Genomic DNA, 142222 nt, shown 5'->3' on the forward strand with positions numbered 1-142222 from the left:
AGCAATGAACTCATGCTTAAGTATAGAGTCACATGTTCCAACTGGTGGTAATGAAATTATATTCCCAAAAAAGCAAACTGTTATTTTATAGCATCTCCTTGCCCTCAAAATTTTGGAAAATGATTCAAACTCAAAATAATTCTTTTTTAAGATAATTTTTACTATATGACCTCTCAACACCTCTGAGGTAAGTACACGTATTTCCAGATTTTGTATATGTAGAAGCAGAGACAAGGAGCAATTAAATGGCCTGTCATGATTACCCAGCTAGTTAGCTAAGTCTGATATCCAGATCTTTTAGATACATGCTTTTTTCATTACTCACATGGGTTCACACTCTATTTCCTGAAACTGTTTCTCTGTAGCTCCATTTCAACCAGCATAAAGTGCCAAATATATGCACAGGCAATCTCATAATCCTGACTATATGATATGCCAAGCTGAGTGTTTGTTTTGGCCTTGGCAGTAGATGTCCTGATTATCTCCATTAATGCAAACAGCTTACCGACTCCTCTATCACCCTTCCTAATTGGTTTGGCTCCCTTAAGCTGTTGGCTATCACTCTCTTTTGTAAGGCTTACATCACTAGGTAAGAACATTTGCAAGATTTAATTTGCCTGATTAACCAACAATATTGTAAACCCACCTTTGATTTTGGCTGAATCGATAATCAATCTTGAAGTTTAAAAATTACCGAGAAAAGGGCAAATGTAGTATATTCTCTTAAAACAGCTGTGCCAAGAGCTTTCATGTTTGAATTCAGGTTTTAATTCACTGAAGATGGCTTTGAAGAGTCATATTTGTTTTTGTTTTAGGTGGCCTCCAAAATTTATTAAACTACCTTACATAAAAGCAAAATATTCATTATTCTATGTGCTATTTGTGATAAAATTGTCTCATATTCTTAACATTTTATTCTATGCAATAAGTTCTGTCTTTAAAGTGGAGTAAAAAGTTCAGACCCACCAGCCCTTGTCATAAAGTCATATCACTTTAAGACCAACTGAATAGGCCTCAAATATTTCAAATTTTCTGCTGTCTTGATGAAACCAGGAAGCACATATTCCTTCTAAGCTCACACAAAATTTTTGGCTCCTCAACTATTTTATTCCTGGCATTACAGAGTTCCACACTGGTGGAAACATTTCTGGTATTGAGCTAAAATATGTCATTTGGAAAAATCAGCTTAAAGTATTAAGATGGTCATCTCCTCCAGGTAATTTTTCTATATAAATAGAAAAATAATCACGATTCCATAACAGAGTCATGGAATATATCGTGTGGCCTTGACTGGGAATGAAACAGGCTCTGCAAGTTATAGATTCTAATAAATGTTCAAAGTAGCATTTTATTCAGGCATTACAAAAAGTTAGGAAAAAAGAAAGGAAAAAAAATCCCCATTTGTATTCCAATTTGACTTTCTACACCCAGGCTACTTAAAATGGGACTGCTCAGACTGACTCCTACTCAATCATGCTCCTCTGGATTTAGAAGCACAATATGCTTCAAGAGAGCTCTCTTCTGGACTGATAGGGCTGCTATGCAGTTTTACATGTCTTACCTGTCATCATGTCTAACAAAATGTCAGTTGTGCATGGATTGGCACAAAGCCAGAGCTTTTCAGGAAGTTTTAAAAACATGCGCAGGTTTCTAAACAGTGTAAACCTACAATATTCAGGTGTAAATGTCACATAATTTTTGAAAATAGTATTACTGGCCTCCATTTTTCCTCTTCCCCTATGTTGTGACTTAGCCAATAATCTACTTCCAACCAGGAAGACTTTCCTAACCTCCAGTCCCAAATCTGGAGCCCCTCTGGAGATGCTTCCTTGGCATATACTCTTCTGTTCTTGTCTCAGGGACCTCTCCATTCATTCATCCTTCTATTCAGAGTATCTAGCAGATTGCTCAAATTAATTCTTGAATGAAAAAATGCCTGCCTCTCCATTGTGAGCCATCTGAAAACATGCTGTTGGGTCCCTTTTGTGAAGGTCACTAAATGAAAAGTGGAGATGAATTCAATAGCTGTTTTACTATCTATGAAAGACAGATCTATCTACCTCATAGATGTTAGAGGAAAAAAAGTGTCTTCATATTTATTGCAGCTATCTCAAGTAGCACTCAAAAAGTACCACATAACTGAGGAAGGCCATGTGACTGGTGGTGGAAGATAGGAATGAGAGTAGGGTAGGCTCCCCATCCTTAGGTGGCTGTTCACTGGCCCCTGAATAGTGAACACACAGTTAAGGTACACCTACAGAAAGTGAGGGCATATTTTTGGTGGTGTAGGGAAGAGAGACCTACAAAAACAAAAAACTCTTTTTCAGCTCAACTCTATGACCCACATTAAGAAGTACCATGGCTTGGAAAGATAAAGATATAGACCCAATTGTGAAACTGTGCAAGACAAAAAAGAATAATAAAAAATGTTCCTTAAAAGCCTACCTTTTCTTGAACAGGTCTTGTTCCAAAATGCTCTGTGTAATTACTGTTAATTTGTACTGAGAGGCAATGATACATTATAGGCATGCATAATCCCCAAACCTGTAAGGTCACTAAAATTGTATTTCCCCATTCTTTCTCCACACTAATGTTAACAGAGAGATATGAAAGCAGACTGAAGGAAATTATGACTCATCTGTGAACACATGACAGCTTTAAGCAGGAATATTGGTCCTGCTTTGTATTACAGCCACATGTTCCTACTTTTTCAACAACCTTGAAAAATAAATATTTGCACTACAATCTTCAATAAACTCCCTCTACATTTGCTGTCAGTCTTAATCACCTTTTGCTTGTCTGGTTAGTGCCTTTAGCTCTTAGATGTTGCACCTGGAGATTCTTGCTTGCTTTATGATGTAGGTTTATATGCCCTTTAATTGAAAGCAAACCGCCTTAGATAATCCAGTGACAACAATGTTACAAGGTTCACTTTCCGTTAAAAGGCAAATAGAAATATTAGGCTGTTCTCTAAAATGAAGAAAAACACATAAAAATATACCGCAATCTGCCACACTACTTCCTTTATCGGAGATAAAAAACCTCATGGCCTAAAATGCCTCTTTTGTGTTTTTCCCCCCGACAGAAGTGGGGGAGTGCAAGAAACTGCAGCTCTCAATGACTAATCTCTTCTCACTGTATAACATTTCTTTGCTCAAAGAAAGACTTTAGTCATACAGTATGTTAACTATTATATTCACGTTACTACAATAACTCTATCAATTTTAACCCCAAGTCTTGTTTAATATTCTATTACTTGTTGAAAGCATTTAATAAAAAAATAAGAAAATGTGAATATGGAAGGATGACAAGAACATACACCTCACTCACAAGCAGTGTTTGCTATTTTTTTGTGGAGGTTAAAAGTGAGTTTGTAAAATAACAGCAAGAAAAGGTGACCTTTTTTTTTTTTTTTTTTAAACAGCTGCTGGCCTACACCACAGCCACAGCAACACAGGATCCAAGCTGTGTCTGCAACCTATACCACAGCTCACCGAAACAACAGATCCTTAACCCACTGTATGAGCCCAGGGATCGAACCCGCAACCTCATGATTCCTAGTCAGATCCCTTTCTGCTATGCCAGGACAGGAACTCCAGGGTGACATTATTTTTAAGGTAATATAATTTCTGTAAGATAGCATCTGATTTTAGGTAGAAATATGATCAAAAAGAAAACAGCTGTTTAACATATGCTAAGGCCTCTGCCTGCATGACTACAAATGGGAACCATGGGGCTGTTACAGTGTACCATAGCCTGCATGGCTCTCCTCTGCAGCTGCATGCACCAAGGCAAAGTATTCTTTTTTAAAAAAGAGGCAACCATTTACTGCTGATGGAACTGTTAATGCAACAAGAAATACATTTTAGAATTTATAAAAAAGTTCAAAGCTTAGCAATGTCTCTAAAAAACTATTGAGAGATTTTTAATCAATATCAAAACTGTTACACAAATGTGGGGGGGGGACGACAGACTGGAAATATTTTCCAAGCACCTAACAGTGGTTTTCAAATAACCAGAACAAGTAAAGCATTCAAGGTTAAATAGTTAAATGCATATGATGGAGGAATACTCCTCTGGGATATCCTCCAAGCAAGTTTCTTTGGTTTTAAAGTAAAACCCTATAGCCTTTTTTTGGTTTAATGAAAGATACTAGACAACTGGGTTCTGTTCTTGACCTCACCAAAGAGCATGTACTAATCAAATACGCACTGTCTGGTGGGCATATTAGTAATGTCAAAACATGGTTTTATTTTGACTAGGCATCGTAAAAATGCAGATGTACAAATTTGCCTAACATTTCATGGGGCTGTTGCTCTACCCCCAATAATTAGACTGCATTGTAGCTGTAAGACCTGATTTGTAGCAGTGTTATGTGTCATTAACAATTTTCCACCAAGTGCAAACAACCCACTATAGACTGAAAATAAAACAAAACAAAAACAAGGTCTCCTTTATATTTGTTCATATTGAAATTCAACGTAAGACAGCATGTCACTAAGCAAATTATTCAAACTACAGTTGGGAGGAATTCTCGTCATGGCTCAGCAGGTTAAGAACCTGATTAGTATCCATGAGGATGTGGGTTCAATCCCTGGCCTCACTCAGTGGGTTAAAGGATCTGGCGTTGCTGTGGCTGTGGTGTAGGTAGCTGCAGCTCCAATTCGACCCCTAGCCTAGGAACTTCCATATGCTGTAGGTGTGGCCCAAAAAAGGAAAAAAAGAAGAAAAACAAACAACTATAGTTGGGAAATACTTTCCAAATACCTTGGTCTTGAGAACAAGGAATTTTTTTTTTTTTTTTTTTTGCTTTTTAGTATTGCACCCACGGCATATGGAGGTTCCCAGGTAGGGGTCTAAATCAGAGCTACAGCTGCCAGCCTACACCACAGCCATAGCAACGGAGGATCTGCGCCATGCCTGTGACCTACACCACAGTTCATGGCAACATCAGATTCTTAACCCACTGAGTGAGGCCAAGGATTGAACCCACAACCTCATGGTTCCTATTTGGATTCGTTTCCACTGCGCCACTACGGGAAATCCAAGAACAAGAAACTGAATGGTAGTGCAAACCTATCTGTTTATCATCCTCAAAATAGACTAGGACTCATCTTTTCAAATTTAAAATCACAGGAGTGTTTTCATGGAAAAGCAGGTTCAGGATAAGAAAAGTATTGATGTAGTTACAGTGAATGTCCACATCTCCTACTTCAACCCTCTCCCACCAGAATGTGAAAAGTGAATAAAGACAGCAACATTTTTCAAAAAGTTAACTTATATTAAAAATATTTTATAAACAATTTTAATACTACAAAGTAGTATTGCAATACAAAGCAGTTCAAATATTAACTGTTCTTTAAACTGTTAAACTTTATTATAAATTAAAATTTCTTTACAAAAAAATTGCACATAATATTTGACCACTCTTAGGTTCTGATGCTCTGGCATTTGCAATAGTTTCTTTAATCTTCAAGTTAAACAGTCTCAACAAGGAGTCCAGAACGTAGAAAGGGCAATAAACAACCCTGTTAGAGCATTCAAGTGCAACTAGCAGACTTGTGGCCATGGCAGTTACACTATCCTTAAGATGGACTGCTTAGGTTTTAAATCCTGAAATGAAGAATCTCAAAAGGTTTAAAGAGGAAAAACTAAAAGGGACTGCCAACTTTTTACTGTAAACACAGCCCTGGAAATTAAATCCCAAACAAGAATCTCTCAGGCATCAGAGAGTGTCAAGTGAATCAGGAATAGCACAACATAAAGGTAGGGGAAAAGTAAAAAATAAAAACAAAAACAAAGCAAAATGAAAATAAATGTCAGTCACTTTGAGGAACTATACTTACGTACATGATGTTATGAGAATCTGGCAGGGCCTAGAAGCAGGCCAAACAGGAAGTTCATTTATCCAACCGAAGAGGGTCATGTTCATTGCTTCCGGTTTTGAGGATAGGATATTGTAGGGGACTTGATATGATCAGTAATGCTTGTCTGCCTTACACAGACCTTAGCCAGGGATCAGCCTAATCTTGAAGGATCATTCAAATAATTTTGGCAATTATTATAAGGACTTAGAACTGACTGCACCCAGTGTTCAGTGATTCTTGCTTTCTGTTTTGTAACTGTTTAAATTTAAGAGCTCATTTAGGCTGACTCCAATTTCTTGGCACTTGGAAACTAGTTTTCTCAGGTTATCAGTTTTACCTCCTTCTGATGCTTCAAACAAGAGTTGCTGTAAAAGACAGGGAAGCATAGAAGTAAGACTTAGCTAGATTTTGAGCATTACCACATCAATGGATATGGCACATGCAGAAAATTTATAGGAAAACTTCAAGATGAAATAAAAGATAAAAAGCATTACATCTTTCCACAGTGATGCACAAAGAGGTAACTTCTGTAAGGCTCTCTGATATAAACGGTGGACCTATAAGATAGATATATATATACAATTCCATCAGGAAACATGGTGAAAAACACCTTCACAATCCTAACTATTTCAATGGTACTTCACAATATAATAACATTCAAGACAAAATGGTTATGCTGGGTTTTGGAGTTTCCAAACATTTAGAGTTCTTAGGATGTTAACTTCTATGCCTTAATCCTTTTAAATTGAAAAGTCAACAAAAAGGACAGAATAACTATTTAAAAAACAACAAAAAAGGGACCCATCTGATAGTCAATGATGGCTTACCTCTCTTTGTCCCTTTAGAACAATCTCAGCAGCAATGGCTCTAAGAAAAAAAAAAAGGAATATAGAAAAGGGAAAAGAAAAATTTATATATCTTTGAACAAAATGAGATACTACCACTGGCAGAATACTGACTGTGGGAATCTGAGTACAAAACTTCCTGAAAGTAACAGGCTAAACTTCCAAGGAGGGTAACCTATAGTGAAAAGAAAAATTCAACAATTTTTATCAACTTTACAATAATAAAGCAGACCAGTGTTTTGAACATAAATAACGTTCATAAAAAAACACTCATAATTACTAGTTAAAAAAAATACTTGGTACTAACACCTTTAAAAGAAAGAAGGCATCAGATTATAACGGGGAAAATCCTGAATTTCAAAAGAGATGGTCTTAAAATGTGTATAACAAATCTGGTTTTTTAATGACAGTACTGTTTTCTAAATGTTCTCCTTCAAGGAATACTAAAACTCTACCCATTTTGCTTTTAGAAGCAATTGTTAATGAGCACTCCCTCATGCAGCAAGTGCCAAAACTAAATCTATATTAGAGATCTGTCCAGGAAAATCAAAAAGATGTCATTTTCAGATTTACCTGTCGGGAACAAACCTTATAAATAAAAGCAATAGCTATAAAAACATGTACGTGATTGTTGCATTACATTTTCCAGGTGGCCAGGCATGTTGGGATATTATATGTAAACATCTTGGCTTGAAGTTTCAGAATCTGAACATTGCTTTCTTCCCATTCATGTTGAAGTAGCCTGTAAAGTACATTCAGGAAAATGAACAAAAGCATTGCAAGTACAAGGAACCTCAAATGTGCTCTATGAGCAGACTGTTTGATGAGGTACAACTTTGGGTCAGTTAAATTCCATCAAGGCTATTCAGTAAGTATTTGAAGAATGCCTCTTAGAAAAATTACCCTGGGAAAGAAACATGCAAACTAGCAAAAGGTCCAGTCAAGACTCATGCCATCTTCAGCAAACTAAAATAAAGCCCACAAAATCCTAGAGGATACTAAAGCATTCTCTCCAAATTATACTCCACATGCTCCCTCCCCCAAAATTTTCTAAAATAATGAACTGATATATCAGTGCAATTTATTGGTATTTTTCTTTCTTCACTAAAGAATATACTTATTAAGAATGTTTCTTGAGCTAAAATGTAATAAGTACAGTGAATTAATTATTAAGTTCTCTATTCTGGAAAAAAAAAAAAAAAAGGACAAGGATGACCATAAGGAAATAAGTATTAAAACACAAAAGTGAAGCTTCACCAACAAAACCAACATCTAAACTAACTACATTCCAAATGCCTATCATTAGAAACTAGTCAAAATATCACATTTTCTATGTCAGATGATTTACCAAAGGTGATCTTTATAATACAAATTCTGTAATTAACTCTGGCAGATTAGCATGCTTACTAAGACTTTTTATTATAAAATGGTATAGTTACTTTTGTCACAGTCTTAGGTCTTTGAATTTTTTTTCAATCTTATATCATTTTCCCACATCATGCTAAGTGGAATGTAAATACTCAAACACAAGGGAATATTTGATAAATATTTTAGGCAATTTATAATCCATAAAACAAACTTAGAAACATAAGACACAACTGATGCAGCAGAAATGACTATACAAATAGAAGACAAAGCAGTAGCATGCAAGGTACCTTTTTGAATCAAAAAGCACAATTCTTGAGGGTTAAAGGGGGTTTTATTCTATCAAAGAAGCTACAAAGAAATGCTCAGAAATCTCCTTCTAATCGAATGTATGAAATTTCTGGATAAGTGTTTCTCAAATGTGGTTTGAGGGCTTTGGGCTCAGGAATCTGCATTTTAAATGGGTATTCCAGGAGACTCTGCTGCATGCTAGTATTTGAGAATGACTCATCTATATGAAAATATATCATAGTAACTAAAATATATAGGTGGTTGCTTATCTCTATAACACTTAAAGAAACCTCTTAAGTAATATTCCTTTGCTGTATAAAACATGCTCACTGGTTATAACGCATGCACTAAGGAAGATGGTGTGTGCCTAGGGGACACAGGTAGACTTTAAGTATATGCCCCTTTATAATCTGCAGCATATCGAGGTTCCCAGGCTAGGGGTCCAATCGGAGCTGTAGCTGCAGCAACGCAGGATCCGAGGCTCGTCTGACCTACACCACAGCTCACGGCAACGCTGGATCCTTAACCCACTGAGCAAAGCCAAGGATCGAACCCGCAACCTCATGATTCCTAGTTGGATTCGTTAACCACCGAGCCATGATGGGAATTCCAATAATCTGCAGTTTTTTTAAGTGACTAGGTTTTTTTTTTCCCCCCATACCCACAGCATGTGTAAGTTCCCAGGCCAGGGGTCAAACCCGCACCACAATTGAGGCCTGCACCACAGCTGTGGCAATGCTGGATCCTTAACTCATGGAACTGGATCCTGTGCCACACGGAACTTCCTGAAATTACCAGATTTTTGCAATGACTTTTACATGAGTAGCTACCTATTGCTCAACAACTCTGAAATTAAAGTATCAATAAGGAAACAGTGAAAAGAACAGACTGTCCTTAGCAAGTTTTCAAGGATAATTTTATACAAAGAGCCTATACTATTGAGCTGAAAATTTTATTTTTTCTTACCTCAGTGCAAGTCCAGAATTAGCTGGCATAATTGAGCAAAACCGTTCCAAGGTTTTGGAATGCTGAGTCTTTGGAACACAGCTCAAATAAAAGAAAATAACCTGTAAAGGTTGAGGGGGAGGAAAAAGGAATGCAACAAAATGTGAAATCCAAAATTACCTATGTGTTTTAATGAGAAAACCATAATGGTCTTTAAGACACGAATGTATAAATTATAATAATGTATGATGCTGTGAGTTACAATTCCTACCATTAAGTGTATTAGTGATTTTCCAAATATGAATTAGGAAATGTGGTCTAGTGATGAGAGCCATGGACTGAGAACACTGACAAGAAGCCAGGAGTCCGGGTTTTCATTCCTGAGTCTACCTTTACTTGCTGTATAGCTGGGCAAGTCATAGGGCTAATAATACCTGCCACATCTTGCTCATGGAATGCCCGTGTGTAAATGACTTAATGTCCATAAAGTGGTTTGAGATCCTGGGATAAAGAATGGCATAGAAGTACAAAGCATAATAATTGGTTATCCTGATTAGCAACAAAACCACCCCACCAAAATAAATAAATAAATAAAACAGAGATGTTTTAGTCTACAATGAGCTTTAGAAGGAACTTCTACCCTCACTGCACTGAATGGAAGGGAGTATCTGAAACTAAACCAATTTAAAAAAATCCTTTGCTTCACTGCCTATAAGAAGATGACTATATAGACATATATAGATATAGATACATCTCAATATTCAGATTCTACTCAAAATTCTTAACAGCATCTGATTTCAACTTTCTTATGTCCTAAGTAATTATATTTGCTCGATAAAACATTGATTAAAAAGATCAACTACAACATGTAAACCCATTCTTATTTCAAAGTTATGGAATTTTTCATTCAGTAAAATTTCCAATTACTCAAGCAAAACATTACTGATACTATTACAGTTACTTTTTTTGTTCTTTCTTAATATGTATTAAACCTTAATATTTCTTCACTTTTACTTCAATGCTAAATTTTATTAAAAGAACATAATCAATATGCACATTTTATCTTAACTGAATCTTAAAGGGCTCTGTTCCTAGATTCTGAAGAGATAATTAGAAAATATGGTCAAGAATAATAGTAAATGCTAGTAAAGTGGTCCTAGGAAAAGCTCTCAATATAAAACAGGAGTTTTGCTATCATTTAAGTCCCTTTCTTTCATACAAACATCTAAAGAAAGAAAGTTTTCATTTCTTACCCTATTATGAAATTCATAGTTGGACCAGTAATCAGCACTGCTAAAAGGAATGGGGTATCGGGCAGGGACTGTAACCAAACATCTATTCACTAAATCAGTAAAAAATTTGAATTCTTGGACTTTGTTTCTGGATCCAGCAGCTCTATTATTGGCAAAGACAAGATAACTGCCAAAAGAAAAATATAATTTAGAATAATTACGGCAGTAATTCTCTAACAAGAAAGCTCATCACCCCTTTCCCCAACCATATCCCATTATTCCAAATCCCAGTCTTATTAAGAGGAACTAAACTTACTCCATCCAAATCTTCTGCACTATATCAGATCTCATGGCCACCCCTAACGCTGCCTCATATGCCTCCACTGTCTCTTTAATACTTGATTGAAGAGGATGACAAAGGCTGTTTAAAAAATGAAGGAAAACATTGTATGTCTACAGCTCAATTTGATTAGGTAAAGGAATGACAAGGTATAAACATTACAGATACTATTACAATGGAATCCTTCTTTTGATCTTTATGTATAAACCTTAGCATCCCTTCAATTTTGCTTCAGTGACTTTAACATCAGGTTAATTTTAACAGTGTAATTCAGTAATAAATAACAAATGCAAGCTTAGGATGCAACATTTCTCTCCATAGTAGATAATGTCTCACCAGTAAATCAGCCACAAATAGGGAACTTGATGGTTAAACATGTCATCATCAAAATTCCCTTTACATAAACGGGCTGGAATGTCAAGTGGTCCTGGGATATTTAAGAGATACCTGAGGGGAAAAAAATCACACTGTTTGAAATTACGCCTATGCACACATGGATCACTAATACTAAAAAAAAATTATCAGTTTCAACTAAAATTTCCTTGAACTATTTTTATAAGGTAATGAGACTTTATCTTCATGTATATATCTTACCACTTTGACCCCATCTCCAGCATCATAGATTTATTATTTTATACCTACTTGAACAACTCTTCTAAAATGGATTTTAAAGATCTTATCCCCAAATTAAACAGATCACAATTGTCTACTTAAACCTAATTAAAAACAGAAAAGAACTGAGATTACCAAGTTATCTAAAATTTTCCCACAAAATCTGTACTTTCTTGTAAAAAGTTACAAAACTTGTTATCTGAAAATAATTCCTCCCTTACATACATACATACACATACCACTATACAGTTCATTTTAGACATGATATCAAAGTGTATTCTACAACATACTGGTCTATATGTACTTGTCAAAAAGAGGTCTATGATCAAATAAGATTGAGAAGTACTGCAAATTAAATTAACCCCCCCTTAAAAGGCCACAATGTATATTAGGATATTAAAGGCTCTAAGAAGTCAATCAGTAAAAAAAAAAAAAAAAAGCTATTCAACTTTGGCTAATTCAGGTTTCCTCTCCAATATATTTGAATCTGTGTGTACAGCACCAGCATCTTCAGGAACAATGTTTTCAAAGGAAATACAATGATGTCAACAATGACAATCTAGTATAGATGTTCACCCAGGATTTAAAAGTTATTTCATGAGACTAAGTTTTAATGGATTAGAGAGACTAAATGGGGGCTAGGGTGGGGGAGACTGGGTGAGGACCATAAGAAAAGGAAGAAATGGTACATCTAGAAGTCAGGTTATCATTTTAACTTGGCCATAACTAGCTATATTACCATGAGTTTATCACTTAATTTCTAATACCAGCTTTCTCAACTGAAAACTGAGGTAAGTAAGAAGAGATAACTTTTTTTTTTTTTTGTCTCTTCTAGGCCCACACCCACGGCATATGGAGATTCCCAGGCTAGGGGTCAAATCGGAGCTATAGCCACTGGCCTACACCACAGCCACAGCAACTCGGGATCCAAGCCGCATCTGCAACCTACACCACAGCTCACAGCAACGCCGGGTCCTTAACCCACTGAGCAAGGGCAGGGACCGAACCCGCAACCTCATGGCTCCTAGTCGGATTCGTTAACCACTGTACCACGACAGGAACTCCAAGAGGAGATAACTTTAAATCTAACCTATGCAAGACTATCCCTAGGCTAACTTCAGTAAGGTGAATGAAATCCCCTAGTTAACTTTTATGGCTATCTACTAATCTTCAAATTGATTTGAAACAAATGAAAATTACCTCATCTAGTTCTTTCTGGCTGTCCTTATACCAAATTTTACACACATACACATATATACAATTTATACTAAATGTTACATAGAAAGAAATGACAGAGTCTAAATAAATATTACACGTCTATGTATTTTGCTCTACAATTTCTACTCATGAAGCAAAAAAAGTATTCTGAGTCTATTAAGAGCACTGATTTCTCCTATTAATAAGCTTTGCTTTTATAAAATCTTTTTTTTTTTTGCTTTTTAGGACCACACCGGAGGCATGTGTATGGCTCACAGCAATGCTGGATCCTTAACCCACTGAGTGAGGCCAGGGATCGAACCCTAAACCTCATGGTTCCTAGTCGGATTTATTTCCACTGTGTCACGACAGGAACCTCTATAAAATCTTTTATAAATTAAAAAAATTTGTATCAATACCAGTAAGTATGGCAATGGTGTAAATTCTCACACTGCTATTCTCTCAATATTTGACTCAAAAAAATTCTGTAAACAAAGACTTCAAATTGTCTAAATAAATTGAGCACAGGATACCTTTTTCTCATGATTCTTGTTAAATTATGAATTTCCATGAAAAAAATAATAAAGCCAGATGCCTTAGTAAACAATGACAAGATTATGTGGAGGTAGCCTAGTTTCAAATTTTTATTGATAAATGTCTATTCCACTTCATTAAATTGACATCAAGAAGATCTGATTATCTTTGACCACGTACAAACTGGCAGTAACTCCTTTTAAGCTAAAAGAATTACCTCCTTGCCCAAAGGAAGACTGTAAAGTTTGGTTCAGCCATGAATTTTTCCTGTGCTTGAGTTTGAGACAATAAAATAAGGAGAAGAAGTTCCCTTGTGGCACAGAAGGTCAAGGATCCAGTGTTGCTGTCAGAACTGTGGCGTAGGCCACAATTGCAGAGCAGGTTTGATCCCTGGCCCAGGAACTTCCACGTGCAGGTACACCAGAAAAAAAAAAAAAAAACACGCCAACAAAGCATGGAGAAGCTGAACAATCTCTAAATTACTTACAGAACACTTTAAGTCTCTGTTAACTTGCATTTCAAATTACTCTTTCGTAATTAATTGTAAGAAGTTAATCCAGACATAGAGGAACAGAAACAATTTCAAGAAAAGTACTAAAATCATCATGTCAATAAATTGACTACCGTAAGAGGACAGATGTAAAGACTCACGTCTAGAAAAGAACAGTGACTCCAAACTTTTTTGTCAAATCTCAAATAAAACGGCTATGTTTGGAGTTCGTATCGTGGCTCAGCAGTAACAAAGCTGACTAGTATGCATGTGGATACAGGTTCGATCCCTGGCCTCACTCAGTGGGTTAAGAATCTGGCATTGCTGTGAGCTGTGGTGTAGGTCGTAGACGAGGCTCAGATCCCAAGCTGCTGTGCCTGTGGTGCAGGCTGGCAGCTGCAGCTCCAATTCGACCCGTAGCCTGGGAACTTCCATACATCACCGGTGCATCCCTAAAAAGGCAAAACAAAACAAACATCGCCAACAAAAAAACCCCTGCTGTGTTCACAAAATATTCTAGGGTAGCTAGACCATTGCCTTAACAAAGTGTGGGTTATTTTTTTTAAATATATTTTTGTATAACACTGCTATACGGAAGGGCGCAGGGAAGGAGTACCTAAGAAAAGAAAAATACATGCAAGTATTAGACTTGCATATATAAATCCAAGACTTTTATCTTCACTTATCAGTATTTTCCACAAGAATTTTTTAAAGAGATATTCAGCTTGGACTTTCCATCTCCTAGTTCTTCCTAACATAAATAGAGTAAGTCAGAAAATATTTTCCTTTTAATGCTGTTTTACTTAGGATCAGCAAACTACACCTATTTTCACAAATAAACTTTTATTAGAACACAGCCATGCTCATTCATACTGTCCACAGCTGCTTTCTTGCTACAACAGCATAGTTGACTATTAGTGACAGGGCATGTGGTTTGGAAGCCTAAAATATTTACTATTTGGTCCTTAAAAGTCTGCTGATCCCTACAAAAAATGAGGAGTTAGAAGGAAAGAGAAGTTTAAAAGCCTGCCCCAAAACCGTTCTTTATGATCTGCTATGGCCTCCTTTGTTGTTAGCATAAGAACTCATAGGGAAGCAAATAATAGGGAAATAATACATAAGTAAATAATAGGGAAGTAAAAACAGGGTTCTATATAAGTTACTCAGAAAGTAAGTGATGGCTGAGAAAAGAATCCTCTAAAGCTTCTTACTCTGTATTTCAGAAGTAAAAAGTAATTCTTGTTAGGAACTTTTTAAAAAAGGTATATTATTTATATCCACTTTAGATCACCAATCCAATAAATTAAAATTCTTTTTTTTTTTTCCAAAAATTACTCAAACTCTCTCAGGAAAATTTGTTGCTACAGTATTTTTTTTTTCCTGATTTTGGCCACCCCCACAGCATTATAGAAGTTCCTAGGCCAGGGACTGAATCCGAGCCACAGCTGCAGCAATCCTCCTGGATCCTTAACCCACTGAGCAACAGTGGGAACACCCTGTTGCTACAGTATTTAGTGCTAAAAATTAACAATGACAATAAATTAAAAGCAGAACGGGTCACTATAGTGTCAATATAAACCTTCCTTTATTACTATTCTTTTTTTTTTTTTTTGCTTTTTAAGGCCACACCCGAGGCATGAGGAGGTTCCCAGGCCAGGGGTCAAATTGGAGCTACAGCTGCCAGTCTACACCACAGCCACAGCAACGCAGGATCTGAGCTGCGTCTCAGACCTACACCATAGCTCTTGGCAATGCCAGATCCTTAACCCACTGAGCAAGACCAGGGATTGAACATGCAACCTCATGGCTCCTAGTCAGATTCTTTTCCATTGAGCCACGACGGGAACTCCTCCTTTATTACTATTCTTAATCCAAAGAATGTAAAGCATTTTACATCTTGTGTCTATTTTTATTAAATTCTACTGCCCTTATGTAGAATGTAAGACAGCATTCTCGTTTCTTTAAAAAAAATTATCAATCTAAAATGTAATCAATCCGCAGAAAAACTGGTAATCTTTCCACTAGATTACATTATTTCTCATTCTTCTACAAATCAAGAGTTCTATAAACTTACCGAAACAGATCCAAGTTACTATACTTCTCAAACCCAGGTTTAAAGAAGGATGCAATAAATTTCCGCAAAAATGGAAGAAGATTATCTCCTTGATTCTATTTTTAAAAGAAGGAGGAGGGGTATACATTATTAGGCTTACAATGTTTAATTAAATGAAAATCTTTCAAGGGAGGAAAAGCCATGCTTCCACCCCACCTCCACATCCCAAAGCCACAAATTAGATTAGGTTTCTTGAGTAGGTAAACACAGAGATGACTTCTGCACCCTGAGCTCCAAACTGAACTAACCAATTAAACAATGTAACACCTAATATACCACAAGCTCACTTCACTCACTCATTTCACCAATTAGTCATTAAGCTCTATCATATGTTTGGCACTGTGTTGGTGTTGGGGGGAGGGGACTCTAAATCAGAATGAGATACAATCCCTGCCCTAAAGGAGTTCTTAGCACAGTGTACAAAGCAGCTGTAAGCAAAATTAAAACGCGATATAATTAAGTGCACTTGTAGAACTATGCACGGTGATGGCAGAGAAAGAATGAATACCTAATACAATTTGCAAAGGGCAAAAGGATCAATCAAAGCATTCTGGCGAGGCTGATGCCTGAAACATCTTAGAAAGGATGAATAAATGTGAAACATAAAAATATCATATTTGAGAGTTATGAAAAATTGATTATGTCTTTTTTGCTTTTTTACCTGCAAGATGAAGAATTTGCACATATGATAAAAAACCTCTGCATTCTGAGGGTTTTTGTCAAACGCAGTAAGCCACACTGCCTGGGCTTTGTCATGCTGATTTGTTCGCAAATATAAAGTGACAAGGGATTCCAACAACTTGCAGTTCATGGGACATGATTCCAATAAACATTTACACAGCTCCACTGCAGCCTCATACCTTCACAAGAAAAACACACATCTAACACATGAAAAAAATCAATTTTTTATACAAGGTTAACTGCTTGTCAATTAAGTTTTACCTCTCGAGAAGCTGGTGCAGGGCAATCATGTTTGTGTAAAGTGGAACACAGACCTCTACTCTTTCCTCAACAGTAAGGCTCTCATCTGTGCAAGCTTTCACCGCATCTATTCAAAAACATCATAACATGAATCAAACATAAAATGAATTATTTGACTGTTAAAACTCTAATAAAGCCTATTACTTTATTTGACCATATCTTATTCACCTAAACTCCTGGCTTTCACTCAAAGGAAGTACTTCAGATATCTCCAAACTCCTAAAATTAAATCTCTTGCCCTCACTTTCTTGTTAAGAATGAACATCCCTGAGTTCCCTGGTGGCCCAAGAGGTTAAAAATCTGGCATTGAACACAGATTCAATCCCTGGCCCATGAACCTCCACATGCCACAAGTATGGCCAAAAAAAAAAAAAAAGCATAAAACATCCCATATGAGCTCTTGCATCTAAACAAGGATCTCTGCATTTACCCCAAATTCCTAAAAAGGATGTAAAAAAAAAAAATTTAAAGAATGAATTATCTCTTTATCTTTTTCTGACCCACTTCACTAGAGTTCTTACTGACTGATGATCTAAATGTCTCCCTGTAAACTAGATCTTTTCCTTACTTCCTCAAAACACTTCCCTTTGTAGAGTCCTTTATTTGATCTTGCTGCTTCTTAAAGGACAATGGTCCACTGAGGTTTCACTTTGCACAACTGTCATTATTTTCTCCTTGCCCAATGGTGGTATGACTGCCCAGATTTACTGAGTCTAAAAGCGAATGTCATTCTGATACAGCACTTTTGAAGTTCACTTTTAAGTGTCCTATCTAAACAAACCTATCTCTACATTCATTGGATAATGTTCTTCCTCTTCTTTTTAATTTCTTCTTGCCTCTGCTTGCAAGAGACTGTTTATATTTTCTCCTGGTCTCACTCACTGACTCAGTTCTCTCTTTTACCCCCTATTGCTGTATTTTAAAATTTTACTTCCTCAAATAAAGTATCTCATAGCCTCAATTACTGAGTAACCTATTGTCTAACACAATGTAAACTGTAAAGCACTACATGATACAATAATTTCTATGTTGTAATAACAATAACTTTTAAATCCATTTCTCTATCTATAATTGTCCATTTAAGGTGCACTTCCTTATTTCCTTCTGCCAACAAGCATTTCCGCTTGAGTGACCAAGTATCATTCACAAACACCACTTGTACTACCAGTCTTCCCAATCCACCAGTTTTCTATTAATATACTTTCGTTTTCCTGGTCTCAAAACCCTGAAATCATCTTTGACTATCTTGTCTTCCCTGACATTTAATCTGTCCCCGTATCTCTATGTGGTAACTTAAAATGTCTGTAACAAATATGTCTCCAATAAATGTCTCTCTTTCCCAGGTTACTTTTTTCCCCTGTTCTTTTCTATTTAGGCCACACCCTCTGCTTATGGTAATTCCTGGGCAGGGGATCAAATCCAAGCTGCAGCTGTAACCTACTCGACAGGTGGCAGCAACACTAACACTGGATCCTTAACCTACTGCGCTGGACGGGGGATTGAACCCTCACCACCACAGAGACAACACCAGATCCTTAACCCACTGAACCACAGTGGGAACTCGCCAGGTTACTTTTTTTATGCTTCAGTTATGGCTATGAGCTTGTTTTCCTATCTTTGGTTTCATTTCTCCCTAGCATGTTCTTTCTTTTCCTAAAGAATCTCTATTGCCATTAATTCCAATCACAAAGTTCTTGATAATCTGGTGCCATTCCACTTACCAAGCTTAATTCTTTCTGTTCTCCAGCACAAAAGTCTTACTTTGATAAGGACTTGACTTTTTTTTTTTTTCCGTCTTTTTAGAAGTTTCCAGTTGCCGACCACCACCACAGCCACAGCAACGCCAGATCCAAGTCGAATCTGCGACCTACACTGCAGCTTGTGGCAACACCGGATCCTTAATACACTGAGCGAGGCCAGGGATGGAACCCATATTCTTATGGATACTACTCAGTGGTTCTTAACCCGCTCAGCCACAATAGGAACTCTAGGACTTTCTTCTTCTTTTAATCTCTCTTCAAATTCACTGCACTAATTCCTATCTACTTGTTGCTTTTTGCTTTAATAGGAATGTCCTTTTTTTTTTTTTTAGGGCCACACTCAGGGTATATGGAAGTTCCCAGGCTAGGGTTTGAATTGGGGCTACAGTGGCCAGTCTACGCCACAGCCACAATAGATCCAAGCCGCACCTTCGACCTATACCACAGCTCACAGCAACACCGGATCCTTAACCCACTGAGCATGGCCAGGAATCGAACCTGCAACCTCACGGTTCCTACTCAGATTTGTTTCTGCTGCGCCATGACGGGAATTCCAAGGAATATCCTTCTTTTACTTCCTTTCTTCCCTAGTTTATTCAATAAACATTTACCAAGCACTCAGTACACTGCCAGATATTACAGGCCCTTGAGAAACACGTAAGACAAGAGTCCTATCTTTGAGGAGGAGACCCATCATGTCAGTTACATCATAGTCAAACTTCAAAGTCCACCTCCAAGTCCCAATTCTTCTGTGAAGACACCCTTAGTCATGCCAACCTACAATAATCTCTTCCCTTCAGGTTTATGGCCTGCACTATCCTCTAAATCACAGATCCCAGTCCCCTCTAAGCACAGAATTTAGATTTTATACTAACATACAGTTACATAGCCTCACATGGTCAATAATTACATCAGATGTATAGATTTTTTTTTTTTATGGCTGCACCTGTGGCATATGGAAGTTTCTGGACCAGGGATTGAATCTAAGCCGCAGCTGTAACCTGAGCTGCAGCTGTGGCAATGCTGGATCCTTTAACCCACTGCAGCAGGCTGGGGACTGAACCCGTACCTCTGCAGCCGCCTGAGCCACTGCAGTTGGATTCTGCAGTGCCATGACAGGAACTCCAGATTATTATTATTTTGTTTTCCTCTTCTGGCCGCCCTGCAGCATATGGAGTTCCCAGGCCAGGGATCAGATCCAAGCCCCAGCTGCAATCCAAGCCACAGCTGTGGCAATGCCAGATCCTTAACCCACTGTGCCAGGCTGGGGATCGATCCTGCGTCCCAGCACTCCCAAAATGCCCACTAATCTTTATCTTTTAAATAGGCTATATACTTATTAGGAGAAAAGAGGCTTTATATATTATATATATTCCACAGTAGATTTCTGTTAGCACATAGTAGCAAACAAACTTATTGTTTGATAGAGAAAATATTACTTGAAAAAATAATATTATCTTTTAACTTTAATCTTGATAGATTCCTTTACAAAATTTACCTGCTCTATGATTCAATCAACTCGTTAAACTATGTAAATATGCCTTATCATCTACATATTTAACTGGTGTCCTTTGCCATAATCAGAAAAACTAATTATGCAATTCATATAGCTCCTGGCTTTCATAGACGCCACCTTATCTGACCCAATCCTTAATCTTTTAAGCATTTATACAACAAAGTATGAAACTATGACTTGCAATATATAAATTTATTTCACTCAAGTAGGAAGAATCATCATAAGTGCTAAGTTGATGTTCTAAATTTATAAACATTTACACTTACCTTCAAATACTGCTACCAACATGTCAGGATTAGTCTTTACATCTTCAGCTGCTTGCCATGGCATTATAAATGGTTCTATGTTAACAATTCTTGAAGGATTGGCATTAGATGGATCATAAAATTTTGAAGGGAGAACACTGAATTCAATAAGATGTATGTAGGCCAGCCATGCCAAACATCGATCACTTGTTTTAAGGTATTCAGCTACTATTCCATCATTAGCCAATTTCAATGCATTCTAGGTAAAATGGAAAAATAATCTGAAGGTGTTTTTAAAAATATTCCTAATAAGATTCAACTGTAAAGGCAAAGAAGATTAAAAGAGTTTTATTTCTTTGACATGGTTCTTAAATACCTAAATCAAAATTTTGATAGTCACCAATTTATTTAATGAAAAAACTCTTTAGAGCCATCAGTACCAGATTAACATAATTTTTACCATGTCAAGGTTTATGACATAATTAACAAAAAAGATTAAATTCGCTTGTACATCTTAAGTATCATGATATTCAAAATTTAGAGAAAACAGTAAAAGTAACAAACAGAAAAACTCCAACACACTGATACAGAAGATTTTCACTAGGGACTAATTTTTCCCTTTATGGTTTGAATACTGACTGACGTTTATTCTGGTAGGTACTCAACCTATATTATTTTCAGTTAAAATTCATAAATACTCTAAAGAAGGTAATATCCTTACTATGCAAAGGAGGAAACAGTCATAAACTTACCCAAATTCACACAACTTACTGCTAAGTGGCAAAGATTCAAATCTAAAACCTGTGCTATTATCATTAAACAATACTACCTGTACTATTTTAAAACTTTAAAAAATTCTCTACAAAATGTAACTAAATGTTATAATAACTGTTTACCTGTAAAATAGCAAGTGCACTTTGGCATCTTCCAGTAAATATATGTAGCTGAACTCTAAACAAAAGAGCCTCTAAAAGCTGAAAGGACAGAACATCCGATGTTTCCTGCTTGGCTGCTCCCATCAGGAATTCCATCATTCTTTCACATACGTAATCCTTTTCTTCAAAGGTGCTTTCTAGGTGCAGAAACTGCCCAAAGGGATGTCATATGTTACTCCTGCTTCGTAAGAATAAACTAAAACTACAGATTTTTTACATTTCATTAAGAAACTATCTCATATTAAAAATTCAATTTCTGGAGTTCCCACTGTAGTGAAGTGGATTAACCTGACTGCAGGGCTAATCTGACTACAGCGGCTCGGGCTGCTGGGAGGCACAGGTTTGATCCCCGGCCTGGGACATGGGTTAAAAGATCTGGCATGGGCTTGAATTTAATCCTAGCCTGGGAAATTCCATATGCCGTGGGTCTGACCATTTAAAAAAAAATTCAATTTCTATAAGAAGGGTAATTATACATATGTATAAACCCATATTTCAGTACTATAACCTAGATTTCCCCTTCTTCCACAAGTTGGAAATTTGTTTTAGTTTTCAGATATACTCTGAGGATTATCACTGAAGCAATTCCACCTCTCCTTTTCTTGAATCAAGAGATAAATGGCAGCAAAGCCATGATAGATCTCCAAAAACTCATGTTTATGATCATACACAATTTGCAGTGCTCAGGTGTGTGACTATAAAAGTTTTGAGAATAGCATTCATATAAGAAATATATGGGGAGTTCCCTCGTGGTTCAGTAAATTGGGGATCTGGTGTTGTGAAAAATGTGGCTCTGGTTATAGCTGTGGTGTGGGTTCAACCCCTGGTCTAGGAACTTCAGTGTGTCACAGGTGTGGCCAAAAAAAAAAAAAAAGCAACAAAAGAACTATGTGGCAAAAGAATTAAAGACTTAATCAAGAAATTAAGACATCTTTTAAAGACCAAACAATTTAAGGAAGGCTATAATACCCTATGACTTGTGGTGATCAACAGCATTAACAGTACAAGGCTCCAAGGAAAAAACCAAGTATATGAAAAAACAAAAAACCAAGCATCTTTCACCATCCAAATCTATTCAGCTCCTGAGTTAGGAGAGTTAGAGAGTAGCAAGTTCATTCATTAAGGGACATTGTATTATCCAAATCTACCTGTTTTGAATTTCGGTTAGCAAGTAAATGACAGATCTGATAATAACAGATTTATATGAAAGTTTATCTGAATCAAAAAGTTTTTGAGTTCAGCTGGTAAAAGTTTAGATATTAATGAATACTTATTTCACAAGTGAATCATTTATGGAGTTCCCATTGTGGCTCAGTGGAAATGAATCTGACTAGTATCCGTGAGGATGTGGATTCAATCCCTGGCCTTGCTCAGAGGGTTAAGGATACAGCATTGCCATGAGCTCTGGTTATAGATTGCAGACACGGCTCGGATCCCATGTTGCTGTGGCTGTGGTGTAGGCTGGCAGATGCGATTCAACCCCTAGACTGGGAACCTCCATATGCTGAGGGTATGGCTCTAAAAAGACCAAAAAAAAAAAAAAAAGTGAATAAATTATAATTTTAAGTTTTAGCCTGGGTAAGAAACTCCCATTTTCTCAGAGAATGAGGAAAAAACCTATTTTTTCACCAAATCTTTTTATTTTAGCAAGATTTTATATTACTATGATTTATAGATTAAGATTATTTCCCTAAGTAATGAGGATGAATAATTAAAAAACCAAAATGCATCCTGGCTTTCATGAAAATGTTATACAAACATTAAAAAAAATTTTTTTTCAGAGTTCTCTTACGCAGTGGGTTAAGGATCTGGCATTGTCACTGTTGTGGCTCTGGTCACTGCTGTGGCACAAGTTCAATTCTGGGAACTTCAACATGCCACAGGTGCAGCCAAAAAAAAAATTTTTTTTTCAGGTGTTTTGCAAAAAATTCACTTAACTTTGCCCAAACTAAAACTGCTTAAGAATAGATAAGCATAAAATGTTTTATGTTTTTTTATTACCAATAAAGTAAACAACAACAACAAAAAATCACCTCTTTACTAAACATTGTCTTCTTGTTTAAAAGTCTAAATTAATCCTGACCCAGAGAAGTGGTTTTGAGGTTGCTAGTTATTATTGTATCTATATGCAGACGAACACATGACCTATTCAGCTTACACACTGACATTTAAGATGACCTAAAGAATTATGATTTCACACACAAACTTTCTATCTTCTACTCACGGTCCAAAAACTTTGATAATCAGGAGCATATTCAACAGCTGTTTCACACATTTCCTGAACCTCCTCCTTGGTTCCTCTTTTTGAGAACAATCTGAGGTAATGGCACCAAATTTCTGGATTGTCCTTGTTGTTTTCCAAAGCTCGAGCCAAAACATTTAAAGCAGAATCCAAGGACTCTGAACCTAGCCTACATGTTTGAAAGAAAGAGCGGAATTTTTTTTTTTTTTTTTACTGCTTGAAAACACTGTTAAATCAGCCTAGTCTAATGAGTCAACTTTTAAATTTCATTTTCTATTAAAACTTACCAAGAAGCTATGACAAAAGCTATCACCTATGACAAAAGGAGGTAGATTAGGATTTTAAATCACATCTGTCCAAAAAAAGTCCTGATTTCCTATAGACCTTTTTTAAGTTCTTTTACAATTCCTTTTTAAGTGGATGTTCAATGAGCATTTACCAGATAAAAACAGTGTTGTAAAACCACTAGATTATCAACTTCAAATGTGCTATAGGTCCATATTCAGCAGTACCCTTTATATTTACACTCGTCTATGAATGGGAAAAGTTAAACAATTCTCCCTCAAGGCCATCTACTGCCAGCACAAAATAATCAAAGCTTTCAATATAATAGTTCTTTTCAACAGTCAAGGGCTTGCTATCTCTTGGAGAAGATAATTGTCTCTCATGATCCTATTCATAAAATAATGTACAGTTTTTTGGCCTTCACTCAGTAAATGAGTCAGAAAAGAAAACACTGTAACTTATCCCATTAACATGAAAATGATCCACAAGGTAAGTTAAATAAGCGATGTATTCAGATGTGATTGTTAGCATTCTGCAGTGCTACTTTATTACAAAAAGTCGCTATACCAAGTTTTAAAATAGAGCAGCCTATTTAAAAACAAACAAACCTGACTATTACAATTCTAAAATTACAGTAAAAAAAGATTACTCCTGGTAATACAAAAATTATTCCTGGCAATCCTATCAACAAGTAGGAGTCTGAAAATGCAATTATGTAATAGAAGCTGTCATTTTTGAGATAAATTACTATTTACCTTATTTGAACACCCATAACAACACACATAGAAAATGTATGTGAAAAAATTCTGGTCAATTGACCAGAATTTAGAGGATCTTAGACAGGCTTTAAATTTCCAAATGAAAATAAGCAGAAAATTTAACCTGTTCCACTGTGATTTTATCATAATTTTGAGACCAAGACTACCTGACTTATTAAAAAAACTCAATGATTAATTCTTAGACCACTCAGAATTTACTGTTTTAACTAATAATACTTTGAAATAAGTAAGAGCCCAGTGAAGTTAAAACTGTAGCTAATTCATTACTCACAGACTGAGCCATGCACATAACTCAAGATCTAATCTTAAACTTTTTCTAATAGCTTTAGAACAACAAAGTGCTTTTGGCTTTGTCAAAAAACAAAGACTCCATTGACACTAGGAAGGAAACCTGATTACCAGAGATGAAATAAACCTCAAACATAAAAAAATATAAATGTGCAACAGTTAACACAAAGATTAGAAGGGGACCTACCCCTCATTCTGATTCAAATACTTGTATGCAAGCTTGAGCCAAAGTTGTACATGAGACGGATTTTCAAGCACACTTGCTTCTAAATTAGCTATGTCATCAGTCTCATTTGTAAAGTATCTGACATCATCTGGAGTGACAACAGTATCCAAAGCTGGAACATTAATTCGGTTCTCTGGCTGGAAGGCTACAAAGAAAAGTATTATTAGCTTCACAACATCTCTAATCCACAGATCCAAGAAAAGACAACTGGCCTCATCTTAAATCTAAAAGCTCATAGCTTTAAGAGAGATCATACAGGGAGTTCCTATTGTGGCTCAGCAAAAACGAATCTGACAAGTATCTATGAGGAGGCAGGTTCGATCCCTGGCCTCACTCAGTGGATTGGGATCTGGTGCTGTGGTGAGCTGTGATGTAGGTCACTGATACAGTTTGGATCCCACATTGCTGTGGCTGTGGTGTAGGCGACTATAGCTCTGAGTCAACTCCTAGCCTGGGAACTTCCATATGCTGCTGTTGCAGCCCTAAAAAGACAAAAAAGAGAGCAAGAACGGGAGAGATCATACGGTTTATTGCCCAAACCAGGACACTTCCACGAGTGAAAAGTGGTATTAAAAATTACACCAGGACAAGAAGTATAAATTAGGACTATGCTGGGCAAACTGTAAGAACAACCTCCCTACTCTAAGGCTAAATGTCATCATCTGATAATTCACATTCATTAAATTGTAAGAGGAGTTCTAGCTGTGGCCCACTGGGGTTGGTGGCATCTCTGGAGAGCTGGGATGCAGGTTAGATCCTTCAGGCAGTAGAGTGGGTTAAGGATCCAGCGTTGCCACAGCTGCAGTGTAGGCTGCAACTGTGGCTTAGACCTGATCCCTGGCCCAGGAACTTTACATGCCGCAGAGCAGCCAAAAAAAGAAAAAAAATTTAAGAGAAAGTCGTAATTTATAAACATTATTTATTCCACTATATCTAAATTAGAGAACAAGTATTACATTAATATAAACATCATGAAAGCATATTTGCTAATATACAAACAATAATTAAATTACGCAAACTTGAGATTATAACGCAAGGTATGCTTGACAATAAGGTACTCATTCACACTTTGTTCACTCACTTCATTCATTCATTCTGTGAGTCTACTGCATATCAGAAAACACAGACTCAAAGATGAAACAAAACAGAGCACCTGCTATCAAGGACACAAGCCAGGTAGTAGTTCTCAAATGGGAGCAGTACTGCTTCCTTCAACGCACTCAAGTAGGTTTAGAAATATTTACAGCTGTCACATTTACTAAAGGGTGACCCTCACATTTACTAGGCAGGGGCCATGAATACAAAACTCAAGAGGCAGTCCTGCACAAGGAAGAACTAACTGCCTTAAACACAAAGTGGCATCACTGTTGTAAAAAACAAAAACAAAACCCAGAAATTTTAAAAAGGCTAGTAGATTACACCAAAGGATTAGCAAAGTATTAGACAAAGATGTAACACCACAATTTAATGACTGTGGGTCTTAAATTACTTCTTACCATATTTGATTGGTCCTGTAGACTGTTCCTCGTCACTACTGAAATTATTCTCTGAAATAGGTTTTCTCCAAAACTTTGGCTTCCACTTTCTTTTATCTTTGTAGGTTGTAAATGGAGGTGCTAAAGGAGACAGGAGAAGGTTAATAGTTAATAGAATTAGTTTTTTTTTTTGTCTTTTGTCTTTTTTGTTGTTGTTGCTATTTCTTGGGCCACTCCCGCGGCATATGGAGGTTCCCAGGCTAGGGGTCCAATCGGAGCTGCAGCCACCGGCCTAAGCCAGAGCCACAGCAACTCGGGATCCGAGCCGCGTCTGCAACCTACACCACAGTTCACGGCAACGCTGGATCGTTAACCCACTGAGCAAGGGCAGGGACCGAACCCGCAACCTCATGGTTCCTAGTCGGATTCGTTAACCACTGCGCCACGACGGGAACTCCAGAATTAGTTTTTTATAGTTTTTTTTTTTTTTTTTTGGTGGGGGACAGTGGGCTGTGCCTACAGCATGAAAAAGTTCCCAGGTCAGGAACTGAACCTCTGCCACAGCTATAACCAGAGCTACAGCAGTGAAAATGCCAGATCCTTAACTTGCTGAGCCACAAGGGAACTCCAGTTTTTTAGTTTTGAAGGCTACCCAAACAATACACAAAAAGAGCTAAATGTATTCTATTATGTTACTCAGAAATGACATTTTTTTTACACTGAGAACATAATGCCAAAAAATTTGCTCGACAAATTTGCTCTTTAAGGTTCTTTTGTGCAACAGAAAGAGATATATACTCACTATGGCCTTTACTTTCATTGATGTTGCTAACAAGGAGAACAGCCATCTGGTCCATTGACATTCGATCTTTGTTTACTCCAAAAAGCTTCTCGACATATTTTTCTGAAAGTAGAGCAATGCTATCTTCATAAAAAGTATAATAAACATGGATTACAGAGATGAGGCTAACTAAAGACAAAGAAGTGAAGAATAGTTTAAAAGTTAAAAGTACTAGTCAAAAACACCCATGGCCTTCTAAAGGGCAAGGAAGGCCTACATTATCTCAACTGCTAGAGCAAATCCCACCATATCATGCACCCAATTTGGGCTGGAAAAGAGTATTTACTAAAACAACCTAAAAAAGTGAAAATTAAAGTCCCTAATTGGGAATGATTAAATAGATTCAGTGATGTTACAATCACTCTGAGTCATCATAATACTGAATTTAACAAACACCAATTTCCTTACTTCCAAAAGACTTGCAGTTTAAGGTTTAATATTTGACACTACATCTTGGGAAATCTCTAACAACATTTACTCACAATGTCTGGCAGTAATCTATGTTTTCTACAATGTCAAATTGTATGATGGCGCATGATAATGTGAGAAAAAAGAATGTATACATGTATGTGTAACTGGGGAAAAAAACTGTATTAGGGAAATAACAATTAAAAAAAAAAAGTGTATAAAGTACTTTTAGGGAGTTCCCATCATGGCACAAAGGAAACGAATCCAATTAGGAACCATGAGGTTGCCTGTTCAATCCCTGGCCTCGCTCAGTCAGTGGGTTGAGGATCCAGCGTTGCCGTGAGCTGTGGTGTAGGTCGCAGATGTGGCTTGGATCTGGCATTGCCGTGGCTGTGGCATAGGTTGGCAGCTACAGCTCCGATCAGACCTCTAGCCTGGGAACCTCCATATGCTTCGGGTGCAGCCCTAAAAAGATAAAAAGACTGGGGAAAAAAAAAAAAGGTCTTTTTATACTTCATTGTAGGATTTGAAACTACAGTCTACAGTCATCTCAACTTCCAACACCCCTCTATTTTCGAAAACAATAAATAGGGTTTATTTTTAAAATATCAGTAAAATTTCTATACAACCATGTGATATACACTGCTAAATAAACTGAAATATTTAGATGAGCACCATCAAAAGAACTTTCTGCAATGATGGATGTCTTATATATATGCACTGTCTTATTGGTAAGTACTTACCAACACTGACCTCAACAGTGGCTACTGAGCATTTGAAATGTGGCTAGTGTAACTGATGAAATAAATTTTTATTTTAATTAACTTAGATTTAAATAGCAACATATAGCTAGTGACTACTGTAGTGGATAGAGCAGACCTAGATAAAGTATCAAAGATGAATGTATTGAATTATTATAGCTATTTAAAGATGTCAACAACTGAATATAAAGCTTTTAAATTGCCTAAATTCAAATTTTCAGTTGGGAAACAAGAGGTCTTTAAGAACCTGCTGCAGCAGCAATTTCTTCATCAGTGCTTGTCTCTGAACAACCAATCAAAGACAGATTATATGACAGAATGTCCTGGAAGAGCTGTTTTCGGCTAAGCGCATAGTCTTGTGTATGCTGCCTAAAATAAATAACAACACAGAAAAGATAATCATGTATATACCAAAGTCAAATAACCAAGACTACCTTTTAATTTACAAACTGCTCACAAATAAAAACTACTCACCATTGACAATCATCATCATTACACGTTCCTGTTAAATCAAAACGGCAGAAACACTGATCTGGTTCGATCATATTACTGTATGATACTGAGCTTAGGGGAAGTTTTTCCTTGGTACGATAGTATGGACTAAATCTAAGAAGAAGAGAGGCAGACAGGCACATTATGATGCTCTATAAACATTCCTCAGAGAATTTAAGAAATTTTCATCTTTTCTTTCTCAGTTAAAGTTTCTATACTTTGAGCTTACTATTTATCTAATTATTAATCTAATACTATCTGATACCAAAATGAAGTCTCGCAAGCAACAAGAATATCAAGTCCTAGGAACATGGTACTTTTATACCCAGGATATAAAATATAGGAAACAGAAAACAAAGAACAAAAATATCCTGTATTCTAAAAGTAGTAATTTTTACCACATGATAAAACTCTATATAACACTGGTCTTTTTTTTTGTCTTTTTGCCTTTTCTAGGGCCGCTCCCACAGCATATGGAGGTTCCCAGGCTAGGGGTGCAATCGGATCTGCAGCTGCTGGCCTACACCAGAGCCACAGCAATGCGGGATCCGAGCCTCATCTACAACCTACATCACAGCTCACGGCAAAGTCAGATCCTTAACCCACTGAGCAAGGGCAGGGATCAAACCCGCAACCTCATGGTTCCTAGTCAGATTCATTAAACACTGCGCCACGACGGGAACTCCCAACACTGGTATTTCTTGCATTACCAGCCAACCAAGAAACTAGAGAAAAAGTTTACACTACATAGTAGATGCTTAATAGTTTTATAAAATCATACCAATTTAACAGTCTCACAGCTTCTAAAAGTCTTAAAGAAAAAAAAAAAGCAACCTCTCACTAAGGTAATCATCTGAAAGTATCAAATCAAGTTTATGAAAGCTGGCCAATGTTTTCCTTAAAGTAATAGTAAAACATTTTAAAAAATTAAAAATTCTCTTAAGACTCCAGTTATTTTTCTTAAAATCTTCAACAGACAGTAATTGAGAATTCTCCACAATTCCACCAGTAGCTAGAAATTAAGATTTGATAAGAATTAATGAAACCAGGAGTTCCCATCGTGGCGCTGTGGTTAACGAATCCGACTAGGAACCATGAGGTTGCGGGTTCGGTCCCTGCCCTTGCTCAGTGGGTTAAAGATCCAGCGTTGCCGTGAGCCGTGGTGTAGGTTGCAGACGCGGCTCGGATCCCGCGTTGCTGTGGCTCTGGCGTAGGCCGGTGGCTATAGCTCCGATTGGACCCCTAGCTGGGAACCTCCATATGCCTCGGAAGCGGCCCAAGAAATAGCAAAAAGACAAAAAAAAAAAAAAGAATTAATGAAACCAGGTGTGAAGTGAACCTTACTTCCTCTTTGGTTGAAGTCTGAAAACAAGACACTAATTTATGCTCTAAAAGTACAAGTTCATTTTTTTCATGACCATGATTCAATTTTCATTATCATCAAACATGCAAACTTAGGATATCATTAACAACAAGAAGCAATCCTGAAACTCAAGCTTATTAAATCTTCCTTCTATACCTGTACGACTTAAAAACTAGAAGGGGACTATGGTAGGGTCTAAACGGACATGGCTTCACTTCTGCTGTTTTACTCTGTGCTGTCACAAAATCCACATCCACGGAAATCTCCTGCAAAAGAAAATAGTAATTTCTTAAGGCAAATATGGCTAGGGTGAAGTCTAGATTTTATAAATAATTTGAAATGTTCAGTTACCTGACCATGCAAAATCTTGTCTGTAATGCTTGTGGTAGTTTTTAAAATCAGTTGTTTTAAGCTGTCAGCTTTTGAATATAATTTCTGCAATTCACCAATTTTTAATCCTAGAAAAAGTTCTGGTTTTTCTACTGTATTCTTAGTAGGTTTGTTTATACATTCTTTGTTAGGTGTATCAGTGTGCTTGAGGTTAGGTTTAGTGAAAGAATTGGATTCTAAGAATGATCTTCTTCGTTCTCTGTTTGATCCAGCCAAAATCTCAACATCAACATCATTTTCCTCTGTGTCCAGACTTAATTTATCTTGAGTCAGATCATGAAGTGAGGGCTGAGGTAAAGAAAATTCAGGTTCCTCTTCCACAAGTGGAGCAATATTTTGTTGTTCCTTTGCTTTAAGGGCCCTGGCTTCTTTTAGTTTCTGAATTTTCAGAGCATATTCATATTCTAGCTTTTGTAATCGTCTTTTTTCCATAGCAATTAATTCTGCTGAATGCTTTCTTGGACTTGATATTGGAGAATTGTCCAGTCTCATCATTTTGTTTGGCTGGAGGGAAAAATGGTATCAGTATTTTATATTGTTATGATTTTATAAATGATTTTTGGTAAGATAATTAGGCTATCCCTATAATACAACATAATAAAACTAAATCGATAAATAAAATAGTTTTACAAAAGCTTCCCAACAGATTTACCAGTTAATCTATGATATAGAAAAACTTTAAAAAAAAAGTCAAAGTAACTTTAAAAATAAATTTCTAAAAATGTAGATGTCATTTAAAAACAAAGCTTTACCCTTAGTTTCCTTGAATATGCAGTAAAAAGCTTGAATTTTTTATATATCTCTTATCCTCAAAAGTATTATTAAAACCTTCTCCTTTTCAAACATAAAATATTTCTACACACAACTTACTCCAAAGCGATCTTGTTCCAGTTTACGTTTTCCTATTTCTTTACTAGCCACTGCTTTTGCCCGAGCAAGTTCTTCTCCATATTTCAGAGTTAAAGCTTTCTTAATTGTAACACGTTGTTGAACTTTGTGAATCTGAAATATTGGATAATTCTGAAAATGTAAATCTTAGAAGAGGAAATATCTTCTCAAACATAGTAGCTTTAGGGTATTCAACTGAAAATTAAAATACGAAAATACCACGTTTCAAGAGAGAACAAAACATAGGTTATGTATTTTGATAGTTTCGGTTTATGGTTTTATTAAAAATTTGGCCCATAAAAATGTGTAGTAAACATGAGACTACAATATTTAATTTTTAAAAAGAACATTACTTGTTCCTGAAGCTTCTTCAAAAACATTCTATTGACACTGAGAATTTTCTCTGTTGCCTGAAGCTGCTCTGTAAGTTTTGTAATTTTTGTTTCAGCATTTCGAACAGATTCTTTCTTCTTAGCTTCCTGCTGTACTAGATTCTTTAAAACAGATTCATCTTTCATCAAGAGAATCCTAATTGGGAAATAACAAAATTCTTATTAATGTTTGTTTTTCTAAACTAGTGGACTAACACCATCAGAATAAAAAAATTACAAAGTAATAGCTCATTTTTAAAAATATATTTGATACACAGAAGTGAGTATTTCAAAGGATATTTTCATATTCACCAAGTATTCCTTTCATCATACAAGTATTCAGATAGACACTGTTACATTTTATGAAAGCAACTATAGGTCTGATCTTTAAAAAAAAAAATTGGGAGTTCCCATTGTGGCTCAGCAGTAATAAATCCGACTAATACCCATGAAGATAGGGGTTCAATCCCTGGCCTCACTCAGTGGGTTAAGGATCTGGCATTGCAGTGAGCTACAGCATAGGTTGCAGATGTGGCTAGGATCTGGCATTGCTGTGGCTATGGCATAGGCCAGCAGCTGCAGCTCCAATTCAACCCCTAGCCTAGAACTTCCATATGCCACAGGTGCAGCCCCCCAAAAAAGGAAAAAACAAAACATTTGTCTGTGTAATGTGAATAAAGGCTGAAAAGCTGTTAACAGTAAATATTCAATCAGCCCTATATAACTCCTAAATAATAAACTTAAGACGTAATTGCTGTTTAGCTTCATTTATAATACTTTTAATATATACACAAAAAACATCTAATAAACATAATCAAGCATATTTAACTACCTAACAAACCTCTAAGTCAATTTTATCTAAGACAAGGCAAGGAAGGGAAAAGGAAGTTTAATTTTTAAACAACAGACAGATGTAAAGTTTGGAACAGAAGCAAAAAAAGACAAAAACAAATTTATGGATGCAGATTTTCATCTTGATCAACTACTGAATATTATGGTTAAAAAAATGAAACATCTTATTTCAAACAGTCACAACAATTAACATCTAGAGTGAATCATAAAGGCAGAGAACATGTAATAGGATGGGGAGAAGAAAGATTTTTTTAAAATGTATTCATTTGTTATGAAAGTTATTAAAGAAATGGAATCTAAAATGAATTTTTTTTGGCCGCACAAAAGCTCCTAGTCCAGGGATCAAACCCACACCACAGCAGCGAGCACGAGCCAGGGCAGTGACAATGCTAGATCCTTAACCTGCTAGGCCACCAGGGAACTCCCAAAATGAATTTATTTTAACCTCTTTTAAAACATACATAACACCAAATGCAAACTATTACATACAGAATGGATAAGCAGTGAGGTATAGCACAGGGAACTACATATAATCTCTTGGGATAGACCATGATGGAAGATAACATAAGAAAGGGAATGTAGGTATATATGTACAACTGGATCATTTCGCTGTACAGCAGAAAATTGGCACAGTATCAATTTTCCAAAACACCATACATAAAACCATTTCTTATTGCTAACTTTGGAGTTTATGGTCCAAAATATTTCATCTAATATCAACATTTTTCAGACCTCCAATATCAGGATACGTCTTTTTCAATTCTATTTGTTTTGGCCACGCCCACAGCATGCAGAAGTTCACCAGCAGGGAATCAAACCCTCACCATAACAGTGACCCAAGCCACAACTGTGACAATGCTAGGTCCTTAACCTTGTAGGCCACCGGGGAACTCCAAGATACGTCTTAACACTTTTTCATACCATGGTTTTTATAATTTTTATTTTTATAATTATTATAATTATAATTTATGTAATAACATATAATAACGTTTATACGACCATGTGTCTTACTGAACAGATTAAATAATGACTATTTCTATCAAGTTCACCTTTAATATGCTTCCAGAATTCCTGTTATGGCTCAGCAGAAACCAGCCTGACTAGCATCCATGAGGATGCAAGTTTGATCTCTGGCCTCACTCAGAGGGTTAAAGATCTGGGTTAAAGATCTGGCATTGCCATTGCCATGAGCTGTGGTGTAGGCTGTAGATGCAATCGGATCCTGAATTGCTGTGCCTGTGGCATAGGTCAGCAGCTATAGTTCTGATTCAACCCCTAGCCTGGGAACCTCCATATGCCATGGGTGTGGCCCTAAAAAAAATAACGCTTCCAATAAAGGTATTTTAAAAAACATGGAAGAGGTTTTAAAGAAAAGTCTAAAACAAGCAGTTTCATAAATGCTTTTAGCAATGATAAGTCACACTTATATCTGAAGAGGAAAACTCTCTTCTGAAGTCTTAATTTCTTTTAAACATTAATACTATTACTTTATGTAAATGTACAATTCAACAAAATGATAGCTTTCTCTAGTTCTATCAAGTATGAAAGAGTTAGTAATCATATAGTGTAATTATTGACATATACCACAAAAATATATACCTCTAATATAGAGAAATTTAGAAACGTGCACTATTTAATCAGATAATGAGACTTACCTATGTTTTTTAAGTTTTGCTTCTGCATCTGTAACCTGCTTAGTAACCATTGCTATCCTGCCAATCCCATCAACTTCTACATCAGAGTTTGCTGGGGATGATGAGCTTGTCTTCAGCTGATCTGATTTAATTAAACGCTGTTTCTCACGACTAAAATAATGAATAAAAATTAATAAATTATACCAAAGAATAAACTGAAATTATTTTTCTTTAAAGATGTATTCTATTTCATAACATAAAGTAAAACTACTAACTAAATGACTAACATAATGACTAATGACAACAACGATGATCAATACACATGACCCAAGTTGGCATTTAAAGCTGACAGTGTAGTTCTCCTTTAAAACAGCTTTTAGCTTTTTCTAAGCTGTTTATATCTCAGCGCATCACTTTATTCGGGTTTAGAGATGATAGTTTGGTTCTGGTTCCCCCTCCTGTGCAAGCGACAGGAGGGGGAACCAGAATGTCTGGTTTATAATGTCTGTTATAAAGACGTTAACTCATCTTGAATAAAATCATCACCTTCATTTTCCAATGCCAATAAAGTGTATACAGAGTACTAAAAATTGTATATTCCCTCAAAGCTAATTAAATAAATGCCACTTACTTGGCAATCTCCTCCTTTAACAATCTATATTCAATCTTCTTTTCTTCAGGTAGAGCTTCAGGTGTTCGCATAGGATCATTTTCTTTTTCAGATTTTGGAGGTACTTTTGGCTTTGAAGCTTGCTAGAAAACATGTGAAGTCAACCAGATCAAAAGCTTTCATAATCCCTAAAATCTATATTTTACTTTATCTGGTGTAAATTCATATATTTAAAAATAAATGAATATCTTCACCATTATTTTCTATTCCTTTTTAAGAGACAATGCTGGCCGTTAACCAACAAAGTAACTGTAAAATCCATTAAGTAGTCAAGACCTATGTTTAAAAATAACTGAACTATTTCATATCTAAACTACTGTTACAATTAGGGATAGGGATAAAAGCTGTACTTAGATCATACAGTTGAACAAAAAACTGTTTTCTGGTAATGTAACGCAACTGCAAAACAATAAATTTCCTTAGTACAGAGGACAATTATCCACACAATTTTATTATTTTGAAAAATGGATTAGTCAACTGGAAACAAATAGTTTAATGACTAAAACCATCTAAATTTATATATGCTTCATAACATAAAGTCCTAATAATACAAATACTTAAAATATTTACATAAGTCAATATATTAAAATCTAAACCTCTAAGGTCTAATTATCAGAGGAAAAAAACTTCAATGATTGTCAATAAATGATCTTTATGTCTATCTTTCATTACTGTACTTACCTCAGCAGTTCGTCTTGCTTCTTTAATCATGGACTCCAATCCACCAAAAACACTATTGGTTGACTTGGATGCCTCTCCATCAGATTCACTATCATCTGAATCATTTAGTGTTACTACTACTGATTTATGCTTTGGAAGCTGCAAGGACAACGTATTTGTTATCTGTGATGACAAAAGTATCTCTATCCTTTTCTTGGCTTCTGCTACAATTAGCTTCATGGCCTTGGATAAGTCACTTAACCTCTATGAATTTTAATTCATACAAAATAATGGGTTTCAAGCAGACAGTCTATGGTTCCTTCTGTTTATACTGTATTAATTTACTCTGTCCTACTCCACCAATACTAGTTACATACCAAAAACATAAAATATTTTATAGTCTCAGTCTTTCTAGACACTACTATGGATCATCTTCTTCATTGTTTTATTTTCCCTAACTTTCTATAAGGAACCATAATGCCACCTAAATTAACCCTTTAAAGTCAAAGACAAAATTAGTAATTCTACATTATTGCTAACAAAAATTCTTGGTTTTTGTGGTTACATATAGAAGATAAGTGTCCAAGGTGGTTTACCTAACAGAACCAAGATTTGCTTTGCTCCATTTATTTTACTTTAACATCATTAGAAAACAAGGTAGAAAGAATCACTTCAATCTCCTTAATAAACCTGATAAACATCAAAAATTCTTCCACCACAGTAGAGTCATCAAATGAAAAGATATGAGCAAAAATGGGAGAAGTTTTAAATATACAATTTGCTAAAATTTATTCTAGAATAGACAGAACATCTGAATTGACCAATTTTTTTTTTTTTGTCTTTTTGCCTTTTCTAGGTCCGCTCCTGTGGCACATGGAGGTTCCCAGGCTAGGGGTCCAATCGGAGCTGTAGCCGCTGGCCTACACCAGAGCCACAGCAACGCCCAGATCCGAGCCACGTCTGCAACCTACACCACAGCTCACGGCAACGCCAGATCCTTAACCCACTGAGCAAGGCTAGGGATAGAACCCACAACCTCATGGTTCTTAGTTGGATTCGTTAACCACCGCGCCACTATGGGAACTCCCTAAACGCATCTTTATAAATAAACAAACGAAGAGGAGGGGATAAGCAAAACTGCATACAAATTTCCCACAAGTTATCTGAATAAGAAAAGAACTAATTATTCTGTTTGTTTTTACCGAGATCACAGTTCTTGGAAGACGAGGTCCTCTGTGAAACTTTGGGTTCTGTATCCTAGGCTGAGATACTGTATTAATACTGACTATGGATAGATTGCTTCTTGGCACAGGCTGTGAATTGTTCAGAACTGGAGGTGAAGGTGGGTCACTATTACTGGATGTTTCCTAAATAAGGAAGAGACAGTTATGAAGCATTTGTAAATGAAAAGAAATTTCTGTCAGCTTTAAAGGTCTTGAGCAAATCAGTATCAGACTTACCCTACTTTTACTGAAAAGTCCAAAGAATCGTAAATTAGCACAGAAAAGTGAGGCTAATACTAAGCTCAAGAGCACCACCTAGAGGTTCAGATACCTAAATTACCTCTGGCTTGAAAGCTCTTTTATTTGCTAGAGATTTGAGTAGCTCTTCTCGAAGCAGCATTTCTTCCTCTTCTTCCTCATCTGCAAAAGGTGGTTTTGGAGGCTGTTCTGGATCTTCAGGTGGAAGAGGTGGTAAAGGTGGTAGAGGAGGTAGAGGTTCAAGAGAAACACACAAGCTTTCCACATAAGGCTGGCTCAAAGGTGGTATAGACTAATGAAAAAAGAAAAAAAAAAGTAATTACAATACAAATTTTACCAATTTGAAATGTTTACCTCTAGAATATTAAATGAGAAAAATGTAAACTTCAAGTTATTACCTTAGCTGCAACCATAAGTGAACTAAGTATACTGTAAATCTTAAAACAAATTCAATATTTAGCCATGAAAAAGCACAATTTTTTAGCAAAAAAAAAAAATCAATAAATATTTGAAACATTCCATTTATGAACTTCAAGTCAGCAAAATCAAATTTTATAGGATCTATCCTAGATGACTATCTGGAAACGAGATATCAAAAGTTAGAAATGCTGGTGTTGCTAAGCAAGCTGCAGTGTAGGTTGTAGATGCAGCTCGGATCTGACGTTGTTGTGGCTGTGGCATAGGCCAGCAGCTGCACCTCCGATTCAACCCCAGCCTGAGAACTTGCATATACCACAGGTTCGGCCATAAAAACAAAAACAAAACAAAACAAAAAAATCAGAAACATATGATATATAAGTAAAAAATAAAAAACTAGAGCCAAAGGGATCCTGGGAATAGTCCAGAGAATCTTAAGAATTAAATGCCAACACTACTATATATAAAATAACCAACAATGACCTACTATATAGCCAGGGAATTATACTTAATACCTTGTAATAACCTATGATCTGAATAGAATGTAAAAAAAGAACATGTATATAACTGAATCATTTTACTGTATACCTGAAACTAATACACTATAAATCAACTATACTTCAATTAAAAAAAATTTTTTTTTTGTCTTTTTGGCATTTCTTGGGCTGCTCTCTCGGCATATGGAGGTTCCCAGGCTAGGGGTCGAATTGGAGCTGTAGCCACCGGCCTACGCCAGAGCCACAGCAATGCAGGATCAGAGCCGCGTCTGCAACCTGCACCACAGCTCACAGCAACGCCGGATCCTTAACCCACTGAGCAAGGCCAGGGATCGAACCCGCAACCTCGTGGTTCCTAGTCGGATTCGTTAACCACTGCTCCATGACGGGAACTCCAATTGAAAAATTCTTTAAAGAAAGAATTACATGTCAAGAGGTGTTACCACTACCCTCATAAAACACTTGTGAAATGGCTTCTTAGAGATACCTTTAAAGAAAACTAATTTTACCCAAATTCCTGAGTTTACACATATTTTTGTTTCAAAGACCTTCTAGTATTTCTCTTGGCATTTAAAACAATCCAAGGAAGAAAGAAAAGTGTTTCTCTCTCATTCTCTACTCTAACATTCCCCTCATCTTAAACCTCCTAGGAGGATACCAGAATGTCTACCTAGGAACTGTGAAATAGCAAGGTTCTCACTAACCTACCAAGCTCCAGTTTGGTCTCTAGGTTCTCTCAAACTAGAAATACCTTCAAAACTTTTACTCCATGACTTCCCCCACTTCCTTTTTTTTAAAACAGGGTACGAGCAGTTCTTTCAAAAGGTAGGGTAAAGAAATTAATCCACAGAGACAATGCCTTTTACTGAATTTTCAAATTAAAAATAACTACATACAGCAAAAGATGGCAATGGACATAATTTCTAGAAGCAACTCAATGCACTTAAAACTCAATTCCTCCCTAAAAAATATAAAACTATGGTAGATAATTCTTATTCTGCTTTGGAATAAATTTTCTGAGCATCAAACAAAAGAAAGAAGGAAAGAGGAGTTCCTGTTGTGGCTCAGCAGGTAAGAACCTGACGTCTCTGTGTGGATGTGAGTTCAATCTCTGGCCTTGCTCAGTGGATTAAGGATCCAGTACTGCCGAAAGCTGTGGGGTATCAGATCTGGTATTGCGTGGCTGTGGGATGGGCCTCAGCTGCAGCTCTGAATTGACCCCTAGCCCAGGAACTTCCATATGCTGCAGATGTGGCCATCTTAAAAAAAAAAAAATTATTTAAAAAAAGAAAAAAGGAAACATGCTAATAAGTCCTGAAAGAAAGCCAACATGAGATTAAAAGTTAGCTATGAGGAGTTTCCGCTGTGGTGCAATGGAATTAACTGAGTCTGTGTGTACCAGATGCAGAGTCGTTCCCCAGCCCAGCACATTGGGTTAAAGGATCTGACGCTGACACAACTGTGACAAAGATCTAAACTGATTCAGATCTAATCCCTGGCCTGGGAACTCTGTATGCCATGGGACAGCCAAAAAAAAAAAAAAAGAAAGAAAGAAAAGAAAAAAGAAAAAAATTGGCTATGAAAGGAGTTCCCACTGTGGCACAGCAGGTTAAGAACCCAACTGCAGTGGCTTGGGTTACTGCAGAGGCAGAGGTTCAATTCCCAGCCTGGCACAGTGAATTAAAGGATCTGGGGTTGCCCTGGCTGCAGCGTAGGTTACAGCTGTGTCTCGGATTCATTTCCTAGCCCAGAAGCATCCATATAAAAAAAAATTAGCTATGAAAAAATTTATAAAATTGATAGCCTGCCAATAAATAATCAGCTATAATTCTGATAAACAATTTTGATTTTATACTCTCTTAAAACCTAACCATTAATTAATTATATGCCAGCTTTTCCAAACAAATTCAAAAAGACACAAATTGACACAATTTTCTTAGAAATCTTATCAGTCCTCACTTACAGAAACCTGAGGTGGTGGAGGCAAAGAAATAGATGGTGCTGGAGAAAAATACCCCAATGAGCATTCAGAGAAGAATGGTGGTTGCACTGGTGAAGGAGCTGTAAAAAATTTTTGTAAGTTTAATAACAGAAATATCTCAACAGGAATAAATTAAATTTGTTTGAAGAAATACAACTGCAACTAGGTAGAGTACAAGTGAGATTTTTAACCTCCAATAAAATATTTAACTTCTATGAGACGACCCCTACCTATTTAAAATTGTCTTTATTTGGTCATAAAGTCAGTCATCTACTTAAGCTGATACTTAGTCCCTCAAAACTCCACTCTGTTCTATTTTTCACCTAATGGTGGTAACAGGAAATAGAGCAGAAAAAACTAGAAATATACTTTAAAAAAATACTTTTTAAGAAATAATAGAACAAAAATTCCCCTGGATCTGCTAAAGTGTCCTAACCAAAGGAAAATAATGATATATGGGTGACTCCATTTCTCTCTTCATGTGGATAAATAAGAAAATGAAGAAATGAACTAAACTGGATAAAAGGCAAAGAGAACTAGGAATGAAAAAATTAAAGAATTAAAGTGTACATTTTTTCACACTTTAATAATTATGAAATAGTGATTGATGCATCTCAGTTAAATTGTTAGCATTTCTTCCTTGATAGCAGATAAATTAATCGCGAATTTTACCTTCAGTAGTTTCTTAAGACTTAATGAAATATGGCCGATTCAAAGACTATTCTTACTATCCAACAGCCATATAATTTTAGGGAAAACTAACATTTCTTTGTCCCAGCTGCCTCTCAACTCAATGTGGAAATTAACCACATGCCTTTTATGGCACTGAGTTGTGGCCCAAAAAAATGCCACTTGACTACACAATGGCCTTCAGAACACTTTACTTCTTAAAAATGTAAATATCGGAGTTCCCATCGTGGCTCAGTGATTAACGAATCCGACTAGGAACCATGAGGTTGCAGTTTCGATCCCTGGCTTCACTCAGTGGGTCAAGGATCCGGTATTGCTGTGAACTGTGGTGTAGGTTGCAAACGCTGCCCGGACCTTGCACTGCTGTGGCTGTGGCAGAGGCCGGTGCCTGCAGCTCCCATTAGACACCTGGCCTGGGAACCTCCATATGCCACAGGTGCGGCCTTAAAAAGACAAAAAGAACAAAAAAAAAAAATTTTTTTTTTAAACGTAAATATCTGTAGTGAATATCGCAAAAAGTTAAAATTAACAAAGCTGAGTAGAGAGGACATTCTCTGTATAATAATTTTTTACAAAATTATTTTAAAAGGATAGTTCATAAAGTTATTTTATAGAAAGAGTAATAATAATATTGTCAATACTTGGGAACTACAAATGAATCATTTCCAAGAGCCTGGAAATAAGAAAAATAAAGACTGACCAAAGAAAATTAAATTACGAAATCAAAGCATAAAATTACTAAATGTGAACCTAAACTTAATAACCTGAAAATAAGCACTTTTGCTAAACATTACCAAATCATAGATTCTGCCATCTCTCATGAGACTGCACATTAAGTGGAATTCTAGTTTGATCTGATCTCACAATATAACCACTAGGAGAAAAACACTGATCATATGGTCTTGCAAATAAGTATTCTAGTTCTTAGAATACAAACTGCATTTGTTGTTTGACTCAGTCTTATGTGTTTTAATTAGTAAGGGAACAAGTCTGTCATAGCCAATTACCCTTGTATATCAACTAAAGCAAGTCTCTAGCCCTCAAGAATGGTCACATCCTAAAATGTACAATCTAACTGAGGTATAAGCCTAGGAGTTCTATCTAAACAGCCATTCCTGAGACACAACTAGTATTACTCTCCATCTCTGTATTCCTCAATAGTATCATTACCAGAAGGAGGAAACAAAAACAAGAAAGAGCCTTACCCCCTTTTTTGGACTAAATTGAAGAATGTCTTAGATATAAAGATAATTAACAAACCAAATGTTTTTCTTTTAAAGCCTTGTTCTCATCTTTCCCACAATCTTCACTTTTTAGATCAAACAAATAGTTAACAGTAGAACACTGCCTTTTTATTAAAATGCCATATGCAAAAAAAAAACCTTGGAAATAAAGGTTAATACTACATATCTGAGATTTGCTCCTGAAGTATTTGTAACACCAAATAAGGCTGTACAACCTACCAACAAATCTCACTTTCATTACACATTTCTTTCAAGGTTTGGGGGAGCTTTGTGACCATTTTCTCTTTAATAACTGTGAATACCAAATGTTTTGCATTTTAGCTCATACCTGGAGAATTGGTTTCACTATCCGTATCCATAGCAACTTCTTCATAGTTATCATATTGATAAATGCCTCCTCCACTATCAGTAGGTTGCTTATCTAAGGATCGTCTCAGGTCAGGATCTGAAGACTAATTACAGAAGATTTTTTTTTTTTTTAGTTTCACACTTTCTGTCTTAGTCTGTTCTTAGGCTAGAAATTATAAAACAATTAATAGTTATCTTTTATAAAACAGCATCAAAAATCATGATGATCCAGTTAGAACTGTCTATCACATCTGATTTGGGAAATTCAATATACATGACCAGTACACTATGGTTGACATTTTACAGCTGTCAGACATAAAATGAAGCCATCGAGTACTATATGTAAGATGAAATCCCCCAGAGTGAGCCAACCCACTAAATGATCAGCTATTCCTCTAAAAAATAGGATGACATCAAAACTAGGAGTTTCCATCGTGGCTCAGTGGTTAGCAAACCCGACTAGCATCCATGAGGACATCAGTTCAACCCCTGGCCTCGCTCAGTGGGTTAAGGACCCAGCACTGCCGTGAGCTGTGGTATATATCACAAGCTGTGGTGTAGGTCAAAGACCTGGCTCGGATCCAAGTTGCTGTGGCTGTGGCATAGGCCGGCAGTTACAGTCCGATTGGATCCCTAACCGGGAACACCTCCATATGCCTCGGGTGTGGCCCTATAAAAACAAACAAACAAAAAAAGACAAAAAAAAAATCATAAGTACTAATGGCCTCTCTCTGTAAGTTAAGAAACCAAATAAATGCCCTAATAAATAAATAAATAGATAAAAATCCCAGGAGATCCTGCTGTGACTCAGCAGTAACGAACCTGACTAGTATCCACGAGGAGGACATGGGTTCGATCCCCGGCCCTGCTCAGTGGGTTAAAGATCCGGCGTTGCCGTGAGCTGTGGTGTAGGTAGCAGATGCAGCTTGGATCTGGCATTGCTGTGGCTGTGGCTTAGGTCCACAGCTGCAGCTCTGATTGGACCCCTAGCCTGGGAACTTCCATACGCCAAGGGTGCAGGCCTAAAAAAATAAAACAAATAAAAGTGGTTTTTGGGAGTTCAAAGTATGAATACTTATAAATTCTTCACTTAGGCACACCTAACTCTTGATTCCCTATAATTAAAGAGCTCATATTCTTTAAAATTCCTCTATTTTTTTAATATCCATTCACGAGTTTAGTCTCAAAGCTCAGAACTCTAAAATCTGTTACTGCTAACAGCATTAGATCAAAATTAAATCTCTAGTTTACTTCCTGACACTATGCATAAAAGACAATGACTCAGTCATTATCAATGACATACATAATATAGGCTCACAAATGCTTGATAACTCAGTAGACACATGCAATAATTAAGGCTATTACCATAAGATGATTTAACTTTCTTTAAAATAGTCCAAACCAATTAATCATGACCACACTTCTAATTCTACATTACTAAACATTTGAAAACTAATGAAATTCTGCCCCTGTACTTAGCAAGCAGCCATCTTTAGAAAAAGTCCTCACTACAACTCAGCAATACTATTTCTTCCAAATAGAAAATGACAAAAAAGCTAAAAGCAGGCTTTGTTAATCATAATTTTAGTCTTTCATTTCTTCTATTTCTAATATCTATATAACTATTTTTTAAAAAACTCATTCTCAGTTATAATCTTCCCTTATCCCCAAATGAGTTATTTATACAAGCTGTATCAAACAAATGAACTTAATACTTTTTCTTAGTTGACTGAAGTAATGAAATAAGTCTATAAGGACACTTTAATTTGAGGAATGTTCTGAAGTTGTATTTTTGAACTCCTTACTTTACTTCTTGATCTCCTCTTTCCACCAACTAATTTCATGAATCGATTGTACTGCTCTTCCTGATTGGACAGATCCCGAATTTTTCTGATTTCTTCTTCTCTTTTCCTTCTCTCTTCTTCTTCAGCTTGTTTCCGCTGATCCTCTTCTTTCTGCCTTTCCTGTTCTTTCTGTTGCTGTAGTTTCTTCCATGCCTTTGTTTGCTGCTTCCTCAATGCTTGTTTAGCTTTAAATTTAAAAAATTTAGAAACATGAGTATTTATTAGAATTTTCTAGAGGATGAAAGGAAACAAGAGCTTTAAAAATTATTTTCATTATCATTAAGTCACATATACAGCTGCTCCTCTAAGTTCTGTTTATATAGGATTATCCTTCATTCATGGCCCTCTAATTCCCCAACTCAAAACTTTCTGAATTAAAATCTAGAAGCTATATTTATATATGAAATCAATTAAAAGAATTTAATAGAAATGATCACCTGTAGTGCTAACTTTTTTGGCTGAATGTGTTTTTGTACTGGTTTTAACTTTTTGCTGTATAGTTTTCGTCTTAGTCAGCTTTTCTTTGCTTTCTTTCATCACCTGCTGTTCTTTTTGTTGCCATTTTTTACTGGCTGACTGAAGAGCCAAAAGACGAAGTTGCAATTCAGATAACTCCTCTTCATCTTCACCAAGTTTCTTTAAAAAAAAAAAAATAGCTGCCATTCAAAAATTTCATTATTTGACTTTAAACGCATTACCAAGTCAAATCTTTCACAAGATCAGAATTTAAAGTTAGTTTTAAGGCAAATATTTAAACAATAAATACAAATAAAATAAAGAAACTGAATAACTTACCATTGCCCTACTGTCTTTTGTCTATAATACAAACAGAAGATCAGTCTATGGAGGATACATATGTATATGTCCGTGTCAAGGGTTAGAGGGGGAGGAGACAACGGATAGAAGAAAATAATGCACCAAAAAAAAGTTACAGATTAGAAATTGGCATTTAACTGCCTTCCCAAACATGAGACTAAGAGCTACCACACCAGAAAGTGCAGATATCGAATATTTCCATCATTGTAGAAAACTCCATCAGACAGTGCTAATCCAGAGTTTAACTAAAATAAAGCTATTATCACTGTTTCACTGAGATTTCACTGACCCTTGAGTCCTCTGTAACTTTAAATGTCACTTTGTCTATGCATATGAATCTTCACTCATCTGTATGAATCTTAACTCTTATGGAGTTATTGTTAGGATATTCAAAAACGGCTATCTTTACGTGCATGTATGTATGTCTATGTGTGCGTGTGTTACATTATTATTTATATTATCATTTTTAAATTCAGGACCATCTCTTTCCTAGAGCTTCTAGGCTCTCTGCATCATTTCAATTTACTCATAAAAAGTAACTTAAGTATTCTCTTAAGAGAATAAACTGCAGAAATTTTAGATCTCTAATTCAACAAACAAAAGGCTTGGGCCAGTGAGAATCTATTCTATGTCAAATGCAGTGCTTGATACTTTTGTACTTTATCCTGCTGATCCTCACAACAACCCAGAGAACAGACGACATTAAATTCATTTTGTAGAAAAGAAAACAGAGGCAAGCAAAAGCTAAATACACAAAATCACTCAGCTAATAATAGGAGCGAGAACTGGATACCAGGTCAAGGTATCCACAGCTTTCCGCACAGCATTATCACCCAAAATTAGGAAAAGAAAATCTCTGGAGGAAAATTAAAAGTTCCAAAAAACAACAAGCAAAAAGATCATCTACAGATATGTACAACATTTCATTAAATTTTGTTTAATTGAACCTAGTAGAAATATTCCAAGATGTCTCTCCAAATTTTATCCGTAAAGCTTATATTCAAATGAAGGTATAGCAATAATGAAAGAAAATGAGTGAAAACCAAGACAGAATTTCCCTTTCAAAAGAACAGAGTAGGAATTCCTGTCATGGCACAGTGGTTAACAAATCCAACTAGGAACCATGAGGTTGTGGGTTCTACCCCTGGCCTTGCTCAGTGGGTTAAGGATCCGACTTTGCCGTGAGCTGTGGTGTAGGTCCCAGACATGGCTCGGATCCCGCGTTGCTATGGTTCTGGTGTAGGCTGACAGCTACAACTCCAATTAGACCCCTAGCCTGGGAACCTCCACATGCTACGGGAAGCGGTCCTAGAAAAGGCAAAAAGACAAAAAACAAAAACAAAAACAAAACACAGAGTAAAGCAGTGCAAGAATTAGTCTTACAGAGATATCCAAGCCCATAAAGCAGATCTTACCTTTTCAGACAGAATATCCGAGGCACTGATTCTTCTTGTTAAATTTTGTTCTTTATCTTCTAAACCTTTAAAATAAAACAGCATACTCTGAATGCTTTGAAAGACTGCTACCATCAATTTAAAATAAAATGTTATATGACATTTACTAGCAATTATTTTAAAAGGTCTCATTAAAAAGGTCTCATTTTCTCAATCTTTCAATGAAAAGGAAAGAATGTTAGAGAGAATGAAAATTGATCGAACTTTTCATATCAACCTCACTTCTGAAAGTTATAAGGCAAAAACAATTCAAAATATTGAATTATATATTGAAATTACACAATGATGAAATAATTAGAATTCTAAACTAATTATTTCAAATAAGAATTTATAGCGTAGACAAGAAACAAAGCTTCATTACTGAATAGACTGCAGTTCCCATTGTGGCTCAGCAGTTAACAAACCTGACTAGTTATCCATGAGAATGCAGGTTCGACCCCTGGCCTCACTCAATGGGTTAAGGATCCAGTGTTGCCATGAGCTGTAGTATAGGTCACAGACACGGCTCAGATCCAGCATTGCTGTGGCTATGGTGTAGGCTGGCAGCTACAGCTCGGATTCAACCCCTAGCCTGGGAACCTCTGTATGCCACAAGTATGGCCCTAAAAAAAAAAAAAAAAAAAAAAAAAAAAGAAGACAACATTATGAAAAGATAATACAGATAAGACTATGGTGATTTGTTCAGACCTTAAAAGTTGAAATTAATTCAACATTTAGAGAATGTATTGGATTTATCCATGAAAGAAATGTCCTCTATCTAGAAAAGCTTCAGCAGAAGGTTATGTATCAGTAATATTAAGTCCATTCACACATTTTCCAGGATTCTAGGCTCAGACCTAGATTTCTGATGGAGTTATTCACAAAATCGTATTTATATATTATCTAATCTATGACAGATCTACAAATCACAGAATAAAATTACAAAACATTTACAACAGTAGTGAGACAGACATTTTCATAGCTAAAACTGATAAAGTTAAAAACTAAGAAAATCTTTCCTCCAGATGACACAACTGAATCTGCAAGGCTAGGATTCAAACTAAGTCTAAACCCCAGGCCTAGTGTTTTTTTTCCTCCCATAATACCAACTACCAGTGTTTCAAACATCCTAACTTGATGGCTCAAGAAGGCCTCCTGGTAAAAGAATCGGCAACTTATTCAATAAATACAAAAATTATTAACCAAGTACCTAGAAGAAGTAAATGGAAGGTAACCACCAAACTTTCAGTTAGATGAGTTCTGCCATAAGGCTTGTTTTGGAAATATGAATTTGCTGCAACGTGACTGGTATTCTAGAAAATAATTTTGAGCACAACACAAATTTCACATTTGCTTATGTGCAATTTGTGTCTGAGAAACATTAAAAGAATACAGGAAACTGTACCCAGGTGATCCTAGCCGGAGCCATATAGGAACATACAAACACCCCCCCAACACACACACATACACTTTGATCAATCTACTAGCTATGTTCACTGTGTATGTGGTGAGTCATACCCATTCCCATCTGGTGTTACAACTTACTGTCCAATTTCAAATAACCTGCTTTGTTCTATTTCATAATAACTCAAAAGCTGCAAATTTACTTCCACAAGCACATTTATGCCTTTTTCAAGATAAACTGACTTATTTATTGTAGTATTTCAGGCGTTTTTACCCATTAAACATGTAAACCTGCACTGTCATTCTCATTAGGTTCCTATCTTTTTTTCATATGCCATTGACAAAGTTTTTGAGTGTTGTTTCCCTGACAACATTTGCCCAAAAGCTCTGTGGTATTTCTTGGGCAATTCTGCAGTTTAGTGATTTTCACAAATGCATGTCACCTTAAAACTGACCAGACAGTAATAACTATTAGACAAAAATGAACAAGAAAAAAATAAATATTTTCCAGAATAAATGCAGAAAGCACTAATGATTTCTCCTATATGAGAAGAAACCTATGCATTTCATTAAGTCATGAGAAGTCTATTAGTTGATGAGGCTTTCCTCATCTGTAAAAAGTGGGTCTCTTTAAGGGAGCATACAGACAAGCAGCCTCTAAGCTGGCAGATACCCAAAGAGTACAATGTTATCCCTAAAACAAATACAAAGCATAAATTTCAGGCCGTAAGCCTAACTTAACACAAAGATTATAAAAGCAAGTCATGGTTTAATTGACCAAACGTGTAGTTTGGTCCTTCTGTCCTACCAATGTCACAGATCTCTACAATAAAATTATTATTTTAATTCTTACTCAATATTTCCAAAATGAAAATTGATTTTGTGCAGTCATGTAGTATTTTAAAAATTACTACCTGAAATTCTAAACTGAGCTAGAGATAGTCAGGATATAGGTGGTAGTTAAAACCACAGTAACTGAGAACATGCAAGGAAAATAGAACACTGAGGACATCAACAGTTGAGAATTGAGAAGTTACAAAAGAAGAGTATTTTTGTAAAAAAAGTAAAATTAGAAGGAATTCCCATCGTGGCTCAGCAGTTAATGAATCTGACTAGCATCCATGAGGACGCAGGTTCGATCCCTGGCCTTGCTCAGTGGGTTAAGGATCTGGTGTTGCTGTGAGCTGGCACTGGGAGGAGGACCATGTGCATAGGAGCTCTATGGGACTGGGGGAAACAGACTCCATTCTTGGAGAGTGTACACAGAATTCCATGTGACGGGTCCCAGGGCAAAGCAGGAACTCCGTAAGACCTGCCTCCGGATCTTGGAGGGTATCCTGGGAAAGCAACGGGCAGCTGTGGCTCTTTGATGGGGGCAGGACACTGGAGGCAGAGGCAGGACACTGGAGGCAGAGGTCCTGGGAACAGTCATCATATTCACTGGTGTGAGCTCCCCTGGAGGCTGCCATTTTGGAAAAATCTGGCCCTACCCATCAGGGCTGAGAAGCTCCAGGCCAAACAACAAACAAGGTGGAACAGAGCCCAACCCATCAACAGACTGCCTAAAGTCCTCCTAGACACAGAGCTGTCCCTAATCACACCCAGAGAGACAAGACTCATCTCCACCTATCAGTGAGCAGGCACCAGTCCCCCCCATCAGGAAATCTGTAACAAGCCCCTGTATTGACTTCCCCCACAAAAGGGAAGACACCACAAGCAAGAGAAGTTACAACACTCTAGCCTGAAAAAAAAGGAAACCAGATGGAAAGCTATACAAAATGAAAAGGCAGAGGAATATAAGCCAGATGAGGGAACTAGACAAAACCCCAGAAAAACAGCTAAGTGACCTGGAGATTAGCAGCTCCAAAAAAGACTTTAGCACAATGACAGCAAACACAATCTAATATCTTGGGGGGAAAAAAAAAAAAACTGGAGGCAAGGATTGATAAATTAGAAGAGAAGCTGAACAAAGAAAGAGAAGACTTAAAGATTAAACAAGCAAAGGTCCAAAATTCAATAACCAAGATAAAAAATTCATTAGAAGGAGCCAAGAGCAGATTATGGGAGGCAGAAGAACAAATAAGTGAGGTGGAAATCATGGGTGCAGAAAATAAAAAGAATGAAAAGAAACAAGGCAAGTCTGAGAACTCTGGGACAACCTTAAACACGTCAACATTTGCATTATAGGGGTGACAGAAGAAGACAGAAAGGGCCATAGAAAATATCTGAAGAGATAATAACCAAAAACTTTCCAACATAAGAAATCATTCACTCAAATGCAGGAAGCACATATACCATGTAAAATAAACCCAAGGAGGAACACCCTGAGACACATATTAATCAAATTGATCTACCAAATAGCCCAGGAATGATTCCAATCTTAAAACTAATCCAAAGAATAATGAGGAGCCCCCCCCCAATTCATTCTGGGCATCATTACTTATATTAAAACTTGTAAGGAAAAAGAGGGGGAAAAACTACAGGCTATGAACCTAGATGAAAAATTCTAAACAAAACATTAGCAGGAGTTCCCGTCGTGGCGCAGTGGTTAACGAATCCAACTAGGAACCATGAGGTTGTGGGTTCGATCCCCGGCCTTGATCAGTGGGTTAACGATCCGGCGTTGCCGTGAGCTGTGGTGTAGGTTGCAGACTCGGCTCGGATCCTACGATGCTGTGGCTCTGGCGTAGGCTGGCAGCTACAGCTCCAATTAGACCCCTAGCCTGGGAAACTCCATATGCCGTGGGAGCGGCCCAAGAAATAGCAAAAAAAGACAAAAAAAATAATAATAATTAAAATAAAATAAAATAATAAAAACTATTAAAAAATTAGCAAAACTTTAATTATGAAGATTTTTATAACTGCCCCAAACTGGAAGAACCTAAATGTCCCTTAAGTGGGAAATGGATAAACTGGAGCACAATCATTCGGTGGGGACTAATGATATATACAATCACATGGATGAATCTCAAACACACTGCTATACGGTAAAGAAGCTAAAAGTTAAACGGCAATGTACTATGACTCCATTTGCATGACATTCTGGAAAATACAGAAGTATAGGGTCAGAAAACAGTGATTACCAGGTAGGGTTGGTGGCAAGAAGAAATGGGTGGGAGGGTTAATGGAACTGTTCTATATCTTAATAGGATAGCTGGCAACGATTATCCAACTATCTCAATTTGCCAAAACTCAAATTAACTGTACAGTAAAATTTCTGTATATAAATTTTTACTGTATATAATTAAACATTCATAAGAAGAAAATAATTAACAAATTAAATCCATGATGTATAAAAATGATGTATCATGAACTAGTTAGATTTCTCCAAAGTATACGAGGGTATTTTATACTACAAAAATCAACCAATTATAAACCATTACACTAATAAACTGAAGAAGAAAGATCAGATGCTCTTTTCCATAATGAAGAAAAAAGATCTGATAAACTTCAACATCCATTCAAAATTTCAAACAGGGAATAGGGTTGGGGGGTGAACCCTTCCTTTACCCCAAAGAGGACACCTATAACAAACTTAACCAACATCACATGTAAAAGTAAATGGCAGAGTTCCTGCTGTAGCACAGTGAGTTAGAATATGGCTGCATGGCTCTGGTCACTGTGGAGGCGAGGGTTCAATCTCCAGCCCAGCACAGTGGGTTAAAGGACCCAGCATTGCTGCAGCTGCAGCTCCAATTCAATTCCTGGCCCAGAAACTTCCATATGCCGTGTGTGTAGCCATTTTAAAAAAAAGTGAACAGCAGAAGCACCCCCTTGAAAGTTAGGAAACAAGGTGCCCACTATGAACACTTTATGTTAAAAACTGTATTATCAGTCTTGACCCACACTTAAGGCCAAAAGAGAAAATTAGAATGAAACAAAACTTGTCATCACTCAATAACATGTCTGTGTGGAAAGTGCAAAAAGAATTCACAAATCTTAGAGTCACTTCAATGAAGAACACTACCAAAATAACTAATTATCCCTTTAGAGAAGGAAGAGTCTCATTACTAATAGAAATTTTTAATTCCATTACCTTGACTAGATTCAGTAGTGTCAGATTTCAGAGAAAGTTGTTTTGTTCCATCTTTAACTTTTTTCAAACGGTTCTTATCTCCTGGTAAAGTCAATTTTTGCCTGAGTGGTTTTAAGTCAAATGCCTGAAAAGTTTTGACCTGTGTTTTCTCCTCAGGAGCTACTTCTTTACTTGAGTCCTTTGTAATACTGACATTATCAGTGCTTGTTTGGTCCTCAAAGTTCAATGTTTTAGCATCTTCTTGTGCATTCTCCTCTTTGCTACTCAAAGCTAGTTTTTCATCCTTATTGATGCACTCTAGTTCCAACTGTATTTGCTTATACTTCAAAAGTAAATCTTCAAAAGTTTCTTCCCCACAGTTTTCATTTTTTGATGAATAATTCTGTTTTCTTGATGGAGATCTTCCAAAGCTTTTGGCTGAGCAGCATATTAAGGAAACCAGTTTCCAAAAATTTTCCAGTTAATTTAGCAAAAACACATTAAGCTATTGATGAATTGTCTCTCTTTTTAATTTGATTTTCAAGGAAGATGAATTGACATTTTTAAATTACTAAATTCCATTTAACATATGTGCTAATGCCTACTTTCACTATGTGCTCATACTTCAAATTTAACAAGTATCCATAAACAGTCCACTTACAAAATCACTAGTAACAGTTATTACCCATCGTACCCACAAGTACTCCACCTAGTTAGGTTACAGAATCCTTCCTTCTGCGTATTAGGAAAGCCCATGAGCTGAATGTTAAAGATTTCTTTCTTGGGGGTTCCCATTGTGGCTCAGCAGGTTACAAACCCAACCAGTATCCATGAGGATGTGGGTTCGATCCCTGGCCTCGCTCAGTGGATCAAAAATCCAGTGTTGCAAGGATCCACTGTTGCCGAGAGCTGTGGTACAGGTCGCAGATGCAGCTCGGATCCTGAGTTGCTGTGGCTGTGTTGGATATAGGCAGCTGCAGCTCTGATTCAACCCCTCGCCTAGGAACTCCATATGCCTCAGGTATGACCCTAAAAAAAAAAAATTCTTTCTCAAGAAAGAGGGGAGAAACTAAATGATTGTCACAGATGTGGATGACTGACACTTTAAATCACCAGGAGAAAACATTTCTCATCTTTTTAAATTAGTTTCTTCTCATGTCTCAATTTTAAAAACTAGAGATTAAAAAATGTACACTGCCATGGAGTTCCCGTTGTGGCGCAGTGGTTAACGAATCCGACTAGGAACCATGAGGTTGCGGGTTCGGTCCCTGCCCTTGCTCAGTGGGTTAACGATCCGGCGTTGCCGTGAGCTGTGGTGTAGGTTGCAGACGCGGCTCGGATCCCGCGTTGCTGTGGCTCTGGCGTAGGCCGGTGGCTACAGCTCCGATTCAACCCCTAGCCTGGTAATCTCCATATGCCGCGGGAGCGGCCCAAGAAATAGCAACAACAACAACAACAAAGACAAAAGACAAAAAAAAAATGTACACTGCCAATACTTAAGACTAATTTATGAATAGGAAACACTGTATTAAAAACCTAACCTATAACTATCTTAAAGATCATCAAGTATACTAAAATCCAATATAGGTAAAACTAAGGTAATGAAGGCAATTACATAATAAAAAATAAAACTTTAGGTGATATTGGTTTAGGATATCTAAACCAATTATTTTGGGGTTTTTTCTTCTCTAATATAGCAATACACGAAACATAATTTCTTGATTGGAAATGGCTACAAAGTCCCAAACTACAACTTTTATTTGAAATAATTCATACATATGAGAATTGTTCCATCTCACTTCTCCAGCCTAGAAATTAACAAAAGACAAATAGTTTATGTGGTTTTAATACAATATGTCATTTATAAACCATTTGAATTGGCTAGGGATATAACGTTACAGTTCCCTAAATATAGTTTCTTCTATAACTGTGCAACAACTTACTGGACAAGCAATCTACAAAGATTTTTAAACTTCCCTAATGACCAATTCAAGAATGGGAATTACCACCAAATATTTTAGAACTGAATGAGCATTACAAATGAAAATCTTTACACGGAGTTCCCATTGTGGCTCAGTGGTTAACAAACCCCCGACTAGCATCCATGAGGACGAGGGTTTGATCCCTGGCGATGCTCAGTGGGTTAAGGATCCAGCATTGCCGTGAGCTGTGGTGTAGGTCGAAGACGCTGCTCGAAGCCCAGCTTGCTGTGGCTCTGGCGTACGCCAGCAGCTACAGCTCCGACTGGACCCCTAGCCCGGGTACCTCCATATGCCATGGGAGCGGCCCTAAAAAGACAAAAATAAATAAATAAACAAATAAAGTTTAGAGGGTCCTTGGTGGCTCAGTGGGATAAAGATCTGACGTTATCACTGCTGTGCCTTGGGTCACAGTTGCAACATGGGTTTCAACCTTAGCCCTTGAACTTCCTCATGCCACCAGCACAGCCAAAAGAAAAAAAGAAAAAAAGAAAGTGTTCACAATTCTGCAGCAAAACTGTTCTAGCAAATCTCTGGTTTTCTGATCTCCTCTCCAGAGCTATTTCTTGAAAGAATATTAGTTTATTACCTGTCTTAATCGTTAACCAAGTGGAATTTGGCTTCTGCTGGCTGAGTTTATCTACCATGTTTCCAAACCTTATTTTGCCTGATTTTCCTGCAGCTTTGGACACTGTAAACTGCTTCTCTCTTGGCTTCTATACCGCCAATCTCCTTTTGTTTCCCTACCCTTTTTTTTTTTTTTTTTTGCCAATAGTCTTCATGACTTAGTTCTCTCCCAATGCCTGAAAAATGAGCTCTATTTAGCATCTCTTCATTTTGAGCATTTTAATGCACTCATAGTTTTGCCTAGTGATAGACATTTGAGGTTCTAAGTCCCACAAGCCATCCCCATCCTATTGCTAGACTAATCTTTCTAGAACACAAATCTGATCAGATCTCTTCCCTTGTTTTAATCTAAGAAGAGTCCAAAATCCTACAGTATATGATGCTTTCATGATTCCTTTCCAATCTCACCATTTTCATGTTTATCACAATTTATGCATAGCTTTGTGTCTAGTTTTTCTGTTCTTCAAACTGACCCCAATTCAAATGCCACCTCCTACATGAAGCTAGATAATTAGTTGTCCCCCCACCCAACCATTACATACTCTCTGTAAATCAATTCTGTAGTTGTACGCATTTACACCTCACTTTTTCAATGGATCATCTAAAGGCACAACCACAGTAACTTAAAAAAACATTCAATATACTAACAAAAAATAACTAAAAGTTCCCTTGTGCCAGCACTGTGGCAGCTTGGCACAGGCCACAACTGTGGCACTGGTTTGATCCCTGGCCTGGGAACTTCCACCTGCCATAGGTGTAGCCAAAAATAAATTAAATTAATAACTAAAGGATAGAAAAATGAGAGGCAACTAAGTTATAATTAAATAATCTCCTTCAAGGCTAAATGAAATCTCCCACTTCTGTCTATATAGGAAGACTAAGATGAAACCAACACTTAAATTGGTCGGGAGTTCCCATTGTGGCACAGTGGTTAACAAATCCACTAGGAACCATGAGGTTGTGGGTTCGATCCCTGGCCTTCCTCAGTGGGTTAAGGATCCAGCGTTGCCATGAGCTGTGGTGCAGGTTGCAGACGAGGCTCGGATCCTGCGTTGCTATGGCTGTGGCGTAGGTCGGCAGCTGCAGCTCCGATTAGATCCCTAGCCTGGGAACCTCCATATGCCGTGGATGCAGCCCTAGAAAAGGCACAAAGACCAAAAAAAAAAAAAAATTAAATTGGTCAAGATTCAATTTCTTTCTTTTTTTTTTTTTTTAATTTTATGGCTGCATTCATGGCATATGGAAGTTCCTGGGCCAGGGGCTGTGATCTACACCACAGCTGCAGCAGCAACACCAGATCCTTTAACCCACTGTGCCAGGCAAGGGATCAAACCGACACCTCCGCAGCAATCTGAGCCATTGCAGTCAGATTCTTAACCCACTGCACTAGAGCAGGTACTCCAAGATGCAATTTCTAACTGAAACGTGGTTTAAAAAAGAATTGCCATTCAACCTTTAAAACTACAGGTGAAAATGGAATGTCTTTCTACTGATAAAAGACATTAGCCTAATTATGTTAGCTCTGATCAGATTTGAAAGTTTAAAATAGTAGCCATCCAAAGGAAACATGTGCTAAGATTGACTGACAAAGTGTCTATCACTAAGGAAAGGTAAAAATGAGTGAGAATGAAAATAACTACTACAATAGAATCGGATTTATTCTATTTCTTTAAAGCTGCATCATATTATAGAGAAAAAAAGTTTTTTAAAAAAGAAACCCATCTGTACTCATGTTACTTCAGTTCTAGATTATGAAAAGGAGCCACAGAATAACCCTTATCCTTTCTTAATGCAACATTTGTAAAATAAAAACACACCACAAAAACAGTGGAAATATGAATTAAACTCAGTACAATTATGGTATTAAAGAGCTTTGAATTAATAAAATTTTAAATTACAAATTGTTTGCTCATATTATATAGAAGTGGCTAGGAACTATGTCTTCCCTTGCAAATTCTTACAAAGAATACCACCACTAGGATGCATTAATGATACTTCAAAAACAATAAGCAGAAGATCCTTAAGTGCAGCATCTGAGAAAAGAAAAATAGCAAAACAGCTCATTTCTTATAAGTTACTGTAGAAATCAGACAGGCTCTTTTCCTGTACTTGTTTCACAACATCATATGCCTATTTACTAATAAAAACATATAAAGTTGGAGTTCTCTTTTGTGATGCACAGAAGATTAAGGATCCAGCACTGTCACTGTAGCGACTTGGGTCGCTGCTATGGCATGGGTTCGATCCCTGGCCCAGAAACTTTGATAGGCCACGGGAGCAGCCAAAGAAAAAAACCCCACAAACTACATAAGGTTAATAATTAATGAAGGTATGTGGTAGAGGTCAAATTGGTATTGAATGAGAAGGCAAAGGCAGGAGGTAGGTAAATCCACTCATTACTTTCTTCTCTAAAATAAACTAACAAAAAACTTTAAGCTCTCCATAATACTTTTTACATACTTCAATTCGAACTTTTTACACTGAATATGGTCATTGATATGTCTCTCCCACAAAAATTACAAGTCTCATCTTTGTACTCTTAAAAAATCTGAATATATGTACTTAAATAGCCTTTCTGCTTTTAGATTCATAATTGACAACTAATAAATCCTTGATTAAAAAATATCTTGGGCAGAGGTTTTCTAACTTCACTGGAAGACTATCCTCTTTTGAAAAGTTAAATACAGGGAGTTCCTGCTGTGGCATCTCTGGAGCGATGAGATGCAGGTTTGATCCCTGGCCCGACACAGTGGCTTAAGAGTGGCTTAACGATCCAGTGCTGCAACTGTGGCGTAGGTCACAACTGTGGCTCGGATCTGATCCCTGGCCCAGGAACTCCAAATGCCTCGGGGCGGTCAAAAAAGAAAAGAAAAAAAAAGTTAAATACCTAAATGATTTTTTCTGAAACAATCCTGGAGTGCTCCTAATCCACCTTTTGGTTGTAATTTTTTCAGAGCACTAGCACCAGAAGCTGCTACTTCTTACCTAAACCTATATTTCTATCCTGACATCTGGGAAAGACAATTTGGGCCTGAGTATCCCATGAAAATAATGTTCATTGTCTCCCAAACAAATGTTATTATATCTAAGTGTCATATATAATGAATATATTAAAAAATCATTACACCATGGAAATTACAATCAGTAATAAAGTTCTTAGTAAACTTTTTATGTGGTTATCATGGAATAAGTCAAGACACAGACATATAAACACATCTTAAAATGGCAAATCTTCAGATGAGTAAACTAAGGAATATTTAAAGATCAGAAGGGACAAAAATCAGATATTTTGCAATTTTCCTTCTCAATCCCTCCATAATCTCCACCTTCCCATAAATCCCATGGTTTCCAATATATTGAGATAAAAATGCTGTTAAGTTTCATTCTCTCTGTAGCCCAACTCTAAGAGTTATAAAATGTCAAAAATGTGAACGTAAGAAATAAGACTTAAAGTTTTCCAAAAAAGACATATGAATTTAAAGCCTCTGAATTAATAGAGCTGGTGAATATACCAGGTTTTTTTTTTCCAACTTTAGAAGGCAGCAATGTGTAAGAATAAATCAAGATAGAAAGGTTAAAACAGACTCAAATAAAAGCAGTAGGATTATGCAGAATGAAACTTCACAATTTCCAATGTCGCAGTGCAATATGATATAAGCAATGGTATTCCCCAAACTTTTTATGGCTAATATTTTTTTTCTTCCTCTAAAAGTCTAAGTCAACTTCACCTAAAAGCAAGGGTAGTATTAAAAAGAGGGTAATGAAACTTGGGCTTCTGATGTAATATTACAGATCTGATTTTACACTTCCTTAGGTTCCATTAGTTTGGCCCCCATCCATAACACGTAAATATTTATTAAAAAGCAATAAACTCAATAAAGTAATTTTTTAAAATAACGCTACGGTTTGACACATGGAGATTACCAAAGAACCAACTACGTTAAGTATACTTACAGTGACAAGCGGTTCTGATGGTTCAGAAAAGTTACTCATCTCAAAGACCTAGCAATGACGCTAAAAGGAACTTTAGTAGTGACACACCCAGGGCAGACCGCCACGTTAAGGATACAACTCTTCCGAGGTGGAGAGGGCTCTCGCCAGCTCTGACTGCTGCTGAATCCAGATCCTGCTCCTCCTCCTAGGGGAGGTCTGCCCCCCGGCTTGCCTCCTCGCTCACCCCCTCCTCGCCCCCGACTCCAGCGACTCCCACCCCGGTAAGGCCTGCCTCGAAAACGGAAACGGTCCAAGGCAATGTGGCTCCGTTCCCAAAAGGACGGCCGGGGGCTGCTTTCGGACAGTGAGCTCGAAGGCATCCGCACGGAAGGCGGGTGAGACCTGAACGGCTCTTTGGGTCGGTAGCTGCTGTGTCCCCTGAGGTGGCCCCGCTCCGACGCGTGCCGTGAGCGTGAGAAATTCCTCAGCTGCTGCTGAGAAGAGGACGACGACGAGGAGGAGCCACCGCCTCCGCCGGATCCACCACCCCGGGCCGGGTGAGGAGGCCTTCGCCGCGGATACGGTAACAGCCCTCCGCCACTGCTGCTGCTGCTGCTCCGGCTCCGTATCTGGCTGTTATTATCGTCATCGCTGATCTCTCCATCTTCGAGCTCCCCTTCTTCCTTGGGCGAGAGGCCACTGGAGGCCGGGGCCGGAGTATCTGCGGTCGCCATCCCGGGAGCAGTGCCTTCCACACAACCTTAGCCCTCTGTCCGGGGATCCACCCTACAATTGTCTTCCTCCTCGGTTTCCTTCTTTCCTAACGGACCCGGTCGGTGCGGTTTTACAGTACTCGGACACCTAGTGGGCTCTGCTCCCCAACTTCCCCGCACCCCAGCTCTTTCTCGCCGGACCGTCGCAATTCAGTTCCCTTCCCTAGCGCCCCCTTGCTCTCCGCGATCGGGGCTCTTCCGCCTCGCGAGAAAGGGGCTCTGGAAGTGGCTCTGCTCGTGACGTCACTTCCCGAAGCACGCAGGAAACAAGGCTCCCAATTCACGCGATAAAAATTAGGACAACGCGATTCTCGGTGGGCGTTGTAGTTTTTTTTGAGTATTGCTTTCCGTTTGTCCTTCCAAAATCTATGCCTGTTAGCTACTCCAGACCCTAAATTCGGGTTTCTGGGTGCGTGGCAGGGTAGGCGGGTCTCTTCTTAATCTCGGCTGCGAGATTCATATTTCATAGTAATAGGGGGCTGGTGGGGGGCATACCTCTTCGATTGCTCAAAGAACAACTACCAAAGAGACCAGTAGTCCCTCTCTCTTTTGGGAGCCAGCGGTCGGGCGGGTTGCGTTCGCCATGTTGGTGAAGGCAAACGGAGGGGACTGGAGCTCCAGGACTGTAGGCTCTGCTGCCCCAAGTCCGCCATATTAATAAAGAGAAAGGGAAGGTTGACTACCGCCCCCCCGCCTCCCGCTACACACACACACACACACACACACAACGCATACACAACCCCTTCCTCGCACGCAGGTCCCACGACTCAGTTCTTTGGCCCTTCCCCTGCCACGCTTGCCCACTCTCTGCCCGAAGGGAGCGTAGCAACCCGCACCTCAAATCAGGCTTAAGACAGCGCCGAATGAGGGGGAAAGGGAAATGCCGACCAATTGCGCCGCAGCGGGCTGTGCTACTACCTACAACAAGCACATTAACATCAGCTTCCACAGGTAACCTGGGCAGGGAGTGCGGGTGACGAAAACGGGAGTTCCTTGACTGGGTATCGCTTGGGGGGGGGAAGACCAGGGAGGATTCTACTAATTCTGATAACTTCCGTAGCTAACTAGTGGCAGAGGCGCAACATTTTTACCCTTTGTGTGTGTTTCTCAAATCTGTCCAATTTTTCTCTCCCTTCGGGGAAGGTTTGCTCACTTTGAAAAAGAGAGCCAAGTTCTGTACGGAGATTGCTCCTTTAGAAAGTGACAAGGAAGATACCTTAATTTTCTACTCTTTTACTCCTGTGTATTAGACCAGGTCTTGATATTAATGACACCGTAAGAGGAAGTGAGATCTTCCTGTTCAAGCCAGCAATCACCTAAAAAGCCTGCTGTGTTCTCATTAGAAGTTAATTCTTACTGGCTGAACTGACATGGGAAGCATTTGGATTTTTAATCTTTTAGTCACAGGCAGTAATTTTGTGGAGGAATTGAGTCATCATTAATAGCCGTGGAATTAAGCGATGTTAATGAAAGTGGGAAATAAAAGCTTTCTTTTCTTTTAATATACAGAGTAGTATAATAAAAGGAACCCGGATTGTGTTTTTCCTACGTTTGCTGGAAGAGCAAGCAAAATTCTTTAGTTCTGTTAAATCAGACCTCTTGAAAGGGCTTTGAACACTATATGACATAAGTACTTAGGTAAATGTTTTACCTTCTCTGCAAGTGCCTGCCATATGCCTGAAGAAAGGAAGGATTCAAAAAGTTGAGTGCAAACAGTTCTGATTTTATATACCTCACAGCTTAATAAGGTCGTAGAATGTGGAAAATAACCCTGACCTTTCTCCTTATCTCATTATGACTAAATGTACCTTCTTATTAAAAGTTAGTACTAAAAAACAAACAAACAAAAACTCTTGTGGTGTTTCTTTTTGTCATCTACTTCATGCACATGTAGTCCTTTGTTCATTCACCCATCGAATGTGTACCAAGCTCTTATTTGCCTCTCCTACTAGGGATCCAGGAAATTATCTTCCCGGAGTTGGAATGAGAAAGACTGACACAAATAATTATGGTTAAGTGCCACAGAAGAAACCTTTAGGGAGACCTAGCTTTGCCTTGAAAAGTCAAAGAACACTTCTCAAAGGATGTGAAAGCTCAAATGAGACCAAAAGATGACATAAATTTGGTCCTGTATGCTACACTTGAGAAGCCATGGAAGCTTTAAAAAGAATGGCATGATTAGATTTGTATATTAAAATGACCTCAGGCTGCAGTGTAGAGAATTATAGTGTTACTTAAAAGTGCTGGTCACACATCATCAAGGGATGAGTTGGATGAGAAAGGATCTTGTTACAGGATGTTTATGTACATACTGTTGCACAGGGAAATTCTGCTACACCATCAGCTGAACTAAACAATGTACTTCTGTTGCTGACACAATCAGCATTAGAAGAGGTGAGCGTTGATAGAGGAAAAAGTTAAGAACCTAGAGTAAAACAAGGAAGGGTTCACCCAGGCACCTAGACTAGGATGATACTGACAGTAGGGTTGGAAAGAAGTAGACAGATTTGAGAAATGCTTGAGGAAAAACTGCCACATGTGGGAATTTGATTTGGAAGATGAGAGAGACAAGCCAAGGCACCGATAATATTGAATGTTTAAGAGATGCATGGTGGTACAGTAACATATATACCTCCTTTTCGAGTTTGACCGTTGGCTTGCTATGAAATTAACATTTTGGAGTTCTCTTGTGGCTCGGTGGGTTAAGAACCAACTAGAATCCATGAGGAGGGCGGGTTTGATCCCTGGCCTTGCTCAGTGAGTTAAGGATTCGGTGTTGCAGCAAGCTGCAGTGTAGGTCGTAGGTCACAGGTGTGGCTCAGATCTGGCATTGAACTGGTTGTGGTGGCTCTGATTTGACCCCTAGCCCGGGGAACTTCCATATGCTGGAGACGCAGCCCTAAAAAAAGAGGGAAAAAAAATTAACATTTTCATTTGTAACCCCAGAGGTTTAGATCTTAAAATAATGTCATTTATAATAAAAATATATTTCTATTTCATAAATACAAGTAACATTTAATTCACTCGTCTCCTAGGACATTGGCAGACTTCTTTATCCTCATGGACAACTTGTATTACCTACACTTACTGTTGCCATTTTTCTTAGCTCTCATTAAGCGCCTTCCAGTCTAAGTCTCCCCAATAATCTTTTAAACTGCTCTTGCTAAAATGAGTTGTCACTCCTACATCCTTTTTTCATGGCATGTGATCATTTCCTCCTTGAAATACTCTCTACTTTGAATCATTTCACAGTAATTTTGTGGTTTTCATCTTCCTGACCTAACTTCAGTCTACTCTGCCACTCTACTCCCTGACCAAGGTCTTCCTACTCTTATCAAAGTGATTGCAACTGTTCCTGTGGTCTTGTTGATACCTCCCAAATCACTACCTCTGGTCCACATCTCTCTAATGCGTTTTAGATCTCTAGGTGATGTGTTTCAATATTTCCTTGTTCTCTTCATTTTCTCACATTCAACATACTAAAACTGTACTGAGTATAGCTTCCCCCAAACCTACACCACTTCCCGTACGCCCTTTCTCAGTAAATGGAAATACTCTCCACCTAGAAACTGGAAGGTCATCCTCCCTTGACTTCTCAGCATTCCCTCTTGATAGGATTATTACAGTAACCTCTTTAACTGGTTCACTGCTTCCATTCATGCATTCCTAACTGCTCTTCTCAATAATGTGTTGCTAAATGTTCAACCACAGGATCTCCTGGGAAGGGGAAAAGCCCTGATTTGTAGTGTTTGCCCAAATTCCATGATATAAATACTCTTGGCTAGTTTTAATCTACTAACGATACCATCACTGATCATGGAGTTGAGGGAAGAAAAGTACAGTACTACCCTGTTCTGTAGCATTTATTCCTTCGAGGTGTAAGAGACATAAATAACCTTAAAAGAGTATAGATAATAGTAAAATAAGTAGGAAGTGATGGGGTTTTAGTATTTATTACCTTTGTTTTTAATTTAAATACAAAGAATTTTTTTTTTTTTTGTCTTGTAGGGCCACACCCGAGGCATATGGAGGTTCCCAGGCTACAGGTCAAATCAGAGCTATAGCTGCTGGCCTACACCACAGCTCACAGCAATGCCAGATCCTTAACCTCCTGAGCGAGGCCAGGGATCGGACCTGTGTCCTCATGGATGCTAGTGGGATTCGTTTCTGCTGAACCATGACTGGGAACTCCCAAACTCAATTTTTAATAATAGCTGTGTTTAACAACTAGTTAAAGATTTTCTGTTAGCAGTCAGCTCTCTAACAACACTCTCTCTCTTAATGGCTTACCAATGCCATTTTGAATAAAGTTCAAAATTACTCTTTAACTTAGAAGGCCTTCCATCATCATTTCATGTCATAACATTCTTCCCTGTCCCCAGGATACTCTTCACACTCTTCACTACTCCCATGTTAATTTCCCTAGCTAATTTTTACTCTCTTAAAGACTCTTGACTAGATTAGCTCTTCCTGTGTCATGGTTGCATGCAATCCTGTACTTACCCTTTTATAACACTCAAGACACATAGTTACTTTTATAATAATAATAAATAGCATTTATTTAATATTTACCATGTCCTATGTAGTGGGCTAAGGTTTTTTTTGGCCACTTCCACAGCATATGGAGTTCTTGGAGTTCCCTGGGCCAGGGATCAGATCCGAGCACATTTGCAACCTACCAGCACCAAATCTTTAACCCACCATGCCAGGCCAGGGAAGGAAGCTGCATCCTGGCACTGCTAAGACACCTCTAATTCCATTGGACCACAGAGGGAACTCCTGGGCTAAGCATTTACTCACATTGTTGCATTTAATCTGTAGAACCACACTAGGTATCATTATTATTTCACTTTATAGATGATCAAACTGAAGTCTAAAAAGGTAAAACAACATTCTTTTCTTTTTTCTGTCTTTTTAGGGCCATACCTGCAGCATATGGAGGTGCCCAGGCTAGGGGTCTAGCCCAGGCTAGCTGCTGTAGCTCTGATCCTACCCCTAGCCTGGGAGCTTCCATATGCCGCTGCTGCTGCCCTGAAAAGACAAAAAAAAAATCCAAAATCAAATATAAAATTGTCGATGATTATTATTTCAACACAGATGATCTAAAGAGTATATAGTAATGGTAAACTAACTCCATCACTTTGTTCATTCATTGATTCACTCAAAACAGTTCATTGAGTGCTTATTTAACAGGATAAAGTAGTGAAAAACAGCTCCTAACCAGGAGAAACCTGTGATCTAGTGGCAGAGACAGAAAAATAAACAATTAGAATTAGTGCTACATGATATAGGAACATCAAACAGAGTCTTCTGATCTTGAAAAACTTTCTTAAGAAGATGGGATTCTTAAACTGAGTCTAAAAGAAGGAAGTAGAATTTTGTCAAGTTAAGGTCCAACTGGAGACAGCGGTTTCCAATTTAAAACTTGTTTAGGAGTTCCCATTGTGGCTCAGTGTTAACAAATACAACTAGTGTCCATGAGGACTCAGGTTCCATCCCAGGCCTCGCTCAGTAAGTTAAGGATTTGGCGTTGCCGCAGGCTGCATCTTAGGTCACAGACGCAGCTTCAATCTGGCATTGCTGTGGCTGTGGCCTGGGCTGGCAGCTACAGCTCCGATTCAACCCTTAGCTTGGGAACTCCAAATGCCATGGATGAGGACTTAAAAAGACAAAAACCAGAGAGTTCCCATTGTGGCTCAGCAGAAACAAATCCGACTAGGAAATACGAGGTTTTGGGTTCAATCCCTGGCCTTGCTCAGTGGGTTAAGGATCCAGCGTTGCCATGAGCTGTGGTATAGGTCGCAGATGCGGCTTGGATCTAGCTTTGCTGTGGCTGTGGTGTGGGCCAGCAGCTACAGCTCTGATTAGACCCCTAGCCTGGGAACCTCCCTATGCCACAGGTGCAACCCTAAAAAGACAAAAAAAAAAACCCAACCATATAAATAAATAAAACTTTGGTTTTAAAAAGAGCTAAATAAAAAAAGAGGGCAGCGTGTTGAAAAATAACATCTGAAAGACAGTCTTCGTATATCTGAAGTCATATACAAATGTTAATATATGATAGTACTTATTTGTTCTGAGGCTTTATTAAGTCCCCAGAAAGAAGAAATGTGCTTATAAACTAAAGCTTTATTTTTATCTTAGTCCTCCAGAAGCATTTTCTTTTTTTTGTCCTTTTTTATGGCAGCAGCATATGAAGGTTCCCAGGATAGGGATTGAATCAGTTGCAGCTGAGGCCTGTGCAACACCAGATTTGAGCCACATCTGCAGCCTACACCTCACTTTAGGACAACACCAGATCCATAACCCACTGAGTGGGACCAGGGATCGATTCAGTTGTCACATCCTCGTGGACACTGTCGGGTTCTTAACCTGCTGAGCCACCACAGGAACTCCCAGGAATTATTTTCAAATTATTTAGTGTTGGAACAGAGTTGTGAGTTAAGACTATTACTTCATTATTGTTAAGAGGTGAGAGTTGGAGTAGATGAATTCTCTATCAGAGGTTTTTTAATGAAATAGAAAAAAACGTACAGATATGAAAACATACAAACTGTAGTATGACATACAAATGTTATCTTCAGGTCAGGGTGTGTTTGGGGTTGTGGAGAATAAATACAGGAGATGGCAGGGGGTTTACCAGTAAATTTGGGCATTCATCTCTTTGTGCCCTTCCCTGCTGATAATTTGAGCAAGCCTAGTGTATCTGATGTAGCCAAAGCTGTTAACCTAGTGAAGCTTCAGTTGGGGATTGAGCCACATGATCTAACAAATTTAATGGTTCTTTTTGGGCAGTAGTGAGTTCATAATTAATACTCAAAGGATAAGGTAATCAAACTGAAGAGTTCATCTCAAACTTATTACATGCGAATGTTGATTCTTCTATTTCCAAGTCAGTCATCACAGTTACCATTAGAATTTTTAGACAGTTCCTTATATTTTTCTCTTCCTTATCAGGTATACACTGGGTACAGATCAGTATATTTTATATTTTAAATACATGTAAAGAGAAAAACATTCCTGCTGGGCTTGTCATCACTATTTTACTTTTTGTAATAATTATACTATGCTGTACTACATAGCTTAAGAGTTTTTTGTTTGGGGTTTGTTTTTTGGGTTTTTTTTGGGTTTTTTTGGTCATGTCTTTTTAGGGCCACACCTGCAGTGTATGGAGGTTCCCAGGCTAGGGGTCTAAACAGAGCTATAGCTGCTGGCCTACGCCCCAGCCACAGCAACCCCAGATCTGAGCTGCGTCTGCGACTTACACCACATCTTACGGTAACTCTGGGTCCTTAACACTGAGTGAGGCCAGGGATCAAACCTGCAACCTCTTGATTCCTAGTCAGATTCGTTTTCACTGCACCACGATGGGAACTCCAAGAGTTGATTTTTGAAAAATATATACAGTTTAACGTCATGGAAGTAATAAAATGACTTAGTATATATTCCGTATTTATGTTACTTAAGCAAATTTTTGTTGAGTTGCTACCATTTGCAAGGCACTATGTAAGTGTTAAAGATAAACAAAAAGATATAATGATCCCTGTCCTCAAGAAACTTATCCAGACAAGCAGTGAGGCCCTACTATATAGTACAGGGAACTATATCCAAATTCTTGGGATAGACCACGATGGAAGAAAATACGGAGAAAATAATGTATATGTGTATGGCTCACTTTATTGTACTGCAGAAATTGGTACAACATTGTAAATCAACTATACTTTAATTAAAAAATTAAAAACTTATAACCAACTGTGATTTCATTGGAAATTTATTAAAATGGAAAATTACAAAGCAATGTGGTGTCAGAATGAATAAACACAGAGGAATACAAGCTCCATCTTGAGAAAATTTATTCTGTATATAATCTGATTTGTCTTGACCAGGTACATGAGCAACATATCAAAGCATTGTGAAATTACCTCTGCTTATTAAAGGTTCTACATGAATTTGATCTAGATCAGTTTAGTCTTAATGGTTTTTACTGCCCTTGTTTAAGGACTAGTTTGAGAAGCTAAGTCTCTTTAAAACCCTGAAAAATTAAACCACTTAAGTTAGTTTTTTATAAATTTTTTTATAATTTATAAAAATTAGTATCCAGGAGTTACCACTGTGACTCAGAGGTAATGAATCCAACTAGTATCCATGAGGATGTGGGTTTGATCCTTGGCCTCGCTCAGTGGATTAAGGACCTGGCGTGGCTGTGAGCTGTGGTATAGGTTGCAGACATGGCTTGGGTCTTGTGTTGCTGTGGCTGTGGCATAATTTGGCAGCTATAGCTCCACTTTTACCCTTAGCCTGGGAACTTCCATATATCACAGGTGCAGCTCTAAAGAAAAAAAAATTAGCATCAGAGTTCCCACTGTGGTGCAAAAGATCAACGGCACCTTGGGAGAGCTGGGATGCAGGTTCGATCCCTAGCCCAGCACAGTGGGAGTTAAGGATTCCGTGTTGCTGCAGATGCGGCCTAGGTTGAAACTGGTTCAGATCTGATCCCTGGCCTGGGAACCCCACATGCTTTGGGTCAGCCAAAAAAGGGGGAAAAAAATTAGCATCAATTGATTTCTGTTCCAGTGTCTAGATACTGGAAATTTAAAAATTTTTATGTAAATGGAAGATATTTTAAATTGTCACCTTTCAGAATTTCTTTTAACCATTTACGTGCAACCAGAAGTGTGGTAGTTGGAATTTGAGTTGCCTCTTTCTTTTTTTTTTAAGGTTTCCCTTGGATCCTAAAAGAAGAAAAGAATGGGTTCGCCTGGTTAGGCGCAAAAATTTTGTGCCAGGAAAACATACTTTTCTTTGTTCAAAGCACTTTGAAGCATCTTGTTTTGACCTAACAGGACAAACTCGACGACTTAAGATGGATGCTGTTCCAACCATTTTTGATTTTTGTACCCATATAAAGTCTATGGTAGGTAATGTTACTTTTCTTTTAGCCTATTTTTACCATTTTTAGAATCTATCCCTTTTTGTTTATAAAATAGAACAATTCAGAATATATTGAAATTCGTGTATAATGATATACCACAAGAAAGTTGCAAAACCATGCAGTAAAGATGCATGCTACAATTAGAGCTCAGGTCTCCGGACTCCAGTATTCTTTCCCTAATCTGAATTGTTTTACTATATTGGAATTTTACATTACTGCTAATTATTATCAATAATTCACCTACTGGCAAAACTGAGAAATTTTGAGTAATGAAACCTCCAGCATCACTCTGCTCTAATTTTAAGATGACATGCAAATATTGTGTGCTGAGTGCTTTCAGAGCAGCATACCCAAAGAAGATGAGTTATACCAAAGAATATAATTTCACAGGGAGAAACCTCATAGAGCTCAGGCATTTAGGCTGGGCTTGAGCTTGGAGTTTGGAACTTACAAGAGGGTCCTTGACCTTGCACAGGACAACTACAGTAGCATGATGAGAACAAAAGCTAATAAGCTGTGGAGTGAATGGAAAATCAATGTTAGCAAGTGATTTTTTTTTTTTTTTTTTGGCCTTCTAGGGCCGCACTTGCGGCATATGGAGGTTCCAAGGCTAGGGGTCTAATTGGAGCTATAGCTGCTGGCATACACCACAGCCACACCAATACCAGATCCAAGCCCATCTACAACCTACACCACAGCTCACAGCAATGTGGGATCCTCAGCCCACTGAGCAAGTTCAGGGATCCAACCCACAATCTCATGGTTCCTAGTTGGATTCATTTCTGCTGCACCAGGATGGGAATTCTGCAAGTGATATTTAAAAGGAAGGAAATAGTTTCCATTGGGCTCAGTGTTAACAAACCCAACTAGTAACCATGAAGACACGCGTTTGATCCTTGGCCCCAATCAGTGGCTTAAGGCTCCAGGATTGCTGTGAGCTGTGATGTAGGTCGCAGACATGGCTCAGATCCTGTGTTGCTGTAGCTGTGGTGTAGGTCAGCAGCTGTAGCTCCGATTAGACCCCTAGCCTAGGAACTTCTGTATGCCACAAGTGCAGCCCTAAAAAAAATAATAAATGAAAGAGAGATTTAAGGTATAGTATGAATATATTAAAACAGTGTTTTATCTCTTTAGGAAAGATCAGATCAGAGAAGAAAAAGCTGGCTGAAGAAGACAGGGTCACTGAAAGGTTTAGAAGGGGTAGAATGAACAAAAAAGAATTTTTAGCTCTGAAAAGGACAGACATCTTTGCCATCTTTCCCTCTGAGAGAGGAAAAACACACTGCTTGAGTTATTTGTGACAGTTAAGTTTGTAAATGTACATGAGTTAATATCTGAACTGGAGAGAAAGGAGAAGAGATTGTGGTGAACTAATTATCGCAGATATTAGGAAATCTTCAGGACCTAACTTGTGAATCCTCAGAACCTCAAATAGTGCCTGGTACATAGTATACACTCAAATATTTATTGAATTTGAAGTATACCTTGTTTTTGACATTTTAATCATTTATTCATTTAACAGATCTCTACTTAACTTTACATTATGTCAAAACCTGAGTTAGATGATAGGCATATAAAGATCAAAAAAGACTCCCTGCCAGGAGTTCCCGTCGTGGCGCAGTGGTTAACGAATCCGACTAGGAACCATGAGGTTGCGGGTTCGGTCCCTGCCCTTGCTCAGTGGGTTAACGATCCGGCGTTGCCGTGACCTGTGGTGTAGGTTGCAGACGCGGCTCGGATCCCGCGTTGCTGTGGCTCTGGCGTAGGCCGGTGGCTACAGCTCCGATTCAACCCCTAGCCTGGGAACCTGCCCGAGAAATAGCAACAACAACAACGACAAAAAAAAGACTCCCTGTCAGTTCCTCTAGGCAGAAGGAATGCCACTTGTAGGTTTCATGAGGAGAGGAACCATATTTATTTGTTCACTGTTGTGTCCCAGAAATTCGTAAATGAATTCCTCTCTTTCAATAAATGTTTTTTGAATGAATGGAAGACACAGTTATGAAGTTATGAGGTAATCCGAGGACTATAAATGGTTTAATATTGCTGGAGTATAAACCAGGACGGTGAATGGCAGAATAGGGTGAGATCCTAAATGGTATATTTTGCCATGTAAAGATTTTTTTAGATAATGGGGAGGCAGAGAAGAATTTAGCCAGTTTAAAAATATCAATCTGTTAGAAAATTATTCCAGTGGCAGAAAATGGACTGGTGAGGATCAAAATGAGCGAGAGATCAATAAAGAAGTTTCTAATATATTCAAACCAGGTATTAATGATATGGGCTTGATATGGACAGTAGCATTAAGAATGATGGAGAGGAGAGTATTTATGATAGAGATATTTAGGAAGTAGAATGAATAGGACTTGATGACTATTTGAATGAAAAATAAAGAGTCCTCAAAATTTTGATTTGGGCAGAAAGTTTCTAACTAGATTTTAAAGCCCTAAAAAGATGTAACTGGACACAAATAATAAGTAATTCTTTTCAGGAGCTTGATACTTAGAAATATGTTTTTATTAAGTAGGACAACAGGTCTGAAATACTAATCAAATTGAGAGAATAGTATTTACCTAAAAAAGAGCTCAGATCAGTATCACAGATAAACCAAATGTCTAAATGCATTCTATACTGGCCTTAGTGAGAATATTTCAGAGGATTTTTTATGTCTCTATAGTATCATATTCAGTAATTTGGAAGAGACCTTAGGAGGCCATTGTCTATTTCTAAATACATGCTTATATCTATCTGGAGAGAGAAGACAGAATAAGTGGCTTGGGAGTTCCCTGGTAGCTCAGCAGGTTAAGAATCCAGAGTTGTTACTTCTGTGGTGCAGGTTCAATCCCTGGGCCTGGAGTTTCTTCTGTATGTCACAGGCACAGCCAAAAAAAAAAAGTGAAAAGAAGAAATAAGTGGCTGGAGTTAATTCAACCAGTTGAGAAGCTTGAATCCATGATTACATGAGATAGGTTGCTGATGTTTCCTATCAAACTTCTAAAATCAGTTTTTGAAAGAGCAGTTTAGGAGTTCCCATCATGGCTCAGCAGTTAATGAGCCCATCTGGCATCCGTGAGGACTTGGGTTAGACCCCTGGCCTCGCTCAGTGGGTTGAGGATCCAGCATTGCTGTGGGCTGTGGTGTGGGTTGCAGACACGGCTCAGATCTGTCATTGCTGTGGCTGTGGTGTAGGCCGGTGGCTACAGCTCTGATCGGACCCCTAGCCTGGGAACCTCCATATGCCGCAGGTGTGGCCCTAAAAGGACAGAAGGAATAAATAAATAAAAATAAATAAAGAGCAGTTTAAATACTGTTATCCAAAAGTGGACAAAATTTATTTGTGTATAATATTTCATAATTATGTTCAACCCTCTAATTTTATTCGACTTAGAAACTCAAGTCAAGGAATGTTTTGAAGAAAAACAGTTGTACTCCAACTGGACCATCCAGTTTAAAATCAAACATTACTAGTCAGCAAGTACTACTCGAACACAGTTATGCCTTTAGGAATCCTATGGAAGCAAAAAAGAGGATAATTAAACTGGAAAAAGAAATAGCAAGCTTAAGAAGGAAAATGAAAACTTGCCTACAGAAAGAACGCAGAGCAACTCGAAGATGGATCAAAGCCACCTGCTTGGTGAAGAATCTGGAAGCAAATAACTTATTACCGAAGGGCACATCGGAACACATTTTACCAACTGCCTTAAGCAGTCTTCCTTTGGAAGATTTCAAGATTCTTGAACAAGATCAATAAGGTAAAACATTACCAATTCTCTAAATCTAAAACAGACCAAGGTTACCTTCTTTTAAGATTACCCTGCATAGGTTTGTGGCTCAAACTTTATTCTATTCAAAGATAAAGATATTTAAGGAAATTATTACAAAAGTGGGTATTTAATAAAGTTTTACTTGTCATAACTTTATTCAACTTAGAAACTCAAGTCAAGGAATGTAACATTACTGCATAGTTTATGAAGACTTGATTACAAAAAAATGGAAAACTTTTTATGAAACTTATTTGGAAGTGCCTTACATTACAATTCTGTACTTAAAATTTTTGCTAGAAAAGGCTATGTTTTTATCTTTTTAAACTAGAGTACTTTTAAAGAACAGTCTGTGACAAGTAACGTTTTTAATTTCTATGAGAAAAAACCTTTTTCCCATACCAAAGTTGGGATATCATGTTCTAAATAAGATGCTTAGTAGGAGTTGACCAACATGAAATATAATTTTAAAACTGCTGGGGTTTGTATTAATTAAATTAGTACTGTCACTGTGACTTGGAAAAATTACAGAAAAAACCTAAAGTACAGGACAAGGTTGTTCATTTAAACTTTCTGTATCTTTACATCAGGAAAACTCAGCTAATCGGCCTCCTTCATAGCAAAACTAGCTTTTGCAATAGCTTGTAAAATATTTTTAATGTAGTATTTTTCAGTGGGACGCACCCTTGAGTCATCCAAACTGTGTAAGGCCTCAAGTACCTCAGATTAGTAAAAACTGGTAGCTGATTACATGTTCATCTTCTAAGAAAATATGCTATGAAATAATGTAAAAATTGAGATCTTTTACTTGAAACAAAAAGATAAATACATACTACATTTTTTCTCATAATAAACATATTACATTTCTAGTTTCAAAAGTGATTCATTAATAGGCAAACATGCTACAAAGATCTGTGTTTGGAATACTCCCTTGGTCCCCATGTGTGTTGATACTAAAACTCATAAGCTTTCTTTTTTTCTCATAAACCCACAATAGAATTAAATTATTAAAAAGTACTTACCATATTATATCTTCACAACTTATAACCTAAGATGAAATCAATTTATCTTACACATCAGCTTGCTTTTTTATCTCCTTTTTTAGTGAGAGTCAAATACAGCAACCATACTGCTTAAGGGAAATGAAATGTAGATTTCTCTAAAAATACATGTGTCTGTGATAAAGCTATGCGAGTGCTAATTATTTTACAAAACAGATATCAGAACTATTCTTAGAGGTTTCACTTGAACAGTTAAAGGGTTTGCCTTATTTTACCAGATAACTGTTTAATAAGAACCCTTTCCTTCAAACAGGTTTGGTCAGATCATATAAAAATTTATTCGTGTACCGTCAGGTTATTCAGGTCTGATTTTGAGCTTCTGACACCACCATATAAAAGTAATATGTCCATAATCATATATTACTGTAAATTTTTCCCATAAGGTAATGGCTACTTGATGATTTAAAAAAGAAAAAAACTCTTTTAAAAATAATGTTTGCTTAGATCCTAGTAAAACTCTTTTCACATTATTAGCATCCTTTCTAATAATGGAATAAGGAATATCTCCCAAGCAACTAGATTCACAATGGCAAAGGTAGGAAAAATCTGTTTTAGTTATCGTCAACACTTAAATATTTATGAAGATCCTTTTGTGTATAGTGTAAACCTTTAGTCATTTTATCTTTATCTTAAATATTGGATATAGCTCCTTGGAATTGTCATTACATGTTTTCGGCTATCTTTATGTGGTTTCAGACATAACCATCAGCAAATAATTACTGACCATTTCTATTTTACCCCTCAAAGCAAGTTGGGCAAATAATCATTTAAACATAAATTATGTTTACAATATAAACTTTCATGTGGTTCACCACCCTTCCACAATACAAAACAAAATACTCACACAGGCTGATTCTCATCTACAATAATATCTTGATTTCTTAATATAACATTTTAAAATAACAAAAATAAAACATTTTAAAATACAACAAGCTTTTGGCAAAGTTACTTAAGCTTCATTCATTATTATTGAGACCACCGAATAAATTACCATTCGGTAATTTTATTAATTTTTTAAAAATTTTTTCTGTGCTCGTGGCATGTGGAAATGCCTGGGCCAGGGTTCAAACCTGTGCAGCAGTAGCAACCAAGCCACTGCAGTTACAACAGCGGATCCTTAACCCACTGTGCCACAAGAAAACTCCACTTGTTTTTATTTTTTTTTTACTTTTTAGTAATTTTAAGGTAAAATTTTTTGCTGTTTTTTCCATGTCATTTTCATGTTACTGTTCTGATTCTGATAACATGCTCCAGACTCTCTTTGCATCAAATTATTTTACCTGTCTACCTTAAAACTACTTTCATTCATAGAGAAAAACCCAAAAGGAATCTTTTAAAATTCTGTTTTCTGTTTTCACTTTGTTGATGAACTTCTAATCATTTAGCCTGTGTGCCGTAAAACTGATCAAAATTGTAATAGTTCTTTGTCCTCTGCTGGACACAATAGATATCCTCTGTTCTGCGTCTGTCATTCATTCTATCTCTTAGGCACTAAAAATCCACAAAGAACCAGCCAAAGGCTAGGGACTTGATATACAGGTAAATATGATGTGATTTTCTGCCCTTAAGTTACTCTTAAGTCTCTTGAGAGAAACAATTACTTATAATACAATATGATAAATACTATGAAAAAAGTATGTGTGAAGTGCTTTGGTAAATGACGTTAAATTCAAATTTAATGACAACATGTAAACTCTAAATCTTTTTATAATAGAATACTTTTCTTGTGAAACAAATAAATTTCTTCTTATAATGAGTTAGCAAAAGAAATTATGTAGAAGGACATTGGTGTTGACCTGAATTACATACAGTGTTTATTTAATGAATTGTACAATTTTTCCCTTTAAAGTGGACATAGAACAAATTTGTTGTTGATGATAACTTGTTAAAAGGAAAATATAACTAAATAAAATACTATATCAAAGCCAAGTATTGGAATTTGACATTTAATAACAAACCCTACTAACACAATTTTTTAAATAATTTTATTCAGAGTCTTAAAGTTAACAAAGCACTAGAGCAACCCATTAGTTCTCTTACTTGTTCTTGACAAATATTACTTGTGGTAGTTGTTATTTCCAATTTATAGATGGAGAAATCCTTGTTAGTGTAATTTATTTATTCATTGGCACAAAGAATACAAATGCAGTAATCTAGAAAGTTCTAGATTGAACACTTCCAAATCTTTTTCTCTGCCCTCCACATTATAACCCTCGGTTAAAATACAAATCATTAAAATAGGATAAGTCATGTGTCTCAAAAAACTAAAATAAAAAAATATTGATAGGCTGTGAAGTCATTTGATCTCTTCTGGGTAGACTTTATCATATTGGTGGTTTTTTTAATCTCATTTCTCAATTCTGGAATACAGGAAATTTTTTTTTTTTTTTTCTTTTTAGGGCCAAACTCTTGGCATATGAAGTTCCCAGGCTAGGGGTCAAATCAGAGCTGTAGCTGCTTGCCTAGGCCACAGCCACAGCCACAGTCACATCAGATCCGAGCCATGTCTGTAACCTACACTACAGTGCACAGAAATGCCAGATCCTTAACCCACTGAGTGAGGCCAAGGATAAACGTGGGTCCTCATGGATCCTAGTCGTATTCATTACCATTGAGTCACAATGGGAACTCCCAGAATATGGGCAAATTTTAATTTTGGTATAATATAGAAAATGATTCACCTTTACACCAGAATACAGGATTCTTTTAGTATTTAGCCAGTTGGAAACTTTCTACAATTAATGATTTTATAATGTATGTTAAACAATTGCATATTGTTTTTACAAAAAATGTGTTCTGAGTATGTTGATATTAAAAACTTTTTCAAAGAAATTATTGTCCTGCCTATTATTTCTAAAATATGTACTTAAACTGTGGAAATCCTTTCCCTAAATTGACCCCCTAAAATACTTCTGTGGAAGAAAAATAAACTGAAGCAAAGTGTAAGCAAAATAAAAATATGTAAAGCCTGGGAGAGGAATCATCATTTTAATTTTGTGGCTCAAATGATATCTATAGTTTGTTTATTTGAACTGTTTTAAATATTGGTTATGCAATCAACACAAGCTATACGAAGGGCTATAAAAATGTTTTAGTCTACCCTGACCCCCCAAAAAATTTTTTTTGTCTTTTTTTTCAGAGCTGCACCCACAGCATATGGATGTTCCCAGGCTAGGGTTCGAATCAGAGCTGTAGCTGCTGGCCTACACCATAGCCAGAGCAATGCCAGAGCCAGATCCAAGCTGCATTGGTGACCTATACTACAGTTCAAGGCAACACCAATCCTTAACCCACTGAGAGAGGCCAGGGATTGAACTGAGTCCTCAAGGATACTAGTTGGGTTCATTACCACTGAGCCACAATGGGAACTCCCATCCTGACAAAATTTGAGGCTCACATGAAGATTTATTTGAAATATGCTTACCAAAGCATTAACTTCCACATACCGCAGCTGAAAAAAAAAACAAAAGAAAAAAGCCCAGAAAGCAGATATATGTCACTTGGATGAATTTTCAGTTTATTTAGCTAGTAAAGGAGTTCCCGTCGTGGTACAGTGGTTAACAAATCCGACTAGGAAGCATGAGGTTGCGGGTTCCATCCCTGCCCTTGCTCAGTGGGTTAACGATCCAGCGTTGCCGTGAGCTGTGGTGTAGGTTGCAGACGTGGCTCGGATCCTGCGTTGCTGTGGCTCTGGCGTAGGCGGGCAGCTACAGCTCCGATTAGACCGCTAGCCTGGGAACCTCCATATGCCGCGGGAGCGGCCCAAGAAATGGCAAAAAGACAAAAAAAATAAATAAACAATTTAAAAATATATTTAGCTAGCAAAGGAAACCATAAAAAAAACAAAAAGACAAACTTTGGAATGGGAGAAAATAGTTTCAAATGATGCAACCAACAAGGGCTTAATCTCCAAAATATACAAACAACTCAAACAACGGCAATGAAACAGGCCAAATGAAACATGGGCATAAGACTTGAATAGACACTTCTCCAAAGACATACAGATGGCCAACAGAGATGAAACAATGCTCAACATCACTAATTATTAGAGAAACACAAATCAAAACTATAATGAGTTACCATCTCAAACCAGTCAGATGGCCATCATTAGTAAGTCTACAAATAACAAATGCTGGAGAGGGTGTGGAGAAGAGGGAACCCTCCTTCATTTTTGGTGGGAATGTAAATTGGCATACCCACTACGGAAAACAGTATGGAGGTATCTCAGAAAACTACATATAGAACTACCACATGATCCAGCAATCCCACTCTTGGGCATATATCCGGACAAAATTTTCACTGAGCAAGATACATGCACCCCTGTGTTCACTGCACCACTATTCACAATAGCCAAGACATGGAAAAAACCTGATATGAATGCATTAAGATATGATACTTACATGCAATGGAATACTACTCAGCCATAAAAAAGAATAAAAGAATGCCATTTGCTGCAACATGGATGGATCTAGAGACTCTTATACTAAGTGAAGTACGTTAGAAAGGGAAAGGCAAATACCACATGATATCACATATCTGGAATCTAATATATGGCACAAATGAACTTATCTACAGAAAGGAATCGAACTCATAGAAATGGAGAACAGACTTGTGGTTGCCAAGGGGGAGAAGAAAGGAGTGGGATGGACTGTGAGTTTGGGGTTAGTAGACACAAACTATTGCATCTGGAGTTCCAGTGGTTAACAAACCCAGCTAGTATCCATGAGGATGCAGTTTCGATTCCTGGCCTTGCTCTGTGGGTAAAAGAACTGGTGTTTCTGTGAGCTGTGGTGTAGGTTGCAGATTCAGCTAGGATCCCAAGCTGCTGTGGCTGTGGCATAGGCCAGCAGCTACAGCTCTGACTGGACTCCTAGGAATCTCCTTGTGCCACGGCTGCAGCTTTAAAAAGACAAAAGACCAAAAAAAAAAAAAAAAACCACAATCTATTGCATCTGGAGTGGATAAGCAATGAGATCCTGCTGTATAGCACAGGGAACTATATCTAATCACTTGTAATGGCAACAAAATTTCTCAAATTTAAATCTGATCAGAGGTATTTAGGAGGGGAGGTGGTGACAGAGGGTAGCATCCCTACTAATATCTTGAGGAATGTAGTTTAGGAAATGCTGAACCAGAAACCTGCTACAAAGTGGAATTATTTTTTTTTTTTCTTGCCTTTTCTAGGGCTGCATCCTCAGCATCTGGAGGTATCCAGGCTTCAGGTCTAATTGGAGATGTAGCCGCTGGCCTACGCAAGAGCCACAGCAACTCGGGATCCGAGGCACATCTGCAACCAACACCACAGCTCATGGCAACACTGGATCCTTAACCCACTGAGCGAGGCCAGGGATTGAACCTTCAACCTCATGGTTCCTAGTCAGATTTGTTAACCACTGAGCCACGACAGGAACTCCTAGAAAGTGGATTTAAAGCTAAAACATAAAGACTTTGTTGACAGGTTTTCAGATTATCAAAAAGTTTAAAAAATATCAGATCATAAAATCATGTTTCTTTCTAAAGAATATTTTTAACTATATTAAGTCCTCCTAATTATTTCAGCCTTAAGGTAGAATAACTTGTTTTATGAAGAACAGTGGCAACGGGGACACAGGGAAAAATGGATACAGGGAAAAAATGGAAAAGAAATATTTATTTGAAGTGTTAGTTACCAACATCGTTATTATTTAATAAGCAATTTTAGCTAATTATTTATGAGAGAGAAAATCATCCCTGATATTCAGAAACTAGCCTGACACAGCTAGACTTCAGTTGTTAGAAGATGGCCTGATACAGTGAGGTCATGGTTTTCTGTTGAAGACAATCTCACAGAACACCAAAAATCAGACAAGATCACCCTATGACTGACTACTGAACAGAGGGTTGGGGGAAAGCAACCTAGTTCATAATTTTCTCTAAGCAGAGACAAAAACAAGGTTACTAAGCAAACCACAAAAATATTAGGTTTTACTACTAATAACTCTACCCAATTGTGTGGTATCACTGATAGTGGCCATTCGATTTTCTGAGGTAATCCAGTTATTTACCTATGAACAGACCCAGACAAAAATGAAGTGGAAACAAAATTTCTGCATAAAGACCATATATGCATGTGGTCTAGTAAGAGAAAGCCACTACTATTTAGTCCTACTTTGCAAATTTGGTTCTCAGTTCATAAGCTAACCAAAGCAAAGGGCTTTAAGTAGTATTATAGTGTGAGTTTTCAAAATGTAATTATTTTTAGCGGGATAAAATAAATTTGGGTAAAATGTCTGAAACTGAGGTGTCTTCCTACACTGTAAGGAATTAACTAAAAAATTTCAGAATATAATATTATCAATGTCACTGTTAACCCAGCAAACAAAAGTTAATTTCAAATAAAACGTGAAATCAGTCGCTAGAGTCAGACTTTTATTTATTTATTTTAACTTTTTTTTTCTTTTTTGTCTCTACAGGGTAGTACCCGCAGCATATGGAGTTCCCAGGCTAGGGGTCTAATAGAAGCTGTTGTCGCAGTCCTACTCCACAGCTACAGCAACCGCAACCGCCAAATCCCAGCGGCGTCTGCAACGGACACCACAGCTCATGGCAACACAGGATCTTCAACCCACTGAGTGAGGCCAGGGATTGAACCCGAAACCTCATGGTTCCTAAGTTGGATTCGTTTCTGCTGAGCAACGACAGGAACACCGAGGCAGACTTTTAATAGTAAGGAGCGGTCTGCTTTGTAAATAAATTGAATGCACAGACTTTAGTTTTTATTTTTTTTAAGGCCGAACCCACAGCATATGGAAGGTCGAGGCCAGCAGTCGAATTGGAGCTGCAGCTGCCCGCTTACAACACAGCTACAGCAACACGTGATCCAAGCCATGTCTGCAACCTACACAGTAGCTCAGGACAACAGGTAACTCTGGATCTTTAACCCACTGGGCAAGGCCATTGATCAAACCCTCCTCCTCAGGAATACTAGTCAGGTTTGTTACCTCTGAGCCACAATGGGGAACTCCTGCACAGACTTTATGAGAGATGTGGGAACAAATAATTATTTGAGAGTTCAATAGCAGGAACTATGCAGAGCTATCTTTACACCTCCAGCAGCCAGCAGTGTCCAGCACCTTATAAGCGCTAAACTGTGTTGTTTTAAAATGATTTTCTCAGTCATAAAATTCCCTTTCTACAGCCCAATACTCTCCCCCTGAAAAGTACATGATATTGTACGGAATGAGCTGTTCATAGATGGAAAAACATTCGAATTGTATTCTCAACATGAACTTGGTCTAAATTCACTTGCATGAATGATCATCTATACTATTACTACCATGGTGGTGGTTTCACTTTTGGGGTTATTCTGGAAACGGAGGGCCTTTCAGGTGTTCCAAGTGTCTAGATTCTAGGGAGCTTTACAACGCACTACATTACAACGCATTACAAACGCACACCGGACTGAACAGGGAACCTCCTTGCTTGGTCCTCTGGCTCCAGCTGCCCTTAGACCGCCCTTTAAATGCTCGCGTGATCGAGGTACCGCCCACAGGTGGCCACCGCGCATGCGCCTAAGAGGCGAGCCAGGGGAGGCGGGCGCACAGCAAGTCGCGGGCTGAGCATTAGGGTCCTTGGCCCTGGCCCACTGGACCCGGCGGTGCAGGCGTCCATCCGGACGTGACCGCGCTCCCTTGCGCTGGACTTGTCAGCGGGACACCCCACGTTTAGCTCTGACTCCGCCCCTTTGCGCCACCGACCCCGGGCGTCAGCGCGTGGCAGGCGGCGGGGGCGGAGCTAGCCACCCCTGGCCGCTGATTGGCTGCCTCCGCTTCCCCTTCCCCGAGAGTTCAGGTGTGAAGTGACTGCTGTCCGCGAGCCGGCACCCTGAGGAGTTACGCTGCGCTTTTCCAGCGAGGTTTTAACCTCACCCAGACTCCTCTGGCAGCGCTCAGCCAATTTGGAAATATTTGGGTTTATATTACTTTGCTGTCGGTGGAAGATGTCGGCTTCTACACGAATGTTTTGCTGGCCACTTAAATGACTTTTTTTTTTCCTCAGAAACGCGAAACATTTTCTCCCCCAGGTGTTCCTATCCTCATTTTTCATGACAGATCTTGATAACAATTCATGCAAAAAATATATAAAGATGATAACTAATATAGTTATACTGAGCCTGATCATTTGCATTTCTTTAGCTTTCTGGATTATGTCTATGACTGCAAGCACCTATTATGGTGAGTATGAATGTTTTGATTGTCTTTTTAATTTGTGGGATTTAAAAGGTACCGTTGTGAAAGACAAAACTCTTGTCTTCTGAATAGTTGTAAACTGTTGTGTTTAGTTAACTTCCGGGGCCTGAATTACTTTAACTAACCTGGAAATATACAGTGCCTTGAACCTTTTAAAGCCTTTGAGCATTGCCGTTTGTCATAATACTAGTTACAGCAGTTTGAAAAATATGTTTTTATGTTTTATGTAATTATTGCATCTAGTTTGGTGGAGAGTAAGTGAGGTGAAGTATAATTTTGTAAAGCCTTGCAGTGATGCCTTTACTAAGAATATTAGTGAGGTGGTTTACCAGTTCCATGTGTCTTGTACAAAATAAAAAGTAAAAATAAAAGATGACGCAATATTTACACTTGGAGATTTGGATTTTTTTTGTCTGCACTTTGGTCCCTTCAGAAGAACAGACTTGTTTTAAAGCCTGAAACCAATTTGCATAAATACTCTAGACTCAAATCTTTAGGGTTTTTATTTTTTGTCTTTTTAGGGCCAACCCACGGCATATGAAAGTGCCCAGTTTGAAGTTAGAGGTCAGATTGGAGCTACAGCTGCCGGCCTATACCACAGCCACAGCAATGCCAGATCCAAGCTTTTGTACAAACTTCCTTGGTACCCCTTTACAAAAAATAGAATAGGAGTTCCCTAGTGGCACAGCATAGGTTAAAGTTCCAGCGTTGTCACTGAAGCAGCTTGGGTCGCTCCTGTGGCGTGGGTTCCATCCCTGGCCCAGGAACTTCCACATGCCAGGACTGAGGCCAAAACACGAACAATAACCAAAAAAACAAAAACAAAACCCACAGAATACTGTTCAGTTCAGAGGAAAAGTGAAAAATCAAGAAAGTGAACTTTTATAAGTGGTTGTATCATAAGTGATTGCTGTTTTAGACCTTAATCCTTTTGCAAAGAGACATGTGGATAATAGAGTGAGTGTTCTCCAAGGTACAGGAGCTTTCAGGCTGTTCATTCATAATAATGATTCCTGGTAGGAAATGAGAGTTATGGGAAAAGATTCTTCTTGATGCTAGTATTAACCATGACTTGAACTAAATATACCAGGATTTGTTCATTGAAATGACCCCTTGGGGCCAGGCACTTGATGCAGACAAGTGAAGCTGTCCAAGTCTTTTCTTTGCATATTAAACACGGGAACAGTTTACACTTACAGAAATAGGATTTTTCTTTTTTTCTTTCTTTTGTCTTTTTGCCTTTCTCTGGGGCCGCTCCCGCGGCATATGGAGGTTCCCAGGCTAGGGGTTTAATCAGAGCTGTAGCTGCTGGCCTACGCCAGAGCCACAGCAATGTGGGATCTGAGCCGTGTCTGCAACCTACACCACAGCTCATGGCACGGCCGGATCCTTAACCCACTGAGCAAGGCCAGGGATCGAACTCGCAACCTCATGGTTCCTAGTTGGATTTGTTAATTACTGAGCCCCAATGGGAACTCCAGAAATAGGATTTTTCAAAAATTTTTTTTTTTAACATTTGATGTTCTTTGTCTTGCATTTTCCAGTGTTTGATAGAAACATAGGCACAAGCAAGGGTTCACATTTTTTTTTTAACCATGATCACTCAACCTTGGTGTTTAGGAGTCTGTCAGGAATGTGGGTAATTTAACGGCATGCAGCAGCTTAGTGTAGGATCTTAATTCCTGGACTAGGAATTGAACTCAGGTCATAGCAGTGAAAGTGCTGAATCCTAACCAGTAGACTACCAGGGAACTCTAGTAGGAGCTTTTTTTTTTTTTTTTTTTTTGGCTGCCCCTACAGCACCCAGAAATTCCCAGGCCAGGGGTTGAACCTGACCCACAGCAGTGATAATGCTGAGTCCATAACTGCTAGGCCACCAGGGAGCTCCTCCAGTGGGGATTTTAAATGGGAAAGCCATGACCTCTCTAAAGGAGGCAGCCTCAGTTCCTGTTGTGGCTCAGCAGAAGCGAATCCCCAGTAGTATCCATGAGGACGTGGGTTTGATCCCTGTCCTCACTCAGTGGGGTTAAGGATCTGGCATGGTCAAAAGCTGGGGTGTAGGTTCAGCTTGGATCCCACATTGCTGTGGCTGTGGCATAGGCCAGCAGCTGCAGCTCCGATGCAACCCCTAGCCTGGGAACTTCGATATGCCACAGATGCAGCCCTAAAAAGCAAAAAGAAAATAAAAGGGGGAGGCAGCCTCTCTTCACCTTCAGCCAATTCTGCCACATTTTAAAAACAGAAAACAGGAATCTGGATTTTTATATGAAATTTACTAATCTTTAAATAGTGACTCAAATTTTCTGAAAAAAAAATTATGCTAGCCAAACAAAACATCTGCGTGTTTATTCAACCTTTGGAAAAATCAGTTGCTAACCTTTGAATCCTGACGTGTGTAGCCTGTGGGAATGTTCACTTTTTAAAAAATGAAAGGCAGAGTGAGGAGTAATTGGATCCTGTTTAGAGAGGGGTTTGTTCTGTGCAGCTCTTGAGATCTAATACGTATCTCCTTTGTAAAAACATGAGGAACCAGAGATTTCTTTCAAATCTCCAAATATATATTAAATTCCCATTGTTATAAATAGTTGTAAATGGATCTCAAAACTTAGACAGACTTGCTTGTTCCCCAGTAGGATTGTTTCTCTGAAAATATACAGATCTCAACAGAAAAATTTTGCTTTGGTGGCTTCATCTCATTTTCTCTGCTTACCACAGTATATTTATCCAGAATGCAGTGGTCAATACTTGTAGCCAAGACTAACTTGTGCCAGCTTCACCCAATTTATGCTCTACCTTTATAATTTTTCAGGCAACTTACAGCCTATTTCTCCTTGGCGTTGGCTGTTTTCTGTTGTTGTTCCTGTTTTGATCGTCTCTAATGGCTTTAAAAAGAAAAGTCTAGATCACAGTGGCGCTATAGGAGGTATGTTTTTATTTCGAATGTTTAACCAAGTAAGTGCTTGCTTATATAATCTGAATTCATGTTTTCTAAATTATAAGTATATGAAACTATAAATCACAATATTATGTATTTTAGACAATGATAAAGTTATGAATTGCTCAGCATTCCAATTCTGTCAAAATTTCAGATACTAGCATACCCTTTTAGTGTGACATACAAATTAAGCTTTGTAATTGATATCAAGTCGGTTAATAGGATAGACTTTTGAGGACCTCGATTATTCTGCTTCTTAGTTGGATTAAATTTTCTACTAGCAGAAACGTTGGAGTATTCCTTCTAGATGTAAAATAGAGAAGCTGTTTGAAAGAATAGCTCTTGGAAATTGTTATTACCTCAAGCAGGGTAGTCCCAACTGAGTCTTTGAGATTCATTTTTCAGAATTGATTTGGGGAAAGGCCATTTATTTATTCTTTTACCAGATATTTACTGGGCACTCACTGTGTGCCACTATGTTAGAAATTGAGGCTATAGCTGTGAACAAGAACAGGTTCCAGTTTTTTGGAACTTTTTAAAAGGTTTTTTTAAAAATGTATATAGTTGATTTACAGTGTTCTATCAATTTCTGGTGTACAGCAAAGTGACCTAGTTGTATGTATGTATACATTCTTTTTCTCATATTATCTTCTATCATGTTCCATCACAAGTGATTAGATATAGTTCTCTGTGCTATACAGCAGAACCTCATTACTTGTCCACTCCAAAAGCAATAGTTTGCATCTACTAATCCCAAGCTCCCAGTCCATCCTCTTCTTTCCCCCTCCCCCTTGGCAACCTCAAGTCTGTTCTCCATGTCCATGAGTTTATTTCTTTTCTGTAGATAGGTTCATTTGTGCCATATATTAGATTCCAGATATAAGTGATATCATATGGTATTTGTCTTTCTCTTTCTGACTTACTTCACTTAGTATGAGACTTTCTGGTTCCATCCATGTTGCTTCAAATAGCTTTATTTTGTTCTTTCTTATGGCTGAGTAGTATTCCATTGTGTATATGTACCACATCTTAATCCATTCATATGTAGTTGGACATTTAAGTTGTTTCCATGTCTCGGCTATTGTGAATAGTTCTGCAATGAATGTAAGGATACATGTATCTTGTTCAGTGAAAGTTTTGCGTGGATATATGCCCAGTAGTGGAATTGCTGGTCATATGGTAGTTCTATATTTAGTTTTCTGAGGTATCTCCATACTGTTTTCTATAGTGTTTGTACCAATTTATATTCCCACTGACAGTGTAGGAGGGTTCCCTTTTCTCCACACCCTCTTCGGCATTTGTTATTTGTAGCTGTATATTAGTAAGTAATGATGACCATTCTGACTGGTATGAGATGGTACCTCATTGTATCTTTGATTTGCATTTCTGTAATAGTGATGTTGAGAATTTTTTCATGTGCCTGTTGGCCATCTGTATAACTTCTTTTGAGAAATATCTGTTCAAGTCTTTGCCCATATTTCAATTGAGTTGTTTGTTTTTTTGCTGTTGAGTTTTTTTGGAACTTTCATTCTTTAGTTTAGATAGATAACAAATACAATACATAAGGGAGTTCCTGCTGTGGCTCAGTGGGTTAAGAACCCAACTAGTATCCATAATGATGCAGGTTTGATCCCCGGCCTTGCCCAGTGGATTAAGGACCTGACATTGCTGTGAGCTTGTAGTGTAGGTCGCAGATGCAGCTTAGATCCCGTGTTACTGTGGCTGTGGCGTAGGCCTGCAGTTGCATCTCCAATTCCCCTAGCCTGGGAACTTCCATATGCTTCAGATGCAGCCTGAAAAAGCAAATAAAATAAAGTAAAACTTTTCAGTATAAAATTTGGTGTTGTTTTTCTTTTTCTTTTTTGGCCACTTAATGGCGTATGGAGTTCCCAGACCAGGGGTCATATCCAAGCCACATTTGTAACCTATGATGCAGCAGCAGCAACGTTGGATCCTATAACCCACTGCTCCAGTCTCGGGGTTGAACCTGCATCCCAGTGCAGCAGAAATGCCACCAATCCCTTTGTGCCACAGTGGGGACTCCAAGTACAAAGATTGAAGTACAGAGGCCCTGACATGTACAGGCCTGGCTTGTTCAGGAGTGAGCATAAGCCTCATTTGACTAGAAAATGGTAAGAAAAATAGACAAGGGCAGGTAATGTGGGGCTGCAGGACTCAGTAAAGATTCTCTTCCAAACTAGACTCCCCCCTGCCTCAAATCAGGGGTGTTACATGAAATGATTTGACTTTAGGATTTTCGTATTTTACCAGGGTTATAAACCCCAAGACATGAGGATTCCACCCACCTCCCCAAATACTTCTCATGGGATGAGATCACTACAGGATGAGGGTTATTTGGAATTGGCATGTCTTGAAGCCACCTCCCCAGCCTTCAAAATGCCGATCATCATTACTCCTAAATGCACTGTAAACCACTCTGTTCCCTCTATATTGACATAGAGCAGGTATTTCATGAAGTTTTTATAGACTAGAGCAGGCTATGGAGGCAACATAGAACAAGGACTAGAATCAGGCAGGATAAGTCTGAATGATGGATATGGCTTTGAGAGAGTTACTTAACCTCTCTATATTTGTTTTCTCTTCAGAGAAATGGAGCTTTGAATATCTAACCTAGAGAAGGACACACCATGAGAGTAATAAAGCTTAAACTTCATGGATTCTCATTTGCAATGGTACCTTTCAAGGCCCTGGGAGGAGCGCTAGCAATGTATTGTCATGGTCCTATTGTTGTATAAATTTTACAGAGGTAAAAGATATTTTTGTCCTTTTTTTTTTAGAGTACCCCCAATTTATAAGCTTTAGGACCCATAAAATCTTGATCTACCCCTGATTTCATTCTTAGGGTTGCAGTAAGAATTAAATGAGATAATTACTGTAAAGTTTTTAGTTCAGTGCCTGGACACATAGCCAACATTTGTTGGGCACTTATTATTAGAAATAGTTATTCAGAATCATGCTAATTCTCTTTCTTCCTAATGGAGATACACTGTTTTAAGTTCTATTGAGCAATTGAGGAATTTTTTTGTTAGCACTTTGAAAGTATTAACTCATTTATAGCAAATAAATTGAACAGTCTCTGCTTGCATGTAATGGTGTAGAGATATACTTTGCTAAAAATGACCTCAGGTAGCCTTGCCCTGCTTTTCATTGTTCTTCACCCATAGGAAGAAGTGTGGAATCCTTCTTGAAATACTGTCTTCCTTTGGCTTTCATGCTGTATGTTATCCTGTTTTTCCTTTTACTTTTCTGATCTCTACTTTTGTTTCTTACCCGTTGCATTTCCTTTTCTGCCTTCTAGCCCTTGGGCCTCCACTTCTCTCCTCCTTGGCTTGATTTAGAATTAGAAGATATATATTTGAATCCTAGCATTGCCACCTGCTGTCTCTGTGAACTTGGCCACATCACCTATCTCCTCAGAGCCTCACTTTCTTCATCTCCTATCAAATAGGTCCTTATGCCCTTATTGGTGAGGCCCAAACAAGATAACGTGTAGGACAACATATCTTTTAAACTATAAAACTATTATAACTGTTAGTGAACATTTAAACTCCCCAGACATAGAAAGTGTGTCACATGCTTTTGTAGCCCATGCTCTTTTGAATTCTGCTACACACTGTTATAATATTGCTTAGGAATTATATGTAGATTGATTTTGATTTTGATTTTTTTGTGTGTGTCTTTTTAGGGCCACAACCTTAGCATATGGACTTTCCCAGGCTAGAGCTCCAATTGGAGCTGTAGCTGCTGGCCTACACCACAGTCACAGCAATGTCAGATCTGAGATGTTTCTGCAACCTGCACCACATCTCACAGCAATGCCGGATCCTTTAACCCACTGAGCTAGGTCAGGGATCTAACCTGCATTCTAATGGCTACTAGTCAGATTTGTTTCTGCTGAGCCACAACAGGAACTCCTGTAGATTGATTTTAAAACTTCTACTATTTTCCTAATTATTTCATTCTATGTAATGTTGGAATCTCTTTTGTTTGGAGGGTTTTTTTTTTTCCCTTAAGTACAAAGAATTATAATGTTGATTCAAAGTATGTCATGGTATTTGAGAATGCTGTCCTGGAGTATGACTGCAAATCACTTAAACTTTCACTGTTGTAATTTTCCCACTTGTAAAATGAGAGGGAAGAATAGTATCTATAGTGTTGACTTATCAGGAGGAGTCATTTACGTAAAGTGCTTAGCATAGGACCTGTCACACATAATAAGTATTTTATAAATGTAAGTTATTTTTGTTTTCCTTCTACAACTACTATTCACAGTCATAGGAATTTCACTGAGGTTTGCCATATCATGTCTTTAGAGTGACTGGGATTGAGAAGGTCAGAATTTCCTCAGGATCTGAGTATTTTGAGTCCTCCACGACACAGGAACATATACCTCAGGGTTGAAAGAAGAGGGGAGAGATTGAGGCAGTGCTTAGGGCGAACATTGAAGTCAAGGATTCTGATCTCCCTGAGAAAAAGAGTACCTCTAGAATAAAGTGAGGATCACATGAGGGGTTATGTGAGAAAGTGCTTGAAAACTGTGTAGCACTGTACAGGTGATTTTCTTTTCTTTTCTTTTGGCTTTTTAGGGCCACAGCTGTGGCATATGGACGTTCCCAGGGAGGTGGTCGAATTGGAGCTATAGCTGCTGGCCTGTACCACAGCCACAGTGATGTAGGATCTGCACTGAGTCTACAACCTGCACCACAGCTCACGGCAACACCGGATCCTTAACCCATCAACAAGGCCAGGGATCGAACCTGTGTCTTCATGAATACTAGTTAGATTTGTTTCCACTGAGCCATGACGGGAACTCCTGCAGGTGATTTTCTTGAAGGAACTATTGTTTAGTTATTCAGTGTGTTCCTTTGAACATGTCTGTATGGACAGTTTGCATTAGTCCCTTGACAAGTTTAAATTTAATTTCACTTGCCAAGACTCTTAGCCTTAGTGGGTTCCCATTTTTTTAAATAATGATTTTTATTTTTTCTATTATAGTTGGTTTACACTGGTTCCCATTTTTTTATTCAGTCCTTCAACAAATATTTAGTAAGGGTCCCCTGAAAGCTAGATACTATTCTGGGCACTTAAGACGCAGTAGAGAGCAAAGAGATCTTACATTTCTAGTTAAGTAAGATAGGTTTGAGATACTTAATCCCAGAAGGAGATGCCGTAGGTGTAATGGGAGTGCACGGCCAACAGGGTGTTGTCAGGAAAGGCCTGTGGTTGTGCTTCATGTGGTCTTAACACAGATAGCCTTACCTCTGGTTGTCATAGTTCAGGGCTGGCATTCAGTCTTTTGAAATAGAAAACTCATCCTATCAGGTACCTAGAGTTAGAGCCAAGAAAACTGGTTTATGTTGCCAGTTCTCACAAGGGACTAATGTATGTGCCAGAATGCTGCTTTATTAATCTGATAAAATCTAAAACTACTGGGCTGACTGCAACACACATGTCACTGTTCAGACATGCCCTATTCCTGCAGCCGGGCCACTTGAGAAGTCAGACTTTAATTAGAAGGTTGCTTTGGTGAATACAGAGTCTGAGACACAGTCAATAATGCAAATCCACAGGACAGAGTGTCCCCTGTTACAGTATACAATCCTCCCAGCCTCTGGTTCCCTTGGCTTTCATAGTTTATATTTTGGGCTAACTAGTTTTTCTTTTGATTTTCATAGTCTTTCTTTAGGCAAAGTCTGTATGATATAGTAGATTATATTGAGTTTATTAAATTATAAAATTCCAGTCCTTTTCTGCCTCCCAGAAACTACTCCCAGTTACCTTGGAGTAACTCCCCTTGGTTGGAATTTTGGTGCACTCTTCTCCCACTATCAGAGCCATTTGTAGACAGTGTTGTTTTGCTTCCCAGATGGCATCTGTCAGTTATAGAATTTGCCTGTTTTAAATTCAGAAGGCAGCCATGATCCTTAAGTCTTCGTATTCTTTGGGAGTATCCCGTTGTTATACATATTAACTCCTTATCACTGACAATTAGAGGTTCTGGAGATGGGTTGAAGAGGTAGAATAGACACCAACTGAAGACAGCAGCTGCAAATCTAAAAGTTCAGACATAACTGGGAGATGCAAAAAATTCTAAAATATTTTTAGACTGCATGAAAGTAATCTTTTCTTCACAGCATGTTGCCTTCAGTTTATTTCCTCATCCTGAACTTGTCATCAACTTGAACACTGATCACTTCAAGTGGTATTTTGAGATGGTTGAAGTAAAAGGGATGTAGATGATGCCTTTTTGTAGCATTTCAGTGTAGTCTGTTTTAGGGCCATCTTACTCTGGATGTGTTTAAAGACAGTGGAACAGAAGTTCCCATCATGGCTCAGTGGGTTAAGAACTGACTAGTATCCATAAGGATGTGAGTTTTTTTTGTTTTTGTTTTTTTGTCTTTTTGCCTTTCCTAGGGCCACTCCCGCAGCATATGGAGGTTCCCAGGCTAGGGGTCTAATCGGAGCTGTAGCCGCAGACCTACACCACAACCACAGCAACGCCAGATCCAAGCCGCGTCTGCGACCTACACCACAGCTCATGGCAACGCCAGATCATTAACCCACTGAGCAAGGCCAGGGATCGAACTGGCAACCTCATGGTTCCTAGCTGGATTCATTAACCACTGAGCCATGACAGGAACTCCCATAAGGATGTGAGTTTGATGCCTGGCCTCACTCACTGGGTTAAGGATCTGGTGTGGCTGTGAGCTGTGGCATAGGTTGTAGATGTTGCTCGGATGCAGCATTGCTGTGGCTGTGGCGTAGGCCAGCAGCTGCAGCTCTGATTCAACCCCTAGCCTGGGAACTTCCGTGTACTGCAGATTCAGACCTTAAAAAAAAAAAAAAAAGACAGTGGGACAAGTTGTTAACTGTGACTGTCCCTGGAGAAGGGAAGGGAGTGGTGTTGGTGAAGGGGAGAGGCACTTTGACTTTTACCTCATATACTTTAATATATTTTGGTTTTCCTCTCCAATACTTGTGTATTACTTTTGTGATATATTAAAAGACAATTTAAAAAACTTAAAATCTGGATAACATAATAATAATATTCATCGTTATTATCATTACAACAGTAATGATGTTATTGTTGAGATTTTGTCATTGTAACTGCTGTTATTGTCAATAATATTAGTAAACATTTATTAAGGGCCTCCTACATGCTGGGTTATATAATAAGCATATTATAAAAATGATCTCATTTAACTTTTCACAGCAAGCCAGTGAGGTAGGAATATTATTATTAAAATTAATTATATTAATTATTATTATTATTAAAATCAATTACATTAGTCAACTATTACTATTAATTAAATTGAGGCTTAAGGTTAGGTAACATCTAGTCATGTAGAAGTGGAGGAGTCGAGGTTTTAACTCCAGGCTGCTCAACTCTAGAGTTGAAGCACTTTATACAGTATTACTCTTTGTTTTTTTTTTTTTTTGTCTTTTCTTAGAGCCGCACCCTGCGGCACATGGAGGTTCCCAGGCCAGGGGTGTCATTGGAGCTGTAGCCGCCGGCCTACGCCAGAGCCACAGTAACTTGGGATCCGAGCCACATCTATGACTACACCACAGTTCATGGCAACACTGGATCCTTAACCCACTGAGCAAGGCCAGGGGATCAAACCTGTAACATCATGGTTCCTAGTTGAGTTAACCACTGAACCACAATGGGAACTCCAGCATTACCCTATTTCTTTTTCTTTTTTTTTTGTCTTTTTGTCTTTTTAGGGTTGCACCTGCAGCATGTGGAGGTTCTCAGGCTAGGGATCCAATAAGAACTGTAGTCGCTGGTCTATGCCACAGCCACAGCAACTCGGGATCTGAGCCATGTCTGTGACCTACATCACAGCTCATGGCAACACCGGATCCTTAACCCACTGAGTGAGGCCAGGGATCAAACCCAAGTCCTTATGGATACTAGTTGGGTTCGTTAACTACTGAACCACATGGGAACTCTGCGTTACCATATTTCTTACATTCTTATTTATAATGTACTAAACTTAAATAAAATGCCAATAATGGAGTATCTCTAGATGGGTCAGTCAGTCTGGATAGAGCTAACCAATAGAAAGAGTCACTACAGAAACATGAACCTGGTCCCTGTTCTAGTATTTAGTACTTACTTATTAAATATATATTAACTTAGAATTCCCCTGTGGCTTAACAGTTTAAGGATCCAGCATTGTCACTGCTGTGGCACAGGTCATTGCTGTGGCCCAGGTTTGATCCTTGACTTGGGAACTTCTGTGTGCCATAGGTATAGCCAAAAAGAAATATATATATGAGTTCCCAAGTGGCACTGTCGGTTAAGAATCTGACTGCAGTGGCTCTGGTTGCTGCAGAGGTGTGGGTTTGATCCCCAGCTCAGCACAGTGGGTTAAAGGATCTGACATTGCTGCAGCTATGGTTCAGATTCAGTCTCTGGCCTGGGAACTTTCATGTGCTGCAATGCGGCCATAAAATAAAAAAATTTTTTTTTTTAAAGTAAGGTGTGTATGTATATATATATGCACATATATACTTATTTAGTAATTATTTAATATCTATTCTGTTACTTAGTAGAATTTTGTTGTGTTATTTAATAGAAATCTTTATATAGCAAAAGTGAATGTATTTGTCTTAAAAGTTACAGAGAGCAGAAATTGTCAACCATGGAGTTAGGGGTAGAAGAGGTTGTAGTTAGAAATACAAACAGGCTGCCTGGATAGGGCCACACAGGATGGCAGTACCTTAGTGTGCTTATCACATTCTGGGAAACTGCCGGGCCAGAAGATGGATTTTTGTCACACCCCCAAACTGGAAGTTTAGAGTCGAAGTAACCAAACTTGTGAGAGACCACTTTACAAAGCCGAATGTAAATTTCTTGGGTGCTGCTGATCTGAGTCCTCAGTGGCAGACTAGCACATTCTCTCTGTGAAAGAAGGACTCTAAAATTATCAAAAGTGCTTGAAAATTCAGAATCACATATAAAGAATGCTACCTTTTATGGAAGGAAGAAGGAAAAATAAGAAAGCATGCATATATCTGTTTATAAAAGGAAATAGGAATGAAAAACCAGAGACCAGTGATGTTGGTTACCTACAAAGAATGGAAAGAGAGTAAAATATAGGGGGAGGGGCAGAAGGGACATGGGAGGAAGTGACACTTCTTTAGGTATACTTTTTTGTGTAAGTATGACTTTTGAAAACATGTTGGTGTTCCCTTATTAAGAAAATCAGGAAAGATGGGAAGTGGGAAATCTGAAACTGAAAGCAGACTAAAACAGATGAGTCCAGTTGTATTTTAAATGAATTCTATAAGCACACTGAAAGGGAAAAAAAAACCCAGTAACTTATGAACACGATACTTAAATATATGCTTTATTCCTTTAGGCTTGGGTTATTGAAAGGGGAGACTTGCAGACGAATCCTAAATTATTTTCAGTAGATTCATTTTTGTTGTAGTATGGGTGAAGCTTTCTAAAACAGTTTTAGATGTAATAGAGGATTGAGCAAATGAGTGAAATTGTCATTGTTTGAGGCCAGGGTTCTAACTAAGGAAAAATAGGCTTACAGATATGGAATGGGGAAAAGCAAAAGAGAACCTATGGAGACAGATTAGAATTGAAGTTAATCTGTGTGCTCTTGTGATTTCCAAAATATTTATGTGTATCTATATATACAGGTATATGTGCCCAGTATATATATGTGTGTATATATATATATATATATATATATATATGCTTGTATGTATATTTGTATGTCTTCATATTTTCTTGCTGTGTTCACAAAAAGCAAATACATACCCCAGTGAAAATGAGCACACAGAATCTAGATCTTGACTTCTAACGTCCATTCTCTACTGTAATGAACCAGAGCTCTTCAGAGAAATGACTGCTTCCAAGACTGGAGCAAAGTAGATATGAGATGAGCCTTGAGGATCTTGTTATACTAGAAAGAAGGGAACCGTTAAAAAGAGAGGAAGAGTAGTTCCTGCTGTGGTGCAGTGGGTTAAGAATCCAGCTGCAGCACCTTGGGCTGAGTGGAGGTGTGGGTTTGATCCCTGGCACAGCCCAGTGGATTAAAAGAATCCAGCGTTGGAGTTCCTGCTGTGGTGCAGCAAGATAAACAGTGTCTCTGCAGCAGCAGGAACATGGGTTTGATCCACAGTCTGGCACAGTGGGTCAAGGATCCAGTGTTACTGCAACTGTGGTGTAGGTTGCAACTTCGGCTTGGATTTTATCCCTGGCCAGGAAACTCCATGTGCGGTGGGTGCAGCCATAAAAAGAAAAAAAAGAGAGGAGTCCCTGTTGTGGCGCAGAGGAAACAAATCCGACTAGGAACCATGAGGTGGCGGATTCAACTCCTGACCTCGCTCAGTGTGTTAAGGATCTTGTGTTGCCGAGAGCTGTGGTGTGGGTCACAGACGTGGCTTGGATCCGGCATTGCTGTGGCTGTGGCAGAGGCTGGCGGCTACAGCTCCAATTGGACCCCTACCTTGGCAATCTCCATATGCCGTGGGTGCGGCCCTAAAAAGACAAGAAAAAAAGAGAGAAAGAATAAATCATGTCAAATGAATACAGTACTGAGCTTGTCTATTTTGTCTGATATTAGTATAGCCACTCTGCTCTCTTTTTCAATCCTTTTACTTTCAACCCATTTGTCTTTGGATTTAAAATGATTCTCTTGTGGACAGCATACAGTCGGATCATGTATTTCTATTCATTTTGCCAATCTCTGTCTTTTGATTGGAACATTTAATCCATTTACATTTAGAATATGGAGTTCCCTGGTAGCCTAACATTTAAGCATTCAGCATTGTCACTGTTGTGGCCTGGGTTCTATCCCTGGCCCAGGAACTTCTGCATGGCTTGGGAGCTGCCAATAAATTAAATACATAAATAAGGTAATAATTACTAATAAGGAGAGACTTACTTCTGTCCTGTAGCAGTTTGTTTTCTGTATGCCTTATAGTTTTTTCTCTTTTCTTTCTTACTGTTTTTTGTTTGTTTTTTTTTTTAAATGGCCACACATGCAGCATATAGAAGTCCCCAGGCTAGGGGTCAAATTGAAGCTGCAGCTGCCACACCAGATCTGAGCTGTATCTGTGACCTACACTGCAGCTCATGGCAATGTCAGATCCTTTAACCCACTGATCAAGGCCAGGGATCAAACCCGCATCCTCATAGATACTAGTCAGATTCTTAACCTGCTGAACCACAGTGGGAACTCCCCTTACTGTCTTATGTTGGAAAGAAAGTTTCAACACAAAGAAAGAAAGCATGCTACAAAGAAAGCATTTGTAGTGAAATGTTTTCATTCCCTACTCACTTCCTTTGGTAATCTACAACTTTGCTTTGGGGTTTCCACAAGACTTACATTTAACATCCTAAAGTTATAACACTCAAATGTGAATTTTTGCCAGTGTAACATCAATAACATATAAAAACTGTCTTAATTTCTCTCTCACTTTTGAAAAATAGTTTGGCTAGATAGAGGATTCTTGGTTGGATTTTTTTTTTTCTTTAAGCACTTTAAGAACAGCGCCTTCTGGCCCCAAAGTTTCTGATAAAAAATGTGCTGATAATCTTATTGAGTTTTTTTTTGTTTTTTTGTTTGTTTGTTTGTTTGTCTTTTGTCTTTTTTTTTTAGTGCCGTACCCATGGCATATGGAGGTTCCCAGTCTAGGGGTCGAATTGGAGCTACAGCTGCAGGCCTATGCCACAGCCACAGCAACTTAGGATCTGAGTCATGTCTGCAACCTACACCACAGCTCATGACAATGTCAGATCCTCAACCCACTGAGCAAGGCCAGCAACCTCATGGTTCCTAGTCGGATTTGTTTCCACTGCACCACAGCAGGAACTCCCTGATAATCTAATTGAGGACCCCTTGTACGTGACTAGTTGCTTACTTCTTGCTCCTTTTAAGATTCTCCTTGACTAGTTTGATTAAAATATGTCTCAATGTGGGTCTCTTGGAATTCATTCCACTTAGAGTTTGTTGAGTCGTCGTTTTGCCTTTTCTAGGACCACTCCTGCGGCATATGGAGGTTCTCAGGCTAGGGGTCAAATCAGAGCTGTAGCCGCTGGCCTACGCCACAGCCACAGCAATGCCCAGATCCAAGCCACTCTGCAGCCTACACCACAGCTCATGGCAATGCCAGATCCTTAACCCACTGAGCAAGGCCAGGGATTGAACCCACAACCTCATAGTTCCTAGTTGGGTTTGTTAACCACTGAGTCACCAAGGGAACTCTGATCTTGCACATTTTTTATATTTATGTCCTTTATCAAACCTGGGAAATTTTCAGCCATTATTCCTTTAAATAATTTCTCTGTTCTCTTCTCCTTCACATCTCCTTCTGGGATTCCCACTACTATATGTTGGTTCACTTGATAATGTCACACAGGTCCTTCAGGCTCTGTTCACTTTTCTTTAGTCTTTTTCCTTCTGTTCTTCAGACTTGTTAATTTCCATTGCCCTGTCTTCAAATTCATTGATTCCTTCTCACTGCTGAAATGTACCTGTGACTCTCTAGTGAATGTTTTATTTTAATTATTGTATTTGTCAACTCTAGGGTTTCTTTTTTGATTTCTTTTAGGTTTATATCTCTTTACTGATATTTCCATGTTGTCCATACATTGTTTTCTTGGCTTTCTCCACATTTTCCTCTAGTTATTTGAGAATCTTCAAGATGCTTGTTTTAAAGACTTTTTAAAGTAGGTCCAACATCTAGCCTTTCTCAGTGATAGACTCTGTTGCTTTATTTTTTTTCCTTTGAGTGGATCGTACTTCCCTGTTTCTGTGTATGCTTTGTGATATTTTTGTTGGAAACAGGACATTTAAATCTAATATATGGTGACTGGAACTCAGAATCTTCTGCACTCCAAGGTTTTCTCTTTTTTGTTTGTTTTGTTTTGGATAGTTATAGGATGCGTCTGTGTCAAGGATCAACCTGAGATGTAAACTTAAGTCTTCTCAGTCTGTTTTCAAGCCTGTGCCTTTTTCTGACTACTTCCCTTGTAAACGCAGTTGTTTTTGGAGTTCCCTCATGGGTTAAGGACCCAGTGCTGTCACTGCTGTGGCTCTGGTTACAGCTATGGCATGGGTTTGATCCCTGGCCCAGGAACTTCATGGTATGGGTGTGGCAAAATGAAGGGAGGAAGGGATATTGGCACCGACCCTTTAAATTCTCTGGAAGTTGCTTTAGCTAGATAGATACGGGCTTGCAATGTTGAGAAGTTCAATAATGCCTGTACCTCCATGATTGGAAGCAGCAATCAGTGATTAGAACACAAATCCTGGAGTTCCCAAGATGGCTCAGTGGTTAATGAATCCAACTAGGAACCATGAGGTTTTGGGTTTGATCCGTGGCCATATTCAGTGGGTTAAGGATCCAGCCTTGCCGTGAGCTGTGGTGTAGGTTGCAGTCTTGGCTCAGATCTGGGCGTTGCTGTGGCTCTGGCATAGGCTGGTGGCTACAGCTCCGATTAGACCCCTAGCCTAGGAACCTCCAAGTGCAGCAGGTGCAGCCCTAGAAAAGACAGATAGACAAAAAACAAAAAACACAAATCCTGATACTTGGAAGACAAAGTATTTTGGCCACTCAGTTTCCCATGAGCTTTGTGCAACCTATTCCTACAACTCCTGCAATGTCTACCATAGGACTGGGGGTAGTGGATGGCTAGCTACTACCCACCTAAGAGCTGAAAGTAGCCAAAATTAACTGCAGTTTCCTTCCAAAGCTTCTCCTGGAAGTTACAAGCCTTCAGTAGACTCCAGAGTTCCAAAATAGTTGGGGTTTTTCTGTTTGTTTTTTGTTTGGCCTAACCCGTGGTGTGTGGAAGCTCCTGGGGCAGGAATAGAACCTGTGCCACAGCACTGAAAATGCCAGATCCTTAACCCACTATGCCACTAAGGAACTCTCCCAGAGTGTTTTATCAGACAGATTCTGCCAGTGTAATTGTTATCTAGGTAGGAAGACAGATTTCTGGGGCTTCCTATTCCTCCATCTTCTCAGAATCGTCTCTCTAATTCATTTTTGTAGGATTAACTAACCATTGTGGTAATAGAAATGAGAATACTTTGTTACCTAGCTACCAAGTTTTGCTCACAAGAATGTTTTCAGATTTTGTGCAAACGGGCCTTCAGAGATTGTGATTTAAATATCCAGTTCTAACATATGTTTGCACTTTCCCTGTAGAATTACCTAGACAGGGGCTTTATAACTTACTTAAATAACTCACAGCAAGTTCTTTAAGTCTCAAGCATATTTGACATTTTGCAGTTGACAGTGGCCTCTTGCCGTATTTCTGTGATGTGAAGAGTGCATCTTTCATTCCTTTTTTCCCCTCTTCTTGGTCATGAAATGTAAACTACTCTCTTGTTTGTTTTCCTGATTGAACTATAGATACTATAAGCCTTACTAGAAATTAGTCACTCATGGAAAATTGAAGGATGTCCCCTTTCTCCTTTGTTCAAACAAAAGGAGCAGAAAGTCTAAAAATCTAAAATCGTATTTAGAGAACATATTTCATTTTTAGTTCCACATAAGATCCGTGATTGTTTCCCCAGATTTGCATAGGAAAACTTAGCTAAGAAGCCTGTCTCTGTCTCCTCACAAGTTTGTGAGGGTCAGCAAGAGAGCATGTGAAAGTTCTTTCAAAAGCATAAAAAGTTTGTCTTTAAGTAGAAAAAAGGCTGTGGAGGGAAAATGTGAAAAATAGAAACCTGAAATACTTTATAATCTTACCTCACCTAAAAGAACCACAATTAATTTAGAATGTCTTCAGACTCGCTATCTACCCAGTTATGTATAATATATATGCAATACATATTTTTTTAACAATAAAACCACTGCTATTGTGTTCTACAATTTGATTATAAGCAGTGTGTCTAAAATAGTGTCTTAGATTCATGTAGTAGTTTATTTTAAAGGGGGTCAAATTATGGTAAAAAAAAAAAATGTAACAAAATTCAAGGAGTTCCCTCATGGCTCAGCAGGTTAAGGAACTGGCATTGTCACTGCTGTGGATCTGTTTACAATTGTGGCATGGGTTTGATCCCTGGCCCGAGAACTTCCAAATGCCAAGAGTGTGGCAAAGGATTTACATGGAGATCCTGCTGAGTAGCATCGAGAACTATGTCTAGATACTTATATTGCAACAGAACAAAGGGTGGGGGGAAAAAAATGTATACGTGCAAGAGTAACTTGGTCCCCATGCTGTACATCGGGGGAAAAAAATTAAAAAATTTTTTAAAAATTAAAAAAAAAAGAGAAAAAAAAAAGAGTGGCAAAAAAACAATACAACAACAACAACAACAAAAACCCCCTCAATTCATTCAAGCAGGCTTTCAGTTTACTGTTTTGTTGTTTGGTAATATCTTAGTTAGATAAAAATATAAATCTGTTGGAAATGAACATTTCTAATTATTATATGAAAATAACTTTAAAAAATCATTCTTTTTCTCACAACATTAATGTAATGCATGGACTAAGTGTAATTTTGTGTATGTGTGTATTTCTTTCAGGGCTCGTGGTTGGGTTTATCCTAACCATTGCAAATTTTAGCTTTTTCACCTCTTTGCTGATGTTTTTCCTTTCTTCTTCAAAACTGACTAAATGGAAGGGAGAAGCAAAGAAGCGTCTAGATTCGGAATACAAGGAAGGTAAAATGAATTATATTTGATGTTACTTAAAATAGTAACCTTTATTTCATCTTAACATGTTATAAGACGTTTATCTTATATGATTTAGTTTATCATTACTTTATCATTAGTTTATCATTACTTTGCCACAACAGCAAGTAACAGCAGAATTTTAGAAGTACTAAAGCCTATCATTAATTATTCTAAGACATTACAGAATGTGGTCAAAGGTACCATCCCACTTTTAGTCATTTTAAAAATTTTAGTCATTTTTCTTTTCTTAAACTTTAAAATATAAGTTCCTATGATTGCATGATTTTCCTCCTGAAGAGAAAACATTTTTTTTGTCCTTTCATCCTCTTGTTTGTTTCTAGGTGGGCAGAGGAATTGGATTCAGGTATTCTGTAATGGAGCTGTGCCCACAGAGCTGGCCCTGCTGTATATGATAGAAAATGGCCCTGGGGAAATCCCAATAGATTTTTCCAAGCAGCATACTGCTTCCTGGATGTGTTTGTCTCTCTTAGCGGCTCTGGCAAGCTCTGCTGGAGACACATGGGCTTCAGAAGTTGGCACTGTTCTGAGTAAAAGCCCGCCAAGACTGATAACAACCTGGGAGAAAGTTCCAGTTGGTGAGTCTTTATTTAGGTTTCATTAAAAAGCAAAAATGAACAAAAAGCCTCCTGATTTATTATGTTTCTTTGTGAAGAGCCTTTTAAGAATTTCTCTTGGTCTACTTAATTGGAAAATCACTATAGGCTCTTAAACTGATGATAAATACTATTTGCAGGAAGTGCCAACAATTCCTAGAGAAACAATAGAGAAACAGAGATTGACCCACAGGCTTATCAGTGGGAAAGGAAAAGATAGAGTATTTCTTGAGAACCTGGAATGTAGTTAGTGTTCCGATATATATCTCAATTCTCCATTACCATAATTGACTGCTAGTACTACTAGTGGTACTTCTTTTTTTTTTTTTTTTATCATCGTCTCCTTCTCCTTCCTCTTCTTTTCCATCTTTTCTCCCCTTCATCATCACCATCACCATCATCATAACAGCTAACATATTTGAGTACCTACTATGTGCAAAGCACTCTCTATTCTACATGGATTACTGTTTACTCTTTTTTTTTTTTTTTTTGTCTTTTTAGGGCCACACCCACGGCATATGGAGGTTACCAGGCTAGGGGTTGAATTGAAGCTGTAGACGCAGGCCCACACTACAGCCACAGCAACACTGGGTACGAGCAATGTCTGTGACCTACACCATAGCTCACAGCAGGACTGGATCCTTTAACCCACTGATCAAGGCAAAGGATCAAACCCACATCCTCTTGGATACTCGTTGGATTCGTTTCTGCTGAGCCACAACAGGAACTCCACTATTTACTCTTAACAATGATGTGAATTGGTCCTTTTGTTGTTTACATCAAGAAAACTAAGGTATTAGAGAAGGTAGGTGACGTCACCAGACTCACCAAGCTTAAAAGTGACAGAACTAAGATTGAAACCAGGCAGTCTGGCTCTACTAACCTATCCCGCTTCACTGCTTAGAATGTCAGGAGTTACTGAGGAGAGAATACTTTTCTAAGTAGGACAGTCTTTGGTTTACATCAAAGAGAACACTTTCTTTGAGTAAGTCTTGATTAGATAGGTACTAAAATTTTTTGCTTTTTTTGGCTTTATGTGTTTGCTGATTGTTAACCAGATGGTTTTATCTGTGTTCTTCTTCAGGGACCAACGGAGGGGTTACGATGGTGGGACTTGCCTTCAGTCTCCTTGGTGGGACCTTTGTGGGCATCGCGTACTTCCTCTCGCAGTTGGTTTTTGTTAACGATTTAGACATTTCTGCTCCCCAGTGGCCAATTATTGCATTTGGGGGTCTGGCTGGATTACTAGGATCGATTGTGGACTCATATTTGGGAGCTACCATGCAATTTTCTGGTGAGAACATTACTTATTATTGCAACTTATCAGTGTATTAAAGTAATGGGAACTCAGCCACACACAGTGGTGGCAGGGCCTGGCTACTACAGAGAAGAGGTGTTTTACTCTTGTTTATGGGCCAAAAAACTCAAGGATTGTATTTTTTTTTTCCTTTTTAAGGCCCCGTACCTGCGGCATATGGAAGTTCCCAGGCTACAGGTTGAATTGGAGCCACACAGCTGCAGCCTACCCTGCACCGACAGCAACTCCCACATCTGAGCTGCATCTGTGACCTGTGCCGCAGCTTGCAGCAGTGCTGGATCCTCAACCTACTGAGAGGCCAGGGATCAAACGCACATCCGCATGGACACTATGTCAGGTTCTTAACCTGTGAGCCACAACAGGAACTCCAAGGACTGTATTTTTGACTAATTGTAAAACAGGTTATTTTAGTTTCTCTTTTGTGGAAAATGTAAAGCATTCCAATAAAGTTTTTAATGTGGTTTTTTTTTCACCCATGCTGTTGATTTTTAAATGTAATAGTCTGATCATGACACTGAATAAATGTATTAGAAAGAAAGAAAAAGAAAGGAAGGAAGGAAGAAAAGAAAGAAAGAAAGGAAGAAAAAGAAAGAAAGCAAGAAAGAAAAAGAAAGAAAGCAAGAAAGAAAAAGAAAGCAAGAAAGAAAGAAGGAAGGAAAGAAAGAAAAAGAGAATTGGGAAAGAAATTTAGAAAAGAAAAAAAAAGAGAGAGATGTGATAATAAAAACAATCCTAAAGACCCAGGTTGCTGAGGGACTAAGAATGATCGGGCAAGATCTCTTCTACAGTTTTGAATTTCTTATTCTTTTGTGTTAAATTGAAAGAGAATTAGCCCTGTAGAGCAGAGTAGAAGCTATGTAGGAAGGATGTGTTAGTGCAGGAGACTGATGCTTTTGCTGATGGAATTTACCTAATCCCAGGAAAACAGAACATTTGGAATCAAATCATTATAATGCCCCTCTTTCCATTTGTTTTCCAAGTCTATTTGTGAAATAATTATTCTGCTAATATGACTATACACAAATGATACACTTTTCTACCGTGACATCGTGTTCGTGCGCCTCCCCACTGAGTTTTTGGTCCTACTCAAGATATAAAGGAGAGTGAGTTTTCTCCAAAACTTTCTGTGCTTTGCATATGAGGCTCGCCTGTCATGTCAGTGTACTGACATATTCTGCTAGATATGTATTTGTTCCACCCTCTAACCAACAATGTTTTCTCCTTTGATTCAGATAGGGAAGAGGCTAGAAGTCTGGAAAACGGTTCCCTGAATACAGTCCTCTCAATTCTCTTCATGCCCCCAAAATAATCTACTTGTCCTCCTGCTCCCCCCTTCCACTGTTAGGACATTTTTTCTCTCAGCTTCATTAGTCTTAATATAAATGCAGAGAAGAAAGTAATCTGATTTTTTTAATTAAACTATAGCTGATTTACAATGTTGCATGATTTTAATTTATACAAAAGGGTCATAACCTTTTACACACACACACACATTCTACAAGGTTTTTTTTTTTGTTTGGTTTTTGTCTTTTTGCCTTTTGTAGGGCCACTCCTGCGACATATGGAAGTTCCCAGGCTAGGCGTCTAATTGGAGCTGTAGCTGTAGCTGCTGGCCTATGCCAGAGCCATAGCAACGCAGGATCCGAGCCAAATCTGCAATCTACACCACAGCTCATGGCAATGCTGGATCTTTAACCCACTGAGCAAGGCCAGGGATCGAACCCGCAACCTCATGGTTCCTAGTTGGATTCGTTAACCACTGAGCCATGATGGGAACTCCCCTACAAGGTTTTTTAAACTCCTTCCTTCTTCCTTCCCTCCCTTCCTTCCTTTTTGAGGGGGGCCACACCCGCAGCATATGGAAGTTCCCAGACTAGTGGTCGAATTAGAGTTGCAGTTGCCGGCCTGTTCCACAGCCACAGCAACACGGGATCCGAGCTGCATCTTCAGCCTACACCACAGCTCAGAGTAGTGCCAGATCCTTAACCCATTGATCAGGGCCGGGGATCAAACCTGAGTCTTCATGGGTACTAGTTGGGTTCGTTACTGCCAAGCCACAACGGGAACTCCATCTACACATTTTCTTAAAGAACATACAGGTTTTTTTCTAAATTGGGCTATTACTGGGGAAGTTTCTGAACATATCGAGTGGGTTGGGAAAAAAAATATGGGCTAAGGAGCAGACTGATCTTTGTGTGCCTCCTTTGTGCTAGCGCCCTGCTAGGTCCTGAGTGTCCATTTTAGAGACTACAGGTGTGATCCCTGCTTTCACGAACCTCTCAGGTCACTCTTGGTGGAAACCCCAGGGAAGCCCAGTATGCCAGTTTCATGCCATGTCTGCTCTTCAAGTTCTCCCTTCTGCTTCTGAAAACATTCCAGCATTGTTAAAAGAACAATATTAAGGTGTACTGAAACCCATTCAAAGAGGCCTCTTGTAATCAGTGGTTCTGTATCACTTGCCAGATAGGTTATCTGCTGAAGTCATTTTACAAATGGCTGAGAATCTTTGGAGGAGAAAGCTAATTTGTTGTTGTTTTAATCAAGTCACTTGGATTTTTTAGCTCACTTTCTTTTCTTCTTCTTCTTTTTTTTTTTGGTCTTTTTTTAGGGCCACACCTGCAGCATATGGAAGATCCCAGGCTAGGGGTCCAGTCAGAGCTGCAGCTGCTGAGCTACACCACAACCATGGCAACACTGGATCCTTAACCCACTGAGTGAGGACAGGGATCGAACCTGAGTCCTTTTGGATACTAGTCCCGTTCATTACTGCTAAGCCACAACGGGAACTCCTTTCCAGCTCACTTTCTTCTTTTTCATTCCAGGTTTGGATGAAAGCACTGGCATGGTGGTCAACAGCCCATCAAATGAGGTGAAGTACATAGCAGGGAAACCCATTCTTGATAACAATGCAGTGAATCTGTTTTCTTCTGTCCTTGTTGCCCTCTTGCTCCCAACAGCTGCTTGGGGTTTTTGGCCCAGACAATGAGCTTTATTTCATTTACAAAAGTTAAAACTGTGGTAAATTCAGCTAAATTTGTAATTCCAAGTTTCATCCCAAGAAGAGTAATTGTAATGACAATGCAGAAGTGCCAGCTCCTTCCAAATTCTGTTATGATGGAATTCCACATTTTTCCTCTCATTAACAACCTTTTAACAACTAACATCTTTCTGGTGGAAGGTTAGAGTCATAGAATTTATCTCCTATATATATATTTTTTTCAGCTGAATGGTAACTTGCTGAGCAGCGAAACTATAATGTCCCTCTATATTGAACTGAAAGTTTCTATGTGGTAGATATAAATTTTGTTTTTTGTTTAAATCAGTAAAAGGACTAAAAGTGACAAAAATTTTAAAATGTGGCAGAGAAATGCCACCATGCCAGTTATCCAAATGTTGTATCTGCTTTAAGTATTTAAACAGATTGTGTGGAAGCCTGAATAAGTGTCGTTTCCTGGACTTCTCATTACTTGCCATTTATAATTGTGAAAAGAGTGGAGTTTTTTTCCCTGGTAAGCTGTGAGGTCTACTCCACGTTTATTCTTCCTTCCTCAGGGTTAGTGGTGAAAAAAGGCAAATGTCTTTTTCATGTGACCATTAGAGTGCGTGAAACAAATTATTTTTCAGTCTAAAAAAATGTGCACCTTACTATATATTTCATTTGATCTCTGAGCAGAAGTTATCTAAAATGTAGTATTTTTAAAGGTATTTTCTAGCTTTCTTGAAATTTGTGTAGGAATCTGGTTTACATTGGCATGGTGAATAGTTAAAAAGCCACTTGAAAATAATTGTAATTATTACTTCATGTGCTGTCCTAGAATTCCCTGGAAGATGCTATGATCTCCTATTATGTACCTTCTAAGTTGTGCTCTCTTTAAAATTATAGCCTCAACCAAAGTGAAATCTACTTCTCTGTTGTTCTTCACTATGATTTATGTGCTAAAGGAGTTTAATATAGTATGGATTACTGTGCTAAAAGTATTTTGAAATATTTCCATACCTTTCTTCAGACCTTTTTGCATTCATAGAAAAAATTGAGGCGAGATGTCATGAATAAGCCACTATCAGAGTGGATAAAGCTTAGAATTCTTAATTAGTGACCCTACTGTAGTGATTATATAGAAGTGACTTGGTTCAGGAAGAATTAAAAAACAAACAAACAAAAAAAAACAGTTGACACACTTAAGCCTTAAGCCACTGCTCAGTGGGTCTCAGCCATTGGTTTTCAACTTGGTGTATACATTGACATCACCTGGGCATCCTTTAAAACAATACTTGTGTCTGGGCTTCACCCAGAAATTCAGATTTAACTGGTCTGGGATACAGCCTGGGTACTGGGACTTTTTAAAGTTTTTCATGCCCTTTAGAATCATGTAGGGAGTTTTTAAAAGCAGTGTTGCCAAGGCCTCTCTTTAGACCAAGTAAATTAGAATGTGGGAAAGTGAGGCCCATGCATGGGTTATTTTTAGAAAGCTCTGTGAGAGAGTCTAATAGTTAAATAGGTTGAGAACTACTAAATAAGAATATCCTCAGACAAATGTCAAATCATTATGTTGTACACCTGAAATTAATGTTGTATGACCATTATACCCCAATAAAAGTAAAAAAATAAAAGATTATCCTATACCTAAAAGAAGTCTCAAAAGAGTGGGGCTTTTCATTTTTATGCAGATAACTATTAGCAGCTGTGCCGTATTGCTGTCTTCGTGGATGGAGAGCTTCCGGTAATTATACAGCGTCTTATAGCTACCTCACTTACCAGATCATCCCTGCGTCAGTTTTCTATGCAGCCTGTTTATTCCTACAGCTGTTCTAACCTGCCTTTTCTCTCTTTTCCTGGCGACTCATCCTCATGACACACTAGGGGCCAAAAATACTCTTTGGAATCATTTTGGGATTGGGTAGAATTACTATATCTGTCACAGTTTGGGGACATAGTACCTCACAGTCCTTTATTTGAAAACCTAGGGCTAGTTGTGTTTTGGAATCAGAAATTTTCAGATTTTAGAAAAGTGATAGGGTACTTATAAAATGTTTTAACCTAAAATGCCCCAAAGAATCTAGTGTGGCACCCATTATCAAATACAGTAATATTTCTATGGTGAATATATGAATAGCACCAACAAATGTGCTAACTAAAGACTGTGAAAAGCCTCGGATCAGATCAGTTTTTGTCACCAAATTTAGAAAGAAATGTTCTGTTTTCAGAGCATTTTTTGGATATGATAATTGTAGGTTTTTTTAGATGAGAGTCTTTAAAAAAAATCTTAACATGTATTTTACTGTAATATTCTTTTTAACTTGGATATTTAACTAGTTCAGCCTATTCTTCCTCTTTACTGAGCGAGCAGTTTATGCAAAAAATACTTTTCATGAAAGAGCTTCATGTAGCCATATAATAGGTACAGCTGCCTTCTTAGGCAGCTGAAAGGCACACATGCAATTTCTTACCATACTGTTACACAGTAGAAAAGAGCAAGGTGTATGGGGCTCAGGGCAGCTCCCAAAGGAGACGTGAAGACTTCAAGGAGTGTTATTTGAAGATTTGTCAAGTGGAGCCACCAGAACCCTGAACTGATAGAATAGGTCATTCCATTCTTAGCTTTTCTCATTATTTGAGTTAGCCATGCCTCATCCTAGGTGCATATATCACTTTCTATTAATCGCTGCTTTATACGTAGGTATGCTGGCTTCAGAAATGCCAGCCTTATCTCAATTAAGTGTAGGCCTAGTGTGGAGAAAAATCATGGGAGGTGACATATTATAAACTCCTGCCATGTGTCCGCAGTATGAACAGATGCTGCCTGTTGGCACAGTGGTCTACGGGAGCCGCCTCGTCTGAGGTCCCTGATGCTATTGCAGTGAGAAAAGATTGTACTTAGCCATTAAATCCCAGGTGATTTGCACGTGCCTGAAACATGAAAACGCAGTTATGCAGCTTAATTATATTTAATCTCCAAATGGAGTATTGTTGCCGTAACTCCAAATGGTTCTGAACATTTTTAAAATATATAGGTGTTCAATATATATTTGTTGTTTGATACTAATCAGTTTTTCCTTTAAGAATCACTGAAAGTTGATAATCAGGAAGAAAATTAAAAATTTAAAGAACAGGAATTCCTGTCATGGCATAGTAGAAACGAATCCATGAGGTTGCGGGTTTGATCCCTGGCCTTGCTCAGCGGGTTCAGGATCCAGCATTGCCGTGAGCTGTGGTATAGTCTCGGTCGCAGATGTGGCTCAGATCTGGTGTTGCTGTGGCTGTGGTGTAGGCCGGTGGCTACAGCTCTGATTAGACCCCTAGTGTAGGAACCTCCATATGCTGCAGGTGCGGCTCTAAAAAGACAAAAAAAAAAAAAATTAAAGAACAGTTTGGCTACCCGAATTTTGGAGAACTGTGATGACTCCAGCATTTCTCGATTCTGTAATGCAATTTTAATGGTTTTGGATCTAATGAGTCAGTAAGTGATTGTATAAGGAGTAAGGGTGAGGCCAGATTGGCAGGGAAAGGCTCCTGAAGTTATTTTCCCTGGCAAGACTAGACATGTTAATTCTCATTTATCATAACTACCCCCCTTCACAACTTTTTTTTTTTTTGTCTTTTTGCCATTTCTTGGGCTGCTCCCCACAGCATATGGAGCTTCCCAGGCTAGGGGTCAAATCGGAGCTGTAGCTGCTGGCCTACACCAGAGCCACAGCAATGTGGGATCTGAGCCAAGTCTGCAGTCTACACCACAGCTCACGGCAACGCTGGATCCTTAACCCACTGAGCAAGGCCAAGGATCGAAACCGCAACACCTCATGGTTCCTAGTCGGATTCGTTAACCACTGAGCCACGACGGGAACTCCTCCCCCATTCAAAACTTATTTTACACATATGGAATCTTGTCTAATGTTTGGATTTTTTCCTTTTTATTAATTTTTAATTACTTAAGTAACACGTAGAATCTATCCTTTGTAAAAAAATATATTAGAGGACTTCCCTGGTGGCCCAGTGGGTTAAGGATCCAACACTGTCATTGCTTTGGCTCAGGCTGTAGGTGTGGTACAGGTTCAATCTCTGGCCTGGGAACTTCTGTATGCCAAAAAAATTTAAAGAGTCTGCAATCAGATGTTTCTTCTAGGAGTTCCCATCGTGGCTCAGTGGTAACAAACCCGACGAGTATCCATGAGGTTGGGGATATCATCCCTGGCCTCAATCAGTGGGTTAAGGGTCTGGTGTTGCCATGAGCTGTTGTGTAGGTCGCAGACACGGCTCGGATCTGGTGTGGCTGCGGCTGTGGTGTAGGCTGGCAGTTATAGCTCCATTTCGACCCCTAGCCTGGGAACCTCCATATGCCTCGGTTTCGGTTCTAAAAAAAAAAAAAAAAAAAAAAACCTCTCTTCTAAAAATCAAAAAATATTCAAAGAAAACAAAATAATATAGTCTCTGGGAACGCCCCTCTTCCCCACTCTTCCCCATTGGTATTTTTTAATGGTCTTCCTTCTCTTTATAAGCAACCTTATTAGCAGTGAATTTTAAAAGTAAAATGTGATTTAACGCAACACAAATCCAGTCACCCAGCATTCATTTGGTGTGTCTATGCTTTAGGGACTGTGTTCTGGTGCTGGTAAATCAAAGATCGATGGGACAAAGACCTTGCCCTCAGGTCTGATAAGAGTGGGAAGGACAAATGTGTACAACTGGCATATTGAACAATAGGACATGTGGCCTGTGATTTTTCAAAGTGACTTTATTTTTGTTTTCTACTGGCCCCTTAAACTTCTCATAACTTTATATAAAAACACCAGCAAGCCTGGATATTTCTTCTTCGTCTTAGAAACAGGTGGGAGAATAGGTGAACTATGAGAGAGTAGAAAACCATGTTCCCCTTCCCCACTGTAAGCTGTAAAACTGAAGCAGATCCAAGCTGAGGGTGGGGAGAAGACTAAGTCAGATTTGACTTTTTTTCTGCTTTTGTTTTTTAACCCAGGTTTGATTATTCTAAATGCTGCATTGAGACTCTGTTGATAAAGTTTTGCCAATGCTGGTTGCTATGGATTGAATGTCTATGCCCCTAAAATTCATATGTTGAAATCCAAACCCCCAGTGTGATGGTGTTAGGAGATGGAGCCTTTGGGAGGTGATTAGGTCTTGAGGTGGAGCCCTCATGAATGGGATTCATGCCCTTCTAAAAAAGAACCCAGGAGTTCCCACTGTGGCTCAGTGGAAATGAGTCTGACTAGTATCCATGAGGATGCGGGTTTGCCTCACTCAGTGGGTCTAGGATCTGGTTCAGTTGCCATGGACTATGGTGTATGTTGCAGATGAGGCTTGGATCTGGCGTTGTTGCTGTGGCTGTGATGTAGGCCAGCAGCTGCATCTCTTATTCGACCGCTAGCCTGGGAACTTCCATATGCCAAGGGTGCAGCCCTCAAAAAAAGCAAAAAAAAAAAAAAAAAGGAGTTCCTGTGTCTCAGTGGTTAATGAATCTGACTAGGAACCATGAGGTTGCGGGTTCAATCCCTGGCCTTGCTCAGTGGGTTAAGGATCCAGCATTGCTGTGAGCTGTGGTGTAGGTCGCAGATGCAGCTCAGATCCTGCATTGCTGTGGCTGTGGCATAGGCCAGTGGCTACAGCTCCGATTTGGATCCCTACCCTGGGAACCTCAATATGCCACCGGAGCGGCCCTAGAAAAAGCAAAAAGACAGAAAGACAAAAAAAAAAGAGAGAGAGAGAGAGAGACCCCAGAGAGCATGCTTATCTTCTCCGTCATGTGAAGACACTTGAGAAAATAGCCTCGCAACCCAGAAGAGTGCCTTCACAGAATCTGACCACGCTGGCACCCTGATCTTGGATGTCTGGCCTCCAGAACTGTGAGAAATAAATTTCTGTTGCTTGTAAATCACCCAGTCTCTGATATTTTGTTGTAGCTGTTGGAACAGACTAAGACCCTGATGTAGAAGTGGGAAGGGAGATAGAGGCAGGAAGAAGAGAAGTATGTAATGATAGTTTTGGTTTTCTAGTCATGGTAGATGGCAAAAGGTGGTGTTATTGGATGAGTCTAGTATAGAAGGTTAAAATTGGTGTTAGAATAACCAAAATTATAAATGAAAAAGGAGAAATCACAACGGATACAGCAGAAATACAAAAAACCATAAGAGAATACTATGAACAACTATACGGCAACAAGTTTGACAATCTGGAAGAAATGGACAATTTTCAGAATCTTACAGCCTGCCAAAACTGAATAAAGTAGAAACAGACCAACTGAACAGACTGATCACTAGAAGTGAAATTGAAGAGGTCATAAAATCAATCCCTACAAATAAAAGTCCAGGATCAGATGGCTTCACAGGTGAATTTTATCAAACATATAAAGAGGAATTGGTGCCCATCCTCCTTAAACTCTTTCAAAAGGTTGAAGAAGAAGGAATACTCCCAAAGACATTCTGTGATGCCACCATCACCCTCATTCCAAAACCAGACAGAGATACCACCAAAAAAGAAAACTATCGGCCAATATCATTGACGAATATAGATGCAAAAATTCTCAACAAAATCTTAGCCAACCGAATCCAACAACATACCAAAAAAATTATACACCATGACCAGGTTGGGTTCATCCCAGGTTCACAAGGATGGTTCAACATATGCAAATCAATCAGCATCATACACCACATTAACAAAAAAAAGTCAAAAACATATGATCATCTCCATAGACGCAGAAAAAGCATTTGACGAAGTCCAACATCCATTCATGATCAAGACCCTCGCCAAAGTGGGTATAGAGGGGACATTACTGAATATAATCAAAGCCATTTATGATAAACCCACAGCAAATATAATACTCAATGGGGAAAAACTGAAAGCCTTCTCACTCAAATCTGGAACAAGACAGGGATGCCCACTCTCACCACTGCTCTTCAACATAGTTTTGGAAGTCCTAGCCACAGCAATTAGACAAACAAAAGAAATAAAAAGCATCCATATAGGAAGAGAAGAGAGAAAACTGTCACTGTATGCAGATGACATGATACTATACATAGAAAACCCTAAGGACTCAACCCCAAAACTACTTGAACTGATTCATAAATTCAGCAAAGTAGCAGGATATAAGATGAACATTCAGAAGTCAGTTGCATTTCTGTATACCAGCAATGAAATATTAGAAAAGGAATACAAAAATACAATACCTTTTAAAATTGCACCTCACAAAATCAAATACCTCGGAATCCACCTGACCAAGGAGGTAAAGGACCTATATGCCGAGAACTATAAAACTTTAATCAAAGAAATCAAAGAAGATGTAAAGAAATGGAAAGATATTCCATGTTCCTGGATTGGAAAAATCAATATTGTAAAAATGGCCATACTACCCAAAGCAATCTACAGAGTCAATGCAATCCCTATCAAATGACCCATGACATTTTTCACAGAACTAGAACAAACAATCCAAACATTTATATGGAACCACAAAAGACCCAGAGTCGCCAAAGCAATCCTGAGAAACAAAAACCAAGCAGGAGGCATAACTCTCCCAGACTTCAAGAAATACTACAAAGCCACAGTCATCAAAACAGTGTGGTACTGGTATCAAAACAGACAGACAGACGAATGGAACGGAATAGAGAATTTGGAAATAAACCCTGACACCTATGGTCAATTCATCTTTGACAAAGGAGGCAAGAACATAAAATTGGAAAAAGAAAGTCTATTCAGCAAGCATTGCTGGGAAACCTGGACAGCTGCATGCAAAGCAATGAAACGAGAACACACCCTCACACCATGCACAAAAATTAACTCAAAATGGCTGAAAGACTTAAATATACGACAGGACACCATCAAACTCCTAGAAGAAAACATAGGCAAAACACTCTCTGACATCAACATCATGAATATTTTCTCAGGTCAGTCTCCCAAAGCAATAGAAATTAGAGCAAAAATAAACCCATGGGACCTAATCAAACTGAAAAGCTTTTGCACAGCAAAGGAAACCCAAAAGAAAACAAAAAGACAATTTACAGAATGGGAGAAAACAGTTTCAAATGATGCAACTGACAAGGGCTTAATCTCTAGAATATATAAACAACTTATACAACCCAGCAGCAAAAAAGCCAATCAACCAATGGGAAAATGGGCAAAAGACCTGAATAGACTGTTCTCCAAGGAAGATATACAGATGGCCAACAAACACATGAAAAAATGCTCAACATCGCTGATTATAAGAGAAATGCAAATCAAAACTACCATGAGATACCACCTCATACCAGTCAGAATGGCCATCATGAATAAATCCACAAATAACAAGTGCTGGAGGGGCTGTGGAGAAAAGGGAACCCTCCTGCACTGTTGGTGGGAATGTAAACTGGTACAGCCACTATGGAGAACAGTTTGGAGATACCTTAGAAATCTATACATAGAACTTCCATATGACCCCGCAATCCCACTCTTGGGCATCTATCCGGACAAAACTCTACTTAAAAGAGACACGTGCACCCACATGTTCATTGCAGCACTATTCACAATAGCCAAGACATGGAAACAACCCAAATGTCCATCGAAAGATGATTGGATTAGGAAGATGTGGTATATATACACAATAGAATGCTACTCAGCCATAAAAAAGAATGACATCCTGCCATTTGCAGCAACATGGATGGAGCTAGAGAATCTCATCCTGAGTGAAATGAGCCAGAAAGACAAAGACAAATACCATATGATATCCCTTATAACTGGAATCTAATATCCAGCACAAATGAACATCTCCTCAGAAAAGAAAAGCATGGACTTGGAGAAGAGACTTGTGGCTGCCTGATGGGAGGGGGAGGGAGTGGGAGGGATCGGGAGCTTGGGGTTATCAGACACAACTTAGAATAGATGTACAAGGAGATCCTGCTGAATAGCATTGAGAACTTTGTCTAGATACTCGTGTTGCAGCAGAACAAAGGCTGGGGGGAAAATGTAATTGTAATGTATACATGTAAGGATAACCTGACCCCCTTGCTGTACAGGGGGAAAATTAAAAAATTATAAAAAAATAAATAAAATAAAATAAAATTGGTGTTAGCTTGTAGGGCCCTTCCGTGGGCTGTTTGGAAGTTTCCTTCTGAGCCCCTCTTTTACAGTTCTTACACCAGCAGAGGCATCTCTAGTTCAAGTGGTTGCTTGCCTAATTTATCTATTTATGCAGACCATGCCAGAACTTAGTGGCTTAAAGCAAAAGCCATTTATTTGCTCACAGTTTGTGGCTGGCTATTTGGGTTGGACTCAAGCAGGGCAGTTCTCTTTTAAGTGATGTCTGCTGGGCTCACTTGCCCATATTTGCAGTCAGTTGATAGCTTTGGGGCTCTTGTGACAGCCTTATTTGTATGACTGGCACTTGATGCTGACTCTTGGCTGGGCTTCTCTGCATGACTTGTCATGCTCCTGTAGGCTTCTTCACCTGATGACTCAAGTGTCCCAAGAAAGCAAAAGTAGGATCTGCGAGTTCTCTTAAGACCTAGCCTTAAATGTCTCATATTCTCATTTCTGCTGCAATTATTGGTCCAAAAAGTTGAAAGGCTACTTCAACTCAAGGGATGGAGAAGTGTACTCCACCTCTTCGTGGAAGGAGTAATCAAATTACATTTTAAAGGAGAGAGGTGACAGGTGTAAAACATTATTCTAACAATCTACCACTCTGTTACTTCTCAGATCCCGGGCATCTAACCTCTTTCTGCTGAGGTGTTCTTACCTCTCTGGTAACCCCTATTGGACAGGATTCCAGACAACCTCATGGTAAGGTCTCACCAGGTGATCTACATGTATTCCATGGGTAAAATCCCTTGCTTTGACAACCCCTAGAAACACTAGCCAATCTCAGTGCAGCAGCATCTCTCTGGCTTTACCATCAAAGAGGGGGTCAGATACTTTCTTGCCCTCTGGAATCAGGCAGGAGTCAGTTTCCAGGCTTGGTCAGGCACTAGCCATCTCTCTCTCTCTCTCTAAAGGAAACACTCTCCAAAGGTACACTTAAAGTTTCCTCCCCAAGTTGGAGATGCGCCCAGCTACTACTTCCTCTAAAGAAATTGTTTACTATTCTCCTCGCAGGAGCTTTCTCCTCTCTGGCCCCATTTTATCACTCTGGTCTGACTGAGGAGTCCAGGAGTTACACAACATGTTGTCACATTCTTCATGGAAGAGTGTATGTGTCACCCTCACTTCAGTCACCTGATGTTCATCATACTAGCATCTGCATCAAAACTAGGCAATTATAGTCATTCGCATCCTAAAACCTCGTGTTTACATATGTCATGATATGTGACTAGTGTATAGCAGGGTATGACACAAAGGCAGGGAGAACTTTGCCACTAGCTGCTTGGGTGATCTGGGAACACCTGGCAGAGAACATGAAGTGGGACATTATGAGTAAAATTTGCCAAATCAAGGCAATTGGGACTCCCTCTCAGGGGGTATGACAAGACATCCAAATCCTGAGTTATGAAGGGTATGACATTTTTGAGGGGAAAAAAAAGTTCACTGTGACTCAAGATTAGGCAGAGAGAAGTGGTATGAAACTAGAGAGGTAGCTTAAAATCCATTTGTAATGGGCCCTTACACTAGCTATATGACCTTGGGGCAAAACATAGATTTTCTGTGTGGAAAATGGGGTTAATGTGCATATTTCAATTTCACTGTATTGTTGATATCAAAGGAGTCAACCTAAGTGAAAAGCCTCTGGAGAAACCATGTGTTGTAGGCAGAAGAATGGTCCCCAGAAGATGTCCATGTCCCAGTCTTTGGAGCCTCTGACTACCATGCATGGCAAAAGGGACTTGCAGTTGTGATCGAGGTTAAGAAACTTGAGGTGGGAGATTAGCCTGGATTATTCAGGTGGATTCAGTCTCATCACGTGTCCTTAAAAGTAGAAAGCCTTGGAGTTCCCGTTGTGGTTCAGTGGTTAACGAATCCGACTAGGAACCATGAGGTTGCAGGTTTGATCCCTGGCCTTGCTTAGTGGATTAAGGAACTGGCGTTGCCGTGAGCTGTGGTGTAGGTTGCAGACACGGCTCAGATCCCCTGTTGCTGTGGCTCTGGTGTAGGCCAGCAGCTTTGGCTCTCAATTCGACCCCTAGCTTGGGAACCTCCATATGCTACAGGAGCAGCCCAAGAAATGGCAAAAAGACCAAAAAAATAGAAAGCCTTTCCTGGATGGGATCAAAGAAAGAGATGTGACAACAGAAGAAAAGCCAGAGAAATACAGGTTTTGAAGGAGGGTGAAGGGCGCCATGAGCCAAGGAATGTGGGCAGCCTCTAGAAGCTGGAAAAGGTAGGTAATTGTGTTTTTCCCTAGAGCCCCCAGAAGGGAATGCTGCCCTGCTGATGCTCTGATTTTAGGACTTCTGACCTGCCAAACTGTAAGGTCATAAATCTGTGTTATTTCAAGTCATTGAGCTTGTAATAATTTTTTCAGCAATCACAGAAAACTAATAGACTATGTCAGGTTTGAAAGGCAGCAAAATGCAGCACAGGCTCTGGAGCTAGACTGCCTGGGTCCAAATCCTAGCTCTGCCACTTGCAAGCCCCATGACCCTGTTTACTTAACATCTCTGTGTCTCAGATTCCTCATCCATAAAATGGGGCTATAGGAGTTCCTGCTATGGCACAGTGGGTTAAGGATCTGGTGTTGTCACAGCCATGGCATAGGTCACAGCTGTGGCTTGGATTTGACCCCTGGCCCAGGAAGGTCCATGTGCCCCAGGTGCAGCCAAAAACAAAAGGCAGGGGAAATTTTAATAGCATCTAGCTCATAGAGTCATTGTGAGGATCAAATGAGTTGTCTTCTAACACACCTAGCACAGCCTCTAGAATAAGGAGATAGTGTCACTGCATCAGCTGGGGACACGGGTTTGATCCCTGACCTAGAAACTTTCACAAGCTGTGGACACAGCCAAAAAAAAGGCGGGGGCGGGGGGCGGAAATAAGTGCCATGCAAATGTAAAGTTGCTTCTACTCTCTTATACATTGTTATTATTCCAGGAAAAAGATCACACCATTATATGAATGAATTGTGTTCATGTAATTCATTTTACAAAGGGTTTTGGTTTTTTTTTTGTCTTTTTGCCATTTTTCTTGGGCCGCTCCCACGGCATATGGAGGTTCCCAGGCTAGGGGTTGAATCGGAGCCATAGCTGCCGGCCTACACCAGAGCCACAGCAACAGGGGATCCGAGCCGTGTCTGCAACCTACACCACAGCTCTTGGCAATGCCGGATCCTTAACCCACTGAGCAAGGCCAGGGATCGAACCCGCAACCTCATGGTTCCTAGTTAGATTCGTTAACCATTGAGCCACGACAGGAACTCCACAAAGGTATATTTTTTTACATCAAGCTTTATTAAGGAAAACCTCATTCTTTTTTATTTTTATTTTTTATTTTTTATTTTTTTGCTTTTTAGGGCTGCAACTGCAGTATATGGAAGTCCCCAGGCTAGGGGTCGAATCGGAGCTGCAGCTGCTGACCTCCACCACAGGAATGCCAGATCCAAGCCACGTCTGCGACCTATGCCACAGCTCACGGCAATACCAGATCCTTAACCCACTGAGCGAGGCCAGTGATTGAACCCACATCCTCATGGCTACTAGTCAGGGTCCTTATTGCTTGGCCACAATGGGAACTCCCACAAAACCTCATTATTAAACTTTTGGGATAATTTTTCTCCTAATGAGATAATGGGTGCCTAATAGTAAGGCCAAGGCTCCCGATGCTCTTTAGATTTATCAACTTAGGCTCTTTAGACTTAGTTAATTCCCTACTCTTGCTTCATGTATCCAGGCCCTCTAGACTATTAATAGTCCCAGAATATATCCTGTGCTTTCCAACATCTTCACTTACTCCACACACTTTTATTAGAGGGCCCTTACTTCTCTTCTGCCAGAAAGTTCACTGGCATCTGTGAGAAGACATAGGTACTTACACATGATAAATTAGATCCTTGAGTAATAGGACTATAGTAAAATGACCTCTGTGTCCACTTTCCAAATTCCTTTACTCTATTATTTCTCCCTCCCACAAATTCCCACCTTTAGATCCCATGATGGGGGAAAAAAAGAGATATTACAAAAAGTGAGAAGTGTTACCTAAATATCCAGATCACCGTGGTCCCTGCTCGGCTTCTGTCTGGTGGAAAAAGGGAAAAGTCAATTGGCTTGAGAGGAAACATAGTCTTTGAGCCATCTTTGTGTCGTGCTTACTGTCCCACTTGCTCTAAGAGATGTGTAGGTCTCACCAATTTTTACATAATAACAGGTTAAAATGTGCTCCTGAAAGATGTTCTCATTATCCACCTCCCACCACCAGATTTTTGTGTCCACAGCTATAATCGGGTTGCTAAAATGACTTGTCCTTGTTAGTGTGCAATTCATAATGCAGTCTTCACATGATATAAATGCTTTTATAATTAGCACCCTTTTACACAAAGGAATTGGAAACTTATCACACAAAATGGTTTGGGTTTATTTTTATTTTTTATTTTTTGGTAAACATTTTCTGAATTCTTTTTTTTTATATAATGATTCTTATTTTTTTCATTATAGCTGGTTTACAGTGTTCTGTCAATTTTCTACCGTATAGCATGGTGACCCAGTTACACTTACATGTATAGATTCTTTATTTTCTGAATTCCAGGCCAAGGATTCTTAACTGCTAGGTCATCAGAGAACTCTAGGCAGTTTGGTTTTAATTTTTTTTTTGTCTTTTGTCTTTTGTCTTTTTTTTTGTTGTTGTTGTTGTTGCTATTTCTTGGGCCGCTCCCGCGGCATATGGAGATTCCCAGGCCAGGGGTCTAATCGGAGCTGTAGCCACCGGCCTACGCCAGAGCCACAGCAACGCGGGATCCGAGCCGCGTCTGCAACCTACACCACAGCTCACGGCAACGCCGGATCGTCAACCCACTGAGCAAGGGCAGGGACCGAACCCGCAACCTCATGGTTCCTAGTTGGATTCGTTAACCACTGCGCCACGACAGGAACTCCTGGTTTTAATTTTTTAACTTCCAAGTTTAGAATTTTCAAACACATACCAAGTAAATAGAATAATATAATGAGCCCTGGTGTATCCATCTCCCACCTTCAACAGTTATCGACATTCTACTGTTCTCTTTTCATCTGTGTTGCTACTTCTAATTGTCACCTGTTTATTTTGGTTATGGTTCTATTTTTGAAGTAAGTGTACATTGGAACACAAATATTTTTAATTGTACAACTGACAAATTACACACCCATGTGAAGCACACCCTTTCAAGATATAGAACATCTCCATCACCCTAGAAATTCCCATATATAGTTTCCTATCAGTCCTTCCCCCTCCCAGGAATAATAACCATGAATTAGTTTTGTCTGTTCTAGAACATCATATAAATGGAATACATTATCTACTCTTTTGTGTCTGGCTTCTTTTTAATTATAATATCTGAGGTTTATATATTTATGGTTACACACATATGTAATTTCTTCTCATTGCTAAACATATATTGCACTGTATGGTGTCAAGCAACCTCCAAGATGGCCCCTCGTTTAGCTCCCTTCCCCATTGAATAGAACTGGTCTGTGCTATCAATAGGACATGTGACTTCTGCAGCTAGTTCATAAAAGACATTATAGCTTTTACCATACTTTCTTTTGAATCAATTATTTTGGGGAAAACCAGCCTCCATGTCATGAAAACACAAGCAAGCCGTGGATAAGCCTGCATGGGGAGAAACTGAGACCTCTTGTCGACAAGCAGGACCATGCGAAGTCAGTCCTTCAGTACTTGCCAAGCCTTCAGCCTGGCCAGAATCTTGACTACAAATTCATGGAGTGCTATTCAGCTAAGATGCTCCTGAATTCCTTACCCACAGAGATTATGCTCATGAGAGATATTTGTCTGTAATTTTCCTTTCTTGTGTTGTCTTTGTCTGGTTTGGTATTAGGGTAATGCCCTCATCCAGTAAGCTAAGAAGTATGCCTTCTGCCTATTTTTTTTTTTTTTAACAACAGATTATAGAGAACTGGTGTCTTTTGTTCATTAAATGCTTGGTAAAGTTCACCAGTGAAACCATTTGGGGCTTGTGCTTTCTATTTTGGAAGGTTAATAATTATTGATTCAATTTCCTAAATAGATAAGACCTATTCAGATTATTCCTCCTTGTGTGAGTTTTAGTAGATTATGTTTTACAAGATGAAGTCGGTCCATTTCATCTAAGTTGTCAAGTTGGTAGAAACAGCGTTGGTTGTAATAGTCCCCTGTTATTCTTTTAATGTTTATGAGATTTATAATGATGGTACCTCTTGCCTTTCTGATATTAGTAAAAGTCTTTCCCCATGTCAAAGGTTAGAGGAGGCTGGAGTTGGGTATTTTCCTGTCCCTAGGTGGGTTAGGCTTGGTAAAATCCCAGTCAGGCACTGGTAAAATAATTTTCCTTGAGGGACAACCTTAGCAAGGAGAACTGAAAGCTCTGGACATATTTTAAACGGTTACTTTTTTTCTCCTGCTGAGGGACTTTGTTCTTCGCAGTAAGAATTTGGTATGGTTCTTGGAGGTGAAATTCAGGAAAGTATAGGGCCTTCTTAATCCTGGACCCTCTGGGAGTTTTTAACTCTCAAGGCAGTCTACACTAAGCTTCCAACAATTTGTTAATTACAGTTGCAAGTTTTTCTTCTGATATCTTGGCTCCAGCTGCTGGCTTTTGCTCCCTGTTAGCTGTGATTCTCTCTATCTACCTGTCTCTCCCATTATGGGGAAGCAGTTGGTCTTGTGACCTTAGTTCTCTGATAAACCTAAGAGTTGTTGATTTTGTTTGTTTCGCTTTTTTCTTGTTGGGTGAGAAGCTGGAATTCACCAATGTGGCTTTAATCCTTATTCCAACCATTTATAAACTGTGATAAGAGGCCTAATTTTGTCTTTTTTTTCCCCCTAGGGCCACACCCGCAGCATATGGAAGTTCCCGGGCTAGGGGTTGAATTGGAGCTGTAGCTTCCAGCCTACACCACAGCCACAGCAACACAGAATCCAAGGTGGCACGTCTGCTACCTGTACCACACAGTTTATGGCAACACCGGGTCCTTAATCCACTGAGTGAGGCCAGGGATTGAACCCAAATCCTCATGGATCCTAGTTAGGTTTGTTACCACTGAGCCGCAACAAGACTCTTAAGAGGCCTAGTTTTCTTTTTTTTTTTCTTTTTTTTTTTTTTGTCTTTTGTCCATTTTGGGGTTGCACCCGCAGCATATGGAGGTTCCCAGGCTAGGGGTCGAATCAGAGCTGCAGCCGCTGGCCTATGGCAGAGCCATAGCAATACCAGATCCGAGCTGTGTCTGTGACCTACACCACACCTCACGGCAATGCTGAATCCCTAACCCACTGAGCGAGGCCAGGGATCGAACCTGCAACCTCATGATTCCTAGTCAGATTTGTTTCCACAACGGGAACTCCAAGGCCTAGTTTTCTTATCTGTGAATAGTAATAGTTACTTTGCAAAGTTGCAAAGAGATTTGGAGTTCATGTATGCACATCACTTGGCATGGTATAGGAATTTAATGAGGGGTAGCTTTATTTATTTATCAAAAAAAATTTTTTTTTTGCTTTTTTTTAGGGCCGCACCCGAGGCATATGGAGGTTTCCAGGCTAGGGGTCTAATCAGAGCTGCAGCCGCTGGCCTATGGCAGAGCCATAGCAATACCAGATCCGAGCCACGTCTGTGACCTACACCACAGCTCATGGCAATGCCAGATCCCCAAACCACTGAGCACGGCCAGGGATCGAACCCACAACCTCATGCTCGGATTTGTTTCTGCTGCACCATGACCGGAACTCCGAGAAGTAGCTTTATTATTCGTTGATGACACTTTTCTGAGAAACTGGGAATGTTCCAAATAGTAATCCAGTCTGAACTAAGAATTTACAAACTTTCAAAACATTTAAACTAAGCTTTTATTTGTTTACTTCTGCTTTCACTTGAAAACAGAAACTGGGTTTAGTTTTCAGTATCTTCTAGTACTCATTTTACATTATTATACGGTAAAAGTTGTTTTTCTGAATGGATTGTATTAAACTTTCATTCACTCCATATTTCTAAATTACTTTCTTGATCCTCTTGTTTTATATCTGCAGCAGTGAATCACTTAATACTAGAAAGTTCACCGGACTGAGAAGTGGAAGAATGAGACTGAGTCCTAATTCAGGCACTAATTGGCTGAATGATTTGGGGCAAGTTGCTTAAATACTGAGTGTCAATTTCTTTATTCAAACCACAACCTATTTGAAGTAGATGATCAAAACCCCCTTTCAGGACTGAATTTCATCTGTTTATTAAATAGTTACTCATGAGCTCTTGGGTATATAGATCTTTCTCACCTTATGATGAGGATACATCCTGATAAACCCATTGCAAACTGAAAATATCTTAAGTTGAAATGCATTTAATATACCTAGCTTTCCAGACATCATGTCTTAGCCTAGCCTACTCTAAATGTGAACACTTAACATTAGTCTACATTAGGCAAAATCATCTAACACAAAACCTATTTTATAATAAAGTGTTGAATATATCATGTAGTTTATTGAATACTATATTGAAAGTGAAAAATAGAATGGTTATCTGGGTACAGAATGGTTTTGAGTGTATCAGTTGTTTACTCTCATGGTCGGTTGTGTGGCTGGCTGACTGGGAGCCTCAACTCACTGCCACTGCCCAGCAACACAAGAGAGTATCCTACTGCATACCGCTAGCCTGGGAAAGATCAAAATTCAAAATTTGAAGTGTGATTTCTATGGAATGTGTATCTCTTTTGCACCATCATAAAGTCAAAAAGTCATGGAGTTCCCGTCATGGCGCAGTGGTTAACGAATCCAACTAGGAACCATGAGGTTGTGGGTTCTATCCCTGGCCTTGCTCAGTGTGGTGTAGGTTGCAGACGCGGCTCGGATCCCATGTTGCTGTGGCTCAGGTGCAGGCCAGCAGCTACAGCTCTGATTCGACCCCTAGCCTGGGAACCTCCATATGCTGCGGGGAGTGGCCCTAGAAAAGGCAAAAAAGAAAAAAAAGAAAAAAATAAAGTCAAAAAGTCATAAGTCGAACCACTGTAAGTTGGGGACTGTCTGTATTATTACAATATTAGACATAAGTCATTTGGTTAAGGAAGCAGGACAAAATACAATGTTTATAGTCTAGCTAGGAATTAGGCGTTAGGCCAGTAATCCCACAAGTACATAATGACACATTGTGATAAGTGCTGTGAGCTATAGTGTTAGGGAATGATTACAGTAGTGGGACCCAGAAGGACTGATTATACTGGACAGTGAAGAAATACTTTTCTGAGGAAGTGATATTAGGCAATGGCCAAGTAAAGAAAGGGTGGGGAGTAGAGAGCATTCCTGAAACATGAAGCAGCCAGCAGAGAAGCCCCGAGGCAGGAGACAGCTTGGCAAATTAAAGGAAGGTAAAAGTGTCTGGGAGTTCCCATTGTGGCTCAGTAGTTAACAAATCCGACTAGGAACCAGGAGGTTGTGGGTTCAATCCCTGACCTCGCTCAATGGGTTAAGGATCTGGCGTTGCCCTGAGCTGTGGTGTAGGTCACAGACAGGCTTGGATCCCAAGTTGCTGTGGCTCTGGCGTAGGCTGGCGGCTATAGCTCCAATTCAACCCCTAACCTGGGAACCTCCATGTGCCACGGGTGCTGCCCTAGAAAAGACAGGAAAAAAAAGAAAAAAAAGAAAAAAAAGTGGCTGGTTAAGTTGAGTATAGTGAGCAGTGGGGAGAAGAATGATTCAAGGAGGACGGATGGAGCCCTAGACAGACAGGGACTGGGGCCCATAAAACCTTGTCTTATTAGACTTTGGGTTCTATCTCAATACCATAGAAAATGACAGCAAAGTTTTTCCAAATTCCCTTGAATCTGAGATTTAGTCTCCCTCTGTAGTCCTCTCTTTAAGGTCTGCATTCCATAGAGCAAAAGAATCTGTTGGAATTAGTCTACAATGACTAATGCGAGAGGGGATCAGTAAGCAAACACTGAATTTTCTTTGGTGTTGGAGTGAGGACAGTGTTTTCAGTGTTGTTTGCAGAGTGGAATCACTTGGAAAGTTTTGAAAATGCTTTTTGCCATGTTTCCCCTTTTGAGCAATTTGATCTAAATAGTCTGGAGTACAGCAAGAGAATTTCTAAAAAGATTCTCTGTGATTTAAATGTGCAAGCGAAATTGAGAACAATTGAGAGAGAGAAAGCTAGAAAACTGAAAGTTTATATGCATCTGTATTCAGGAGGAATTTTTAAAAACAGCCCATATGCTTGCCAGGAACTGTTCTCAGTACTTCACAAAAGTAGACTCATAATTCTCAGGAGAACCCATGATATAAATCCATAAAATAAATCTCAGAACTATTTAATTATCAACTGGATAAATAAGGAAACTGAAACCATAGAGTGCGAATAAACTGCCCAAGGCCACATGACTAGTAAGAGCAGAGCTGGTGTTTGAACTGAGGCAGTCTGGCTCCAAAGTACACATTCTTACCTGCTTTGTTTTAAGATCTCTACAGAATCAGAACAGAGGCGACAACTTGCCTACTTTCTCCATTGCCAGTGCCAACTAAGAGAAAAATGCACTTCTTAAAAGTTGTGGGTTAAATTTTATTCAGGGCCTTACTGAGGACTATAGCCTGGGAAATAGTCCCTCAGTAACTCTGACGAATTGCTCCAAAGATGTGGAAGAGGAGCTAGTATATATACAAATTATTTTGGCTGGAAATACATGTGGTTACACATAAAATGATTACTGCTAATCACAAAGAACTCTGAAGTTCTCTTGTGGCACAGCAGGTTAAGGATCTGACATTGTTGCTGCTGTGCCGTCAATTTAATCCCTGGCCCAGGAACTTCCATATGCCATGGGCACAGCAAAATGAAATAAAATAAAACTTTCAAGTTAATGATTTTAGTGCTTTTCCTCGTACAGGAAAATGCAATAATCTGGGGTCATTGAAATTCCTTTTTTTTTTGTCTTTTTGTTTTTTTGTCTTTTCGTCTTTTCTAGGGCCGCTCCCACAGCATATGGAGGTTCCCAGGCTAGGGGTTGAACTGGAGCTGTAGCCGCCAGCCTATGCCACAGGCATAGCAACTTGGGATCCGAGCTGCATCTGCAGCCTACACCACAGCTCATGGCAACACCAGATCCTTAACCCACTGAGCAAGGCCAGGGATCAAACCCACAACCTCCTGGTTCCTAGTCGGATTTGTTAACCACTGAGCCACGATGGGAACTCTAAATTCTTCCTTAGATATATATCTTAGCACAGAATACTACTTACTGTTTTTTCTATCCTGAACTCCTCTCTGGGAGCAATGTTTGTGGGTGACTGTGGCAGGTTGCAACTTAACACTTTTATAACAGGATGATGAGCAACACTCTTTGTTCTTTTTGTTTATACCAGGGTAAGGGGTAGGAAACCGCTTATTGGACATCAGGTCCTTTAAAATACAGATCTGAACCAGAGGAAGAAGGAAGGAGGGAGGGAAGGGGGGGAGGAAGGAAGGAAGGAAGACACCAAGAGAACAAATTACACGTGTTTTTTTTTTTAAATGAAATTTAAATATAGTAAAGAAAAATTACTAGAAATACAAAAAAGTAGGAATCCCCAACTAAATATGTTGGTAGATAAATTGAAAAAGAGGTTGGTCATTGTAGTTTCCTAGAAGGTAAAGTGGGAGTTCTCTTGTGGTACAGTAGGTAGAGAATCTGGCATCGTCACTGCAGCGGCTTAGGTCACTGCTGCTGGGTTCAGGCCCTGGCCTGGGTACTTCCACATGCTGTAGGTATGGCCAAAATAATAATAATAATAATAATAATAATAATAATAATAAGGTAAAGTGTACAAACTCTCAAAGTGCAGGGTAAAGACATAGTGCAGTTCCCTGGTGGCCTAGCTGATTAAAGATTTGGCATCATCACTGCTGTGACATAGGTGCGATCCACAGTCAGGGAACTTCCACATGCTGCAGTGCAGCCTTAAAAAAAAAAAAAAGAAAAAAAAACCAAAAACAGAAACCAAACAAAACAAAAACCAGAGATGGAAGTTAAGAAGGAAAAAATAAGCAACTAGAGGAGAAGGACTGGAGACCTACCATAAACTACAGGCATTGTAGATAAAGGAAACACATTCAAGGGAGCAAAAGGACCACATTCTATATGTAAAAGGGTGCCCAGAACTTCAGGACAAACTAAATTGATGAGAAAAGACACACACAACATAGTAAGATTCCTGATATTATTTGCTACCATTCAGAAAGAACAAGCTGCCAAAAAAAAAAAAATCGCTTTTGCATTGGACTTCTTATCTGTAACACTGTAGCTTGAAGACAGTAGATTAGCATCTTTAGAGAGAAAAGGCAAGATTCTTTACCTGGCTATGATATAATTAATCTGTTAAGTGAAACAGCAGTCTTTGGGAATGTGCAATGACTCAGAAAGTAGATCAATTCCATGCCTTATCTAGAAAAATATTTTAAAAATACAACAAAATAATGTGTAGAAATACTTCAAAATAGTGAGAAACAGAGAAGAAACAGAATGAGCATACATATTCCTACGTCTATGCACAGTTAATGTAAATAGATAAGGATAGATTGGGCATATGTGGAATAAATATGTGATATAAATAAGATTTGAAAAGAACCTCTAAGAATCTAGAATTCAAAGTATGAAGCTATCAAAATCTAAGAGGGATAGTGGGAGAAGAGCTCCTAAAAAGCTCCTAAGACCTCAAGGATAGAGGGAAGAAGGAGAGTAGCATTATTCTAAAGATCTTAAGATATTGGTGAAGAGAAGTAAAAGAGATAAAGAGTATCTCAGTGGAGGAAATAGTATGTCTAGATAGGGGCAATATTTGGTATTTTATTTTCAAATAATTGTAAAAAAAAAGTGTGCCTGATTAAGAAATGTAATAGAAGGTTTTAATAGAACTGTCAAAGAGAGGTGGAAATGTAACAATATGTTCAAAACAACTAAAATATGGACAAGGGTATGTAGAAAAGTAAAATGTAAGTAATACATATAAAGTATGAAGGGAGGAATAAAAAGTAACATAAATGTTATTACACTAACTTTAAAAAGACAGTATCTAAATTTGGGAGTTCTTGTCATGCTCAGTGGAAACAAATCTGATTAGCATCCATAAGGACATGGTTCAACTCCTGGCCTCCCTCAGTAGGTTAAGGATCCAGCGTTGCCATGAGCTGTGGTGTAGGTTGCAGGCGAGGCTTGGATCCCTTGTTGCTATGACTATGGCTATGGCTATGGCTGTGGCATAGGCCATCAGCTACAGCTCCGATTCCACCCCTTGCCTGGGAAGCTCCATATGCTGCGGGTGTGGCTCTAAAAAGAAAAAGAAAAAAAAAAAAAAGACAGTATCCATATTTTAAAAGATAAAGGCTGTTTTACAGAGGCATGGTCAAATTGATAGAATTAAAAATTAAGGATATAGGCAAAAGATACCAAGCAAATGCAAACAAAAAGAAAACAAATGGCACTATTAAAACTAAGAGTAACTTAGTAACTTTACTAAGTAACTAAGAGTAAAAAGAAACTTTAACTCTTCCTGTCGTGGCTCAGTGGTTAACAAACCCAACTAGTAATCATGAGGTTAAGGGTTCGATCCCTGGCCTCGCTCAGTGGGTTAAGGATTCAGTGCTGCCATGAGCTGTGATATAGGTCGAAAACGCAGCTTGGATCCCCCGTTGCTGTGGCTCTGGCGTAGGCCGGAGGCCACAGCTCAGATTGGACCTCTAGCCGGGGAACCTCCATATGCAGAGGGTGAGGCCCTAAAAAAGACAAAACAAAACTAAGAGTAACTTGGAGTTCACTTTGTGGCTCGGTGATAAGGAACCTGACTAGGATGCAGGTTTGATCCTTGGCCCTGCTCAGTGGGTTAAGGATCTGGAGTTGCCACAAGCTGCAACATAGGTCACAGATGCAGCTCAGATCTGGTGTGTCTGTGGCATAGGCCCACAGCCGTAGCTCTGATTTGACCCATAGCCCGGGAACTTCCATATGCCATGGGTGTAGCACTAAAAAGACAAAAAACAACAACAGCAAAAAAAAAACCTAAGAGCAACTGAAGTTAAAAGCACAAACTAGGAGTTCCCGTCGTGGCGCAGTGGTTAACGAATCCAACTAGGAACCATGAGGTTGCGGGTTCAGTCCCTGGCCTTGCTCAGTAGGTTAAGCATCCGGTGTTGCCGTGAGCTGCGGTGTAGGTTACAGACGTGGCTCGGATCCCGAGTTGCTGTGGCTCTGGCGTAGGCCAGTGGCTCCAGCTCCGATTCGACCCCTAGCCTGGGAACCTCCATATGCCGAGGGAGCGGCCCAAGAAATGGCAAAAAAAGACAAAAAAAAAAGCACAAACTAGATAAAGATCGACATTATATAATGTTTAAAGGCACTTTATGAAAAAGACAATTAAAATTTTTATGCACCCAGCACCATAGTGGTCAAATATGTAAATCAAAACCACTAGAAATGCATGATAAAAAATATGATATTTAGTGAAGGACTTAATCTTATCCCTCTTAGAATCAAACAATTCTAGGGAAACTAAATAAATCAATTAACTTAATTAAATAGCTATAGATAGAATCTTATATTCCTCTAAATATAGTTTATCCTTGGAACATTTACATTTATCATGTACTTGCCCACAAAGAAAATTTTAAGAAATTAAAAAAACAGAGATATTTCTAATCTTAACCTGATACAAATTAGGGAAAAATGTATGAAGGTAAAGAAAAGCACAACTTAATAGAAATTAAGAAATATACTAGGTGTTTCTGTTGTGGCTCAGCAGTAATGAACCTGGCTAGTATCCATGAGGACACGGGTTTGATCCCTGGCCTTGCTCAGTGGGTTAAGGATCAGGCGTTGCTGTGGGCTGTGGTATAGGCTGCAGTCGTGTCTCAATTAGGAAGCCAGAATAAATTTTGTTTATTTTATTTTATTTTATTTTATTTTATTATTTTATTTTATTTTATTTTATTTTTGCCTTTTCTAGGGCCGCTCCCAGGGCATGTGGAGGTTCCCAGGCTAGGGGTCTAATCAGAGCTATAGCCACCGGCCTACGCCAGAGACACAGCAACATCAGGAAATCTGCTAGCATAATCCATTATTACAAACAATGAGTATCTAGAAAACCTAAGAGATCCACTAAAATACTAGTATAATTAATAAGAGAAATTATTAAGGTGGCTATATAGCAAAGCAATATACTAAATTCAGTACGTTTTTCAATTTTCTGGTAACGAGCATCTACAAGTAAAAAGTGAGAAAAATATTCCATATTTTATTAATAATAGGGGAAAAACCATAAAATGCTTAGGAATAATTTGATCAAAAATATGAAAGGAAATTTATAAAATTTTATTGGTAGACATAATATAAAAACACTAGATCTGAAGAAATTGGAAAATACACAATATTCTTAGATGGAAAAACGAGAATAAAAATAGAATTTCTCCCTAAATTAATATATTAATTTGTTGTTATTCCAACTATGTTTAGTATGGAATTGGATGAAATACTCCTAGCATTTATATGGAAGAGTAAGTGCTATAGGAGAGCTAAAAAAAAAATTACGAGAAATAAGAATACTGAAGTGGGATTTGTCCTAATAACTTTTGAATATTTAATGCAAATATGACATAACGGGAAAAAAAGCAAAATGTCAGTGAGCTAGATTAGAGAAAAAGCTTTTATATATTTGAATTTAAGATATTACCAGGGTGACAGATTACCTGCAAAGAGAGAATCAATTTTTTTTATTATGGTAAAAAGTATATAACATTAAATTTACTGTCTTAATTTTTTTTTTTTTGTCTTTTTGCCATTTTCCTTGGGCCGCTTCCGCAGCATATGGAGGTTCCCAGGCTAGGGGTCCAATCTGAGCTGTAGTCGCTGGCCTAAACCAGAGCCACAGCAACGCAGGATCCGAGCTACGTCTGCGACCTACACCACAGCTCACAGCAACGCCAGATCCTTAACCCACTGAGCAAGGCCAGGGATCAAACCCGCAACCTCATGGTTCCTAGTCAGATTTGTTAACCACTGAGCCACGACAGGAACTCCTACTGCCTTAATTTTTAAGTGTAGAGTTCAGTAGTGTTAAATATATCCACATTGTTGGGCAACAGATCTCTAGAAAATTTTCATCTTGCAGAGATTTCCCTGGTGGCTTAGCAGGTTAAGGATGCAGCGTTGTCACTGCTGTGGTGTGAGTTCAATCCCTGGCCCAGAAACTTCTCCATGCCACAGGTGAGGCCAAAAACAAAAACTGAAACTCTGTACACACAATACACACTATTGTCCTCTTCTCCCTCCCTGTCCCCCTGCCCTATAGCAGCCAACCACCTTTCTACTCTCTGTCACTATGATTTTGACTACTTTAGATACTTCAAATCGGTGGAATTACGAGGTATTTGTCGTTTTGTGACTGGCCTATTTAACCTAGCATAATATCCTTGAAGGGCATCCATGTAGTAGCATGTGACAGGATTTCGTTCTTTCTTTCAGGCTGCATAATATTCCATTGTGTGTATATATTACATTTTCTTTATCTATTAATCAGGCAATGGACACTTGGGTTACTTTTGTCTCTTGACTATTGTGAATAATGCCCAATGAATATGGGTATGTAGATACCTCTTTTGAGATCCTGCTTTGAATTCTTCTAGAATTCTTCTATACCTAGAAGTGGAGTTGCTGAGTCATATGATAATTTTTAAAATGTTTTGAGGAAACTTCATACTGCTTTCCAGCATGGCTGCACCATTTTACATTCCCACCAACAACACACAAGTGTTATTCTTTTACCATGATGATTTTGTTAAAATCTATTTGAGGATTAGCTTCATCTATTTGAGACTTATTAAGCTTTGTTATAGCAGATTCAGGGAACACTTTACTCTGTTTTTATTCTTACTACTTAGGCCTGACTCTTCGGAGGACTGTACCCAAAGCCCTGTATATGACAAGGTCTCTGTGGTGACTGATGTGAACACAAACTGCTCTCGGCCCTATGTGAACTCCAGGAAATTCAGCTTATTCCTTTTCAGTGGCTATTTCCAAGATTCCTCTCACTCATGCACATAGCAGTACTCAGTACATCTGAGGGGGCCCCTCTACAGTTTTCCAAAATTCTCTCTCTTTACAGTTCTGTCTCGGAAATTCTAGCACCTTCCACTTCCCTGAAATCTGATTTTGCCTCCCCAACTGTTTAAATAATATCCCTTTAGAAGTTTTACAGTATTTCTTTTTTGTGTGTTTTTTGTTTGTTTTGTTTGTTTGTTTTTAGATCTGTACCTGCCATATATGGAAGTTCCCAGGCTAGGCGTCAAATCAGAGCTGCAGCCTCTCACCTACACCACAGCCATAGCAACACAGGACCTAAGCGCATCTGCTGTGTTCACCACAGCTCATGGCAATGATCCTTAACCAACTGAGCGAGACCAGGGATCGAACACGCATCCTCATGGATACTAGTCAGGTTCATTACAGCTGAGCCACAATGGGAACACCTACAGTATTTCTTTAAAGAGCGTTACAACTTTGTTTTGGCCGGAAGTTTAGTTACTTTGGGGTCAAGTTCATCCTTCTGCAATTTGAAGTGTTTTTCAGTAGTATAATACCTGACTTTACTGTAGCATCAGTTTAGCTCCCCCTGCTAACGTGGAACTTGTGAGATCTCTACAGAATGACCCATTTATTCAGTGAGGCCCCTTTACTCTGTCTGTGGGCCCTAGAATGACTCCAAGGTTTGTGTGAGCTCTAGGAATTTCCTGCAGCTCCTCTGTAAAGTTTCCTTCCTCAGCAGTTGTTCTTCACCCGCCTCATGGCATTTCATCCTTCACACACAAGACTGGAATTTAGTCCAAAAGAATCAAGGGAGGGACACCTATGCAAATTTCTGGAGTTCTTTTTCTAGTATCTGTCTCTCCTATTCACTGTCCCACAAATTAAAGCTCTCTTGGCATCCCTGAACTTCAGTCTCTATCTTCTCATCCTTTTATTTATTTATTTATTTATTTTAGGGCCGTACCCGCAGCATATGGAGATTCCCAGGCTAGGGGTCGAATCAGAGCTGTTGCTGCTGGCCTACACCACAGTCACAGCAACTCAGGATCTGAGCCTCGTCTGTGACCTACACCACAGCTTGTGTCAACACTAGATCCTGAATCCACTGAGCAAGGCCAGGGATCAAACCCGCAACCTCATAGATCCTAATTGGATTCGTTTCTGCTGCGCCACGGTAGGAACTCCTGTCATCTCATCTTAATCAGATTTTCTTACACCGTGGCTGAAAATTGTCTCTAGGCAGAAAGCCAGAGCATGCCTAGGTGGGCATTCCTAGTGCTCACCTATTTTGTTTCCCTTTGCTGAAAGATCACGTCCTGTATAGCCTGTCGTCCAACTGTTCCCTATCTCCCTCTACTTTTCTTTTTCTCCCCCCCCCACCACTTTGCTAGTTGTTTATAGTTAGGGAAAGGGGAATCCCAGAGCAACAGAAAGCTAGTCTTGACTTAATAATCAAACAGACTCTTTGTAACAGTCCCTGATGTTCTTAAAACTTATCAGATACAGAATCTGAATATGATTGCTGAAAGTTCCTTTGCTCCTAAACATGGAGAAAGCACATCACACGAGGGTGGAAGCAGTAAATATGCTATTAATGCTGTCAAATCCATAGTTCACTGCAAGTTATTTTTCTAATGAAAACCATACTTGGAGCTATAATAGGTATATAAAGAAGACAAATCTTGTTAATTTCTTTTTTCCACAGAGGATCCTAAAGGATCCTACTAGGAAAGAGAAGAATAGTTGACTTTCTGCCAAGCTTTGCCTCCTTTTTATTCAATCATAATAACTAATGTAGCTCATAAAATCTGGGCCTTTGAGAGTTTTTTGTTTGCCTGTGTAGAGGTGACAACAAATAATATACTCATTATCAGTAAATTATTTTCAATTATTCATTGACTTAACAAAATATGTTTAAGTGCCTACAATACACCAGGCACTACGATAGGCCCCGGGCATAGAAAGATAAATAAGAAACAGGGAGTTCCCGTCGTGGCGCAGTGGTTAACGAATCCAACTAGGAACCATGAGGTTGCGGGTTCGGTCCCTGCCCTTGCTCAGTGGGTTAACGATCCGGCGTTGCCGTGAGCTGTGGTGTAGGTTGCAGACGCGGCTCGGATCCAGCATTGCTGTGGCTCTGGCATAGACTGGTGGCTGCAACTCCAATTGGACCCCTAGCCTGGGAACCTCCATATGCCGCGGGAGCGGCCCAAGAAATAACAAAAAAAAAAATAATAAATAAATAAATAAGAAACTGTCTCTGATGTAAGGAGACTTATGAGATAGTGAGTAGACAAGTTCTGAAACATTTAATTATGGTGCATTATATAACTGCAAAAATAAGAATGTATATAGGCCTTAAGAGAGCACAAAAAAGAGATACTAATCCAGTTTAGAGATGAGTGGTTAATAAAGCCAAACACTGCAGAGAAGGCCAGACAGTTAATTGAGAAATGCCTACTGGATTTTGCAATATGAAGATCATTGTTAGTTATATCTAAGGAGTGCTCTGGAAGCAGATGGAGTGGTTTGAGTACTGAAAAAGTAGATAAAACACATGAAGATATCTTAAAATGGGATTTGAAGTAGAAGACTCCTTTAAAGATAGAAAGGCAGGAGTTCCCATGGTGGCTCAGTGGTTAACGAATCCGACTAGGAACAATGAGGTTGGGGGTTCGATCCCTGGCCTTGCTCAGTGGGTTAAAGATCCGGCGTTGCCGTGAGCTGTGGTGTAGGTTGCAGACACAGCTTGGATCCCGTGTATGCTGTGGCTCTGGCGTAGGCCAGCGGCTACAGCTCCGATTCGACCCCTAGCCTGGGAACCTCCATATGCTGCAGGAGCGGCCCAAGAAAAATGGCAAAAAGACAAAAAAAACCAAAAGATAGAAAGGCAATGTACTATGAAATTAATATCTGGAGTCATACTGCTAGCATTTGGAAGCCGATTCTAGTTTTGTTAGTGTAATCTTGGTCAAGTTACCTGATCTCTCTGTACCTTGCTTTTTTTATCTAGAAATTGAGGATGATGCTAATAGTACTCATCTCCTGGCATTGTTAGTGGGATTAAATTAGTTAATACATGACATAAAAGTCTAGTGCATAGAAAGCACTGAATAATTGTAGCCATCCCCATTGTTATTAAGTAGAAGAGTTTGAAGTTGAGGGAGAAAATACCTGTTAATCTAGTTTTTAGTGATCTAGAAGTTAAAGTTATTTATGGAGAGTACCTGTTGTGGGTTTAATTAGAACCAGGAATGCCATTTAAAAGACAGAGATTGTCAGATTAGATTTTGTGTGTGTGTGTGTGTGTGTGTGTGTCTTTTTAGGGCCACACCCATGGCAGATGGAAGTTCCCAGGCACAGCAACGCAGGATCTGAGCCATGTCTGCAACCTATACCACAGCTCACAGCACTGCCAGATCCTAACCCACTGAGTGAGGCCAGGGATGGAACCCACATCCTCATGGATACTAGTTCATTACCACTGAACCACAACAGGAACTCCAGATTAGTTTTTCTTTTAAAGCAAGACTTAACAATACACTCTACAAGAAACGCAGACATAGATTAAAAGGATGGAATCCGAGTCTCCGTCATGGCGCAGTGGAAACGAATCCGACTAGGAACCATGAGGTTGTGGGTTCCATCCCTGGCCTCACTCAGTGGGTTAAGGATCCGGCGTTGCCATGAGCTCTGGTATAGGCCGAAGATGCGGCTCAGATCCCTAGTTGCTATGGCTGTAGTGTAGACCAGCAGGTACAGTTCCAATTCCATCCCTAGCCTGGGAACCTCCATATGCTATGGGTGCAGCCCTAAAAAGCAAAAAAAAAAAAAAAAAAAAGAGTAGAAGGATGGAAAAAGGATGCAGACACTAATCAAAAAAATTTTATAGGAGTTCCCGTCGTGGAGCAGTGGTTAACGAATCCGACTAGGAACCATGAGGTTGCGGGTTCGGTCCCTGCCCTTGCTCAGTGGGTTAACGATCCGGCGTTGCCGTGAGCTGTGGTGTAGGTTGCAGATGCGACTCGGATCCCGTGTTGCTGTGGCTCTGGCATAGGCCAGAGGCTACAGCTCCGATTCAACCCCTAGCCTGGGAACCTCCATATGCCGCGGGAGCGGCCCTAGAAATGGCAAAAAGACAAAAAAAAAAAGAATTTTATAAGGGCTATATTAATATCAGACACAGTAGACTTCAAAACAGGCATAATTTCAAGAATAAAGCTGATTTCCCTGCTGGCTCAGCGAGTTAAGTATCCAGCATTGTCAATGTTGTAGTTCAGGTCACTGCTGTGGCGTTGGTTCCATCCCTGGTCTGGTAACTTCTTCATGCCAAGTACACAGCCAAAAACAAACACAAAGAATAAAAAGGGATATTACATAATAATAGAGAGGTCAGAGGTCATGTGAGGATGTAACAAGGAAGAGGGCCCTCACCAAGAACCTGACCATGATGGCACCCTTATCTTAGACTTTTTTACCAAATTGTGAGAAGTAAATGTCTGTTGTTTAAGCTTTAAAAAAAAGAGAGAGACGTTAATTCTTTAAGAAGACATATCCCTGAATGTGTAGGCACCTAAGAGCAGAGCTTCAAAACATATGAAACAAAACTAATAGAACTGAAAGGAGAAATAGACAAATCTACAATTGGAATTGGAGATTTCTTTTTTTTTTGGCCACACCCATGGCATGTGGAAATTCCCAGGCCAGGGACTGACGTTGCACCACATTAGCAACCTGAGCTGCTGCAGTGACAACTCCAAATCCTTAACCTGCTGTGCCACAGGAAAACTCCTAGAGATTTCAGTATAGAATAGACAAAAGACCAAAATAACCCTATCAATACACTTGAACCAAATGACATTAAAATCTTGACCTAAAATAGCAGAATACACATTCCTTTCAAATACACACAGAGTGTTCACCATAGACCAGATTCTTGGTCATGAGACAAATTTGAACAAAGGTTAAAAAAAAACATACAAAGTATGTTCTCAAACCATAACAATTAAATTATAAATCTGTAGCAGAAAGAAGGATACATGGCAAATCCTCAAATACATGGAAATTTAATGGCACATTTATAAATTATTGTATCAGTTTTCTATTGGTGCTGTAACAAATTACCACTTTTTTAGTGGCTTAATACAAAACAAATTTATTATCTTACAGTTTACTATAGCTTAAGACATCCAACATGGATCTCAGTGGGCTAAAACCAAGCTGTTGGAAGGGCTATATCCCTGCTAGAGGATCTAGAGAAGAGTGTGTTTCTTTGGTTTTCCAGCTTCCAGAAGCCACCTGTATTCCTTAGTTCATGATTCCCTTCCTACATCTTCAAAGCCGGTAATAGTGGATCACATCACTCTGACCTTGTTTTTGTCATCACATCTCCTTTTCTGCATCTGGTTCTACTTTTAAGGATTGTTGTAGTTACATCACCCCCACCCCCCACCCCACCATGGGTAATCCAGGATAATCTCACTATTTTAAGGTCAAATGATAAGACACCTTAATTCTATCTGCAACTGTAATCCCCCTTTCTCATGTAACCTAACATATTTAGAAGTTCCAAGAATTAACATGTGGGGGTTGAGGGGCGGGAGATGAGGGACATTATTCTGCCTTCCACAGCAACCTATGGGTCAGAGAGGAAATCTCAAGGGAAATGAAAAAATACACAATTTTTTAACAGAATTAAAATGAAAATATAGTTAAAAATTTGAATGCAGCTATTATAAATATTTTTAATAGAAAATAAAGATCACACACACACAAAAAAAGGGAATTCTCAGAGGAAACCGCAACAGCTCTGATTGGACCCTAGCCTGAGAACGTCCATGTGCCACAGGTGCAGCCCTAAAAAGACAAAAGACAAAAAAGAAAAGAATAAAGGATAAAAATCAATAGTCTACGTTTCTACCTTAAGAAAGTGGAAGGAAAAAAAGAGCAAGTTAAACTCAAGCAAGTACAAGGCAGGAAATAACAAAGATTAAAATTCAATAAAATTAAGAACTAAAAAATAATTGAGAAAATCCATGAAATCAAAGCTGATTCTTGGAAAAATAAATAAAATTGGTAAAGAAAAAAGCAGAGAAAATACATAATAACCAATACCAGGAATAAAAGAGGGAAGATCACAATATATCCATAGACACTAAAAGGATAACAACGGTAGACAGAACAATTCAAATTAAGACTGGAGGTAGACTGAGGAAAGTTTGTAATTCTTGCTAAATGAGAGGGGAGGAAGCTGAAACCAGGAAAGTAAGGGCATTCATAGGTAGCCCAAGAATGAAATTGATGACCATGATTTTGTGTTAATGCACAAAATATAGCTGGCTTGGAAATTTTTTCCAGAAGTTTAGTTGAAGATTAGTGTTCTGTGATGATGCAGTGGAAATATAAAGATATAAAAGAATTAAGGAGGCTGTTAAGAGATAGTTTAAATGCTCAATATGAAATCCAAACCTAGTGATGGAGGAGGGTGGAGGTATGAGGGAGCTAGAAGGAGGGTGGATGGAAAGACCAAGAGAAGGCTGACAGATGGACTGGGGACAGGGAGAATTTCCTGCATTACAGCCCCTCTGTCGGTGTTCCTTCTTTAGCAGTTGTTCTTTGCCCCACCTCACGTAATTCCACCCTTCACACACAAGATTGGAATTTAATCTCAAAAATTCAAGAAAGAGATATCTATGCAGATGGAAGTGAGAGGTGGTGGCGAAAGATTGAGGTTCAAGGAATTGGACGTTTTTTGTACAAAGACCAAAAAAAAAAAAAGATTTATTGAAAATGAAGTCATAAGAGAGCTGCTTTTGGGGAGGTTTGGTCCATTTTTTTGCATCTCCCATGTTCCAGGCATTCTGGACACAGGATATAATGAAGAGGAAGGCAGACAGATCATTACTACCATAGAACTTACGGTTTTAGTACAGATAAATAAGTAATTATAATATTCAATGGTACATACTAGGAAGTATTGAGAAAGTGGTATGAAAAAATGGAGTAATAGTCTCTTTTTATTTATTTACTTTTTTTGTCTTTTTAGGGCTGCACCTGCGGCATATGGAAATTCCCAGGCTAGGGGTCAAACTGGAGCTATAGCTACCGGCCTACCCTGCAGCCCCAGCAAGCCAGATCCAAGCCTGTCTGTGACCTACACCACAGCTCATGGCACTGCCGGATCCTTTAACCCACTGAGCGAGGCCAGGGATGGAACCCTTGTCCTTTGCATAATAATTGGGTTCAATACCACTGAGCTACAACAGGAAATCCAATGGTCTCTTTAAATGAGAACTTAGCAGGCATGAATGAATAGCCAAGAGGAGAAAGCACTCAAGTAAGTGGTACTGAATGCTATAATCTTTGGTTTATATGTGTACTACTTGTAAATTTCCCATTTAGGCCATCCACAGCTATCAAAAAGCTCTCCAATTTTAACATCACAAATCTCTCATAAGAACCCTCAGCCAAATTATTTCGCCAGGCCAAAACAATTTCTCTGTTAAGAGGCCTTTCCATCTCTACACTGATTTGTTTCTCAGGAAGATGAAAAAAGTAGAGTCATTCAGGCCTAGTTTAAGGGGACAAATCTCTAGAACTTCCAGTTCCATTTAACTACTGACATCTAGTTTTAAAAATCAAGACTGACACAGACTGTTACTCTTCTGCACTGAACATTTTTAGTGAGGTACCTTGGTACACACTGCTGGTACATAATTCTGTTGCCAATTATGTCAAACATACTTCCATCTGATACAATCTCATGTTCTGGTTATTTCAAAATACAAGTACAATTTGTAAATGGAAATATAATATGCATGTTACAATTGAAGTGTTTGGCTTATTTGCCCTCCTTTTTAACTCTTGAGATTGTCTGTTTTTAGTATAAATTAGTAAGTTCTGAGAATCTGCAACTTTGGCTTAAATTTCTTGAGAGTTTCTTGAGACACTTTTACTTAGCATGGGCACCTTAGGGATAAATGGCTTGGAATGGTCTCTTCTCCTTTCCCCTAGCCCATATGACCCTTGGGACAGTCTTGTTTTCTACAACTCAGAAGGAAATCTCCCAATGGTTTCCTTTTTTGTCTCATGTTGAGGGTCTTCTGAGTCACAGTCTTGAATGTATGCCAGCCAACCTGGTAAATTTCATTGAGCTGCTTGTGCCCCTTTGTGGCCAATGCTTGCAATTACAGCTCAGTTTTGTTTGCCAGGGAGAAGCATTTGAACTACTGCTTCACGTGCATGAACAGTGGCCTCTAAAAAGCTAGAAAGAGCCACTGGAAGAAGAGATCAGGGCCAACTAGAAACTAGGGCACATGGGCTGCACAGGAGAGAGTGGATACCTGAGCAAGGACTAGGTTCTAATTGAAAGGAGAAGGAGCTGTGGATGCTGCATTGGCATCAAATATGGCCACTACACCTTATCGTAATCATTTCTGTGTTGCCTCCATGAGCTCCATGAAGGGAGAAACATCTGTCTGGCATTCAGCAAAGGTTGTTGAAGGCGCAAATAAAGGAAAAAAATGAGTTTAGTTCATAGAAAGTTCACAGTAGATGATAACCATTCTTCTTTCTATTGTTAATTATTCTTATTACATGCTTAAAGTGGAAAATGCTTTGACAATTTTATTTGACAAAGCCCCATATGTCTAAGAGCACTTCACAAACCTGTGTTTTATAGGCTTAGCTTTACTTACACATTTAATTAATTAATTAATTAATTATTTTTATTTATTTATTTATTTATTTTTGTCTTTTCTAGGGCTGCACCCACGGCGTATGGAGTTTCCCAGGCTAGGGGTTGAATCAGAGCTGTAGCCACTGGCCTTCGCCACAGCCGTAACAACTCGGGATCTGAACCTATACCACAGCTCACGGCAGCGCCGGATCCTTAACACACTGAGCGAGGCCAGGGATCGAACCTGCAACCTCATGGTTACTAGTCGGATTGTTAACCACTGAACTCCCCCTGTATTTATTTTAACTAATAGGTGAATTGAGCACTACATTCTAGGATCTGGAGATGAAAAACATGATAGACATTTCCAAAATCAACCATTTTTAGCTCATTCCTGAGCATTGCAAGTTTACCTACCGTTCCACTGAAACTGTTAAATCCAGATCTCTAATTACTACATTGTACCTAAACCAGTAGATACTCACAGTTCCTTATCTAACTTGGTTTCTCCAAACCATTTCATGATTCCTTCTTTTTAAAGATATTCTCTTCTGGAGTTCCCGTTGTGGCTCAGTGGTTAACAAATCCGACTAGGAACCACGAGGTTGTGGGTTCGATCCCTGCCCTTGCTCAGTGGGTTAAGGATCTGTCGTTGCCATGAGCTGTGGTGTAGGTTGCAGACGTGGCTCAGATCCCAAGTTGCTGTGGCTCTGGCTTAGGCCGGTGGCTACAGCTCCGATTTGACCCCTAGCCTGGGAACCTCCATATGCCGCAGGAGCGGCCCAAGAAATGGCAAAAAGACAAAAATAAAATAAATAAATAAAAACAAAAAGATATTCTCTTCTCCTTAACATGGACTTCTCCTGTAGTTCCCATCGCAGCTCAGTGGTTAATGAACCCAACTAGTATCCATGAGGATGTGGGTTCAACCCCTGGCCTCACTCAGTGGATTAAGCATCTGGCGTTCCCATGAGCTGTGGTGTAGGTTGCAGACTCGGCTCAGATCCCACATTCCTGTGGCTTTGGCACAGGCCAGTGGCTATAGCTCCGATTGGACCCCTAGCCTGGGAACCTCCAAATGCCATGGGTGCGGCCCTAGAAAGGCAACAAACAAAACATTGACTTCTCCTGATGTTCCTTTTATTTCCTAGGGTATCCTTTGCAGCTCCTCTCCTTTTGCGTAACCCTTGAAAGTCAGTGCTCTTTAGGGTTCTGTTCTAGGCTCTGGGCCCTCTCACTTTTACATATTCTCCCTGTGTGCTCTCATCTACTTTCCTACCTATGTGGATGATTCTTATCCTTGCCTCAAACCCAGATCTCTCTCACTATCAGCCCATAAAGCCACTGCCTACTAGGTATTGGGAATTTCTACTTGGGAATCTGCTACTTGGGAATTTCTCAGGCCTTCAAAATAAAAATATCTCAAAACAAGAGAATATAACCATTTTTCCCCCTCTATTCTGTTTCTTTTTTTTTTTTTTTTTGTCTGTTGTCTTTTTTGTTGTTGTTGTTGTTGTTGCTATTTCTTGGGCCGCTCCCGCGGCATATGGAGGTTCCCAGGCTAGCGGTCTAATCGGAGCTGTAGCCACCGGCCTACGCCAGAGCCACAGCAACGCGGGATCCGAGCCGCGTCTGCAACCTACACCACAGCTCACGGCAACGCAGGATCGTTAACCCACTGAGCAAGGGCAGGGACCGAACCCGCAACCTCATGGTTCCTAGTCGGATTCGTTAACCACTGCGCCACGACGGGAACTCTTCTATTCTGTTTCTTATTTCAGTGAAAGGCATCACCATTTGTCAGTTGCCTAAACCAGAAATGCAGGACTCTGATCCCTCCTTGTCTCTCATTTTGTTTAAGCCCGTCTCCTAAATCAGTGCTGTTCAAATTTTGCATGAGTAAGAATCACAAAGAGAGTTTTTGTTTGTTTGCTTTTTAGGGCCAGACCCAAGGCATATGGAAGTCCCCAGGCTAGGGGATGAATGCCAGCCTACACCATAGCCGCACTGACATGGGATCTGAGCCACATCTGTGACCTACACCATAGCTCACAGCAACAGTGAATTCTTAACCCACTGAGCAAGGCCAGGGATTGAACCTTTGTCCTCATGGATACTAGTTAGGTTTGTTTCCACTGAGCCACAACAGGAACTCCCCACAAGGAGGGTTTGTTAAGACACAGATTCCTAGGTCCTGTCCCCAGAAATTCTAATTCTGATTTAACTCTGAGAATCTGCATTTCTAAGAAGCTGATGCTGATTGTCTGTAGACCACACTTTTGGTCACTGTCCTAAAGGACTTCTCATTGTTTTATGATAAATCCTAAAAAATTTTTTAGCATGACTTTCCAGGTTCTATGTGATTTTATTTACTTCTTTAGATTTATTTCTCGCCATGCTCATCTCATTCCTGGTTGTCGTCCACACAGGTGAACTTTACAAAGCTTGTTATCGTCTTGGCTTTGTTGAAGAAGGAGAAAGTTGTTTTTCTTGGTCCTGGATTCCCCAAAACTGTCTGAAATG

The 142222-nt window shown here is 38.9% G+C and overlaps 3 protein-coding genes across 4 annotated transcripts; 2 read left to right on the plus strand and 1 right to left on the minus strand.

Moving 5' to 3' along the window:
- Positions 1–5260: 5260 nt before the first annotated feature.
- On the minus strand, positions 5261–59336 carry ZFC3H1 (zinc finger C3H1-type containing). Its single transcript, XM_047787201.1, has 35 exons — positions 58739–59336; positions 52085–52501; positions 46627–46691; positions 44833–45031; positions 44357–44580; positions 42532–42655; positions 40252–40349; positions 37457–37666; positions 37096–37260; positions 35915–36052; positions 35195–35316; positions 34585–34734; positions 32060–32234; positions 31689–31820; positions 30780–31322; positions 30585–30694; positions 29048–29179; positions 28821–28942; positions 27366–27467; positions 26585–26704; positions 25050–25233; positions 23493–23679; positions 21230–21418; positions 20355–20592; positions 16774–16879; positions 16493–16691; positions 15793–15887; positions 11222–11332; positions 10862–10966; positions 10567–10732; positions 9335–9435; positions 7353–7454; positions 6695–6734; positions 6362–6424; positions 5261–6232 (listed from the first exon to the last, which is right to left on the minus strand). The coding sequence occupies exons 1-35, from the start codon at positions 59334–59336 to the stop codon at positions 6095–6097; spliced, it is 5970 nt and encodes a 1989-aa protein (XP_047643157.1). The 3' UTR covers positions 5261–6094.
- Positions 59337–59681: 345 nt separating this feature from the next.
- THAP2 (THAP domain containing 2) lies at positions 59682–74210 on the plus strand. The gene is made up of 3 exons (XM_047787202.1): positions 59682–60326; positions 68094–68289; positions 71696–74210. Exons 1-3 carry the CDS (start codon positions 60256–60258, stop codon positions 72056–72058), a joined length of 630 nt encoding a protein of 209 aa, XP_047643158.1. The 5' UTR covers positions 59682–60255; the 3' UTR covers positions 72059–74210.
- A 6503-nt stretch (positions 74211–80713) lies between these two features.
- On the plus strand, positions 80714–106540 carry TMEM19 (transmembrane protein 19). Of its 2 annotated transcripts, XM_047787204.1 has the most exons (7): positions 80714–81191; positions 81304–81342; positions 84167–84280; positions 99826–99963; positions 100317–100571; positions 101674–101883; positions 104730–106540. In XM_047787204.1, the coding sequence occupies exons 1-7, from the start codon at positions 81146–81148 to the stop codon at positions 104891–104893; spliced, it is 966 nt and encodes a 321-aa protein (XP_047643160.1). In that variant the 5' UTR covers positions 80714–81145; the 3' UTR covers positions 104894–106540. The 2 variants fall into 2 exon arrangements, with proteins under 2 accessions (XP_047643160.1, XP_047643159.1); XM_047787203.1 differs by having other exon boundaries at positions 80714–81342.
- Positions 106541–142222: the final 35682 nt, after the last annotated feature.

Source organism: Phacochoerus africanus, chromosome 7 (assembly GCF_016906955.1).
Source record: "Phacochoerus africanus isolate WHEZ1 chromosome 7, ROS_Pafr_v1, whole genome shotgun sequence".
NCBI classification, from domain to species: domain Eukaryota; kingdom Metazoa; phylum Chordata; class Mammalia; order Artiodactyla; family Suidae; genus Phacochoerus; species Phacochoerus africanus.

Bases quoted from the DNA above. Each gene is read 5' to 3' on its own strand.
- ZFC3H1 (XM_047787201.1), bottom strand. From the start codon at position 59,336: ATGGCGACCGCAGATACTCCGGCCCCGGCCTCCAGTGGCCTCTCGCCC. The intron at 44,581-44,832 runs GTGATCATTTCT...TTAAATTTAAAG, and splicing joins CAAAAAAGTTAGCACTACAG to CTAAACAAGCATTGAGGAAG. The intron at 28,943-29,047 runs GTGAGTAGTTTT...TATTTATTTTAG, and splicing joins AATGATGATGATTGTCAATG to GCAGCATACACAAGACTATG.
- THAP2 (XM_047787202.1), top strand. From the start codon at position 60,256: ATGCCGACCAATTGCGCCGCAGCGGGCTGTGCTACTACCTACAACAAG. The intron at 60,327-68,093 runs GTAACCTGGGCA...TTTTTTTTTAAG, and splicing joins ATTAACATCAGCTTCCACAG to GTTTCCCTTGGATCCTAAAA. The intron at 68,290-71,695 runs GTAGGTAATGTT...TATTCGACTTAG, and splicing joins GTACCCATATAAAGTCTATG to AAACTCAAGTCAAGGAATGT.
- TMEM19 (XM_047787203.1), top strand. From the start codon at position 81,213: ATGACAGATCTTGATAACAATTCATGCAAAAAATATATAAAGATGATA. The intron at 99,964-100,316 runs GTAAAATGAATT...GTTTGTTTCTAG, and splicing joins AGATTCGGAATACAAGGAAG to GTGGGCAGAGGAATTGGATT. The intron at 100,572-101,673 runs GTGAGTCTTTAT...GTTCTTCTTCAG, and splicing joins CTGGGAGAAAGTTCCAGTTG to GGACCAACGGAGGGGTTACG.